The following is a 113954-nucleotide window of genomic DNA, read 5'->3' on the forward strand; positions in this document are numbered from 1 at the left end:
ATGTTAACCATTAGTTAACCAACACGTAAAACATTACACATATATAACGTCCTATTCTCTTAAGCATTTTTTTCATCTTGATTCAGTAAAAACTTTGCTGGTAATACACAAAGCACCTGCCCAAAAAATAATTATCTACATTAAATAAACACTAAATTTAACCTTGAAATCAGGACATGCTGTTGCACACTAAGACAAAATTTAAGTTAGAGTTCAAAACTCAAGAATCCAACAAAACTCAAGACCACCATCAGAGAAAATTTAAATCGTTTTTTTCAAAAATTAAAATTATTGGTTAACCATTAGTAAACCATTGGTTAACCAAAATCTCCCTTCGCATTGATTTCCAAGTACCAGGTCTTTCTCTTCCACTCGCAGCTACTTTTCCACCACTGCTGGAAATTCATCAGCTCCGGCGAAGCAACAGCCTACACAAAGCAAACAAATCAAACAATAAACATGCCATAATTTTCAACTAACTTGAAAATTAATATTCCAATACTTTAAAAGTAATGACACACACTATAGACTAGAGATGAAATGCATCAGATCTAGCATAATACAAATCAAAAACAGCAAACTACAAACCATAAGAACGGAGCTACAGAAAATCAAACAATAAGTAGGCAATAATATTAAAAATTAAAGATAAACTAAAAGAAAAATGATCGAACCTGAGCAATAAACAGAGAGAAGCCGCTGGATTATTGATGCAGGAAGACAAAGTGAAGCTCCGGCGAAGCAACGAAGTGTCGATTTCTTCATTTTTTGCAGGGGGATTTTAGGCGGCTGACCTAGTTGAAACCATTCTGAATTCAAATTATGAAAAACTACTAAAATGGGAAGTTTGAAAGAAATGGAAACTGGAGTTTGAATGGAGAAAAGGAAGGTGAAAATCTCGCAAGAATCACGACATACAATCTCTCAGATTTTGGAACCGTATTTTTCTCATTTTGAAAGTATAAAAATTGAATTTAGAAAGGTTAAAAATCGAATAATAAGAGATGAAATGACAAATCTCAAGTTTCAAACTTAGGATGGTAATTATCTAATTAATTTGGGCTAATCCCGTAATCCCTCTAAAAAAGTCTAAAAAAAATGTTCCAAGAAAATCTTTGCATGCATGGCAACCTGATTACATGATAAAGAGATTATTTTTTTGGATAAGCATAATAAAGAGATCTTAAACAAACTTTGTTATAACACATATTTGGATCACTTTTATTTTTACTAATATTTAATTCAAATAGAAAAAATAATTAAAAGATTTAATATTCATAGAAAAAAATTGATGAAATCTAATATTAATAAGGTTAAAACAATAACAAATAAAATAATTAGTCGAACTAATAGAGCATAGAGTACACATATTTTGTTTCCATGGTTGAGAGACTTAATAGATATAAAATTAAAAGCGTAGAGGTTCAATATTGATAAATAAAAATATAAAGATTTAATGTCAAAGATGAATAAATATAGGGATTTAAGTATATAGTTTGCCAACAAACTTTAAGTCATCGGATGATTTGTTCATTTTCATAATTTTACTTTTTTAATTTTGTGGGATTATAAATGTAAACCGAGAGGACAGAAACTAATATAGAGCCAGTGATTTTGGGCATATATGGTTGGCAGGGAACAGCACGATGATTTTGACCACCATATAGGCCAATGGCATCTTTTGCTATACGGTGGTTAAGTATACATTTACTAATAGCTCACCGTTCGTTAAATAATTCTTCCTATTTAATTGAAAAAATATAGTATTATATATATATATATATATATATATATATATATATATATTCCCTCCGGTCTATAATATTTGTCACATTTAGCTTTAACAGAAGAATTAAAAAAATAATTAATATATCTTAATTTGTAAATATTTTTATTAAATTAACCCTATATTAAAACTTGTTTACATTTATGACTATCATTTTTATTTGTTTATTGTATTCTTTCAATAAATTAATGAGGGGCAAACATGAAAAAATAATTTATAGTTTCTTGATATTCTAACATGACAAATATTATGGATAGAAAAAAATTCTCAAATGCGACAAATATTATAACCGGAGGGAATATTATTTTAAAAAAAGTTTTATTTCAATATCCTCGTATAGCATAAATAATTAAATATAGTATCATATTTCTATATTTTTTAACACTCTTAACAGAAGAAAGTATAAAAATATTTGTCAACTAAAACTATCAATTAAAATGGGACATACAAAAAAAAAATCAATTTAGAACAATAAAATATGTTGAAAATTTAGTTTATAAATGATATTGCAATGCTTTTTATTGTTTAATCTAAATATATGATTACTGGTAAGTTATAATTCAAATGGTATAAATGCTATGCAGCAAACTGCTAAGTCATATGTTTAATTTCTCGCACAAGCGCTTCACTTCTCCAATTATAAAAGAAAATAATTAAATATATGATTCTGAAATGTAATTTTAATCTACAAGCCAACATTTAATTACTTGGTGATATTTTGTAATTAATAATTTAATACTAGTAAAATTGATTTGATTTGTACACATGTAAGATGCGTGCATTTATTGCAACTGTCTATGGTTAGGCAACAAGATATAATGGCATGTATTTGTGGTATGGTACTACGTTTTTATTAGCCATATTCATATACAAGGATGACCAATCCTCTTTGAGGACTCGAGGTTTTATTATGAAAACCCGAGGTTGGAGAAGATTGTGAAAAACATACCAATTTTGTCCAAACAAATTAAACTGATACTACATTTTTTATTCCAGCAGATAATCTTAAATTAGATTAAAAAAATAATTATTATTTTTTGGTAAATGTTATTTACTCTTTTTAATTACATTTAATTATATTCAAAATTAAAAATAAATTTCTAGAAACAAAATCATTCGAATGGAATCTAGTGAATACTGAAACATTTACGTAAACTTTGATGATTTTTTGCATTACAAATTGTAAATTTATGTCAACTTCATTTTTTAATTTATTAGCCCTAATATTATACACAAGATGAATATTGTTTTATTTGAATGAAAACTCTCTTAACCTTACTGACTAAATTAGAACAACTCATAGTTGTTCCAGGTGGTTGGTATTTAGGCGAGCTTTTTTAGTGTTTAGCTATTTTATTTGATTCTCCTACAATTATAAGGACTTTCAAAATGGACAATTCAAACTGTTGAAATTATTTTTTAAAATAATTATGTATAGATATATAAAAAATGAAACATATTTATTTAACCACAACTATGCTTCATTTGCTAAATTTATTATAATTTTAAAATTTATTTAGTTTAGTCAATCATCTTGTAAAGTATTGTCAAATATTTTTATTCTTAATTTTCAGGTGATGTGACGAGATACTAAATATATATATCAAATATGATAACTTTTATATATGCGAACGGATACTATTGTGTCATGTTAGTTATAAAAAAATTGTAAAGATATTTTACAAAGGTTGATATAATGATGAATTAAACCGACAAAATTTTAAAATATGATAAATCTAGCAAATGAAGTATAATTGTGAATAAATAAATATATTTTGATTAAATATAAATTATATGCCCTCAAAATATGTACTTCTCCCTCCGTCCCAAAACAATAGTCCACTTTTTTTATTTTTTTTGTCCCAAAACAATAGTCCACTTTTCTTATAAATCACAATTTAGAGTGTCTATTTTCTATATTATCCTTATTTAATGTGTATCATTTATTGCTATTAGCCTATAGTCATAACATTTAATAAGGGTATGATAGAAAAAATGAAGATAAATTTGTGAAAAGTTAGAGTATTAATTATATTTTTTAAACTATGTGAAAAGAGGAAAGTGAACTATTGTTTTGGGAGGGAGGGAGTAGTACCTAACAGTATAAATTTTAAATTCAAATCTCTGGGTAAATTAGATGAACTCATAGCAGGTGATGAAAGTGGTTGGTGTAATTAGGTAAACTTTTTTTTTTTTAGTTTATTATCAGACTTTAATCTCTTATGAAAACATGATTATAGTAATAATAAAATGAACTTTTTAGAAGTCAAAGGAACAAGTCTAGAGTTTAGTGAAGTATATAGGTAGCCGCAGACTGTTATCGTTCAACATCCAACTTCTCTGAATCCGCTTTTTACTGCTAAATCTCTCTCCCTCTCTATCTTCTCCAATCTTAACTAACTAATAACAACTCTCATCTTTAATCGTAATTCGAACTCACAAATCTCTCATCTCCTCCATCTTATTCAAACTCTATTATAACTCACACATTACTGTATTTTCATTTCTGGAATGTTTTCTTGAAATTTTTGAGAATTCAAGAAAATGGCAATCGAATTCTGTTCCGATACTAACGCGAGTCCAAGAATCTCATTTTCTCACGATCTTTGCATTTCTGACATTGTTCCGATTGAGCAACAACACCCAACTCTCCGATCAAATTCAATCGGAAGCGTCGATTTCGACTTCTGCACTCGTAAAAGCTTCGATCAAGATTCATCCTCAGCCGATGAACTTTTCTCCGACGGCAAGATTCTTCCCACAGAAATCAAGAAAAAGAACAAATCATCATCACTCTCCGCCGCCAAACAGGCTGATGTTTTGTCCGACGACAGTTCAAAGAAAGAAAAGTTGAGCGATGAAGCGGAAGAGAAGCAAAGTAATACGAAGTCGTTTTGGCGGTTCAAAAGAAGTAGCAGTTCGAACTGTGTGAGTGGTTACGGTAGAAGTTTATGTCCTTTACCACTTTTATCCAGAAGTAACTCTACTGGCTCTACACCTGTTAAAAGGGCATCATTGTCAAGGGAAAATTCTAATCACAAGCAGCAAAAACAACCATTCATCAAATCGTCGTCAAGCAATTATCAAAAGCCTCCATTAAAAAAGGGTTACGGGTCTAATTATGGAAATGGGTCTGTTCGTGTAAATCCTGTGTTAAATGTTCCTTCAGCAAATTTGTTCGGCTTAGGTTCAATATTCTTCAACAATGGCAAAGATAAGAGCAGGAAGAAGTGATTATGCTGCTGATGATGATTGATTAATAATTATTCTCTACTATTATAATATGGGTGATTAATTCTGAGGATACACAAACTTTTGTTTTGTTTTATTTTGGTTATTATTATTTTTTTCTCAATGGGAGATTTTTTCGGCCAAAATGTTTATGCGGCAGGCGAATTTTTTCACGTATGAATCGGGTTTTGCTAGTGCCAAAAAAAACCCAGCTGCCCCGTATTTTTGGCCGGAAAATAATTAAATTTTATTAACCCAATTGAAATAAAGTAAAAATTTGGATACTCTCAAAATTAATTACCCTGATAATCAGAGAGAAGCTAATACATTTCTGATATTTTGTGGGTTGAGTTTTTTTGTTGCTTTGATTAGTGAAGTAGAGTTATTGGAATGATTTCTTAATTTATCCATAAAAGTAGAGAGAGTGTGAAGACAAAGGGACATTGAAAGGTGGAAATAGATAGGGGAGGGACCTGAAGAGCATATAATTGAAAGCACATGGCTTTTTTTTACAGGTCACATTTGCTTTCATGCTTGTCTTTTTCTTAATCTTTGTCTTTCATTTTTCTGCTCATCCATTCTCATTTTATTTTTGTACATATATTTTGATCTTTCTTTTGTTGCTTTACTTCATTAATATGATTCATTGGTTTGATCTTCTTTACAATTACAGTATTTGGTATGTTTATGGAGTTATTACTCCGCGCCCGATGACGGGCTTTCATGAGGTTCACAACCTTCGGTTCGATAATTATTTTTTTTAAATAAATTTCATTTTGTGTATCATCCATGAATAAAATCAAATGCATTATGATATAATCTAATTAACTAGAATATTTCGATGACTGAATGGTGTGAATAATCTGGATATATGATGAATACCAACCAAACACTAAAATTGGATTGTGATATGACAGCTTAATTATCTGTAAATTGGTAAAGGAAAAGAAGATTATGATCATACATTTAGATTGCATATTGAGAGAGGGGAAAGGGAATTCGATAGAAGTGATTTGGATACCAAAATAATAATCCCACATGGTGTGGGACTCAGAAAAAGATGGTAAGCTTTAGTCATACTTGTCCAAATCTGCATTTTCTGCTTTTAAGTTTATGGTTCTTTTTCCTATAGTGGGTAATGTGTAGGGTGTGAAAAAAATGGGTTTAAATTAAATAAATCTAATTTTGTTTTGATATTAAAAATAAACATTTGTTAGTTAGTTCTATTTGATTTTTCTTTGTCAGAGTTCTATTTGATTTTAAAATATATTTTTAGCTATATTAATATCTTTTTATTGTAAATGTCAAAATAGTGCTAAAATTTCTCATCATGGATATTTTTTTAATTTCAAAACTGGTATTATTAAAATGAGTACATTGGTAAAGACGTCAATTTTAACTTAATATTGATAAAAACATTAGTAAACGTCAAATTTTAACTTAATTTTGATCAAAACCGGTATTATAAGTATAAGACCAAATGTCGTAAAAAGGTCAAATCTTTCACTAAAGTTTCACAAAAGTCCTGAACTTTCAATTTCGATTTTGGTCAAAAACTGACTATTTGGTTTCACAAAAGTTCTGCCCTTTCAATTTTGTCGATTTTGACCAAAAATGGATTATTTGGTTTCACAAAAGTCCTGAACTTTCAATATATGTGCATGCCACATAGGTGCCACATAGCAAATTGAAATCAAATTGAGACTTGGCTACAATTGAAATCAAATAATATGTTTTTGGCCAAAATCGACAAAATTGAAAAGTTAGAATTTTTGTGAAATTTTTAAAAAAGGTTTGACTTTTTTAAAACATTTGGCCTAAGTATAATACTACTAAATCACTTCAAATTTAGTGTAGAGTAAGACAATTTGAGTTTGTTTGATTCAGATGTCACTGTTTATACAAACTGTTGAATAGTAGTCAAATTAAAATTAACAATTCATCTCAACTCTAAAGTCTAAACTCTAAACCAAACATTACAATACTTATTTAAATACTTTCAGCTCGAGCAATTTGAATGACGGGTCATGCTGGGGCAACTGGTGCTTGAAGTCAACCTAGATGCTCTCAGTTCCACACTATTTTCAGAACCATTCATTGTTCTGTTCTCTGTGCAAGAACACACAAAGTCAAAATGGAGGACTTTTCCTTAATATTTAATAATCATAAACATTCATTTCATATTCCTGAGTTTTATTTTTAATTTATAGTATTATCAATAAAATAACTTTATTTACCAAAAAATAAAATAAAAATTAATATGAAATTAATATGGGTAGAATTGTTTTCAACTGCATCCATTTTCAATTGCACTCAACATCCATTTTCAATTGCACTAAATTATGAGTATTCTAGGGATAATTTAGGAGAAATTTTTAGGTAGACTCAATCCACCACGTCATCTATGAACTAAATCTATCACATTATGACACATTATTAAAATAATGGTATTATCGTAATATTACTATTCAAAAATATAAAAAAGTAAAAAACAAAATTACGATATTGTCACTATTTTAATGACATGTCATAATTTAATAGGTTAGTTTAGGGATGGCAATGGGGCGGGGATTCCCCGATCCCCATGGGGACCCACCCCTAATGGGGCGGGGAATCTCCATCAATTGACCCCATGGGTACGGGGATGGGGGGAAATTTGCCCCCATCCACGGAGATGGGGAGGGGACGGGGGATGTAGTCCCCACCCCATGGGGATCCCCATCCCCGTCCCCACGGGGACCCGATATATTTTTAAATATTTTTAAATAATATTATATTTTTTAATATATTACTTATAATATTTATAATTTAATTTAATTATTTAAAAGATATAATTACTTTTTTCTATTTTAAAGAAACTTAATTACCTTAGATTATGACTGTCTAAATTCTATAAAAAAAAGACTCTAGATTCTTTAACCTAAATTTAGAAAAAGTTGCGGCAGACAAAGGCACACCCACATTCCTTCATAATATTATTTTCTCAAGTAAGAAGCAAATTGGAAATAAAAAAACAATGGCTTATCCCCTTAAAAAACCCTCACCTTTTACCCCCAATTCGTTTGCACCCTCACGTTGCAAAACCACCAAATATACCCAAATTACGACCTTTCACTTTCAATTGCACCCTCAAGCATTAAATTGATCTCTTTTCACTTGAAAAAATTGGTTTATTTTTGTTTTAAATAAAATATTAAGTTCTATTTTAAAATATATGCTAAAATTTAAAGTATTGATTTGAACATTTTTTAAGTAAAAAGAGGTCAATTTAATGCTTGAGGGTGCAATTGAAAGTGAAAGGTCGTAATTTGGGTATATTTGGTGGTTTTACAATGTGAGGGTGCAAATGAATTGGGGGTAAAAGGTGGGGGGATTTTAAGGGGATAAGCCAAAAACAATCATTCCATCCAGGTATTATTTTTCTTATGCTTGTGTTGTGTTTATTCAAAATTGATAGAGTTTATATGGATTATGGAATTTATTAATTTAACTTTTAGGTTCATTGGTTTTCGTTTTTGTTTTACATCTTTGATTTTGATAATAAAAGGTACATAAAGCATAATTTTTCTATGTTTTTTTTACTCCAACAGTGCATGAGCTAATTAAGTTCCAATACTATATTCATATATATTGTTTTTATTTGACTGATTGCTTATTTATATGTTTTACTTTTCTTAAAAAAGCATATATGCATACAAGCTTTAATGTGTGCACAAAATTGGCTATGGGCTGAAATAAAAGGTATTTGAATAATTATATTTCGAGTTTAGTTAATTTTAATTTATTATTTATACAAATATATATATAGTTTAAAGTTAATTATTGATTCAATTTTTCAGATTCTTGTTCAACGGGCCATTCTGACTGTTGCACATTTTATGAAGAATATGATACAAATGACAAGGTGAATTTGCTTTTAATTTATTTTATATTAGACTGATTTGTTGGTGAATTAACTTAAACTAATGCATATTAATTTGATGCAGGAGGAGGATCATAACTGATGCAATGTTCTATTATTGGTGCAATTCACAAATGAAATTCAGTTTCTTCACTTTCTGTTTCTATTTCACTTGAGCTGTTATTAGTCCATTTACTCTTTTTTTGAATCTTTTCTATGGAATTTATTATATAATCTTGCAATTATGATCAGTTTGTTCATTATGTATGAATTCCTCAACAAGTTACTTTTGAAAACAAGACAAAAAAAGTTAAAATAACTTTTTATTTTATTTTGTTTTGATTAGTTTAGTTTAATATTAAAATTGTTGAATATTTTAGATAATTAATTAATTTTTGAATAATTTAATTTTATAATATTCTACATTTGTGGCATTGAATAATTCATGTTTTTATATTAATTGTTTTATAAAAATAATAAAAATATTTAAATTGAAATTACACGGGGATGTGGGGATCCCCATGGGGATGGGGAATCCACGGGGATGGGGATGGGGATGAATTAATACCCATCAAATAAATGGGGACGGGGATGGGGATTCCCCATAGAAGTGGGGACGGGGATGGGGATAGCTTCCCCACCCCCACCCCGCCCCGCCCCATTGCCATCCCTAGGTTAGTTCACAGATAACGTGGTAAACTGAGTTTACTTAAGAATCTCTCATAATTTAGGCAGAAGGTACAAAAATCTTTAATTTAAAGTTTTTCCAAAAATACAGATCTGTCTTTAAATTTTTTTGGACCCAAAAAAACTCTTGTCGTTTTTAAATTGAACAAATAAATCCTTTAAATTTTTTTATTGAACAAATAAACCTTTCCGTTAAATATGATAGTTGACAACGTCAAATGTCTTTAAAGAAAGAATTCAAAAATACCCTTTACATTTACATATATATCAATTTAATCTTTCAAAGGCCTTTTATTGATAAACAATTTTAGTTAGGGACTCCATTGATACATTTTTTCTTTTAATTTTTTTTTTTAAAAAAAACAACCTCCGGCCAGCGGAGATTGTCTAAATCTTATTGAGGTATCTGTTTGCTGCAATTTCTCCCGATTAAAACTTTGTTACTTTGCCCCAAATCTATATTACCTAAATCAAATAGTATATTTTAATTAATTGAACAGAATCTATATATCAGTTCAATTAATTAAAATACAGCATCCCTAAGCAAAACACTCCTAACATAAATGAAAATAAGTGGTGGAGCTAAATTAATGACTGCCGCACAAAAACAATGTGTTTCCTGGAGGCTGGAATTTAGGTAATAGTAGTTCAGTTGTCTGCTGCTATCTGTTGAGAATAATCACAGATTCTGCAAATTTTTAGTGTAAACAACTTTATGAGTTTACCTATGTTGATTTTATTATTTAATGTGAATTACATTTTATATTTGTTTAAATATTTTCATCTAATGAAAAGAATTAATTGCATACGTTAACATTTTTACTACTAATCGTATATGCATTTTTACTTACAAAGCAGATATTTTAAATTTTGATCAAATAATCAACTTATAATTTTTTTTTCGTCATTTAATTTTCAGTTATAATTCAAGACAATTCCTAATATATTTTCAATAAAATAGAGAGTAACACCGCTCACCAGACAAATACGATATTAAATAATACTCTATGATTCGTACAATGAAATCTCAAACTCAAAATCTATTCACACTGGTGCTGAAAAAGGATCAATTTAATTTTTTAAGGTGGAATCGAAAACTAAAAGTACGAATTTAGAAGAATTGAAAAAATTGCTACGTCGGGATGAAACTGAAAAAAAGCTAAAAGATAGAGGATTTTTTGGTGATTAGCCCTAAGTTTTATATCAATTTGTTAAATTTTAAAAATACATTGCGCATATGATCTTACATATTCAAATTACTATTTGCTTATCTCCAAGGCGCATTTGAGCTGATAAGACGCTCTTCTAACTTGAGTGAAGTTGCGGATTGAAACCGTATTCATGTACGCAACCATTTAAATTTTGGGGTTAGAGCCTTTTCTCCCGAGAAACGTAATCAGTACGAGTTGGAATTAATATGAATATGAAAAGTTTAAAGGTGTTGTCCATAATTAAAACGCGTCTAGAACACTTCATGTAACTTGTATAAGAAAATAAAACCACTATTTACTTCGATATTATAGATTTTTTCCTCAGCTGCATTATTTGTATTCTCTTTAACACTAAAACTTGAGCTATTATCATTCCTGATATCAGTTTTGTCATCAAACAAACTATCTTATTTACTTAATCCAAAAATATATCGTATAATTAATTTCATCTATATAGTCCATGTTCTCTATATTATTTTTTATGAGAGCGATCATATTTATTAGTAAGTTAGCGGTGTATATAGTTATTAATTTGTATAGTTAACATAATTTTTATAAGTGTAGTTAAGTGGATGTTTATAAGGCGATTTTATGATTGAAATCAACTCTATGAATTGAATTTTCTTTACATTAGTTTCACAGTTGATAATTTCATAAAGAAAACGAGCATTTCTTCCTCTATGTACTGAGCAACTAAATTTCCAATCACAATGATGAGAGACAGAAAGATATATGCCTCTTTTCAATTAATGAAACTTTTCTAAATCTCATTAAAGAAATCTTTTTCTCTTAAGAGTTTTAAGTTGTTAGAAGCTCAATACAGAGTTTAAAGCCAACAAACTTAAAACTCCCAGTTTGAGGAGTATCAAAATCGTGAATATTTTCAGTTTAAAAGAGTATTTTTGGTAAAATAGTGAGCATTTTAAATAGGGGTATTCCTATTAAATAGCACCACCTTTAGCGTTTTTTGCGATTTAAGCCACTATTACAAATTGTCTCAATTGTTAGCACAAACTTTCCAATCTTTTTAATTATTAGCCCAGGTTCCATTTCCGGCATCTGAAATCCCACGTGGCTCGCCGGATTGCCTCGTCAGCGCCAGCGTGGCCTTCTTTATACGACGTCGTTTGGATTATTACTACCAAATAATACGAACTACCATTTTGTCTCAAATATTAGCACAACTTTTCAAATATTTTTAAATTTTAGCCTAAAACTTGTTTCTGGCTATTGGAATGAGAACTAACTCTACGTCACAGTCATAAATTTACAACCCTAAAATCACAACCATAAATTCACAAACTCTAAATGCTACGTATATGTTACTATCAACTATTACAAAATGTTATGTATGCTATCAACTGTTACTCACAGCTATTGAATGCTATGTATGCTATCAACTGCCCAGCCATATAAGTGCAATAAGTTAATAGCCGTGTTAATAGCGTCTACTTCATCTTAATAATGAGTCATATAAGTGCAACAAATTAGTTTAATTGATATAAATATATTTAACGGGTTATATAAATGTCGCTCTCATGCAAACAATTACTATTTAGAAATAAATATTATATTTTGATATGTTAATTAATTTTACATGTAAATGAAAATAATTTATTTAAAGACAGTATTATATTTGATATTTTGATTAATTTCAAAATTAAATAACGGGCCATGTAAATATCTTAATTAACATTAATACATATAACAGGTCATATAAATGTCGCTCATGTGTGTAGCATGTGATAATAAAAAATTAATATTATATATAACGGGTCTTATTAATATCACAAACGTGGTATAGTTTCTATTTAAATAAAAATAATTATAATAATTTATTTACAAATAAAGTATTATATTTAATATTTTAATTAATTTAAAATTTAAATAACGGGTCATATAAATATCGCTCACATGTGTAACACGTGACGAAACGCTAGTACTATATATAAAACCACGGGGGGAGAGACAGGCACATTTACATTATTATCCTCTTCACTTTATAAAATATAATTATTAATTAGAAACTATTCAGATAATTATTAAAAAAAGAGTACTAACTAAAATAAATTTCTAAGCTAGAGTACTAATTAAATTAAACTACTATATTAAAATAATTGTTTAGAGTACTAATTAAAATAAACTATTTTAAATATTTAACAATTACTATTTTAATTATATATACATCATATAAAATTCTAAATAAGGTAAGCTACTTTCAATAAATTAGTATTTTAATTAATATTTGATTTTTTTATTTAAATTCTTTATAATTATAGAATTTTATTATCAATTAAAAATGTTAAACTATTAAATTAATCATCCAAAATATTATATAAGATAAACTATTTCTAATTAATTATTATTTTAAATATTATTTAATAATTTGAAGAATCACATTGTGAGCCACGTGTGAAACACGTGAAACGACACTAATTATTCTTAAATGTGCACATTGGATTCCAATAGCCGACAACAGATTTTAGGCTAAATTTAAAAATATTTGAAAGGTTGTGCTAATATTTGAGACAAAATGGTAGTTCGTGTTATTTGGTAGGAATAATTCAAATCGACGTCGCATAAAGAAGGCCACGCTGGCGCTGACGAGGCAATCCGACGAGCCACGTGGGATTTCAGATGCCGGAATTGGGACCTGAGCTAATAATTAAAAAGATTGGAAAGTTTGGGCTAACAATTGAGACAATTTGTAGTAGTGGCTTAAATCGCAAAAAATGCTAAAAGTGGTGCTATTTAATAGGAATATCCCTTTTAAATATAATTTTGAATTTTAATTCAATACACTCTAATTTATTACCTTTTTATTTTATTTTTATAAATATTAAATTAATCTATAATTTTTTTTTGTAATTTATAAATGTTAAACAAGGGGTGATATTTTTTAGAGAAAAATAATCAAAATTATTTTTAAAGTTTGAAATTTTATTAATGAAATATGAAATAGAGATTGAGTGGAGTGGAGAGGCAAATTCTCTCTATGCTTTAAATTTAAATTTATGGTTAAATCTTTAAATTAAAGAGTTTAACATTTTCAAAGGGTGTATTAGAAATATTCCGAGATATAAATTTAAATTTCCATTTAATATAATTAAAATTTAAACTATATCTAGATAGATGCTATCTATAAGCAAAGTCTTAAAACTTTTTAGTTTCAAAAAATATTTAAATAAAACTTATCCGAGTTGAAGGATATATTTTTGGTCATAGAAAAAGGTAATGCCATTTAACCCACCTATTTTAACTCACCTTATAGTGCCGCCTTATATATAACATGTTTCTATTTGGTCAATTCCTATTTAAAAGTGTATTTTAAATTGATCCACTCATTTGTTGCCACATAAGAAGGTACAATAAGACGAGTTAAATAGCATTGCTCTTTGGTAATTTAAAGTAGAATTAATCACAAAAAATAACAAATCTTTGCGATTTTTGTCACTTATATACAAACTTTTAAAAATCGGCTCATTTAATCCGTTTTAGTATATTTGATATTTTTTTATAGCCATTTTTTGAATCAAACTAATTTTTTTCAATATATATGTCACGTCATTGCCAACTCATTGAGTTGCGGACGTGACAACAGTCTTAATTCAACCAAACCGCATAATAACCTAAAAAAAATATCAAACCCAATTTCCAAATCAAACTGAGACTTTTTCTTGTTGATAGACTATATTGACAATTTGTGATGTTTTGATCTATTTCAGTTCTTTTAAAAAATTAAAAAATACAATTATAAAAATTGAAAAAGTGAGTTAACCAAAAGAAATTGCATCGAAGTGATCATGGATTAGTATTTAAATCAGGTGTACGTGCGAATATATACATGAAAAAACGAAAAAAAAAACTTAAAAAATGGTAAAAAAACTAAAAAAAGAAAGAAAAAACAAAACACATACACTGCACTCGTTGTCTTATTCTCACACATACAGTAGTCTACTCTACTCTCTCTTAGACTGTTCACTCTTCAACTATTTCTAACTACTCCTATTCTAACTGCATCAGTGCGCGTGAGTTGTATTCTCGTGAAGAACAATAACATTAAAATAATTGAAGCAACTGCCAACAACATGACAAGCCCTTTTCATCACTGCAACTACATCAGCCATTTACAGAACTCTTTTCTTGTTGGGTCTTCCTTGATTACTGTCTAAACAGCCCTCGAGCTTCATTTTCTTGGGTTTTGAACCATTCTTTTTCTTGGATTCTTCATTCTATCACTCTCATTTATCACTTATCAGAAGAGAATCACCTGGTCTTTTGGGTGAAGACGTGCGAGTAATTACAAGTTTTAACTAACGATTTCTTTCCTTTTCTGTGCTACGTTTCTTTTCTTGATCCTCCTTCTCTTCTGTCATTTTCTTTATTCTAATTCCTCTTCGCCCCCCCATTGCATAATTGTACTCTTTTCACTGTTTTGTGCTGTTTTTGGGTTTCTTGTTTTTGCTCACGTTACTTCGCTGCTACATTGTGTTTTCTATTTTTGAGGGTAAAGCTAAAACCTGGGATTTTTTTTTTCTCACATGGATCTTCTGGTGAATGATATATCTTGTCATTTCTTTCATGGATGGAAAATTCATTCAACATTTGAGATTTGACTACTTTTTTGCTTCTGGGTTTTCTTCATTTTGTTTGGTGTTTTTCTTCTTGTTTTGGTTCTTGAAGAGATGAGTGAAGCCACTGGTAAAACGGCTTCGTGTTTGGCCATTACAGAGAAAAGGCCTCATAGACCCGGTGGTTGTGTCGGCATTTTCTTTCAGCTCTTTGATTGGAATCGTCGATTAGCCAAGAAAAAGCTTTTCTCTAGAAAATTGCTTCCTCCAGGTTACTCTCTTTAAACTCTCTGTAATTAGTATTGCTGATTTTTGCTGTTATTCATTGTTCTTTTTTGTTTAGCTCGTGCAAAGCAGACAACTAAGGAGTTTGGAGGAGATGAGAAGATGCCTAAAACTAAACCTCATTTGGTATGTGCATTGGTTTTCTTGTTTTGCTATGAATCGTGGAAGTTTCTTTAATGAATTTTGTGGATATTTTGTGCTTGATTGATAGATTGCTAATGAGAACAGCGGGGGATTTCCAAGTGTAAAGAAAAGTGGAAACTGTAAAGAAATTGTAGAGCATAAGCATGAGATGAAAACTGCAAGTTTGGTTGCTAGGCTTATGGGGCTTGAATCCATGCCGGCAGTTAGCCGAGATAAGCACAAAAAGGTGTCAAAATCTGTTGCATGTGATGTTAAAGATGAGAAATTTGTTAACCCTCAATACGGGACTGATGGAAAAGGTTTTAACATGGATAATGTAAGTAGTAAGGTTGAATCTAGGCCTCAGAAGCTTCAAAAAACGGGACAGTTTGATAGGCGGGCAGTTACTAGGTTCGGAGCTGAGGCTTTGCAGATTAGAAATGTGTTATTAAGGTCTAGAAAGCATCACCATCCCAAGCTTGTTTCGCCTGTGAAGAGTCCTAGGATTTCCTCTTCGAGGAATCCTAGGGCGGGATCGAGGTTAATCGATGCTGCCACTCGGATTTTGGAACCACGGCTTCAAGCTGCCAGTAGAGCAAAATGTGCTCTTACTTATGCAACTTCTAAGCATTATGCTCCTACGAATGAGGTTTCGATTGGTGCACTAGGTCTCGGGGTCATGTCACCGGATCTAGTGCATCAAAAACAAACTGAAATGAGTTTTGATATGGCTATGGGCAACACTTCTTGCAAAAATTGTGGTAATTTGCTTGATGTTGTGGATTCTGCACCGATTATGGTGGATAAGCCATTTGTTTGTCCTTCTTCAGCTAGAAATTTAGCCAATTCATCCTCTTCCGACGAATTGGAGAGGATTAAGCCAAGGTCACTAGTATTCTCGTCCAATCAAGAGAGGGGTGAAATTTATCAGCGAAATGAGGTTAAATTGTCTAGTGTTGCAGAAAAACTAGATCACCCACGACCATCTGGTGAACCAATTTTGGATAGAAAGTCCGTGTTTTGTATGGACCAAATGCCCCAACAATTTCGAAGTCAGCATCACAAGTCTCCAAAGGATGAACATTCATCTATTGTTTTTCGGCAGAGGACTGAAACTCAAAATGAGATGTCAGTAGGCAGGAATAGAACTCCGCCAAGAGCCAAATCAAATAATCTGCAAAGTAGGAGAGCTTCTTCAGCTGCCAATGCTGTTGGTGCTAAAGATTTTGTTGCTATGAACAGAAGTTTAAATGGCCGCATTAGGCCTCGAGCATCTGCCAAGTCCGACGATTACATGGCTGACACAGAAAGAAAAGTTTGCAGCAGGCCCGATGATTCCTTGCCGCAGTTAAGGTCTCCGGCACGCAAGAGGACTGTAAGTGGCAATGCAAATCTTGAAAGAACTGGACCTGCTAGCTCAACATCTATGAGACAGAAAAACATAAAGTGTGATTTGATGAGCGGAAAGGATAGTTCCCGCACTGCAAACCGCCCTAGCAACAAAACCAGATCATCTGGTCAGGGGGGATGTGATAGAGCTAATGGCAATAAAAACAATAATGTTGTATCTTTTACATTTAATTCCCCTTTGAAACATAATGATACTCATGGAAGAAAGCCAATATCAGAAGAAAATGATGTCAAGACATCTCTTCAGAGAAAATTGGCATTGGGTGGAGATACTTTAGGAGCAGTTTTGGAACAAAAACTGATGGAACTTGCCTCTCAAGAAGAGAATGAATCAATGATTGGAGGAGGTTGTGGACCTAAGAGATCAACTGCTATGATTTTACAAGAACTGATATCAGCTTTAATTGAACAGCAGCCGTTTTCGTCAGATTGTCATATGTTTGATGCAAAAACAGCATTCCAGGTTGGGTTCTGCCTTGTCTGATTTCACTATATTAGTTGTCAATATTGTATTTGCACATTCATATTCTAGTTCTTGTTTTGAGGCTTGTTAGAATGTCAATGCATGAAAAGAAATGGCGAAATTTTCTAAGAATTTGATTTCAACTGTTTTTACCTTAGAGTGCTGATTTGCATCCATCATGTAGCTGGAATTAATACTGCAATTGGGGTTACTGGGTCAAATTATAGTTATCAGAGCACATTTGAGATCAGAATATGTTAGTAACAATCGAATGTAATAGGGCGTCCTTTTTTTAACTAATGCTTAATGCCTAATGTCTTGCTGATTGGTATTTTCATGTTCTGGTTAGTTGCAGGTGTCAGCTTTATCACATATATACTTTAGGAACTCACTGATCAGATGTTTGATTTTCTTTTTTAGTAGGTAGTTCAATTCAATGTTCAGTTGACCATTGAGCATATTATTATTATGCCTACCTAGGTTACATAAGATGATCTTAGATGGAGAACCTTTTTGGGGGGCCTAGCTACTTGCTTACCTATATTCATAATAACTGTACTTGTTATTAAATTTCAGACTCAACAAAGAGGGATTATTTTTGGATTTTCACATGACGCCGACCACCCAAGTCCTGGATCTGTTCTTGAAGCTTCATTTTCAAATGAAAGTTGTTTCTCTAGCAGCGTGGATGATAACTTGGGTAAGTTTAGATTATCAGAACACAAACAACACTTTGGCCTATGTTGCACAGAAACTTGTCTATTTTATATCCATTTCCAAAACGCTAATGAAGCTCTAAAACTTTTATACAACCTCCCTCCGTTCCATTTAGGAAATCCCCGTCATTTTTTTTAGGTAATGCAAGAGAAGCTAGTGATAAGATACTAAATGTCGTGAATATTTTTGGCATTAGGGGAGCCATGGCCCACTTAAAAAGTATCACTGTATCTTCTTAGCATATTTTCCCCTCTTAACCTTTATTTTATCTAAACAGTTAAACACATTTACCAGATAATAAATGATATGTATAATCCCAAAGCACAATTGTCTTCTTAATATGTGTGTAAAACAACAAAGGGACTTACTAAATATGAAGGGGCGAGTATATAATAACATATTGCTCTAAGAAATATTGTTTTGCTGTTTTTCGTTTCAGCGTTCTTATTGCAGACATTTTTTCCCTTTCAACGTAGCTTTTGACTAACATACTATAAACTCACGGAGGGAATGTTTTCTGTTTTAGATAAATTTTGTTGCCCGTAACTAATGCAATATAGTTTTTAGTATCATGCTTGAAATTTTCTTTGTGATTCCAGGTCGTAGGCTCGTTTTTGATTCTGTGGATTACTCATGTGATCTCCTGGATTCTCCAACCTCTATGAGCGAAGGACGGATGGGTAGTCACATGGTGACTGATCTTCTCAATTATATATCTAAAATCCTACAAAGCATCAATCTTGCTGATGGTGGATTAACAGGGAGCAGGCTCACCCATGTGAAGGATGTTATTTTGAATGCTGAACTACTGTTCCAAACTGCAGCTCCACAAAATTCAGATAGAATGAAGAGTTCTTTCATAGGTCCTTTTCTACTCGACGAGCTGGAAACTATCGCCGTCGCCATGCGGACAAATTTAAGTTGCGTTTTGGGCTATGAGGAGATCAAAGAAGGTAGTAAAATGAGAAGGTTTCTGTTTGATTCAGTGATAGAGTGTTTGGAATCAAAGTACAGCCAATACAGCAACTGTGGATTCAAATCATGGAGAAGAGTAATTCCTTCATGCATGAATGCGGAACATCTAGTAGAAGAGGTCGGGAAGGAGATCAGACAGTGGAGCAGTTTGGCCGGGATGATTCCGGACGAGATAATAGAATGGGAGATGAGTCATTCCTTGGGGAAATGGACAGATTTTGAAATCGAAGTGTTTGAAACTGGCTGTCGAATCGATTGGGATATACTGCAAATGTTGGTGGATGAAATTGTAGTAGACTTTTAAAATTGTAAATGCAGTTGTGTAGGATTTTAGATAGTATTTTGGCGGAGGGATGTAACTGGTTTAGATATTGGAAACACAACAGCTTCAGATAATGTTATTATTGGTAAAATCTGATAATATGGTTCAAAGTTTAGTGAAATGAACTCTTAAATTGATTGAAATATTTTGGAGCTTCAAATCTTATATTTCATCTTTGCCCTCTATTCAACATAAATTTGTAAAAGCAATAAATCACCAAATCATACGTAAAACCAAATCAGTGTTACTAAGAAATCTTGTTATAAAACCAAATACAAAGCCACTCCAAATCCAATATTAACTAATCAAAGAACCATATCATTGACTCAAATCTAATTTCAATAAAAAAAATCAAAGAACTAATGAATTAAATTCGTGTAATTTTCAAGAATACGGAATCAAAACTGTCTAGACCCCAAAACAGTTCTTCTACCGCCTCTTATTCCTCCTCTGTTATCACCACCGTTAATAGCAGCAGCTGCAGCCATTGACAACCCTTTTAACTCTTCAACATTCGCATAACTCTTTCTAACCATTAAACCAGCCCTCTTCTCCCCTGCACTAGCCGATTTACTTCCTCTCGAATTCGACAAAATCCCGCTATGAACCTTACTCCAACCGTTACTAATCTTGGAAGGAGGAGTCAGTTCTTGCCTCGGTTTCCTGTTCTCTTTTCTCAAAGTAGCAGAGAAATCAGGCACTGACTGAGCCAAATCAGAGTACCCTTTTCTTGAATTACTTACATTTTCTTGAAACTTAACTTGTTTCTTTTGTGGGGTTTGCTTAATTTCAGGTTCTTCGCTGAAACATTTCTTTCTCAGCTTTGATTCTCTTAGCTCTGCGTATGCTCTGTATCTTGGTCCTCTCTCCATTGCGTAATCTGTGGCTAGTTTTAGAGTGAGGGGTTCTTTGGAATTTAATGAGTATTGAGAGAGAATTAGAGAAATTGGGTCGAGTGAGTGTAGAAGAGATTGAATTGATGGGTTTTGATCTGCCATTGTTGATGGATTTTCAGAGTTATTTTTAGCTCTGTTTTTTTTATTGGTTTTGTAGGTTTGTTTGAGTGTTTTGTTTAAAGAACTTGAGTAATTTGCAACGGTCAAATAACGAAACGTGGGAGACAGAGAAAGAAAATGGATTTACTTTTTTAACCTTTTTTTGTTTTCTTTTTTATAAACTTCAACGTTATTGCTGAGGTGGGTCCTTTTAGTAAAGAAAAAGAAAAGTACTTGGATTGGATGAATCACATTGGATTCCACATCTACCGTTTGATCTGATTATGTATTTTCTTATGATGGGTTTGATTGCAAGTTTCTTGGTGGGACTGGGATTAGTAATAATCTTACATTTATGTGATCTAAATATGGGATCTCAACAGGGCTTATGAAGGGTAAAATGGTCTTTAACACACTTGATTTCATAATGTATATTAATTTGAGGCTGTGGAAGGCGAAAGAGAAGAACAATAACTGTTTACTGAGAAAATATTAGACGCCATTTGAACCGATTAAAAGCAGCTGCCCCTGCCTGGATCAAGATGTGATTATGCAATACATATAAATTATTTTAGGATGATATTGATAGGAGACTACAACATAAAAGTTTATAGAGAAATGAAACTAACTACTACTCAATTTGCCAAGTGAAAGGTTCATTTTATAAATATTTAGCACATATTAAGCTAAGAAATTGCTAATTTTGGTATTAGATGAACCAATCTTATGCCCATCCTGAATATAACTAATTTCAAAAGCTACAAGATACGTAAAGAACAGCTGTTTAAACTACTCTATAGTATGCCTGGTTTGCTTCAGCTCCTACAGATAACCGCAACTGTAGAGAAAGGCCGCAGCAAAATGAACCTCTTGGTTCAGTTATAGACTGAAATCACTGTCTCTGTGCAACGACCATTGTTAGATTTGAACTTTGTGATATTTATATTTCTGTCCAAGATTAAATCTTGTGATACTTTGGTTGAATCCGCCTAGTGCCAGAGTCCTCACAGCCTCAATCCCTTGCTCTAAGGCTGCATCGATCTGTTCAGGAAAAAGTGACAGAAGTATCTCAGGAATGCCAACGGAATTTCATAACACACTGCAACTTATATTGTCCATATGCTTTAGTGTGCTCAGGTATAGGGTGTGCAAAAACCAAAGTAAGCTGTAAAACGGCAGAACACCAAAATTGTAACTATAGGATATGGTTTGGTTCGCGTTTGAAATCGGCCAAAACTGACTAACCGATCTAAACTTATAGTTTGATTAGGTTCGATTTGGAAATTTAACAAACTTCGGTTAGTTGGTTTCGGCTGATTCTAAACCAAACCGGGCGCATGTTTGTGTGTGTGAGAGAGAGAGAGGAAAAAAATTGACATCTGAAGGTATTATTTGTCTAGAATTGGAAACAAAAGGAGAAACAAAAATGCAGACATTTTCATGGCATTAAACTCCATTCAACAAGAGACGCACGAGTGTTGGCATTACTATAATAAAATTTGCATACTTGTTCTCTCTCAATTGAGCTAAACTTTTGCAAAAGAAATGCTCTCATGTCCATGGTACCAGGTGGATTTCCAATGCCTGCAAAAATGGTAATGACAACGTTTCATTAGAAGTAAAGTAACAGTCTTCAAGAAGATAAAATATTCATGTCAAAACCTCCAAAGATATATGAACAACGAACCTATGCAAAGTCGAGGAAATTCTCGGCAATTTTCCAAATGCTGCATCACACTCTTTACACTGAAACAATATTTCAGAAGCTTAAACTCATCTATGGCCTGGTTTTTCATAAACCACATCAAGTAGGTATTCTTTTTAATATTAATGAAAATATAATTAATGGAGGTTTTCCTAGCCACTCATAATTGTGCCAATTTACATTTATTTCATCTACAAAAGGCATTACAAGAATTTTATTGGTTAAAAGAAAAAAAATGATAGATGAACTCAGATGATTAATGTGATCTAATCACATTTGAGACACAACTCACACAAGGATTCTCTTGCACTTGATGTAACTGTGGATATGCACAACTACTTTTTTCTATAAAGTCGAAGAACAAAGATATTAAGCTATAGCAAAGAGGACGATGTTAGTCCAGAGGGGTAAGTTTTTTTAAATGGCATGAAAGAGTGAAATAAAGCTTCATGAATCTTCAGTGGAACAGATAATTGCAAGTGATAGCTAAGGAGACTTATGGACTGATTGATTGCAATAACATCTATATCTCTAGATTTTGGTAGAATATACATCATATGCATAAATGCCAACCCCGGGGGAATTTGGATGAGGCACTTGCATATAACAGAAAGCTCACCCGAAATAGAGTTTCGGGAGTGATAACAGGACATATCTGCCCTTCACCATTTTTGCATTAAGTGGGTTTTTGTCAACTAAGGAGAATTCCAAATAAATTATAGCCTCCATAAGATGAAAAATATAAAGAATCGTAAAACTCAACCAATGTGAGTTGATGCTCTTCAGTCGAGTCGATGCAGAGCATACCCATTATGATAGCCATGTCCTCCTTTTGGCTGAAGCCTCAGGACACCATTAGGTAAGCTCATCTCATCATAGATCTGCGTTCAAATCCCAAAATCATGAGGCATTTTTCAGTATAAACGATAATAATACAAAGACGGACACATTTCTTTCACATAGCAATAAGATTTTAAATATCATACCAGTAAAATATGGCGCAGAGGTACTTGATAATATGCTGCAAGAGATCCAACCTTGGCACAAAGAAAAGAGGAAAAGGTTAGGTGTAAACCAGCTACTTATGGTAGCCAGAATTGAAAAAAGGCTAAATATATAATCTATATAGCATAAACAGGGAAATGCAAAACTAAAAATTGGCGAAACAATGTCATTCATAGAAATATAATTTTTTAGAGTTTCAGAAGCGTCTTTGAAAACATAATCATAACTCAAAAATATCATCACTTGCACAATATCTTAATTATGATACACATGCACTTAGTCGCAAAGGCCAAGCATTCGAGTGTCCCACTCACTACTATAGCTCCTATGAAATTGCAAGACATCTCAAAAACGAACTAAGCAAATTGTAACGACAATGTCATATGAAGTTATTGAGATAAAACTAACCGATTCCCCGCTAAAATTCATATACCCCTGGGGCTTTGCCAACAGAATCGGAACATCTTTGATGCAACCTGTACTGATCACACAAATAATCAAAAAACAAAAAGCAAACATCAAGCACATAACAAAAGTAGAAACAAAAAGGCATACAACATGAATACAAATTCAAAATGAACATCCAACTTAACAACCTATTCCAATCAAAGCCTTTGATTGAATTGTGTTCATCGAAACACCTTCTGCTTGCGCGATTTTATCAATCATTTCAAAGCCAACCTGAAAAAAGAAATAACCTTCTATAAATCAATATAAAAACCATTAAAAAGATTAAAACCATAGAATATAAAAATTGATTTACATTGTGCCTAGTGCCATGGTACTTATTCCCTGGGTTACCCAGTCCAACAATTAACCAAGGGGTAAACTCTACTTTAGCAGCTCCATTGCCATTATCTGGCAATGAAGCTCGTAGACAGAATCTTGTGGAAACCGAAGGCCTTTGTTGAAATTGAGTACTTCTTGGACAGGAAATGCAAGAATTAGGGGTGGAAACTGCATACAACATTGACCTGCAAAAATAAATAAATTACTAACTGGTAATTATATATAAACAGAATTAATTAAGAAAAATTAACAATTTGAATTAAGAAACAGCATAGAATTTACCTGTTCTATGTTTGTTATACTTCAGTTAAGCAGAAGAAGAAGAAGATATAGTTGGAGAGATGATACAGTAGTAATATGGCTTTCAGCTGAGGATAAAATGGGGTATTTGGGGGGAAACAAAAAATATCAAGGGAATCATTTGGGCTGAGAGAGCTTCCTAATGGGCTTTTAGGCCTGGTTATAAATGTGAAGTCCATGAAATTTGAGCAGTGATGAGTTATTTAAGAAATAAAAATCAATCAATCAATTTAATTTTAAATTATTATTATTATTATTCATTTTAGAAATATATAAAACTGAAATTAAAAATAATTCTTATAATATTTAATTTAAATTTTTAGAGTGCGTCGGTGTGATCATGCTAAACATGTTAGAACTGTAGAGTAAATAACAAATGATAGTTTATTAAACATTAAATAAAATATTAATAAATATATAATGATATATTAAATTACGACTCACATGTGAACCAATACTAATATATTAAAAATAAAAAAAATAGTTTAAATAATTTATAATATGTAAAATTAGTTATTAAATTAATTTGAAGTAGTTATGTTAAGTTAATAATTTAATTTTAAAAATTAATTGCACCATATTAAATTTGGGTACGTAATTACATTGATATCTCCCAAAATAATTTATCATAATTGGAGTTAGCCCTAGTCACGGGTTTCGGAACGCATGTTTTGATTCGAAATCAATGGTTCACGTTTCTAACTTAAATGGAACATGACAGTTCTAGTTTCGACTGGTAGGTTAAAAATAAAACAATTAAAAATTTATTTCTATAAAAAATTAAATTAAATTACATAGATTTTTTTTTAAAGCAGTGGTTAGTATTATGTGATGAGATGGATGATGATTAATAGGGGATGGATGGTCATAGGTGTAGGAAAGAGAGAAATGTAGGATTGGCTTATTGTAAAAATGACTTGGCACATTCACTGTGGGATAAACACTCTTCATAGATAATGATGGATGAGATAGATAATACATTAAACCTTTTAATAATTAATAATCAATAAATTAATAATTATGATAAAAAATTAATAATTCTAATAATTAATAAAAAAATTAGGTTATTTGAATATTACATCTTATAAAGTATTTAATAAACTAATAATTTTAATAATTAATAAATTAATAATCCGCCATATATATTAATTACTAGAGCGTCGACTGTATAGATAAAGAAAGGTGAATCGGGATTGGATAAGTTAGATCTTTTACTTGTAGTTGTAGGTTTGAAATTTTTGTTTTGGATTTTGGAACCTAAACTGTCGGTTCCGGTTCTAAAGATATAGTCCAGAACTGTTTGGTTCGAGTTTTTGATCGATTTTAATTTGGTTATCGGTTCAAGTCGGTGGTGGCTGGGCTGATTCAAATTTGGCTCTGTTCAGAACCGGCCAGGGCCATTCATATAGCACTTTTACATGTTCATGGAAAAATGTTGGCCAAACACATATTTGGGTCCCTGCACTATCATTTTTTTCCAATTTAAGTTCCTGAACTATAAAACATTTAAAATAAGTCCCTGCACTATCAAAAGTCTCTGATTTAAGTCCCTCCGTATCATTCCGTTAGAGAGTGAGATACAAACGCATGACTCTGAGATTGGTTGTAGTTAAAATTTATGAACTTAAAATTTTGAGTCCCTACACTACAATTTTTTTACAATTTGAGTCCTTGCACTATAAATCTAACTTAAATTTTTAATTACTCAAAATTAATTAATTCAAAATAAATTAATTTAGTTAAATTAAAATAAATATTTTTAAAAATATAATATTTTAAAGATTGCGAGGTAGACGAACAATTTTTTAATATATTTAATTTTTTATAAAAATAAAAAAAATAATTGTATAAAATAAAAAGTTATTTTTATTTAATTAAATTAATAAATTTTAAATAATTAAAATTTTAAATTAAAATGCAAAATATTTATTGATGGTCGGAGATGATTGTAGCTTTGGAAATGCTAAAAAAATTTAATAACATTAAAAAAGAAAAGAAAATAAAATAAAAATATTATTCATATTATTTAAATTATGTGATAGAAACACTTAAAATTGATGTTTCTAATAGTGTAAGGACTCAATTTGGAAAAAAATGATAGTGCAGAGACCAAAATAGCATTTTTGATATGTAATTGTTAACGTCATCCACATTCCGTTAACTTGCGAAACGATAGGGACTTAAAATAGATGTTTTTGATAGTGTAGGGACTTAGTTTAAACGTTTTATAGTTCAGGGACTTAAGTTGGAAAAGAGTGATAGTGCAGGGACCCAAATATGTGTTTGGCCAAAAATGTTAATATCAAGAAATAAAATCGACATAGAAAACGCATGCAATATAAGTGCTCAGTCAGTAATAAAAATTTGTTTTGTTTCATTTTATTCTTGCGGATCTTAAATTTTATATAAAAACAATATTAAAAATGTACATGACACCAAGACCTAGTAGGATCCATCCTCATACATTTACCAGAACAAGGATAAACTTTACCCATAAGGCACAAGCTTTGAATATATTAACCCCAAAATGATTAGTGCTATACAAATAAATATTCAAAGACTTAGATGCAAGTCCAAATCCTCTCCGGCGAAGGCACTCCACGCCGCCGCAGGCGGCAAAGTCCTTGCATGAACTCCTAAATCCTCATCATGAGAAGCCATACTAAGCTCATCTTGACTTCCACGAGACATATAAAACCATGGAGCTAGTGAATTAGATTGGTGATGGCGGTGGTGTTGCTGCACTGTAAATGGAACCACCGCTCTAGGGAGGAGATGAGGCGGAAAAGGCGTGAAGGTGGAGAACATTGAAGTAGGAACATAAGAAGCTGCTGCTAAGGTGCGCGTGGCTTGTATTTGTGCTCTCTTTAAAAGCTGCCTTTCTTTCTTATGAGCGTTTTGGTGGCCACCTAACGCTTGAGAGTTAGCAAATTCACGGCAACAGTATTGGCATTCATATTTTCTACCTTGATGATCACCGGCGCCGGCAGCCGATGATTTTCTAGATATTGATTGTTGATCATTATCGTCATTACTCTCTGAAATATTGAATCCAAAAAGCTTAAGAGATGTGTTATTGTTGGTGGTTGCAGAATAATGAATATCAGCCATGAAAAGGAATAGGTTTTTTTGATGAATGAGTTTGGTGTTTATAAAGATGCAAAGTTTGGAGTGTAACACAGTGAGTTGATGAAAGAAAAGGGTTTCTGTGGAGAGAAAAGATTTGATTGAGAAGTTGAGACAGAAATGGAAATGGAAAGGGAAAGGAAAATTTATTTAGTTGGTTGTGAAAAAGAAGGAAATATCAAGAAAACATAGAGCAAGAAAGCTGATTGTAACTATTAAGAAGGAGCGGATTTAGGAAGAGCTTATGGTGGACAGTTGATCACTTTATTATTTCGAATCTTTAAAAAAAAAATATAAATATATACATTAGTAATAAACACCTTAAATGTTTTAGTTTTTCCATTTTATAAATTTTCGGTACAATCTTACTCATCTAATAAAAAATATCTGGGTCCGCTATATATTAATTAAGTACTAACTATTGATAGTCTTTTTTATATAGTACTAATAAGATATGAATCTAACATTACTTTGTCTCTTCTCTCATTTATTCAATACCTAGATTTGCCATTACCCATTTGTCATTACTATATACTTGGTATATATTTATAACCTTAGAACTATAATTCTTTTTTTTTGGTACAAGAAGGGAGGCAAAAGCCTAAAACACTACCACAACTAAACTAAAAAACATTTCGCACATAAGACACTCCAGAAACGTCATGCTGAAGCCAGTGAAGAAGGCTTAAGGGAGGAACATCATGCCACTCAATACCAACAATTTCATCCTGCATACTAGAGGCTAAATGGTCTGCCGCAAAATTTGCTTCCCGGTACACATGCGATACTTTAACTTCCCAATTCAGCCTAAGGAGCCCATAGATAGCACTAAAGAGATTCGAATAACCAGCAGCCTCTGTCGAACCCAGCTTGATTTTCTCCACAACCAGACTATTATCTACCTCAAGCAACACATGAGACACTCCCAGCTTCCTTCCTAATAACAGACCATTATAAACACCCCTTAGCTCCGCACCAAAGACTGAATCCTTGCCAATGTCCATTGCAAAACTACCCAGCCATCTCCCTGTTTCATCCCTAGCTAGACCGCCAGCTTTCGCAAAAGAAGTGCCCTGATTGTAAGAGCCATCAGTGTTGATTTTAACCCATCCCGGAGCTGGACGAGACCAACCAACTTGAATTTCCTTGTAAACTCTGAGGCCAGCACCCTGCTTCTTCTTGTTCTCAATGGCTAGTGAGATATAGCTCACTCTGTTCCCAATTTCCTTGATAATTGAAGCAATCGGGATTAGGGCCCCTTCAAAAACAAATTTGTTTCTCCAATTCCAAACGCACCAAAGAGCAACACCAAAAATAAAGACCCAATTACTGTTGCCATTACCATTGAAGACACCCTTTATATTCTCCTGAAACCAGAAATCAAAAGGCATGGAGAAAAACTCGTCGCTTTTACTCGGAACAATAATTCTACGCCACAGCAACATAGACCAGTCACAGTCACGGAAGACATGGCTCTTCGTTTCCAAAGCGATCTTGCATCTAGGGCAAATTCCATCATCAGTAAGGTGTCTTCTAACTCTTTCTTCATTTGTAAGGAGTCTATCATGGGCCATAATCCATAAGAAAAACCTTATCCTTTCCGGCCCAGGCCAACTCCAAATCTTCTCCCAACCATCATTCTCAAACGGCCCAGTGTTGCGATCCAGAAATTTGTAAGCTGAATTTGTAGAAAACAGTCCCGAGCTTGAAGGACTCCAAAACATAAAATCAGATCCATTACAAGGATTGGGAGGAATAACATTAGCAATCTTCAGAATCCAGGTGTTAGGTAACCGACCAGCAAATTTATTCCAACTCCAAATTCCATCACTGTCCACAAAAGAATTAACTGTGAGATGCAAATCTTGTTCAGTCACTGGAGAGTTAGTAACCTGATTTAAAGCAATTCCTTCTTCGAGCCAGGGATCAATCCAAAAACGGACTGTTGCGCCATCACACACTGCCCATTTGCTGCCATCCTGAAGTTTGTTCCAACATTTCCCCAAAGCTTGCCATAAGTGCGATGAGCCGGTTGTATTAGGCAAAGGAAGGAGCCAGTCACTTGAAACTTTGTATTTCGCTCTAAGTAACTTGACCCAGAACCTGTCTTGGTTTGTCAAAATCATCCAACCAATCTTCATGAGAAGGGCTTCGTTCATCATGCTCATGTTCTTAAGACCAATACCTCCATTCTTCTTAGAATTTTGGACTGTCTTCCATTTGACTAGACTTATCTTCTTAGAGTCATTGGTGTAACCCCACAAGAACTTTCTACAAATTTGCTCAATCTCATTGCAGGTACCCTTGGAAAGGTTCGTCGTTTGCATCGTGTAGAGAGGAACAGCAGATATAACTGATTTGATAAGCGTGGATCGACCGGCTAAGGACATGGATCTTGCATTCCAATTCGTAAGCCTCGCCCTAATCTTCGTCATAACTCCAGCAGAATGAGCTTTAGTATACCTGCCATGCCGTAAAGGGACACCGAGATAATTACCTAAATCATCAGTAATGTTGAAACCCAGCTTATTCGCCAAAACAATTCTCGTGGTATTTGGGACATTCGATGAGAAAAGGACCTTCGTCTTCTCCTTATTAATTTTCTGGCCCGACGAGCTACAAAACCTGTTAAGAATTTTTGTAATGACCTCCACCTGAATCATAGAAGCCTCTCCAAAGAGAAGAAGGTCGTCAGCGAAAAAAAGATGAGACAAGCCTGGGCTGTTTCTCCCCATCCCCAACGGTTTCCACTCTTTATTAGCACCTGCAATCTCAATCATCTGGGCCAAGCGCTCAATACAAAAGACAAAAAGATAAGGAGACATGGGGTCTCCTTGTCTAATACCACATGAAGGAGAAAAAGCCTCAAGAGGGCTACCATTCCACAAAATTTTCATAGCAGGAGTTGAAACACAGTCCATAATAACATTCGAAAGATACGGAGGGATCCCAATGTCATCCATGGTGTCGCGGATGAACTTCCAGGAAAGCTTATCATACGCTTTCTCCAAATCAATTTTAATCACCATAAAACCCTTTTTCCCTTTTTTCTTCCTCATCGTGTGAAGGGCTTCCTGCGCAAGAATAATATTATCCGTAATCTGTCTACCTTCAACAAAGCTAGTTTGAACCGGACCAATGATCAAAGGCATGATTTTCTTCAAACGATTCGCTATTAATTTGGTAATAACCTTGTAGAGCACGTTACAAAGGCTAATGGGGCGGAAGCTCTTGAGAGAGTTAGGATTATCGCTCTTCGGAATGAGAGTAATTAGAGTTTGGTTTATTTCCTCAGGGAACTGCTGCCCATTGAAAATATCAGTGATGAACTCACAAATTTTACTCCCCACTGTTTGCCATTGACTTTGATAGAAAATAGCGTGGAGACCGTCAATCCCTGGAGCCTTTAAGGGATGCATATTCCAAAGGGCAGCCCTTATTTCTTCATGCGTAACTTCAGCAGCCAAACTAGTTGTAAGACTGTTATTAAGCTCAGGAAACAAGCCACGACAGGTTAAAGGCTCAAAATTACTGCGCTCTTCCGTAAACAGATTCTTGAAATACTCGACTGCCATCTTCTTAAGCTCATCTTGCTCATCAATAATATTTCCAGCCTCGTCTTTAAGAGCCCAAATCTTATTTTTCCTCCTTCTAGTTGAAACACGCTTGTGAAAATAAGCCGTATTCCTATCACCATCCACAACCCAATCACTCCGAGATTTCTGGAGCCAAAGAACTATAATTCTAAATATTTGTTGTCCAGTTTATCAAATTTAAATTTTTAATATTATTATTGTAGATTAATTCAATGAATTTATTTTAATTATATAAAAATCCATCCAATTAAATATAATTTTATGGTAATATAATTTTTTATATCTCAAACTTTGACCATTTTACCAAAACAAATATACCGAAATTTCAAATCATATCTATTTTTATAAGTTTCAACTTATGAATGAATATTTTATACAATTAATTTTTTTATTTTAATATAAAAATGGTTATGTGGGTTTAAAAAAACTATTTGTCTGAATATTAGTTTAAATTGAGGGTTGGTATATTTATCTCAATTAATTAATTAAATTTACAGACCATAATATTCAAATTAATATTTAGAAATTTAATTAATAAAATATTAAAGTATTTTTGATTTTAAATTTTTGTTTACCTTATTTTATTCATTCGGTACCCATGGAATGGTTGCCTTATTTAACCAACTGATTCATGCAATTTAATTAAAAAACACAGAATGTAAACATTTAATTAATGCCACATGAGTAAAATGAGACTAATGGTTCAATTTAACATATTTTGTTGAAACTAGTCTATACTCTATAAATTAATTAAAATAAATAGATATATGATTGATGAATTAAAAAATAATAATTAAAATTGATAAAAACATCAAAAGAAATTTAAATTTTTTGAGTTATTAAATATATTTTGCGTAGCATAGACTTGATCTACTATTATATGTACAAGCTTCAATTTTCAAATACTTTACCTCACAAGAGATAGTTAGCTTAGAAAATAGAAACCTAACATGATTACTTTGTTAATCACATACGAAACACTTGTTTAGAGTCTTTAGACAACTACAAGCTTGACAAACACACACACACACATTAAGAGAAGGGTCGGTACGTCGGTGGTCGCAAAGTGATAATAAGCTTGCGTGATTGGCGTCAAGTTTCTATATATTGTAATGCCTAATTAATTAATTATTCTAAAGGAAGATCTTCTCGTATCTTACTAACCACCATAATTAGGGTTTCTTTCATTCTTTTCACTAACACAAAAGCTATTAATTAAGTCCCACATGCTACATTTTGTTCGTCATGCTACATATATGTTAATATATCATTTAATTATTATGCTAATCATTTGATATTTTTTGGGTTACAGCTAATATATAGTTAAATTTAAGGGAGACAAAACTCTCATCTCAAATTTTAGAGGGTTACATACATGAATATATTATAAATTTGCCATCTCGCTTAAGTCAAAAGAACGTCTTATCAATTCAATGCATCGTAAAAATTCATGATTCTTCTTTTCAATCAACAATGTTTAGCTGCTCTTCTGATAAAAATTCGTAAAAATTATGAAGATTAACAGAGAGATTTTTCCTTGGAAAAGAGAAGTAGACTTCTTTATCAGAAGAGCAGCAGGCAGATCCATGATTGCTACTTGCAGAAGAATCGTCTTTACAGCCTCCATCTATTTCATATGCAAAGCCATAAATGATATAATTTTCAACCAGAAGATCCAGCAAATTGACAATATTGTGCAGAACATCATGTTCTCTATTAGCGGCCTCATGAATTTATGAAGTTATAGTTTTGTGGTTCCTTTTGTTTCTTTGTAAGCAAAGTTTTAGGCCAGTTTATTTATAATCAGCTAATTTGCTGAATTGTTTTTCTAGATTTATAGCAATCTGTTTTTTTTTTTTTGTGATTTATTAAAAAAAATTATTGTTGTTATAATTATCAAAAAATTATTGTTGTCATATATATTCTTATTAATAAAATGCATTACAAAAAAATTCTAAAATAATAATAAGTTACCGACATATTAAAGAACAAAAGTTCATTTCGTCCCTCCAACTTGACATAAAAAATTTAAAGAGTTTAAATATGTGATTTTGGACAAAAACATTATCTAATTTGTTAATTTTGAGTCAGTTTATATTTTTAACCATCAAAATTAATTTCATATTAGGAGGTAAACTTGCGATTTGAGTGTTTAAAATTATAAATTTAAATTTTTTTAATGATCAAGTTGTAAGGAAAACAAAACCTTTGTTGCTGTATAATTAAAAAAGAATAAATGTAATATTTTTTTAGAAAATTAAATTTTCAATATTTGTATTCGTCTTAGACGCCTATTAATTTAGAGCATATGAAAAATTAATTGAAACAAATTAAACAATATTATTTTTCTAAAATTGTCTCTTTTTATTCTAAAAAAGAAATAAATTCAGATTAAAAGAAGGATGATTTTATTAAAATAAAATTGTTTACAATGTTTAATCAATTGTTGCTATGTAAATTATGCCACCCCAAGTATAAGATATCTCAACTCACCATTTGGGCCATATGCATGCACCAAGTTGCGCTATTAATTAGAAAAAAAAGTTCCATCTATTGACATGAATACATTTACACGTAGATAAGTAGGTTAAGAAAAGTAAGAAAATGATGCGATAATGCAACTGTACTTGGTGAAAGAAAATTATCAACTCATAAGACTTGTTAGGACTAAAGCTTTGTATCACGCACACAACTCATAATAACACACACACATTCTTTAATTTCATCAAATTAGCCTTGCTAATTATTTATATATTTATAATTATAAAAGTAATGATCGCAATTAATAAAAAATATAAAAAGTCTTGGGCCCGATCCACGATCCATCAGGCTCCTACCAGCCCTCAAATCCCTACTACTATTAGGGCTGTGTAATTGGTTAGTTCAATCGGTTCGGCCATTTTACAAGTAAATTTATTTTAGCTGGGACGAAACATTTTTCTTGTATAGTAAGATCAATGATAAAAGCGGTGGCGCTTCAGACATTAATGAGAAAGTTATTACTTGCAGGATACAATGATTTAATTTTTGAAGGAGATTGTCAAATTTTGATTGATGTTGTGAGTGAAGTTTTAATTGATGTTGATAATTGCATTTCTAGTAATGATATAGAGATATCAAAGTAGTATTAAAAGATGTTTTTAATTTAGTTTTTTAAATTTCAATATGTAAATTGTAAATATAATTAGGTGACATATTTAGTGGCTAGAAATGGCTCACTTAAAATTATAGTAAAAGAATAGTTTAATAAAGTTTTAACGTTTGACAAAAAAAACATCTGAGAAAAAGAAACAGCAAAGGGCTTTTTACTTGAAGTACAGTGAGAGTGTGAGATTAGTGGAAGCAGTGGAAACAGAAAATGTTGCATGAGCTGGCGTGTCGGTGATCCCACGTGCATCACCCGCAGCGAAATCTCATCCAAATCCAAAATTCCTTCAGCTACGTAATCATCCATTTCCCATTTCTTTTTAATTTGTTCCCATAATTGCAATTATCCTTTATTAATCATTATTAGCTAAACAACACAAACAATTCCAAATCTCCATCAACTTCTTAAGCCCTTCTCCACTAAACCGTCTCCTCCAACGGACTTTCCCAAGAAAATTCTCACTCACTCTCCAGGTGAGATAATCGATCAAACGCTTCCGTTTTAATCATCTTTCCCATTATTTATATACAATAATGTCATTTTAGCCTTACAGCTCACTAGCTTTACATTTTTTGTTGGACTTTTACTAATCTTGAGTTTAATTTATTTTTGTTTTACTTTTCTCAGTCTTAATTGAATTTTCAAAGGTCAAAAGCAAATGCAAGCATCGTCATTATCATCAATGTATGCAATTAAAGGAAGCAGCAGTGCCATTAATTTTCACTTTCACCCTCTTAATCGGAGGATTAGCACCACTAACACTTCATTAGTTTCGCTATCCAATTTCAACAACAATACCTGCATGACCGGTAGTCATCGGATCAGTTGCTGCGGTTTGCGTTCCGTTAGTTCCGTTTCCATGGGAACCGAACTCGTTCGAACTGCTTTTTCTCGGTCGTCGTCTCGGTTTCCGGTTAAAGCTCTGCCTTCCGGTTGGTTTCTCTTCGTAGTATTTAGCTTTGTTGCTATGTTGACATGTGGCGTTTGATTGTGAAGTTTGAATTTGTAGATGGAGACATTGAAGAAGTTGTTCCTATCAATCCTTCTCAAAATAAGTCTACTGGAACGGTTTTTCCGTTTGTCGGTGTTGCTTGTTTAGGAGCAGTTCTGTTTGGTTACCATTTGGGGTATCTATCTTATTCAACATTTTGAATATGCAATGTATATATTGTTTTTTTTAAGCCGGCATTCATGATTACGTGTTTAATTGATTGGCATAATTGAACCGTGATTGTTTTTTTGTTGTTTGATTATTTTTTTCTAGTGTGGTGAATGGTGCACTTGAATATCTTGCTAAGGATCTTGGAATAGCAGAAAACACCGTCTTACAAGGCAAGTTTAAGTTTAAATTAAATTTATATCTTTATTACTTTAAGTTATAAATAGTTTTACAAATTGAATTAAATTAATCAATGAGAGGGATAACTCATAGATGCTCTTATTCAAACTTAATGCGAAGAGTAAGTAAATTGGTGTTTTTTTGAAGAACATTTTCAGTTCAGTAATTAGTGAACCATTGATAGCTACTTACATTATCGGAATCATGCTTCGATCATCAACTATATGATGCTTATGGTCAGTTTATTAACATTGAATTATTGAGCAGGATGGATTGTGAGTACACTACTTGCTGGTGCTACTGTTGGTTCATTTACTGGAGGTGCATTAGCAGACAAGTTTGGCAGAACGAGAACTTTTCAATTAGATGCAATTCCTCTCATAGTTGGAGCATTCCTTACGTATGCCCTGTCTTTCTTATTTTGTTTTGAACTCTGAGGTTTTATACTTGTACCTAGAACTAATGTTTTATGTTTTCTGTTTTCCTAAATGCTTACAGTGCTACAACTCAGAGTGTACAGACTATGATAATTGGCCGTTTACTTGCTGGTATTGGAATTGGCATATCCTCTGCCATTGTCCCTCTTTATATATCTGAGGTTTGAATTCCTCCTAAATTTTAGGTTGTTGTGACTGTTGATAGTTTTGTATGAACTATTCTCCGTGTTTATTGCTTTGGTTAGATCTCACCAACTGAAATTCGTGGTGCGCTGGGGTCTGTAAACCAACTTTTCATTTGTATTGGAATCCTTTTGGCATTGGTGGCTGGACTACCGTTGGCAGGAAATCCCTTATGGTATGTCTAGGTTTGACTTGTTATTCTGTTTGCATACTCACTTATATGTTAAAGTCATCATGATGAGATGTCTTGTGAATTTACTATCACTTGCAATTATGCTGCCAAAATATTTAGTCATTTGTGCTAGAATAGGTGAAGTAGTAAATCATGCGCCAAATAGAATTGACTGTATGTTCGCAAGATCAGCTTTGATTCTAAGTAACATGTTCTTGCAAATGAACAAAGTCATAGCCTTGACAAAAAAAAAAGAACAAAGTCATAGAACATTGTTGGATTGAGGCTAAAGTGTAACAATCATGCTTCGTCAGTCTATGTGTATTTTCTTCACAAATCTTTTGCTTACTGGCACTATTAATTGTGCTGAGGCATAATTTGAGTTATGAATTTGGCTTTTTGTATGACATTTGGTGTTGTATAGAGTCTATGTACAAGTTGTCGTTTCGTTAGTGGCATGGTTTTTTGTTTTTCAGAGAAATACAGGAAACATTCAAGACAAGTTAGAAGTATTAACACTCGGAGTTTTAATCACACAAATTTCCCGAACTTTCTTTATTTTTCAAAAATCGGATGTATTTTTCTGCGAATTTGAGTAAGTAGATAAAGAACACGACAGTTATTTATGATCGATTGAGGTCTAGGTTTATGGAGATTTGAGCTAAAATTTGGTTGTAGATTCTTGGGAGGTTCATATATTCTATGAGCAAGTGCACAGTAACTTTACTAGGCCAAAGGTAATATAATGTTGTTCAAAGGTGAATAGGGATGTACAAAACAGAAACGGAACAGAAAATTGAATTGAATCAAACTTAATTTGATGTGTTCAGCTTGATATTTTCAGTCCGATTTAGTTTATTTTAAAAAAATCGGTTAATTCAATTTTGATTTTTATAATTAGAAAGTTTAAACAAACAATCTTGAAGTGATATATATATATATATATATATATATATATATATATATATATATATATTATTAATCCAATTTTTTTAATTTAATTTGAAATATTTCAAACTGAATTACCGAACTGAACTGAACCACACTGATGTAATTCTGTTCGGTTTAGTTCAATTCATAATTTCAATTTGGTTCTATTTTATAATTTCTACAAATTCGGTTTTAGCCATTTTCCAATAGATTCTAATGAATAGAATAGATGCACAACCCTATGGATGAGTATGCTTTTATAGCTGAAGCATAAGGCCTTCTGCCATATGTAGTGTAAGGATGATTAGAAAGTTTCACCATATCCCCACTGATCTTGCAGTTGTCACTTTCTCACCTGGACTTTCAGAGACAAGCTAAGTTTTCATTTCACAAGATTGTGTGCTTATTACACCAGTTACCAAAATTAAGTGGTAGCTATTTATGCTCTAAAAATTCTTCATTCTCTTTTTTATTTTTGACTTACAAAACCATACTTTGGTAAATCACCAAAAGAGCTTTACTGCCAAGTAAAACAAGCTTTTACAATTCATTGCAAGTGTTAAATATGCAGAGTAAAAACTAAAAACTAAAAACAAACTCTACTTTTCAACTATTACAAGTTTACAACCATCTATAGAGTATTCCATCGCAAAAAAAATAAAATAGACCGAAATCATGGATTGATCCAAGCAAGTATATCATATGTGAAATAAGAAACATAAAATTAATGCTCTTTCATGCTTAATCTTTTGCTTGATCTTATCCTGTTTTCTTCATTTGTTATCTGTTAGGTGGAGAATAATGTTTGGCGTTGCAGCTGTCCCTGCTATTCTATTAGCACTGGGAATGGCATTTTCTCCAGAAAGTCCTCGATGGCTTTTCCAGGTTATCTCACTGTAGTTTTCGCCTTTTCGGATATTTTTATCATTTGTTATTCCGAAATACTTTTTCCATTTAACTCTCAATGAGAAAAGAGTTATGACTGAATACATTTTCTTACAGCAAGGAAGAATAGCTGAAGCAGAGAAATCCATAAAGACACTCTATGGAAAAGAAAGAGTTGCTGAGGTTATGCTAGAATTAGCATCCGGAGGTCAAAGTGGTCCTGCAGAGCCAGAGGCAGGATGGTTCGATCTATTTAGCAGCCGATATTGGAAAGGTACCTGAAACCATTTTGGATGATCATACAAAAAAAGTTGGTTGAACATACAAATCTCATACCTGACAAGTACTTTGCGTGATTCTCTGATGCAGTTGTAAGTGTTGGTGTGGCGCTTTTCTTTTTCCAGCAGATGGCTGGGATTAACGCTGTGGTGTATTATTCAACTGCTGTGTTCCGAAGTGTTGGAATTGCATCTGATGTTGCAGCTAGTGCTCTTGTTGGAGCATCAAATGTCTTCGGTATGTCTCTGTGTTCCTTCTATCTGAATATAGCAAGAACTATCCCTATGCATTTTGCATTTAGTGTTCTACTTCTAACATGGTTGCCTTCTTCTAGGAACGACTATTGCATCATCTTTAATGGACAAACAAGGGAGGAAAAGTCTTCTAATAACAAGCTTTTGTGGAATGGTATGATTACTTTATGATTAGACCATATATAGTTCAATTTTATTTTCTTTAATATTTTTTTTCCAATCAATTACATAAATGAAATTTTGTGGGAGTATATCATTCATCCACACTTTGATTATTATAACTTCTATTTATATCTGTACCATCAACTTGTATTGCAGAAAACATTCTATTTATAATTTTGTACGTACTCTTAATGGTCCAGAACGTAGTAAGAAATTTTTTTATCTAGAAGAATAAGTGAAACAAAATAATTTGTGTCAACCACATATATATTTTATAAATAAAAGGAAACAGCGGCCAAAATGTTTTTGAAGGAATTATCTTATAGGGGTTGAGTATTTTTATCTGCTTTGACATTGTTGAAGTAAGATGAGTGTATAAGCTTATTGATTATATTGTTTAATGTTTTAGATTTAAGTTAGGTGATATTTAACAATGAGGTGATGTTTCTTTCTCATTCACATCGAACTGAGAGTTACAGATATCTGAATGAACATTTACAATATATTTCCTGGTAAAGAGGGTGGTTTCACCTCATGAGTGTAGATTAGGAACCAGAATATGATTTGTTTTAAAATGGTTAGTTAGGCAGTTTAGATGCTATTTGAAATTGTTCAAATCCTGGTGCACTAAAATGCTCTTTTATTTTTTGAACTCACATTAAAATGCTTTTACATGCAATAGCTATGCTTAATTTTTTGTAATGATCATGTGTCTGACTGAAAGTTTAATTTTTGTCCTTTTTCTTGTGAAGGCTGCTTCAATGTTGTTGCTGTCCTTGTCCTTAACTTGGAAGGTCCTTGCACCCTATTCTGGCACCCTTGCTGTTCTTGGGACTGTTTGGTAAGTACTAGTATTGCCTCCGAATTGCTATCTTTTTTTGGCCTATTAATTCTAAATGTGCCTTTAATCTCAAAAACAGCTATGTGTTATCATTTTCACTTGGTGCTGGTCCTGTGCCTGCTCTTCTTCTCCCAGAGATATTTGCCTCCAGAATCAGAGCAAAAGCAGTTGCTTTATCCTTAGGAATGCATTGGGTAAGTTACTAGCAAGAAACTTTCTCTACTATGTCACCAGTGAAATTACAAGTAAAGGGTCTTTCCAGTCCTTGAATCTGCAGGTCATGCTCATATATATCAACTTAACCTATTCTGACAATTTAATATAGAACTCTCCAAAATAAGTGTCAATTACATCCGCTCGCATAGAAAGTAATCGTGAAAGTATTATTACTTAATATTTTATGCTAATTTCAGCTTGCTTTTATTTTTTATTTAATATTACTTTACTAATTTTAATTATTTTTGTGTTTAACATTTTCACGATTGCTTTTCACGCACTCTGAAAATACAAAAACGGATATCATTAGACTGTTCTAAGAGTTGTGCACTAAATTATCAAAATATACTAAGTAGGATATTAAACTCCCTAGGTCACTAGGCTTACCTCAAATTACAAAATGATCACTAAACTTCATTTTGTTACAAAATGGTCACTAAACTATACCTTTTGTTACAAAGGGGTGTCACTTATATAAAACGCACCGTTTTCAAGCTAATATTGTTACAAAAATAACACTAAACTTTTCATGAATTACAAAAAAGTAATTGAATTATACTTTTTATTACAAAAAGGTCACTGAACTATGTCCCTTTTTGTAATTTTGGTTTGCCACGTAAGCAAAAACATTGCGTTTTATATGAGTGACACCCATTTGTAACAAAAGGTATAGTTCAGTGACTGTTTTGTAACAAAATGAAGTTTAGTGATTATTTTGTAATTCAAGGTAACCTTAGTGACCCATAGAGTTTATTATCCATACTAAGTATGCTTTATGTGAGCCTGCTCCACAAGTTCAAGGATCGTGAAATTACTATAACCAAGCGATTTGAGTTTTAACTTTTAAGAGTTTGAGTTTGTATCTGATGGCTGATGGCTGATCTCTAGTACATAGTTTGTTCTGCTATTCATATTGTCACTTCCAGGGTGACTAAAACTGTATGCTTGTAAATATATATGTATAGTCGGAGCCCATTCACCTTTTTATTTATTTAAAATTTGATAGTAGTCAAATGCTTTATAACGACTTGGTTTTCATTTTGGCAACAGATCTCAAATTTTTTCATTGGGCTCTATTTCTTGAGCGTTGTAAACAAGTTTGGAATCAGCACTGTGTATTTGGGATTTTCTGCTGTGTGTCTTCTTGCCGTCTTATATATAGCTGGTAATGTCGTCGAAACAAAGGGACGATCCTTGGAGGAAATAGAGCGTGAACTTAACCCGGCAATATAATTAGGATTTCTGTTGAACCCTGCAATGTAATTCGGATCTCTGTTGAAAGTGCATGAGAGATAATAATTTCAACGCAGACCTGTAAGGTTGGTTCTATTGGGAGTTGGTTCTTGAGGTCTATTGTACTGTCAAATGTTAAAATTAGCTGTCACCGTCTTTGCAACTAGATCATCTCTGTTTTGTAATTTTGGAGATCAGAATTAGAGAACCCTAGATTAGATCGTGGGAGTTTGTATGATGTATATTCTGAAGATTATGCGATTCTTGCAATAATTTTGCAGATAATTTTACTTTTGACAGTCTTTTTAACAGTTATGGTGCTCCGAAATTTTCAATAATTTTTTACCGAGTACAAGCAGTAGAAAGTACAAATTATATTCCAAACTTCTGTACAATTACATCAAAATCATCAATCCATAATTATAGTCTTATGAAGCTGTATCACCATTCTCTCATCAGCTTCCTGAGCTGCAGAAGTTAGAATGCTAAAAAATTATGCCTATTATTAGCTGCCTCATAAGCAAACATTGGAGGTCTGTAAAGCATGAATGGTTATATCTACATGTTGGCTTTCCTTTCCCACCTTTCTTTTGTGTCGAGCCTAAAAGCAAAACAAACACATAAAAATACTGTCAAGCTCAGGCATAAGAATGAGAATGTGAACGGGAATTATAAGAGGGAATGGGAATATGATAATTGTATTCATATTTTTATTTTATTCGGTAGGAAATGAGAATGAAAACATAAATGGAAATGAAATTAATTCGTATAGAGTGAATGGGAATTAATGATTTCCATCTATGTTGCATGGAAACTAAGCTAATCCAATGTTTCAGCATTTTACTTTCGTTTCCGGAAACACTTTAAAATTCTAAAACATAATATTTATAACCCTTAGAAAAATAATCTTTTTGCCATCTTCCATTTCCATGCAACATAGATTATCATAGATAGGGAAATCTCATTTCTATTTATATGTAATTTTCTTCAATCAAACACAAACGATAAGAATAAGAATCATTCTCATTCCTTTCCTCCCAAAATTTAGCGAACCAAATGACTCCATGGAATAATGAAACACTGAACTATGCTACCAAGAATTTCAGCTTCTAGGAATGCATATTTTTAGCGTATATGTTTCTTCCTACATGCAAAAGCACTACCAGAAGATGGGCAACTGCAAAAACTTACCCCCAATGCAATTTCTGTCGCTTCTTTGGTGCATCATCTGCTGTTACATTCGCTTGCTGAGAAGAGAAATCAGTAATGTCACGTTGGTTTTTCAAATTGGTGAGCAAGTCTTCAACGTTTCTATCTGAAATTTCACCATCACCATTTTTGCAGTGTTTTACATGAGATCTAATGGTTCTACCTGAAACCCAATAACAATATCAGATATGTAACTAAGTAACCCATCTATAATGTAAAGATTAATTGAAAGCGGTACCTTTAGATTCATTATGAAACTTTGATTTTAGCTTTAAGCGCCTCTTGTGCAGCTCCTATAAAAGCAAAAGATTAAAGTTTAACAACAGAGATGGAAGTTTCAAAAACAAAAATGGAGTTACTAAATTTATTTTTTACAATAGTTTTATTTTTTTATTAATATTTTGAGTAAGTATTGAAAGTTTAATTTTGTATTCTTTAATGGAAGAGTATTTTATCATCCTCCACAGAAATTTGGAAGAGTTTGATTGTACTATTCTAGCAAAGACAGGTATGTAATTTGATTTTTAACTTCATTAGACGATTTACGAACGATGTTGAGCATGTATTTTCTTAAACATCTCGTGCAATATAGAATCGGCAGCCTATCTAGCTTACTAACCTCATGAATAACAAATAAAAATATCAAAGTTTCAAGTTCAGAATATCTTAGTTGAAAACCTAAGATTCACAAACACTAAACTGTGTATCTGAGTACATTGTCTCATTGCATTCCATTACCACCAATGATCTTACAAAACATAAACTGAAGATAATACACAATGAATGGCTTTGATTTTAATTTAAACCTCAGATTACCCAATTGTGGAAAAACTAGATAAAGATTAAAATTTAGAAGACATAAAATATAAAAGGGGTATGAAGAACCATACTTGGAGCTTGCGAAGCTGGTGTTGGGAGATAGATTTGTTGTCGAAATTAGGTTGCAGAGACGGGGTTGATGAAATTGCTGCTTCTCTTCTCTCATCATCTCCTTCGCCCATTCCTTTTGCTTCCTCTTCTACACTTAAACGGTGCGTAATGGTTTATGCAGTAGCTATGTCTATGTGATGTAATGCTCGGTTTATTTTTCTTGGGCCTTCTCCCAAACTTGCGGCTCAACCCGTAACCAATGGCCTATTTGGTAGGTATGCAAAAGGATGAAATAGCCCCTATTATTTGGAAGGATAGAAAATCAAGTACCTATTATATTTTTACGGGAAAGTACAAAAATTAATGACCATCATGTAGCCACCTAAGTGCAAAAATATACCTAAATTTTACCATCCAAGTGTAAAAAATCTATCCACAATTTTAACAAATATACAATGATTTTTTCATCATGCAGTTTGATCAATTATTTTTAAATTTTTGCCAAATATACTCACGCACGATTCATATGGAGCTGACATGGCGCGGAGTTAAGTACATCATTTTAAATAAGTTTTATATTACATATATATAGACGAATAATATCAGCACATCAACTTGAAACAAGCCATAAATCTATTTGGCAAAAGTTAAAAGGATAATAGACTAAACCGGTAAAATTTAAAGGTTGTGGTATATTGATAAAATTCAAATTCCAACACATATTCTGGAGGAAGCTTCTTGTTTGGAGAAAAAAACAAACCAATAAAAAATAGATAAAATTCGTATAAGGTAGATCAAATTTAAAAAAATAACAATAACTAATAATTTAACATAAAACAACTCTATTTTTGGAAAAAAAATATATGAAGAAACTTGAGGGGTTGGAGAAGATTTCTAGCCAAAACCAAAGGCAAAAGAACCACCTCGCACAGGGGCTGGGGACTGGGGAGTAGTAATTTAGGTAGCACGGAAACGGAAACGGAAAACGGAAACGATACGAAACGGACACGGAAAAACGAAAGTTTTTCAAAATGAAGGACACAAAACGTGGGGAAAACGTGTAAATAACAAAAATGTAGGGATATATATATCTATAAAAATATTATCTAAATATTTATGATAATTAACAAAATAATTTATTTTAGTATAATATTTAAAATTTTATAAATATATAAAAAAATATAATATAATTCAACACAAATAAGTATATTTGATGTATTGTGGGCAATGCAAATGTAAAATTTATGGGTAACTAGTTAGATTTTTTTTATTTATGGGTAATAATTCAACACAAATTACGAGGTATGTGGGCTTGCGGGCGGTCCACATTTCGGGATTTGACAATGATATTGAATTTCGGCTCAGTAGAGTGTGTCCTCGTCACCAAAAAAAAAAAAATCCTACAACTCAGAAATAATAAAAAAGTTCGAACACTGGTTGAGTAACTTTGTCGTCTAATAAACAAGAAGGTGTGTAACTATTATAAAGTCATCCGAATGAAAACAATTCAAACCAAAAAAGGGGCATTATTTTGGACAATCTAAGGCAGGAACTATCGAATTTGTTTATAAACAACTAGTTTCTAGGTTTGACTTTATGTTAAACACATGCAAAGCTGCATTACGTGCGGTTTAAGTATACAAATTTTGGTCATATGCTATGTTTATAAATGGTGCATTCTCATTTCCTTTACTCCACCTTTCTTCTCAGATTAGTGTCTCTCTCAAGATCATAGCAATGGCTAACAATATTAATGATGAAAAACAGCCATTTCAATCTACTAATTCAAAACCTGCCAAACCCTATACTTCACCATTAAACAACGTCTTCCATTTTCTTTTATTCATTATTGGTTTGTCACTAGGTATGTTATCTTGTTCATATTTCAAAAGCTTATTGTCTCCTATTTTCACTTCACAAATTTCTCTATATTCTTCCTTCTTTTCTTCTCCTCCGTCTCCTCTACCGCCTCCGTCCGAACCTGCCGGAACAAATATGACATCTAGTACTAATTTTACTAATGCTTTCGATTCATTTAAACGACGTGAATCGCTCATGCACAATATCAGCGACGAGGAGTTGTTTTCGAGAGCTGCTAGGGTTCCGAATCCGACTGAAGTGAAGATAGTTCCAAAATTGGCTTTTATGTTCTTGACATATGGATCAATTCCTTTTGCTCCTTTGTGGGAGAAGTATTTTAAAGGGCATGAAGATCTTTTTTCCATATATGTACATCCACATCCCTCTTATAATGATTCATGGCCTGAAACTTCTGTATTTTATGGTAGAAGAATTCCTAGCCAGGTAAGCTTCTTTCAATGTCTACACAACACTTGAAGAAATGTTATATATATGTATATATCATTAAAAATATAATTTACTCATAAAAATTAAAATGTGAGTACCATTTTTTATAAAAACTATTTTAAGTAGAAAATAAAAAAGAAAATAAAAAGAAACATGACAAAAAAAATTAAGTAAAAAAAAATTAGAAAAATATTAAGGAGAAAAAAAACAGATAATAGAATATATATTTTTAATTATTTTAATTTTGGAGTCTCTAAAATATTTTTATAAAATTAATATAAAGTTTATAATAAATATTAAAATATAAACTAAAATTCAAGATTTTGAAACATGTTCCAAAATTTTCAAAGAGTTTCAATTTTTACAAAGTTGTAAACACAAAAAATATTAATTTAATGTAAACTCAATTAATTTTGTATAGTCTCCATGTCATTTGTAGATATGGCTAGTAAAATCAAAATAAATTGTTAAATAATATCTGTAATATGATATAATTAATTTAAATAAATATTTTATTCAAATAATTTCCTTAATTAAATTAATTTACAGATAGTGACTTGGGGGGAGATATCGATGGTAGATGGAGAGAGACGCCTATTAGCAAATGCTCTTCTTGACATCTCAAATCAAAGATTTATACTACTCTCTGAATCTTGCATTCCTATAGTCAATTTTAAAACAGCTTATAACTATCTCATCAACTCCAATTTAAGCTACGTAGAATCATATGACAATCCAGATAAAGGAGCTCGTGGTCGATACAATCCGAAAATGTCGCCAACATTAAATGTAACACATTGGAGAAAAGGCTCACAATGGTTCGAGTTGCACCGTAACCTTGCTGTTCACATTGTGTCTGATCAAAAGTATTATCAACTTTTTCGAGATTATTGTCGTGCACATGCATGTTATTCCGATGAACATTACATTCCGACATTTTTGAACGTACTCTATCCGAACACATCGGCCAATCGGACCGTTACTTACGTTCTTTGGCCAAAAAAGAGTGCACATCCCCGAAAATTCGGATTGAGCGATATTTCCGAAGAGTTCTTGAATTGGATTCGATACGGATCAAAATGTAATTATAATGGGAATGTTACCTCAGTATGTTTTCTATTTGGTAGGAAATTTGCACCAGATGCTTTGGATCCTTTGTTGCGGATTTCTCCATTTTTGCTCGATTTTGATCCTTGAGTTATTTTTGGTTACACTAGAATGATTTTATTGTAATAAAAGTATAATTATATACTTGAAGTGGTGGCATCATAATGTACAATTATCTTTGTTGGAATATGCCTAGAATTCTAATTCCTATTTGTATTAGGACTCTATTAATGAAGTGTTTGGGAGAAGGATAACTTTGTTATCATTGGCTAACTAGAAAGTATAAATCCAATTAGGATTAATATTCCTAATGCCATATAGACTATTTATTCACTATATATACACTATCTTATTTACCTTTTAGAAGACACCAAAAACCGAACACACAATGTAGCCATTGATGTGAATAAGGGGAAAAAGAGGGTGTGTGTGATGTGAGGAATATAAGTTAATTCTTACCCTTTCGGGTTACTTCTTGTAGAGAGTTAAACACTTTGTGGGTTTTTCTTCTAAGGGCATATTTGTTAGAGATGTTCTCTATTTGGTGATTCTCCACCAATTTTGTACTCCTTTTGATGATTAGTGGATGGCTCGAATCTTTCGCCCGTGGATGTACGCTTTAAAGCAGAACCACGTAAATCTCTTGTGTTATTTATTATTTTGCTATATTGTTATTTGTTAATCAAATCCATTATTAAATACCTACCGAATGGTTTCGATTCCGCTGCGCATACCAATCCGGTCAAGAACCGGTCACGACAATTGGTACCAAAGGTTCAACAATCGGTATCAATGTTACAACAATTTTTATTTTTTGGTGTACTATGGACATGTTTATATAAAATTGCAGTATGGTATTTATTTTTTTGGATAAATGATAAATGTAACATCCAGTAAAATAATAATAATAATAATAATAATAATAATAATAATAATAATAATAATAGTGATGGTGGTAATATGGTAACAATAAAATGGGTAAAGTTGGAATTTCATTTTTTTATATAAAACCCTAAACCTAGTAACTTGTATTTAAGAGAGGGTTTAACTTTCAGATTAAAAAAAAAACTACAACAAAGAAAACAAACAAAAATTGAGCCGTCACTATCAAACTAAATTTCAAAAATTTTGCTCTCAACTATAGTGTTAAAAATCTGCCAATTAAGGTACAATTTTGAACCCATGTTTATATTTTTTTTATAGATGGTGAATTAGTTTAATTTTGAGTAATGAATTTACTATTTATAGTTCTCTATCTTTAATTTCCGTCATATATTTTTGAGTGTAGATAATTGAAAACTATCATCTCTTTCACCTTTTGTTTTATTCAAAATAGAGTAATAATTGGTTTTCTTGAAAATTGAACCAAAAGTTACTTTTCAAAGAGTTTAAGGAAATTTATACGTATCATGTGAAAAGTTGGTAAAATTAATTTTTTAATTCCTCAAGTTTTAACCTTTTTGGAATGATAGGTGGTCCTTGTCTACGAATTATAAAAATGGCAAAATTGATCTTTTAATTCCTAAAATTTTAATCCTTTTTAGACTAATAAATTGTAATGTATATTTTTATATTACCCAGATTTCAACTGTTTTATTTTATCTACTTATATAAAATTTGAATCCTTTATACTGCACTGTTTATAGTATAAAATAGGTTTCTCTTTTATATTATAACAATGATAACATATTATTTTCTATATTTCTAGGTTTAGAAGCAGTCGTCATGTGGATTCCTTATGTTGTGTATGTGTAATAGCAACTTGCCGATGCTAGTCTCTTTCCGTCGGCTTTCACGCAGCTCAATCCGTTGCTTGTTCTATCATTTTCTGGCCAAATTAACCGGTCAGGAGTAGAAGTGAGTGCTTCAGGTGGATAAGCTTCAGCGCTCTCAACCTGGTTTGGATCGTTTGACTATGGCTTCGTGTTCTTTACAATCATAAGTTATTAATAATCTATATATTCTACAGATAAAATTTAATAAGTGAATGTACTTTTAGTTATTAAAAATGTTAGGATGTTGGAGATATGAAAATTAATAAAAATACATAATGTTTTTATTTTAGGAGACGCGGATAAAGTAGATAACCGGGTAGCACCGTATGGTAGTTAGATTAATTCTCGATCGAGGTAAGTATAGATAATTATATTTATGTATATTAATTGGTTGCTAAATGTGAGTTATTTTACTATGTGACTGTCATTTATTGTGGTACATGATTATTATATGTTAGTGGTCTGAACGAGTATAAGAATGTTTGTTTGTTTTGTTTTCATGCTATATATTTGTGAAACTTGAGAAGTATGAAAATGATGGTTACATGTTTGTCAGTAATTGGTTATGTTTGATGAGGCAGTTATAAATAAATTTTGATATATAAGGAAGTTAACAGTTTGCTTACCTAGAACTGATTATATCCAATGGTTTAGAGATGCGATGATTAAATTGTGAAATGATGAGATAAAGGATATGATCAAAGTTTTGCTAGGCACTTCGGTGCCGGGATATTCTCGGAAGCATAGAATATCCTGTGCGTTTACTAAACACTGGGGTGGTGTCGGGATACTAATGTGTTGGTATCTTGTGCGATATATATAAATGTGATTGTGATGGCCGGCAAACCATTGGGTATGTTTCAGCTAGGTTAAGCAGGACCCTAATAAAAGAAATAAAATAAATTATAATTTAATTTGTCTAATTGTATATGTGGGTTGGTATAAGAGAGTTGATGGGTTTATGGTTTGATTAAATGATATTCTGTTGTTTGTTTTGTTTGTTGTTATATATATATATATATAGCTATATTCTATTGAGTAGGCAGCTCACTTCTTGCCATCAATTTGTCAGGAGATAAGCCGCAGTGACTCATCCATTTAGGTTCGTGCAATCAGTGAATTGGTTTGATTAAGTGGGTCAACAGTGTCATATGGGTTTAGATTTTATTTAAAATTTAATTTAATTTATGCGAATAAATAACTATTATTTCTGAAATTAGCATTAAGCATTCTGATTTGAATTGACAAATTGTAAATTAATGAAATTGTATTATTTCGAGGTCGTTAATAAATGACCAAACAAGGAAATTTTTTAAACTTTATTTTGAGTTATGATTTTATTATTATTTTTTATATTTTTTGAGAAGGGGGTTACAATAAATGTATTAGCTCACCATAAAAAGAAGCGGATGGCAAAAGAAAAAAAAAAAGTAAAAACAGAACAAACAACTAAATTAACTTCACATGGTCAGAGTAGAGATTTAGGGTTTATATTGGCGAACATGTACATTATATTTTGTATTGCATATTGAGCGATGTCACAAATTGCAATGAAATACAAAATTACATGTAAGTGATCCATTAATTGGCAACCATTCTCTAACGAAATGATAATCCTAGCTATTCAAGGTGTTTTATTTCTGAACTTTCGTCTCCTTTTCAATCCTATTCTAATGTTGTAAATTTGTTAATTTTACTCTATTTTATATTTTTTTTATTTCAATTGTACCTTAAAATATAAAATTGATTTTTTTTTATTTGACAAAAATTCTCTAAATTGACCCTTTTTGTATTAGATTAACTTTTTATATTAAATTCCATTTTAAAAAAAAATTATTGAACTTTTGTCAAATAAATAAAGATCATTTTTATGATTCAGGGTACAATTGAAATGAAAAAAATACAAAATCGGATAAAATTGATAATTTTTCAACGTTAGAGTAGGATTGAAAAGGGGATGAAAGGTCGGATTTTTTTAAGACATTAAGCCTTTATTTTATCCAAACATGAAAGATTGAATTGGATGATCATGTATTAATTTTTTGCAGTAGTGAGGGATGATTACGTATTAAGTTCTGAATATATTTAACTACTTGAAAATTGCATATTTGAATCAGTCTTGAAGATTGATTAAAAAAGACAAAATAAATTTATATATCAACGACTATAATTTTGACAAAAAAAAAACGACTATAATAAAATTGCAATTTGATTTGATATTTTTTCGGACATTTAACCCTTTGTATTTTTTAGTTATTTCTGTGGTTTTTTTCAAACGAATGCGGACTTATTTGTACCATTTAAAAACATCAAAAGTTTATTTGGCGATAAAAAAGTTAAAAAAAGTTATCTACAACTTGAAGGATTTTCTTATACATTCTGGTAAGAATAAATTTTATTTCTTTGAATGCACCAAATCGAAGTGGAGGAAAAATAGTTAGATGCCAATATTCTGAATAATCAGTACTGCCACACAATGAGGTAATGCTTAATAGCATCACAAATTTAGTAGTAATATCAAAATTGTGATATATATATATATATATATATATATATATATATATATATATATATATATATATATATATATATATATATATATATATATATATATATATTTATGGCTTAATCCGTTTTATGGTCCTTAAAATTTTTGTTGTTCTTTTTTGATTCTTTAACTTAGTGAAAACGCATTTTCAAGTTTCTGAATAACGAAAATGACACCGTTTAGGGTAAATATTTGCGTCTTCAAATATATAAGAGCGTCAATTTCGTTATTTAGGGACTTCAACATGTTTTTTTACTAAGTTAAAGAAACAAAAAAAGAACAAAATTTTATTTAAAAAAGGCCAAATGATTAAAAATGTCAAATCTTACATGAAAATTTCACAAAAGTCTAATTTTTTTTTATTTTATTTGTATCGTCTTGAAATGCAGGTTTTCATTTAATAATGTTCAACTACACAATTTTGCTGATGTGGCGCCTATGTGGCATATGCCACACATCAGCGCCACATAAATAAAATCGCATAGTTGGACATAATTGAAACGAAATCCTGCGCTTCAGGACAAATTGGATAAAATTAAAAAAATTAGATTTTTGTAAAATTTTCATAAAATATTTAGCTTTTTATTCATTTGACCATAAAAATATTGCACTATAGTAGTGAAAGATGATCAAGTAAACATTTATAATTCAGCCCAATGATTAATTAATCAAGATAAAAGGTATAAAAAAATTCTCGTAGTTTTCATAAAAATAGAAAATCAGTCCTTTTATTTTTTTGGGGTATAATTAAGCCTTCTTTATTTTTAGATAGAACAAATAACTCCTTTCATCCAGTATCATTAGAAACACTCGTTAATGGCTGACATGTCTCTCATAATTATATAGAAAAAAAGTTCAAAAAAATTTTAATGATTAAAATATTTACCGAAAATTTGAGGGGGTAAGTGTCCCAAAAGTAAACTAAAAGGGTTTATTTGTTCGATTTAAAATAATTAGAGTGTAATTGCTCAATTTTTAAAACACTCGTTAATGGCTGATCTGTACTCTTGAAAAAAAATCGAGGGTTTTTTTTATACCTTCTGTCATTAATCAATTAAGTAAGTTTCTGAAAAGAAACTCAAAAAAGTTTAACTACACCAGCTATCCCCTCTCTGCAATGTAGTCAAACATTGCATCCATTAGAACTCGTTCAGATTCTTTCGAAGTAAAGATTGGATTTAGATAGGAGTTGTCAAGTAAATGCTTTAGATTATACTAATCTAATTTGATTAGCTAGTTCTCACATTCTTTAAAAACAAATAAAAGGTGCAAATGGGTACCCACAAAAACAAATTAATTTACTTTAATTGCGCCTCAAGAGAGTATTATCTTCAAGAGAGGCTAAGCATATGCACTTTTTGAATAGTTGCGAAGTATTTTTTTTTTTGTTCAAGCTCTTATGGAAACCACATGACAAAAGAAAAGGAGAAAAATCTATATTTTCCACTTATTAAGATCCTTGTTTATAGGGTAAGCATAACAATATTGAAATAGAAATTATAAAGTCCATGACTCCATATGTGGGTAGCTGCCTTGCTCTTTTTTTTGGCAAAAGGTTTATTTTCACCCCTAACATTTATATTGTGTACAGATTATAAACCCTTGGTGACATATATATCTTAAATACATCCATAAAATTTTGAGATTGCTCACTTTTATTCATCTTTCATCCGGTGCTAACCCTCCGTTTAACAAGAATAACATAATTCAAAAACTCCAGGAGTATATTTAAAATGAATGTCACAATTAACGCATTTATTCTTTAGATAAACAACATATGTATATTTGCACATTTTTTAGAAAATGTTTAACTTTAAAATAAGTATAATATACTATACTACTTAGTAGTATTAAATAAGATAAATATTTAATTTTTTTTAGTTAAAATTTTAAAAGTATAATTTAAAAATCTTAAATAAATTTACACAAATAATAATTAACATTTTTACCTAAATAATTAATTATTTATAAAAATTATACTAATATACAATAATTATAAGAAAATCACTATAATATGTTACTTATTACTGAATAATATAGTTATTAATTAAATTTTAATAATTTTAACTTTTACTATTTTATGTTGTAAAAAATATTATTTGTGTCTTTTATAAGTTATTATTTTTAGTAATTTATCACTAAAGAAATATTCCCATGAGGTCTAATTTTTTATAACCCGATTATTTAACTTTAACTTAACCGTTCTAATTTAATTTCACTTTATAACTAATTTATATTATTTTGAGCTCTAAATTTGAATAAAATATTTGTTTAAATTATATTTTTAAATTAATTTTATTATAAAATTAATTATTTCAATAAATATCTGATTTTATAATTTATTTATATTTTCACAAAATTCCAACAAGATAAGTTAATTATTTAATTTTTTTATTATTATAAGATATTATTTTTAAATTATTTAGCTTTTTCAATTTTAATTTTTTATTATTACTCAAAGTATAATTCTAATAAAAAATTTATTTAAATTCATGAATTTTTATTATGATTTTTCAATTTATAATAAATTTATTTATTTACCATAAATTATTATTTCTGAAAATAGTTAATTTTTAAAATCAGTTTAATTTAATTGAATAATTAATCATAAGCTAACATTTATTTTAATTGATTAAATTAAAATTAGGATTTATATTTAAATTTAAACACTAATTTATATTTTTAAAAATTTATTGAATTAAAATTAAAATTAAACACTAATTCATGCATTTTCATAATTAACCACCAATAATATAATAAATCATCTTGAAAAGGCACATTGTACTTTTTTGTTATCATAAGCAAGCATATTTACGTAGCAATGGGTAAACTCTGATGTGCAATTTAGTTCAAACTGAATTAAAGTCTAGATTTTTTTCCTAAAATTCAGCCGAATAAAAAAATTCAATCATTTTATATTAAATCGAACTGAACTAAACTGGCCAATCCAATTGATATTTTTTATTTGATTCAGTTATTTAACTTCAATTTGTATTAAATTGAATTTTATTTATTTCTTAAATCACAGTGAATCAAAATAATAATTTCTTTTTTTTGTAATTTTAAATTAAATTTAATTAAATTTACCGGTTGGGTTTAGTTATTTATTCTCGTTCAGGATTTGCATACTTTAGGCTAACACAAGTTGAGAAATCAAAAACACATGCAAATGTACATAACTTACGTTTTAAGCATCTCAATATTGAACTCATCTGCTTAATCTCTCTCAGTTTTAAGCTATGCATATGCCTGTAATTAGCTTCTCATATTATTCCATCTCCTCCTCCTCTCTCTATCCCTACAACAATGGCTAACGAAAAACAAAAATTTCAGTCAAAACCTTTAACAAACACCTGCTTAAAACTAACCCATGTCCTCCATTTCCTTTTCTTTGTCATCGGCTTGTCGTTTGGGATGATAACTTGTTCTTACTTCAAGAATTTCCTAACCTTCCCCTTCACGAATTCACAGTTCATCAATGTCTACTCTCTGTCTTCCTTTTCTTCTTCTTCTCCACCGCCGCTTCTGCCGCCACCCCCGTCACCGGAGTCATCATTAGCTAGTAGTAATAGTAGTGCTGCTTTAATTAAACAGAAAGAATATTCAGTGATGCACGATATGAGCGACGATGAACTGCTATCAAAGGCGTGTAATGTTTCAGTTTCTGTTCAAGAAAATAATTCTGATGATCATAAGATTGTTCCGAAATTGGCTTTTATGTTCTTGACTTATGGACCGCTTCCGTTGGCGGAGCTGTGGGAGAAGTATTTTAAAGGACATGAGGGTTTTTTCTCCATATATGTGCATCCACATCCTTCATACAATGATTCATGGCCTGAAACTTCTGTCTTCTTTGGTAGAAGAATTCCAAGCCAGGTTTGCTACTTTCTTTCTTTATTTTTTCCCGCTTGAATCCGTCCAACCGGAACAAACTCTTTTACGTATGTATAAATTTCAATTCGTTTCAGATCTAATCCGGGTTTAATATTTATCATCTGAGTCCATTTTCAAAATAGATCGTCGAACCGAGTCTGCACTTTCTTGGATCGACGTAAGATACAATAAATTTAGAATATAAATTTATATATAAAAAATAAATCTAATACGAATTCAGACCGACACTGAATTTGATGAAAAAAATTAAAAATTCAATCTTGATCCAAATTAAATTTGACATGAGATCATTAAAAAAACTGTTATTGCTTATAATTTTATAATATAATGTCTAAAATAAAACAAATTAAAGTTTCATGATAAAAATAAAATAACATTAAGTTTTGCGACCTTACAAAATTAATACCCACCGATTTAGTATAGTACAATTGATACTAGAAAATTGTCTTCAAATTGCTTTAAACTTCTGAATTTGAATTCTAATGAAGTCAATTTACTGTAAAGTATATAGAGGTGAATTAATTAATTGATCTCAATACAATATTAGAATTAGAAACCCCATAAAATAAAACCAATCACAAATTAGAAATTTATTTTCTTGAAATATTAAACTAATTACTTCTTCCGTCCCAAAACAATAGTCCACTTTTCTTAATTATTTTTCGTAATCCATTTTTCTTGTAAATCACAATTTAAAGTGTTTATTTTTCATATTATCCTTATTTAAAGTGTATCATTTATTGTATTAGTCTACAGTCATAACATTTAATAAGAATATGATAGAAAAAATGAAGATAAATTTATGAAAAGTTAGAGCATTAATTATATTTCTTAAACTGTGTAAAAAAGGGAAAGTGGAGTATTGTTTTGAGACGGAGGGAGTATCTAATTGGAATTTATAAGTATATTAAGTGCTTCTCAATTTTGGTGTTGCAGGCAGTTATATGGGGAACAGGAACAATGATAGCTGCAGAGAGACGGTTATTAGCAAATGCTCTCCTTGACATCTCCAATCAAAGATTTATATTATTGTCTGAATCTTGCATTCCTTTAGTAAACTTCAAAACAACCTATGACTACCTCATGAACTCAACTCTAAGCTTTGTCCAATCATACGATGATCCGAAAAAGCGAGGCCGTGGTCGGTATAACCACACAATGTCGCCTACAATCAACGTAACAAATTGGCGAAAAGGGTCGCAATGGTTTGAAGTGCGCCGTGACCTTGCCGTTCACATTATTTCCGATCAATTATATTATAAAGTTTTTCAAGATCATTGTTTTCCACCGTGCTACATGGATGAACATTATATCGCAACATTAGTTAACATGCTTTATCCAGAAATTAATTCAAATCGAACCATTACGTGGGTCGATTGGTCGAGAGGAGGTCCCCATCCGGTGAAATTCGGAAGGAATTATATTACGGATGAGTTCTTGAATTCAATTCGATACGGATCTGAATGTGTGTATGATGGTAAAAATACCACATTGTGTTTTCTCTTTGCTAGAAAGTTTTTACCAAATGCTTTGGATCCTTTGTTAAGGATTTCACCCTTGGTTCTTGGTTATGACCCTTAACTATGCTAGTTTTTAATTTGATGTTCATGTAATGTAGATTAACTTTTAAATTTAATGTTATACAATTTTGACATTGAATTGAATTGTATTTTATTTAATATTATAATTATTGTTGTTAATTTCACTTAAGGTCTCATCACACTATTGAAGTACATTTGCAGCGGAAAGCGGAAACACTAAAAGTGCAAACAATACTAGAGAATTCTCACTACTCGAATTGATCATGTTTGTTGCCATCGTCAAAATTTACATTCTAAATTTTTTGCTGCTGCTTCGTTCTTTTTAGTATATTGATTTTTCCAACAGTGATTTTAGTATCTATCTTGTATCAATTGATTTAAGATTTTTTTGAGAAACACCTATGAAATAGCAAAATACTTTCAAAAATATGGTTTGAACACAATTATTGTAAAAATACAGTTTGACCAAATAAATACGGTTTTCATTTGCAAAAATATGGTTTATCAAAGTTCGTAATTTAAGTTTATTAACGGTTTACTTTCGATTTACTAAAAATAAATTTACTATAAATTTTTTAACTGTTTGCTATTGGTTTACTTAAAAAACAATTTATTATTGTTTATTTTTTAAATTATAAAATATTAAAATAAATTATTATCAATGTTATAAAACATGTACTAAATTAGTTTCAACTTAATTATTTTTATTTTACTATAAAAACAAATTTATTACAAAAAAGAAAATTTAATATTAGTTTACTACCGAAATTATAAAAGTTAAGGTAAACTATTATGCTTAATTTACCACAGATTTATCATAAGTTTACTTTGATATAATTAATTATTACAGATTTACTATCGGTTTACTATATATTTTAAAATATATTAAAAGCCAAACACATTCAAAAACATTCTTGAGTTCAGTTAGAACTTTTATCAAGCATCATATGCTATTACCTTGAACGTCAAACACATCGCAATTAAGAAAAAAACAATAAGCAATTAACGTAAAACAACAAATACTTATAAATTATACAACTCAAAAAATAGGAGGAAAATCAGGCACCGCTGTCTTCATCGGCGTCGTCTCGTCTCCCTCGTATTATTGCAAGAAAAACCGTAAAAAGAGAAAAAAAAGATAAAAGTTTACCTCCGGTCAACTTTCAACGTATTTCTGCAATAATCGACGCCACACCGTAAAACTTAGAATATTTATGTATTTTACGGTGCCTGCCTAATTTCCTCATTGCTTTATGATGTATTTCGGTCTTTACGTTAATAATATCTATCTCCTAATTAAAAAATGACTAAATCTTTCCTCAATCAAAAATAATGTAGTTAATTTACAGATGTGCTAGTAGTAAATTTGACGAAAAATCAGGTGAGTTTTAAAAATTCATGAAAATTTAGTTGTTTGACTTTAATTAATCGTTAATTTTACAACCCAAAACATGAATCTGAACCCGTTAGTAGTACCCGAACCCATAAATAGGAGTCCGAGATAATATCTTTATATATATTTCTGACAAATCATTTCTCTCACTGTCTCTGAGTCATCGTGCGAGTTCCGTGTGGGTAGTTCTCGCGGCACAAAACAGCAACCAACTACACTCCAATTTTCAAATAACACTGTTCTCTCTCTCTCTCTCACGCTCACATTCTTCATCGCCGGCGGCCACCCAATTCATCGGAGAATCTAATCATTGCCGTTATTATCGACGGCATCGATGGAGGAGCATAAGCAGCTGCAGTTTTTCTTAGAGGAGACGGCGCTCTACAACAACATTGTATTAGGACATCTGGTTCCATCTGATTGGTGGCATCCGCTTCCGAGGTTCTTTCAGACATGGCTGCGTAACTACATTGCCGGAACTCTACTCTACTTTATCTCTGGCTTTCTCTGGTGTTTCTACATTTATTACCTGAAGCGTAACGTTTATGTTCCTAAAGGTCTGTGCATTTTTCTGGGATTTATTTGAATTCATTGATCTATTTATTTTCAATTGGAGTGGCTGTGTTTATATATGATTTTTCTAGTTTATTGTAGTGATTCAGGAATACTTATAATTAGTCTTTTACATAATTCGCTTTTGATTTTGATTTACATCACTGATTTGATCCAGTTCTTGCTCTTAAATCTGGATCCTTTATAATGTTTAATCTCTTAATTTTTTTTATTTATATGTTTATTTATTGATGGGGTATTGGCATATTAAATCCCAACTTATAATGTTTGTTGTGATCTAATTTTTTAGTTTAAAATGTTACTTATTAAATCCCAACCTTGAGCATTTTTACATTTTGTAGCCCAAATGCATTTTCCGATAATTTTTCTCATACGTGGTATACAACCATTTGATCATACAGCTGTCTCTGGTATGCCAAGTATGAGAAAAATTGCCGGAAAAAGCATTTGAGCTACAAAATGTGAAACCACGAAAGTTTAGGATTTTATATATAACGTTTTAAATTTTAGGATTAGATCGCTACAAACTTTATTGTTGATTAATGTATTTGTTATGCTGATGTCTTGGGTGTTGCAAGTTCAATATGGGATGGTGTGATTTGCATATCATGTCAAAAGACATTTTCGGATTTGCCATTTCTCTGTTCAAGTTATTGTCTCTTTCTCATTAGTTGTCAAAGTTTTGAACTTTTCTCTTTTTAGTAAGAGTCACTAGCAAACATATTATGCTCCTGTTGCTGGCATACTTTTAAATAATGTAGGCGGTTGCTTGGTTGTCAATTTTAAATCTGCATTCGTTATTGGGACAACTAGTTGCTGAAATCACTTTTTTTTCTTTCTCTTTTAGTTATAAGTTTGTCTACTCTGTACCTGCTTTCACATTGTGCTCATCTGATCAATAATGCTTTCAAATGTAGCCATAGTATTTCTTTTCAAAAAAGTCATAATTTTAACCTATTTTTTTTTATTTGGGGTAAGTATGACTGGCATACTTGATTAAAATTTTCAACTAATGAAAGCAGTTTGAGGCGATAGTATACTAGTGAAAGCATATGGTAATGCTCGGTCACTCATAGTCAGAGTTAGGATTGGGAGAAAGCCGCACTAGGAATGACTTAGGTGGCATTTGCTTTTTGTTATACAAGTCTTTTATCTTTCTTCATGAGGGGAAATTTTGATAGGTTTATGCTAATTGTGCAAAGGAATAAGATAACAATGTTCACCTAATGACTTGATATTTCCCGTTGCAGATGCTATTCCTACAAGAAAATCCATGCTTTTACAAATTTATGTTGCTATGAAGGCTATGCCATGGTATTGTGCTCTTCCATCTATATCGGAGTACATGATTGAAAAGGGATGGACCAAGTGTTTTTCTCATATTTCTGATGTTGGTTGGCTTGCCTACATCATATATTTGATTATGTATCTTGTTATGGTAGAGTTTGGAATATACTGGATGCACCGAGAATTGCATGATATAAAACCCCTCTACAAGTATCTTCATGCTACCCATCACATCTATAACAAGCAGAACACTCTTTCTCCTTTTGCGGGTAACTTCTTGAACTTTTTAGTTTAGTTCCTAGCTTCTGTCGTGTCAGGTGAATTTATGCATTTGTGAGATTATTCATTTACTGCTTTATTATAGAAATCTATCCCTTTTCTGATCAAGGATCCTGCTGCTTATGTGGAAGTTTAGTCACAAGAACAGCATTTCCACTTAGACTAGAAAACTCTCTTATGGTGGATAAGTTGTTTGAAAGGCGTTTTACCATTATTTCTGATTGTGAGATTATAGGACTGGACGGTCTTATAAGAATTTACTTCATCCCAAGCTAAAAGTTTTACCGTGTAAGAGATTCCTGGTTGAATGCCATTAGAGCATGATATACTCTTGATAGGTGGAAAACTGAAACTTTTCTCTAATTTCTAACAGGTATTATGGGCTTAGTTTTGTCTCGTATTGCCATGGACAAGGGATATGGACTTCGCAATGTGGTCTATTGTCCTTTGACTTGAATGTTTATGTACTTTAGCTACTGATTAGGGCAGATCTATTGGAAATAAGTTTAGGGTATATATTCATTTTTGTTATCTTTTTTGAGATGAGGCTTAGCTGAGTTGAGTATTCTTTTTCGTAATCTTCCTCCAAATTTTCTTTACAGCATGTTTGGTATAACAAGAATCGGAATCCAAGTGCGAATAGAACCATAATCCAAAAAAAAAAAAAAATTTCAAATATATTCATATATAATTAAATAAAACTTAATCATTTCCGTAGGAATAATATAGATAATTATGTGTTCTTTTCACTATAATTTGAAAAATTTCATTTCATTTAACATCTTAAATTAAAAATTTAATGAAAAGATATTGTTTGAAGTTAAAAAATGGAATGGAAATACTGTTCCATTTCCATTTTCTTGGATACGAAATCTGCCCTTCCTGATTTTTAAACGCTTTATTGGTGTACTTGTTAATGTAGGGTACAAAGCTTGTGTATACATTCTGTCTACGAGGTGTTCAAGCTGAGTATTTCAAAGATTTCTTCTTCTCTAATGACAGGAGGAGCATACCTATTATACAAAGTAGAAGGATTTAATAGGGGTTTTAAGTTAACTAGCATATTTTAATTTCTTCTTTTAGCTCTATTTTTCCCCATTTGGTTGCTAGAAATAAGGGTTTAAGAAATTGAATGATTGGGTAGTTTTAGTCCTCTGTCTCGAAAGTTATGCCTGGGATGAAAGGGATCAGAATAAGAAATTGAGAAATGAAGGGAATTTGTCTTTTTTCCCCCAGTTTTGTGCAATGGGAAAGAAAACATTTGCTACTAATACGTTTTCTGATGCAAGTAGGACACTTATATGTCATTATATGTTATGTTGGATCTGGCCACATATTAATTGAAGATAATTTTGCCACCAAAGTATGACTGGACTGGGATAAAATTGAAACTTGTTAAGACAGTGAAACTATTGTTGGAGCCTTATCCGGCAACTTGCACTTTCGAGTGAATTGGTTTTTTGACGTGGTATTAGAGTTTAAAGGTCTAGAGTTCGATCGTCAATTTGGTTATTTAAAATATTGGACCACAAGGTTAGGTATGCGTGTGTGCTTGTTTGTTCACGCTTCAAGCCCAATGCGTATTTGCGTGAAGAGCTGTATTAAAATAATAAAACTATTGTCAACAACTTGAGCTTTTGATTAACCGGTTATTTCACAAAACTGAACCAATAGTGTAAAACAGAACTCTATGCTGCCTTAAAAGTTAAATTAAACATAAATTGCTTGTAGAATTTTATAGCACTGGAGTCTGGAAGGTAACAATTCAAAACAACCATGACATTTCCTCCCCAATTTAAATTTTCTTAGGTGCTCATGTTGTTGCTCTTAATTCAACAACATTTGTATGAAATAAAGGCTCTCGGACGGAGCGTATTTGATTGGACCACTTTTTTGTTGTGTGCAGCTATTACTTTATGCTTCCCTCCTTTTTCTTGATTTTGACTTGGAAAAGCTTTTTGCACAAAATCTATAGATATTTATGAATACAAATTTTTATTTTTTTTGCTTTGGTGTACTTAATATTGGATTTGGAGCTTACTTTCAAAATTTCTGTTCATTTTTGTATGAGATGGGAGATATATGATGGACTGCTTTTTTTAAACTATGACTTCTGGAAACTATTACTTAATGTTAGTCAAAACTTAAGTCATCCTGTTCAGAATAGGAACTGCGAACTTTCTGTTTTTACTGCAAGTAAACAATAGATCACGTGGTCCTTGAAATCTAATACTGAACTTGAATAGACCTCTTTTCTTCATCCTTTTCCCCTGCTCAATCATCCTACTAGGAATGAAAGATTCCTGCCGATCAAATTGTCAAAAGAAGACTTTAAGCCTTTTGAGAACCTGAAGCAGAACTATTTTGATTTTTCTCTCTCTCTAATATGGACTGAAATAAGCTGGTTAATTATATGTAGAATTAGAGTGACTAAAATGAAGAGTTCATATTGTTTCTTATGAGCCTTGGGAAAAAATGCCCTTGGCTCCTGATTCAAGTGAACAGGGGAATTATTTCTTGTGGCATCTCATATCGAATGTCAGTATGCAGTTAGAGCAAAATATGTGTGTGATAGCCAGGATTATATGTTCATCATCGTGTGATGATGAATTCAATATTTTCGGCTCTCGGATGGCATGTCAAGTGTACTTCAGATTGGGCGTTGTTATCATCCTCGAAGCAACCAAATACAAGTTCGTTTTTGTTATGCCACAATTTTTGTTACACAATTTGGTTGGCATTATTTTAATAGGCTTTGAAAGAAGATTTACAAGGTTTTGTTTAGCTTTTCTTTGAACTGAAAAGTTTTGTTTAGCTCACTGATCGAAAGTTATTGGTTTATTTTAGGTTTGGCGTTTCATCCAATTGATGGAATACTCCAAGCTGTCCCACATGTTATAGCTCTCTTCGTTGTCCCGACACATTTCAGGACACACATAGCTCTCTTGTTCCTCGAAGCCATATGGACTGCAAACATTCATGATTGCATCCATGGCAAGCTATGGCCAGTGATGGGTGCCGGTTATCACACTATCCACCATACTACATATCGCCATAATTACGGTCATTATACCATATGGATGGATTGGATGCTAGGGACCCTCCGTGATCCTGACGAAGATGCATCTGAGAAGGTGAAATGATATTAATCTTTGAATGATTTTACATAACTGCTCGTACATTGTCAGTTTTTGTTCAATAGTCTTTTTTTCTTTCTGTCGGAATGCTTGTGATATCGTGTCGTTTTGCATGTAAATTCTCTTGTTTATTTAGATTTTCTTAGTGGTCTTGACTGAGAATGTTTGGTCGAAGCCCCTTTTCCGATGTATTAAACCTAATAAATTTCTGTTGTATTAGTGTTGAATTGAAGCATTTTTTAGTTTCGTATGCATATTTCAGTTTATGGATGTTGCTAAGTAACAAACTATGCTCTGGTCTGTATGAGTTGAGCATTTCCAATATTATCTTGAGGTTTATTCAAGTTATGAAATATAAAAATTTTAATTCAACCAATATCAAAATCAGTTAAAATAGTTAGTAGAGTGATTTTTTTTCATACAAACGGATACGTCATGTCATTTGTGGAATAAATTAGTACAATATTTAATGCGTGAACATAATCATTATTATTAAAGATAAAATGCAATGCACTAAATAATTTTGAACATTTACTCAGAATAATAATAATAATATTGAACAAATAAAATGAATGCATTACTATTGTCATCAAATAAATATTTTTACTATATCTTTACCATCCGTCATGTAGACTTAATTTAAAAATATAAATAAATATTCAAAACTCATTTTTTGAGTGTCTTTATTTTACATAAATCTGATGCGCAGTTTCAATCATTAAAGTTTTTAAATTTCATAATTCATAATGTCCATTATATCTTTAAATTTGTCCACATGAAAAATAGTAAAACAAAGAAAAAATTTGAAAAGAATAACAACATAACGTCTTTTTAGGTCCATGCACTTGTTTTTTTTATTATCAGATTCCTCCACTTATATTTGTCAATATTTAATCTTTACATTTTTAATTCTAGACAATGAATCTTTATGTCTTAAAAAGTGTTAACAGTGTCAATGCAGACCGAAAACAATCCGATTGAAGGATTTAATTTCAACATATATAAAAGTGCATGAGCTACTTATAAAATTTAAGTAAAAAAAAAACTAGAGAAAAAAACTTATTCTTGTAGCATTACGAGCACGTGAAGTGCACACACTTTGTTTCCGTTATAGAGAGACCTCAAATTTATAAAATTAAAAGTGTATGGATTCAATTGTTAAAAAAGTAAAAGTACAGGGATTTAATATCAAAAGTGGATAAACGTAGGGGTCTAAAAATGTATTTTCTCAAGAATTAAAGATGAATATAGAAACTGAACTAACAGAAGGACAAACTCAAAAATCAGTTGGTGGCAAAAAAATCATCCACCATAGCTCACAATGCCTTCTACTCAGTTCTTCCAGTTTTTCTCCTACATTCCAATCACTTCTTCCTTAAACAAAAATAATGCCCAAAATCCTTCATTTCCCACCTACAAAACGACAGAATTCACACTCTCATCAGACTCAAATTCCCAATCAAATGCCCCCATTAAAATGCCAACAGCTCCATGGATGAATGGTCCTCTCCTTCTCCAACCCCATGAAGTTCTTAACCTTTCAAAATCCAGAAAAAATAACCCTTCAAAGAAAGCTCAAATTGAAAAATCTGATAAGGCTTTAACGGCTAAAGAAAGTGGGGTGAGAGGGAATAAAGCAATGAAAAATATTATCAAAACCATTGAAAAACTGCAAAAGGATGAAGCTTTAGAGAACACCCAGTTCAATTCTGAGGTTTTTGAGAAAACCCAAGTGAGAAATTCTGAGGGTTTTGAGATTGTGGACAAATTGGCTCAAATTGGAGGCAATGGGGATAGAAAAAAGCTACAACCTTGGGAAAGTGAAGAGAAAATTCCAGTGAAACTTGAGGCTTTTGAGATGGTAAAAAAGCCGAGTCAGAGTGATGGAGATGGAGAGTTTAGAAAGATGCAACCTTGGGAGAAGGAGGACAAGTTTGTGTATTGGAGAATGAAGAAGGAGAAGGTTGTTACTAAGGCTGAGTTGAGTCTTGATAAGGAGTTGCTTGAGAAATTGAGAAGTGAGGCTGCAGAAATGAGGACATGGGTGAAGGTGATGAAAGCTGGGGTGACACAGAGTGTAGTTGATCGGATAAGACTTGCTTGGAATACAAATGAGCTTGCAATGGTTAAGTTTCATCTTCCTTTGAGCAGAAATATGGATAGGGCAAGAGACATTTTGGAGGTTTGCTTTCCTTGTGCCACTGTTTTGTTTCTTAATTCTTGTGAACTGTTTTTAATATCGGTTGAGAATCAATTTTAAGACATTGAATTGGATTTCTATATAATGTTTATATATTAAGATTTCTGAGTTCTCTGAACAAAGTGCCATCAACTCCGTAGATAACACATTTTAGTAGGTTCTACTATCTGTCATGGCCGGTTGTTCCCGTAGAAGATCACTTCCTCTTTGTTCTAAATTTTTTATGCCCATGTGATTTTTCTTAATTTCTAATTGTTTTCAATTTTTAAATCAGATGAAGACTGGGGGCTTGGTTGTTTGGACTAGGAAAGATATCCATGTTATCTACAGAGGATGTAATTTGTTTTCAGAAAAAAGTTCCGGCGTAAGTACCGTGAATGAAAAAATTGGCAGCAAGGATGGAGAAGAGGAGTATCTATCGACCAGCGTCTTTATAAAAGATGCTGATAAAGAACAAATTAATGGTTCTTTGTTTGAGAGAGAAGTTGATAGGTTATTGGATGGCCTGGGACCTCGTTATGTTGACTGGTGGATGCGTAAGCCTTTGCCAGTAGATGGAGATTCACTTCCGGAAGTGGTTGCAGGTTTTACGACTCCATTTAGGTTTCAATATGGTAGATCCAAGCTGTGGGATAACGAATTGACGTACTTGAGGAAGTTGGCTCGTGCTCAACCTACTCATTTTGTCCTTGGTACTCTTATCAACTATAAACTTTAAATGTTTGTAACTTAGAAACAAAGACATGCATTCATTGTGTCCTTGGTCTATAAGTGCAAGTAATGGTAAATGCTGAAATCAATTGTGTATGTATCTGAATTTATAATTGAAAGAAAAGCAAACTAGTATTTCCCATCATGAATTAGACAATTGGATTTATAAAATTAGAGCAACTGTTACGTGGTTGAGTCATTTCTACATCACAGGATAGTCTAGGCTATATATAGTGGCTTCGACAGGTTAGAGTTTTAGTCTTTTTATTTTATGAGTTCTTAATATTTTATTTTCTTATTATAAAGGGAGGAACAGAAGACTTCAAGGATTGGCTGCTGCTATCTTAAAACTATGGCAAAAGAGTCTTATAGCTAAGATTGCTGTGAAGTGGGGAATTCCAAATTCTGACAATGAGCAAATGGCAAATGAGCTAAAGGCAAGTTCACTAACAAATTCTATGTCCAAAATTGCTTGGAGTATTATAAAATGTATATAAGCATCATATTCCTAAATTTATTCCATAGACATAGCCAATGGATATGCATAGTGTCATTGAAATGTATAAGCAACCTTTTGTTGTCTGTAGTTCAAGTCAAGACTGCCCATGAAAATCTTTCGTTCTGATATCTGTTGCTTATGTGAGTCATTGATGTAGCGACCTGGACAAGTGAACATCCGACATCCTAACTAGCATTATTACCGGGGATTTATTCTATGACTCGGTGCATGTAAAGCATACCATCTTCCACAGGATACAATTGCTACATTGCTAGCTTCAGTTCCATGCTTGTCTATTCGGTAAATTATTTATCAGCTATATATCTAACATTAATATATCACCTGCAGCATCTTACAGGAGGAGTTCTGCTACTTCGAAATAAGTACTTTATTATTCTCTTTAGAGGCAAAGACTTTCTTCCTTGCCAAATTGCAAGTTTGGTAGAGGACAGAGAAGATGAGCTTAAAAGCTGCCAGCTCAATGAAGAAGCTGCTCGGCTGAAAGCAACTGAAAGTGAAACATGTGTTTTGAATAATGAATTCATGGCAACCACTAGCAAACTTGGAACTTTAAATGAATATCAGGATATACAAGTCAAATTTAAGGAGCTTGAACAGGAAAATAGGGACTCTAAACTTCAGTTAGAAGCTAAAAGGGAAAAATTAGAGAAGGAACTCAGGATCCAAGAATACAAGCTTCTTATTGTAAGAGTCATTCTGCCATCCCTTTTAATCATGAAATTGGTATTTGTGGAAATATTTATGATGGATTTTGCAGCTTCAAAGAAAGATAGAGAAGGCAGCTCGGGAGTTGTCTAAGTTGAATGCTGCATGGGCACCAGCTGAGCAGGATGCCGACCTCGAAATGATGACAGAAGAAGAGAGAGAATGCCTAAGAAAAATAGGTTTGAAGATGCATAGCAGCTTATTGCTTGGTAAGAAAGAAGGGCTTATTTATAAAACTTTCAATCAGTTTGATTTCTAAAGTTTCCAGATATCTTCTTCTGTTATTGAAACCTGATTGTTACTGTGGTTTCTTTTGCTCCTTGATCTTTATATTTGTATTAGCTGCCTATGTTTCCTGTTTCTCCTCCCTCTCACCAAAATGAAGTTTCCCCTGTAAAGTTCAAAGTATCACAACAATTAAGGAATAGCCATAGCATTAACACTCATATTTTATAGAATTTACTCAAAAAATACAAGCATTTTTCACAAGAAACGGGAAATTGGTAGAAATTTGCAGATATAGTGCTTTTGAGTCAAAAGAAGAGAAGGATTGCCATTGGTCCGAAAGTGTAATAGTTATAGAGTTCAATTGGGTTGAGAGTTTGAGCAAGCACAAAACTAAGCAGTTCGGTCCTTTTTTTTCCCTTTTTGGTAGATAGATTATTTTTCTTCTAGTTTGTATGTTTTGTACCACTGTTTCATTTTAAAAGTTTATCCCAAGGCTTTTGTCTTTACTGTTTGCTTCAGGTAGGCGTGGGGTCTTTGATGGTGTTATAGAAGGTTTACATCAGCACTGGAAACACCGGGAAGTGGTCAAGGTCATATCTATGCAGAAAATGTTTGCACAGGTCATTCGTACTGCCAAGTTTCTTGAAGCAGAAAGTGATGGCATTTTGGTATCAGTAAACAAGCTAAAAGAAGGTCATGCAATAATTATTTATCGTGGAAAAAATTACAGACGTCCTCCAAAGCTTCTCAATAATCTTCTAACTAAAAGAGAAGCATTGCGGAGATCTCTTGAAATGCAGAGGATTGGAGTAAGCAAAGCTCTTGCATTGTTTTCTTATTTACTACTTTGCTTGTTCTGGCAGTTCAATTCGTATTAAGATGTCAAATTGGTTACGTCTATACTTTACTCTTCAATTTCATGTGCTTAATTTTCTTCTTTTGGAATGCTTGGGTTGGTGAATGGAATAATGCTATCAGTCATTGAAGTTTTTCGCATATCAGAGGCAATACGCGATCAGAGAATTAAAATTCGAATTGGTAAGCTCCTAAGCACTTTCTTCCTGCATAAATATGGCTATTATAGATGATATCTTGCATGAGCTTCTCTTAATCTCCAATCAATCATTTTGTTTCCATTTTCTGATTCATTATCTGAAGACGTCAAATCCTTTTGATTCTAAGGTAAAGAATTTGGTTCTTATGGCTGCTCTGTTAGTTCAAATTTAGTTGACGAGTTAGTGAATTCCGCAGGCACAGCTTCAGGGATCTGAGGAAAGAATTCTGAAAAAATTATAAACTACAATTGGATCCTTATGATTAACAGAGAAGTGGCGAGTGGGTCAATCTTTTTTCTTCACTTTCCTAACAATTCATGACAAGCTACTGTTTTCAGTCAAATTGTAACCTAAACCCATAGTCTTTGACTATAACCAAATCAGTTAACTCGTTTCTAGACCTTGTAGACCACATTGATATCAGTTAAGATGCTGTTACCGCACATTCTCAAGCAACCACCAATTGAAGCTGCAACGAATGACTCATCAAAGTAGTTTCTGGTGGTGCTGGTGCTAATTGTAGCAGAATTGAACCAACCGACTTCTACAGAGCTTTGGAATGGAAGAGCTATTATAATATGTATCATGAGAAGGTTGACTGCCTGAGTTATAAATAAATGCAATAAAGGGGATATTAACAAAGCTTTCTGGGAAATTTGTCTACAAATCTGCTATGCGATTATCAGACTCCTTCTAATGTCAATTTTAGGAATTTACTTTCCATCAGGGCGATTCTTTCACAAACTCAGTAAAGCTGGCTAACTGCTGACAAATGACATCCACCATTTCAAAAGGTAAAAAATGTTATCTGTGCAATTGTATTCTTATGCAGATTTCAGCAGATGTGTTATTTTCTTGGATTTCATCTCAAACTCTTTTACACTAATTCGCAGAAATAAGAGTGGAGATGGGAATATGACACGATGGAACTATGTAGATGAGAAATTATTTTTCTTTCGCTGGAGAAACAACTGGTAAGTGGCAACTTAAGTTCATTGTATGCCAAATTTCTCCTTCTGAAGATAGTAACTCAAAAAAATAGAAAATTTTGTTTGTGCAGGAAAAATGACACGATATGCAAAAGCAGTTTAGCTCATTTTGCAAGGATCAAACATCTATTGCAAACCATACAAGCTTCAGTTTTTTGCGTATCATCACAGGTTTTTCTGTGAACTGAATGCTAATCAATTCATTCCCATTTAGCATTAAAAACCACTATATCATGGTCTACAATTGTTCTAAGATCAATATAGAATTATCTTTAGAGTTCAGGTCTACTCATTTGCAGTAGGTCACATGGTCCCTTCTTTATTTTGGTTGAGCTTTATCTACCATAAATTTTTGTTATAGGATACTATAAGAGCGGCATTTACGCAACTATGTTAATAAGTTTAAGTTTATAGCTTTTGTCGTCATCAAATGGAGATAGTTAAACTTACTATAGGTACAGAAACATTTAACTGCACATGCTGAGTCAAGCTAGATAAAGCACTCTACGGTAGACATCTCTAGGAATAGTTTGGTTTTGCTTGATCAGTATTTTGATAACCATATTCTAGATATGGTAATCCTTTAGATTTAGAATATATGGAGAAGTTTCAGATTAATAGTTACAATTTAATGGATACTGATTCAACTTCAGCTAAAGACATGACCTTCTCTTCATCATTATTTGAAGAAGTGTACGGGGATGCTATTTCAGAAGAAAACTTTGGTATAGCTGTAGAAAATAGAGAAGACTTTGGTGGAATTTGCAAGGATTGAAGACTACTTTCCAACATCTCAACCACCTTTGTCATTGACGGTCTCTCTGACGGAATGGTTTGAATGCACCACAAGCCGACAATGGTCACCCTTTGAACTATCTCGTCTTCATGATTTGTTATATTCTCATGAACACTAGAGATCTTTCTAGATTCAAGGTACTCATAAATCAAATCTGGAAAATAGGTTTCACTGCTCTGAGATGTTCCCTTGGCACTGTTGTTTCTTCCTCCAAACATATCAAGAATCATCATTCCGTAACTATAGACGTCCGACTTGTTAGAAACCCCTCCGAAGCTTCTCATGAATACTTCTGGAGCTATGTACCCAGGAGTCCCTCTTGCACCAAAGAGTGATATTTTACTTTCTTTTCCCTTGCATAACTTTGCAAGACCAAAATCAGAGATTTTAGGACAAAAGTCCTCATCTAAAAGAATGTTATTAGGTTTTATGTCGAAATGCACAATCCTTGTATTACAACCACGATGCAAGTACTCTAAGCCTCTAGCGGTCCCAACTGCAATGTCATATAATGTTTTCCATTCCAAAAGTCCAGATCCCTGGCTATTGATGAACTTATCCAATGATCCATTAGGCATGTATTCATATATCAAAGCGCGTCTAGACCTCTCGTAGCAAAATCCTAAAAGGGTAACTATATTTACATGCGAAGTTCTACCGATAGCTGCAACTTCATTAATGAATTCCTCACCATCACCTGTGGACTTACTTCGAACTTTTACTGCTACGATGCGACCATCGGGCAACTTTCCTTTGTACACATCTCCAAACCCGCCTTGGCCTAACTTATGAATGAATGAGTTGGTCATTTTGTATATATCGGAATATGAAAACCGCATTGGCATGAGGGATTGATAACTCAAAATGAATTCTTCTATCTTTTCATCTTCTTTTCTAGTTGTCCTCGATTTCACTGCCTTGCCATTTGTAGGACTTCGTAGTTTGGCAAAACAATAGTAGATGATGAAAAGTAAAGTGACAGCTCCAACAGAGGCACCGATTCCTAGAATGAAACAAGAGACAGCTCAGAAATTCTCTTCTTTTATAGGTTATGCTACCAGAAATAGTGAATTACGTTTACAGCATAATGCATGCGCAGCAGCGCAGTTGTGTACCTATTCCAAGTTTCAGGCGAACATTGAAGTCTTTTCCTGCAAATATTAAGAAGAAACGTGAATGCTAGTAATATATTCTTAGTTGAAAATGTTTCCAAGTAATTAAATTAGTGCAAAATCTTCAAATGCTTGTTTTTGTTGAAGTAGCCTTAATGGGAGTCAAACTAACTATTTGTCGATCTGCCAATACAAAAGAGAGAAAAAAAAAATCAACATTCCATATTATATGAAAATTTTTCTTCTTTCTTTTTTGGGCTGCAATCAAAATATTGATTTGTGTCTAGTTGTCAAATAGTGAGTAATATAACTTACAACTTACTCCTCCGTCCCATAATTATAGATTTTTTTTGACATTTTTTTGGGTTACATATAGATTAAGAAATGTCATTAATGCGACTTATGTTTTTTTTAAGTTCCTAAAACGACCCGAACACTTATTGTTATTAGTAAATTTTAATTGACTAGAATAAAGGCATCCATTGGCTAATAATCACCCATGACCCCTAACTTTAAGGGCTACGGGCGCTAAACTCCTTGATGTTTAAAAACGGGCGCTAAACTCCCTGATCTTTGTGGCGGCGCTCACAAAACCCCCTTGAGACCAAAAATCGCCGATTTTTGTTAAAAAAGGGTGAAGTGACAGCGATTTACAAATGTCAGACCCAACAAATTCTGACTCCATGTCAGTCCATGTTAGATGTCAGGTGACACCTCACCAAAAACACCAAAAATTCTAAAATACCTCCAATAATACAATTAAAAAAAATTAAATATTAAAACGACCCAACCATTCAAATCAAATCCAAATAAACTTAACCAAACCACTTTACCCCTACCCTAACCGCCGGCCACCTGCCTCCGGCAACCGCCGCCCCCACGGCCGAAATATTCTCCGGCCGACCGTTTCCTCAGAACAGACCACCGGGTCTGTTCTTGAGTGAAGAATAGATCCGGATATGTTCTTCACTCTTGTGTTATTATTACTAATGACTTTAATCCTATAAAGTTATTATGTTGCCTATTAAAAAATTTAATTGGTACTCGAATTTTATAATTATAGATAATTTTAATTGAAAATATAAAGTAAAAATTAAAATAGTAGTTTAGTGAAATAGTTTACTTTATTTAAAATTTTATACAATTAAAAAAATAATTAAAATAGTAATCATTAAATAGTTAAAAGTAGTCTATTTTAATTGGTACTTTATAGAAATTTATTTTGTTTAGTACTCTAACTTATCTTAACATAGTAGTTTATTTTAGTTAGTACTCTAATTTTAATGATTATCTTAATATTTTTTAATTAATAATTAAATTTTATAAGTGAAAAGGACATTAACGTAAATATGCCTCCCCCGATCCGTGCTTTTATATATAGTATAGATAATGAAAAAATGTTTAAATTTAACTAATTTTTTTTAGTTGTGCATGTTAATTTTTTATATATATTTTTAAGATGAAGCGTATATAAATTATAAAAAATAAAAGCTATATTTTAGTTGAGAATGTATACCACGACGATAGATAATACTTTTTCAATTTTTAGTTTGAGTTAGATATATTAACAGCCATAAGTATTTAATGGGATATATATGAACCTAGTTCACATTGTGAACAAAATTAATAATCCATACAAGACTTGATGAATATAGTGAAGGCTTTTCAGCTCCATTTAAAGATGATGTGTAAATTTTTATATGAAAGATCTAGAGTGAAATAATTTTTCGAAAACAGATATCTACGAAGACTTAAGTAATCCGATGTAAATTCATGAACTAACAAGCTGGTTTAATTATTGTTTTCAGAAGGAAGCTATTCTGCTTGGCGACGACTGTGCTTGACGACTTTGGAGGCCACTGCCATAAATGAAACAGACCTAAAATTGGGTAGATGTTCTAAAAGAAACTTATCATGAATCTATTGATTCCTGCTGCTGCTTCTTCTTAAAACAAGGAGAAGAAAAGAAGAAAAAGACACACCTGGACTACTTCCTCCACAACTGAAGGGGTAAGGACGATCAGTGCAATAACAAGCAAATAAATTAGGATCATTCGAGTTCGAACCGCACTTCCCACCCGACAGTTCACACGTTCCACAAGTGCTATCATGATCTCCCTTATACACTAACCCAAAACCTTGCTCCAAAGCTATTTCCAAATTCGCCACACTTAAATCATTACGCCCCTCTAATGTCTCAACAGCTGATTTAGTCGCCGGAACAATCACCTAAGTCGCGCATGTTCCTAAGTAGCTATCTATAGCATTACCAAGCGAACTGAGGTCCCTCGTCGTATAAAAGCCTTTGCCTTCGTTTCCGGGTGTGTTACAAGTAAATTCAGTGGACAGCCCATCAATCGTCGGGAACCCAAATGTCTGATTGGAGCAATTGTAGTACAGATCTATGTTTCGAATTTCTGGACCGAAATCGAAATTGGTAGTGTCCAAGCTGGTATTTGCGAGACGGCTAGGACAAACGCCATCTATGTAATCTGTTCGAACAACCTGAAGATTCTTGGACTCGCCGCTTCCGATTTCAAGCACTTGGTAAGATAAATCGTCGGCGAAGGTAATTGTTGCTGTTTGGGCAGTGCAATTAAGTCTGAAGTTCGGATGGCCACAATATGAAGGTCGACTCGATCCCCAGAATGGATAGCCAATACCTGAAATGTTTCCGCACTGAAACGGTGCGCTGCAGTTCTGATATGATACTTTATTTAGAGGTTGTGCAGATGTTAGAGTCAGGTCAAACATAATTGTTGTGAGGATAAGAAGCAAAGACATAGTGCTGTAGAGAGTGGATTGGGTTTACAGGTAGAGAAAAAAGAGAGAGAGAGATGACATTTTACCAATAAGTTCAGACAAAGACTAGTCTAAGATGAGAAGCTGCCTTATAATTTACGATTTCAAATTTCTTAGTAGTCAAGTCAACTCTCAATTTTCCATTTTGTTAAAATTGCCAGAATGTTACTTAAATGACTTATTAATCAATCACCATCAACTTCTCATCTCCTACTTCTGATAGGTGGATTTGGTCATAGGTACTTTTAGACAAAGAAGGATGAATTTAATTAACTGTTACTATCTATTAAGCTAATGAACTATGAGAAAAACAAGTTAAAAAGAAATCGAGTCTAATACTATCAGAAGCTTCTGAACTGACACTTTTTTTCGTCACGAGACTGCTGCTTTTCGGCTTGAAATTATTATTTCACCACTCGAGAGACTACTCCAGTATCAACTACATAGAATTGGAATATCTTTCACATGAGCTGCTGTCAATTGACCACAGCTTTTTCATCCGAATTTTGTCAACTAAATAGAGTAAAACAAAGCCTCTGCTTCGATTTGAAGAATACTATTCTTACAGTTAGCCAGTCTTAACTTCTGCAGATTGCAACATACATTTATTGATGATAATGCAATGATAGTCTATCTGATGGAGTTGTTTGAATGTGCACCGATACCCTACTACGATCATTCTTCCTTTTTCTTGTTCTTGTTCTTCATCATCTGATTCAGAAAGACTAATTTATGATATAATATAACTCTTAAATGGAGTGGATTAATTGTATAAGTGTAAATTCAATCAAAAAAAAAAATTCCATCAATGTGATTTACTAGACTTTAACATAAGTTGACAGTGTTGTTTTCATTTTAATCTTCAATCTAAATGAAAAGGATAGTCTAGTCTGGCTATTTCTTGTTAGTTCGGTCTATTTCAGTAGTCTAATTCTCCGTAATGTCCGAGTGTCAGATTCGAAAAATACTCCATTAATGTGATTTACTAGACATTAACATAAGCTGACAGTGTTGTTTTCATTTTAATCTTCCATCTAAATGAAATTGATAGTCTAGTCTGGCTATTTCTTGCTAGTTCGGTCTAATTCAGCAGTCTAATTCTCCATAATGTCCTAGTGTCAGATTCAAAAAAATTAAAATTTGATAAATCTCAGTTAGAAGCTAAAAGGGAAAATTAGAGAAGGAACTCAAGATCCATGAATACAAGCTTCTTATTGTAAGAATCATCCTGCCATCCCTTTTAATCATGAAATTGGTTTATCATGGATTTTGTAGCTTCAAAGAAAGATAGAGAAGGCAGCTCGGGAGTTGTCTAAGTTGAATTCTGCCTGGGCACCAACCGAGCTGGATGCAGACTTGGAAATGATGACAGAAGAAGAGAGAGAATGCCTAAGAAAAATATGTTTGAAGATGCATCAGCTTTTTGCTTGGTAAGTAGCGCTTATTTATGAAATTTTCAATCAGTTTGATTTCTAACATTCCAGATATCTTCTTCTGTTAATCAAACCTGATTGATACGGCGTTTCTTTTACTCCTTGATGTTGATAGGAATAGTTTGGCCAACACTTTTGCTTGATCTGTATTTTAATAACCATATGCTAAATATGATAGTCCTTTAGATTTACAATATATGTAGAAGTTTCAGAATAACAGTTACAATTTAATTGATACTAATTCAACTTCAGCTAAAGACAAGACCTTCTCTTCATCATTATGTGAACAACTGTATGGTGATGATATTTCAGAAGAAAACTTTGGTATAGCTGTTGAAAATAGTGAAGGCTTTGGTGGAATTTGCAAGGATTGAAGATTACTTTCCAACATCTCAACCACCTTTGTCATTGATGGTCTCTCTGACGGAATGGTTTGGATGCACCACAAGCCGACAATGGTCACCTTTTGAACTATCTCGTCTTCATCATTTGTTATATTCTCATGAACACTAGAGATATTTCTAGATTCAAGATACTCATAAATCAAATCTGGAAAATAGGTTTCACCGTTCTGACATGTTCCATTGTCTCTGTTGTTTCTTCCTTCAAACATATCTAGAATCATCATTCCGTAACTATAGACGTCTGACTTGTTAGAAACCCCTCCGAAGCTTCTCATGAATACTTCTGGAGCTATGTACCCAGGAGTCCCTCTTGCACCAAAGAGAGATATTTTACTTTCTTTTCCCTTGCATAGCTTTGCAAGACCAAAATCAGATATTTTAGGACAAAAATCTTCATCTAAAAGAATGTTATGAGGTTTTATGTCGAAATGCACAATCCTCGTATTACAACCACGATGCAAGTACTCTAAACCTCTAGCAGCGCCGACTGCAATGTCATATAACGTTTTCCACTCTAAAAGTTTAGATCCCTGGCTATTTATAAACTTATCCAGTGATCCATTAGGCATGTATTCATATATCAAAGCACGTCTAGACCCCTCATAGCAAAATCCTAAAAGGGTAACAATATTTACATGTGAAGTTCTACCAATAGCTGCAACTTCATTAATGAATTCCTCACCATCACCTGTGGACTTATTTGGAACTTTTACTGCTACGATGCGACCATCTGGCAACTTCCCTTTGTACACATCTCCAAACCCGCCCTGGCCTAGCTTTTGAATGAATGAGTTGGTCATCTTGTATATATCTGAATACGAAAACCGCATTGGCATGAGAGACTGATAACTCAAAATGAATTCTTCTATCTTTTCATCTTCTTTGCTATTTGTCCTTCTTGACTTAATTGCCTTGTCATTCATAGGACTTCGTAGTTTGGCGAAACAATAGTAGATGATGAAAAGTAGAATTACAGCTGCAACAGAGGAACCGATTCCTAGAATGAAATAAAAGACAGCTCAGAGTTTATTTTCTTTTATAGGTTAAGCTACTAGAAATAGTGATTTACGTATGGGCAAATGTGTACCTATTCCGGCTTTCAGGGAAATATTGGAGTCTTCCCCTGCAAAAATTAAGAAGCAACTTTAAACGGGATTCAATCTAACTATTTGTCGATCTATAAAAATGTAAAAGAAATAAAAAAAAAACCTGAAATTTGAACATTTCAAATTATATGAAAGTTTTCTTTTTTGGCTGCAATCAAATTTTTTTTTTTTTTTTAGTAGTCAAATAATGAGTATCATAACACCAGGATAAGAAAAGAAGAAGACTTACCTGAACTACTTCCTGAGCTTCCTCCACAGCTGAAGGGATAAGGACGATCAGTGCAATAACAAGAAAATAAATTAGAATCAGTCAAGTTCGAACCGCACTTCCCACCCGACAATTCACATGTTCCACAAGTGCTATCATGATCTCCCTTATACACTAACCCAAAACCTTGCCCCAAAGCTATTACCAAATTCTCCGCATTTAAATTATTACTTTTCTCTAATCCCTCAACAGCTGATCTAGTCGCCGGAATGATCACCTTAGCCTCACATGTTCCTAAGTAGCTAGTTACTGCATTACCTTGGTCACCGAGGTCCCTCGTTGTATAGTAGCCTTTGCCTCCGTTTGCGGATCTGTTACAACTAAATTCATTGGAAAACCCTGTAATCTTCATCGGAAGCGGAACTGTCGAACTGCTGCAGCCGTAGTACACATCTATGTTTTGAATTTCTGGACCGAAACTGAAATTGGTAGTATTCAAAGTGGTGTTCGCGAGGCGGCTAGGACATATGTCGTCTATGTAATCTGTTCTAACAACCAGAAGATTCTTTGTCTCGCTTCCGATTTCAAGCACTTGGTAAGTCAATTCGTCGGCAAGAGCAATTGTTGCTGTTTGGGCGTTGCAAATAAGCTCGAAGTTCGGATGGCCGCAATATTCAGCTCGACCCGATCCCCAGAATGGATAGCCAATACCTGAAATGTTTCCGCACTGAAACAGTTCGCTGCAGTTCTGATATTGAGGGTGATTTTGCGCATAAGTGAAAGTTGGAGAATAAAAAAAGAAAACGGTTATGATTAAAAAGAGAGACAGAGAGGTTGGCAGGAGAATGAGGCTTTGTGGCATTTTGTTGGAATAAGGAACAACGGCATAGTGCAGTAGAGAGAAAGAACAAGAGAGAGACCGTTTAACCAGTAAGTTTTGCATACAGCTGACAAATTAATCTACAGCCATCAGGTTATTGAACGGTCACCACAAAGACTTGGTCTAAAGATTAGAAGCAGCCTCATGACTTCCATATGAAATTTCTTAACGGTTAGGTTAAGGTGAACTCTCAATTTCTATCTTAAAAGATAAATTTATGAGTGTCTAATAAAGTCACAAGTTTCTGAATCAAACACATTTTTCATCTCCAAACTGCAGCTTTCGGCTTCAACTTTATAATTTTCCACATCAGGGACGACGAACAGAGTGAAACATAACATACTTTTAATTTTTTTCCCATTCCGCTCGCATAAAATTATCGCTCGATTCGGACAAAATATAATTTGATTCCGAAAGTTAATATTACTCTTAAATGGAGTAGATTGAATGTAATACTTCTAAATCAAAAAAACTTAACTAATGTGATTTGCAAGACATTGACACAAGTTGACGTTGTTTATTGTATTATAAAGCTCTCTGTCTCAACCAAAAAAAAATTGAACTGAAAGTACTCTTAATTATTTTATTTGGACTGAAACAACTCTTAATTATTTAGATATTAAATATACGTAATTTTAAATTGTCTAGATACTATTAAATACTGATAAAGTCAAATTCGAAATTAATAATATCTAAGATGAAGAAAAAAAACATTGAAACAAATAAATCAAAGACTAAAACTAATAATCTTTATCAATGTCCTCATAAGCATGCAAGAACTGTTTGCGAACAACTTTTTCTTCTGCTTCTGTAAAATCATTCTCAATCCGAAGAAAGCTCCGCACATACTCCGGCGTCTCGTTCTTAATCCGATGAGCCAGCTCCATATTCAAAACGTCGAGCAAAAACCTGACATTAATATAATTAACCGCTACAATCATCTCCCTCAGGTCATCGTTGCTCAAATCCTTCACAAACTCCGCATTATATTCGTCCGCTTTAGCGTCTTTCAGATTAAGATAATGATCAATATAGGTTATCACCTGAGACAGAGTATGGGACGACACCTGAGGCAGAGGTATTGGCGTCGACGACGAACAGTCGTCGTCGTTGTCTTCGATAAAATGCTTGACGATCACCATCGTCGTGGCGACGGATTCTTTCACGGTGAATTGCTCGCCGTCGGAGGCCATGAGAGTGAATGTTTTCTGCTGGGAAGCCATTCGTCGATTGTTTTGTAGGAATTTGATTGTGATGATGAAGTAATAATTAGGGTTTGGTTTGGGTTTATTATATAGAGGGGTTTTAAAGCTTAGCGAGGTAAGAAGTATTTGTTTTCCTTGTTCAAAAAGGAAATAATTTGCTTTGGTTGTTGGATTGTGTTCTAATCCGAATAGGAAACAACAATTCTGCCAAATTTATACTTATCGCCATAATATTTACCTCCACTCTCAACTTCAATCCTAATACCTTCAAAACAACCAATTTTTCAAATTTTGCAATAGTAATTGAAATTTTATTTTTTTTATTACTCAAAAAAATGAAAAAGTATGCATATTTAACGTTAATTTGAAATAAAAGATATTGAATGTTCACTCTTGATAATTCTAAATAATATTATAAGAACTTTTAATAAATTAATAATAGTTAATGAATTTTTTAATTTTTATAAAAGTTCCATTTTTTTAATTTTTATGGGATGGATAGAGTATTATATATTAGCCATATGTTTTTGTATGCCCTTGAATTATAACAGATTGCTGACTTATACGCCTGAAGTTTTCATAATAACAATTTACACATCTAAATTTACTTTTTTTTTTTTACAATATTTAAACATTTTTGTCTTGGGCATCAATGCATCATCTTCTGTGTGCGCCACAAGTCTCAAGGAGATTAACTGATTAAGAATCCTTTAAAAAAAAAAAAGATTGCGTATGTGCCACGAATCTCTAGGAGATTGTAAATCCTTTCAAAAAGGCCAAACACATATTTGGGTCCCTGCACTATCACTCTTTTCCAACTTAAGTCCCTGAACTATAAAACGTTTAAAATAAATCCCTGCACTATTAAAAACATCTATTTTAAGTCCCTATCATTGTGCAAGTTAACGGAATGTGGATGACGTTAACAATTACAAATTAAAAATGCTATTTTGGTCTCTGCACTATCATTTTTTTTCCAAATGGAGTCCTTACACTATTAGAAACATCAATTGTAAATCCTTCTATCACATAATTTAAATAATATTAATAATAATTTTTATTTTCTTTTCTTTTTAATGTTATTAAATGTTTTTAGCATTTCCAAAACTAGAATCATCTCCAACTATTAATAAATTTTTTGCAATTAAATTTAAAATTTTGATTATTTAAAATTTATTAATTTAATTAAATAAAAATAATTTTTTTTATTTATACATTATACTATTAATTTTTTATTTTTATAAAAAAATTAAATATATTAAAACTGTTCATCTACCTCGCAATCTTCAAAATATCATATTTTTAAAAATATTTATTTTATTTAACTAAATTAATTTATTTTGAATTAGTTAATTTTGAGTAACTAAAAATTTAAGTTAGATTTGTAGTGCAAGGACTCAAATGGTAAAAAAATTATAGTGTAAGGACTCAAAATTTTAATTTCATAAATTTTAACTACAACCAATCTCAGAGTCAAGCGTTTGTATCTCACTCTCTAACGGAATGGCACGGAGGGACTTAAATCAGAGACTTTTGATATTGCAGGGACTTATTTTAAACGTTTTATAGTTTGGGGACTTAAGTTGGAAAAAAATAATAGTGTAGGGACCCAAATATGTGTTTGGCCTTTCAAAAACGATATTCTTTTGCTGAAAAAGGTTAAATAGGCCCATAAATTTGAATCATTGGATTAATTTAATTAAAATTTAACATGTTTAACAAATTAGTCTATAGTTTCTATTTCAAGCTACATAATTACTTTTAGGATAATAAAATTATCACTTTTAGATTAATTTTTATTATAATACATGATTATCACTCATTATTTATTAAAATTTAAAAGATTACATAGTGATCTTTTATTAATATCTTACTAATATGAAAATATATTTTATAAATTTATATAAGTTATTATGATTTTACATTACTAAAAAGACAATAATTAAAAAAATTATTTTGAAATCTTTAGAATATTTTTAACTTAATTTTATATTTTATATTTTCTCTGTAATTTTATTTTTTATTATTAAAATATTGTATATATTTTATTATGAATTATTTTATTAAATTGGATACTGTATTTTTTATGTACTTTGTTGAACTAGTAGAAAAAATTGAATTTATGATGTAATTGGAAATGATAAATATTAAAAAAAAGTTGTGAAAATAAATAAATTAAAAATATGAATATTTGACTTAATTTTACAAAAAAAATACAAATGCTATCAATTTGATCTTTTTAAAAGGTTAGGAGGATAAGAAGCCTTTCATCCACCACTTTCTCTAATTGTGTTTAGGCCAAATGCCTTAAAATAATCCCGACCTTGTAATCCTTCCCGTTTCGCATTATATCGTTTTAGTTGTACCTTGAAATATTAAAAAATGATAATTCTCCTTACCGTAAATAAACAATAATTCTCCATACCGTAAACAAAAACAACCATCACTCCCAATAATTTGCACTCTATCGTTTTAGATGAAGTCTTGTATAAAATTTATTGATTTAAATAAATTTCAATAGTTAAACAAGATAGAAAGTTATGAATTTCGAAAATCAACCATCATCCACAAATTTTATGTAAAATTACATTTTCTAAACGAAAAGGTCAAAAAAAATAATGAGTAATTGATTGCTATTATAAAATATTATTTTGAAACTATTCTATATTCATTAATTTTATATTTAATATCAATCACAATAAATTAAAATTTTACAAATTTCAAATGTATAAATTTTATTAAACATATGTTTCCCAAAATCCTCAATGGGTGTCATGGAATATTGTGATGTGCATATCTTTTTTATGATGAATCTATTATAATAAATAATAATGAAAATAATAATTTTATGAGATTAATACCCAGAAAAAAGAACAAACCTAAACATAAATAATGATTAAATTAAAAAAAAAAAAAAAACTTAAACTATAATCTAATCTTCATCAACGCCCTCATATGCCCATTCGTTTTCTTGGCGAAGTTGCTTTTCTTTTGCTTCTCTAAAATCACCTTTAATGTTAAAAAATTCTCGCACATACTCCACACTCTTGTTCTTGATCCGATCCGCCACTGCATCCTGCAGCATCCCTATCAAATGCTTCACGTTTAGATAATTAACAGCGCTTATCGCCATTAATAGCTCTCTATCGTTCAGCCGCTTCACAAATTTAGTACCATAGGCTTTGGTCTTTTCCCTGGAAACTTTCAAAGCTTTCAGGTCAGCAGATTTCGTCAGGTATTCGACTATCATGGCAAGCGCCTCGGATGATACCTCAGGAACCGGAACAATGGTCAGCGCCAAGGTCCCTGGATCAGAGATAGTATCGTCTAAAAGATTCTTGATCGTTTCCATCTCTTCTATGATTGATTTTTCGACCTCCACGAGTAGTTCGTCGGAGGTTTTGAGAGTGATGGTTGTTTTTCTTTTGTTGGATCCCATGGTTTTTTTTTGTTGAGAGGGAGAATTTGCAGAGTAGTTTGGTTTGAGACAGAAATAAAGAAGGTTGTTGGTTTTTTATGGAGAATTTATATTAGAGAGTTTTATAAGACGTGAAGTTATTGGGGAATTTGATTCATAAATGAATTTGTTTTCCTAATTACCTAACGTAAATATAATATTCCAATTCTCAATTAGTTTTTCTGAATATGTGAGAATTCCACAGCCAAGGAAATACCTGATTAGCAAACTTCCGAATATATAGAGAATATAAAAACAAGGCATATCCTACACTTATTTGATTTAATTAATGGCAATTTGCTCTCTCAACTTGTAAGCAAAGAGCAATAACACATAAATTAATTTTTTGAGCAAATTAGTTATGAACTTGACATTTATGGACAATTAACCCCTTTTGGACAAAAATATTATTCACAATCAAATTCAGATAATTTAACTCACAGACCTTTAAACCCACTTCTTCAATAAAAATATTATTCTGATTTAGATGCAGTTTGTTTATTTTGATATGAATTTTGAATATTTCATATTTAATCAATAAAACTGTATCATATAATTCACTATTTTTAAAATATATATATATATATATATATATATATATATATATATAATAAAAAAAGGCTTAATTGCACCAAAAATCACCAACTTTCGTTTTTGGTATTTAACGTAATTTTTTTTTCTTGGCATAAAAAATCATCAACTTTCATTTTTTGGCATATTCGTCCACATAACCGTTTCCTTTGAAAAATTAAGCGCAATACGACGCCGTTTTAGCACAAAATGACGCCGTTTCACATCCCGTAGATAAATATGCTAAAAAATGAAAGTTGGTGATTTTTTATGTCAAGAGAAAAAGATTATGTTAAATACCAAAAACACACAAAAGTTGGTGATTTTTGGTGCAATTAAACCTAAAAAAAACTACCTATGTTTTATTATCGTGCACTTATAAATCACAGCACAATATAGTGGCGTTTACTGAAGCTACAACTAAGCGTGAAACTATGTTAAATTAAGAACATTTTGGACAATTATTAGTGAAAATGCATCATTTTAATCTTCAGATGAGCATCGGTTTTTACAGATCCCCAACAGGAAAGGAGAAAAAGGGTAAAGTATTAAAATCACGATTTTGGCTTGATTTTTTAATTTATCTTCTAAAGATACATACAAATATGAGATTTATGTGGAAAATTACAGTCAAATCTAACAATTTGAACGAAATTCTTGTGTGTTACAAAAGCAAGGATGAAAATTAAATTACCTTCTCGGGCATTCCCATGCACATATTGTGTTGAAGACAGTCTTCTTGGTATAATCAGTCACCAGACCAACAACCCTTTTCTTCTCCTAAACCTATCCACACGGTCCATGCTCATCCTTGACTTTTCGGGTTTATTCGGCTTCTTAGACTTCTCAAGTCTACTGTCTAAACTGTTTCTAGAAATTTCAGGAAGGTCGGCGCCCAATTCAAAGGTATCCGATGTCCCACTCTCAGATACTTTGTTCTGTTTTTCTGCTTCGTCTGCAGTTCTTTTACCACCACCGGTGGCTGATTTTGATTTTCCTAGTGATAACACAAACTTCTTTAGATGTTTGATGAATTCAGGGTACAGCTCGAGATTGCAATGCCCGCCCCCACTTATCCACAGTGGTTCGTACTTCTCCTTGCAAAGTTCCCAAAGCTGTTTCCCATGGGAACAATCAACAACTTCATCTGCTGTTCCCTGGAGAGAAAAAGGAATAATATTGATAACAGTTCAGTCGCTAATCTCAGTCAAAATATAGTTATAACTAACATTTCCATTAACAAAATTGTCCAAAATGATTTGTGTATCTTACTGGCTACAGATTGAAGTGTAAGGACACCACATGCAGAGGTCACTCGTAAAATTCGCAGAAAATCAAATCAATACAAAGGAAGAGAGAGCAAACAATATTTTGGATCATAGATTATCTTATGTACAAGTTCATATTGATCCTATTCTTAAATGCATGGCAAATAGAGCTTGGGAAATCACAAGAGTTATATGTGAACAGAAAGATATGATGTGACAGATAAAGCAATGTAGGAACCACCTAGACCAAGCACTAAATGAAATTTCTTTCATAATTTTCTGAATATTACTTGATACCAAATTTCAAGTTGATTTCAATGCAATCGCACATATGTCGAAGGATTAATTATTTCATCCTCAAACAATGAATGTGATTCGGCACCCAGCAAAATTGCATTCCTAGTCAACTTACATTAAACATCTTTATCTATCAGATCATTCATGCCACAATACCCCACAACTTACTACAAAAAAATAGCACATATCCTATTGATTTGGAACACCGCTATATGCAGCAATAGGATAATCCCCCCAAAAAATCATAAATTTCTGCAAACTATGATGCCAAAATTATAACAAATTATGACGTGACAGAAAATTTTCTTCACAAATATGCTACTTTATAAAAGATTTTCTGCATCCATACTATAAAGATTATGCATATTTAACACAAGAACACAAAACAGTCAGGAAGGCTTCCTGCATTTAAATATTCATCGCAAAAGATCTGTCCCAAGGGACAAACAAAATAATGGACATTAGAAATGACAACATACTTACATGAATTACCAGAACAGGACAGTTCACCATTCCAATTTTGTCAATGTTCTGAAAAAAAAAAATCAGACGAGAATCAAAAGGGACTATGACTATCCAATAGAACCATCATCACAAATATTACCTTGTAAATATCAAACCAGTATGTCCTCTTGACTGGGTATAATACCCTCATTCCAGACAAGATTGGGCTGTGTAGAACCACACCTCGCAAGTTTGGTAATCGTGAAGCAAGATCAGCAGTGGGTCCACTGCCAACAGATTGGCCATAAAGTATTAATTGTTCATCTCTAACCCCGTACTGTTCTTTGAGGCAATTATATGCTGCATCTATATCCGCATATGTATTACATTCAGTTGGCTGGTTCAAAAATAGAAGTACTTCCTATGTCAGACCAACACCAGATAGAGTGATAATTAAACAAAGTTAATCATTATGCACAAGAAGCAACTCTGGAAGTTGTATAGCGGCACATAGTTGTGGGTGGATTTATCATGTCAAACTTCCCTATTTACATTGAAAATCAACATTGTACCAAATTTTCCGTGCACAACTCTTAACATCACGTGAAGTAAAAAAAATATTTTATGCAATTCATTCTACCAAAGTTTAAAATGCCAAAATCGTCAGATAAGTAAAGGCAGACAAACTAATTGAATCCATAATTTGAAATCAAAATGAAAATTGAAGTTCCAAAAATTATGGAACCTAAAGAGAATCATAAACAAAAATAAAATGAAAGAACTAATATGCTTCAAAACTTTAGGCAAATAAAAAAAAGTCATAAGAATTTCATGAAGATGATAATAAAAAAAGAACATGAATTCGGTAAAGCTAATAAAGCACGGAAAACGCTCTAATAACATCATGATTAACTTAATAGCGTACCTTTCCACTTGACTGTCCATAGCCAGAGTAATCATACCTAAACAAAAACATGAACAAAGGAGAAGAAATGAGCCCATAGCCAAACAAAGATGATGATCGTTTCAAATAGTTGATCCATTTCTGAGTGTGATCTATTTTTAATCTTGCAACAGTTTATATGTTTCTTTGTGACAGGCAGTGTCAATAAAGAGAAGACATATCATAAACACTAAAGAAACACACTTTTTGTCAAAAACAAAAAAAGAAACTACTAACAGTTTATTTCTTACCAATAGTGGTATATACAAAGGACTAGAAATAATGGTATTGCATTAAACATGACCAGTAAATGAATACCATACTATGCTTAAGCTTTAAGTATCAGAACACAACAACATAAACAATTGCCAGTCCGATTTAACTCCTACGAGTTTCTGGTTTATTTGGTCATTATGAAGCCAGTAACATATAACACAAAATATGCTGAACCGAAACTGTACCTTAGTCACATGTATTCAACACGCTCCTTAAGCTTAAATCAAAATGTATCAACAAAATTATCTACATAACTGCTCACTATAAACAACTGCCAGCTATTAAATCAGCTGAAACCTCTACAAAAATATAACGCTACAGTTTCGTGATCGAGAATAACTCCATCACAGCACATGATTGACCGCCAAACAATCAAAATACACAGATTCTGCAGAAAAAGTCTCGACTTCTCATCATCAAGGTTAACTTAGGGACCATACCAACAAACCAACAAATCGAAATATAGAGCAGCTAAACATCTCTCAGCATGTTCACAGCTTGTTCAAACATTACTTCATTAGTCATTCACGTGATTGACTGTCCAAACCACAATTCGAAGTTAGCTGGCAACCATGTGAGATGGGTTCAAAAACAAAACCTAATTCAATAGGAATCACTTCTAAAAATCAGGACTCCAAAGAAACTCGACACTAATTTAAGTTACTAAATTAAGCAAACGATAAACAATTTCAAAACAACAAAAATGAACTAAAAACAAAAATGAAAACGAAAAAATCAAATCAAAACTTAAAAAAGTTCATAGTTCATACATACCCCAAGAGATTAATACGGAGTCGTTTACTCAATTCAACAAAAAGCTCAAACATTTGACCTAAATCAGCTGCATTTCCATGAGAATAAAGCAGAGTAGCCGTTGCTCTCGCATGCTTTATATGTACCGCTACTATTTCATTTCCTTTTCTAGTCCTAAGCTTCAACACATCCACGTCATCAATTCTCGGCAGTTCCGGAATAACCAGCTGCACGCCGTCGGCTACTACAGTGTAAGAAGGCGGATTAGGCGGGAAAAAAGCGAACTTTGCGGCGATTGACGACGTAACTCCGCCCATCTTTTGCTACTTATCATCAAAAGCTTTGTATTCATAAAAAAATTAAAATCAATAAATAATAGTTAAGAAAAGTACAGATCTTTTTGTAAGATATAAAGATAGAAGAGAAAGTGGATGCTAAAGTGGAAAAAGAGAGAGAAAAAAGATTTAAAAAAGAAGAAGAAAGTGAGGAGGAGGCGCGTGAAGTAAAATAAGGCGGCGCGTGGGGTGAATGTTGAAAGGATAAGCGTGTCAAAGAAATGACATGTTGTTGAACGTTTTATGCTATGGGACTTAGAAAATGAGGTGTTTTTACTTGTCGTTTTGAAATTTTTATCGAGGCCTGAGAGTGACTTCAGATTGTAAATTGAAATTTTGAAAAGCAAAACGACATTGTGGTTTGCCGTTATTGGAAGAGTATAATTAGAGTAGTGAGCATCAAACTGTACAGAAACCTAACAATCTAACACTAACGTGTTTTGGTGAGTATGGAAGATGGGACCCATTTACTGTCTCTTTGTCTTGTATGTGGGCCTTGTAAGGAAAGGAAACTGACGTGTAACATTTTAGTGTGGTGATGTGTCGCTTGAATTTTCCTTTTATTTATGGTATTATCGATTTAAATTTAAATGAAAAAAATGGTTAAACTGTAGGAAAATTATGAAAAATTATTTTTTAAATTAGCGACGGATTCAAATCCGTCACTAGTTTTTAAAAATTTCCGTCGCTAATTTTTTTTCTCTGTCGCTACAAAAATTTGCGACAAATTACTGAGCGACGTACTGATTCTATCGCTAAACGTACTTAGCGACGAATTTTGGCTATTTAGCGACGGATTTTTAATTCTAGTAGTGAATCCTCACAGGGAAATTAGCTATTCATTGCCACAAATGAAGCAATCACAAAAGAGATAGATGAAGGCATAATAAAAACTCAAAATCAAATATAGTAATTATTAAGTACTCAATGTTGATGAATCCACAGCATGTTCGGGGTGATGTTGGGTTGAATGGATAAAAATTTCAGTAACAAAAATATTCAGATAGTTCAGTGCTCTCTTAATTCTAATACCTAATGAATTTCCAAAGCAATACGGTACTTTATCAAAATTCAATACTTTAACAACGCAATAAAATGATAATAACTTGAATACACATAAACTTTTTGGTAAAATGGACATATATCCACAATTTTAGTAGTTTTACCAAATATACAATAACTTTTAAATCTTGCCAGTTTGATTCATCATTTTTTCGTTATTTGTCGAATATCCCATAACTTGTTTTGAGCTGATGTGGTGCAATATTATTTGTCTACATGTACAGAAATTTATTTACGCGGCTTATATAATCTCGCGCCATGCAGTTGCAAATGATTCGTGGGTATATTTGACAAAGATTTGAAAGATTTTTGATCAAACTGACAAGATTATAGACCGTGGTATATTAGGCAAAAACGTTAAAGTTTTGATTAATAAATAAGTTCATTTTGCCAAAAAAATTAACATTCTAAAAAATAAAAATAAATTAATTTCACCCGCACAATACCTAGTGACATGATATAAAAGAGGGTCACAGAATATGGTCAGTAGAGAGGAAACTAAAGATGAGAAAATCTCTAACTTCACCTTGATAATAAAACACTTTCCTCAACAGACCTTCATTTACAAATCCAAGTTTCTGTAGCAACCTTTGAGATCTGCCATTGTCCACCAAAGTATAAGCTTCCACTCTGGCCAACTTAGGAAAATCTTGAAACACTCTACACAGACCCTTCTTCACTGCAACTGTTGCGATCCCTTGTCCCCAATACTCTGCACCCACTGCATATCCCACGTTTGCTTTGTATTTGTCGTAGGGAAGTGTTCCTTGCCAAAAGGCGACGTATCCGATCGAACGGTCATCCAAACATATGGAATAATGCCATGGATTGGGTATGGCTACTTTTTCAAGATGTGCTAATGCTTCTTCCCTTGAGCTAATGGCGTCCCATCTTGTATTCTTTGCCACCCTCTCGTCCCCGAACCACTTCAAGAGATCGTCCGCATCGGACAGCTTGAACGGGCGGAGTGAAATTCTTGATGCATCCATAGAAACTAGAGCAATTTTATTAGCCTTTAAGTGGAGTTTATAAGAGTAATGAAACCAAAGTACTACAACCACAAATGTGACAAATGTGGATAGGTTGCTTATCGGAATAACACATAATGTGACAACACAATGCAACTTTGATCTTCATATTTTATTACAAGTTTTATTTTTATTATTTAGAATTTTTATTTTTATTTTTTCAAATGATATAGTCTATTAATATTTTATTATGAATACAAAATTAAATTAATTAAAATTAACTCGTTTACCAATTATAAAATTTAAATTATATTATATTTTAATAGTTTAAAAGTTGTTAATGTAACAATTATATACAAAATTTTAATAATTATAAAAATACTCATACCACCATTATATAAAATATATAGATATGAAATATATCTTTATTTAAAATAATATAGACTTTTTATGAAATTTTTAAAAAACAAAACTTAATATTTTATTTAACTAATTTTATAATAAAATGAAATGCAAGGTCTTTTAGATAACATAAGTAAATTTTTATTATGTAAATTTTTTTTCCTAGTTGAAAATAATTTATAATTTTATAAAAAAAATTCAGAAAGAAAATAATTTACTTAATATGATAAATAAATAAAGTACAAATTAAAATACAATTCATCAAAAATAAATTAAAATATAATTTGTAGCACTACAATATCTAAATAATAAAAGAATTAATGACATAAAAATTCACAAAATTTACATCTTTTGTCATTTTAATCACGTTGTTTAAAAATCGTCATTTTCATACCAACTATATATTAATTTTTGGCTTAATTACTTAAAAACCACCCACCTTGTAACTTTTTTTCATTTATACCATGACTTAGGAAAATTTTCAATTGTACCATATTTTTGATTTTTATGTTTCATCTCTACCCTAATGAGTTGAATTGACCTATTTTTTTTGAAAAAAAAATTAAATTAGTCCTTCATTTTTAACCTATATTCTAATAAAACGTTAATGTTAATCATTTATGTATCTTATTTTTAATATTTTCATCTTTAACTTAATTAAATTATCAAAAAAAATGCTCTTGTGGTACAAACGAAATATAAAAATCGAAAATAGGGTACAATTGAAAATTTTCCTAGGTCGTGGTATAAATGAAAAAAAGTTATAAGGTGAGTGGTTTTTAAGTAATTAGGCCTTAATTTTTTTCAAATTTATACATCGAGTATCGTTGAATTGGCAATCAGATAGTAACATATTAGAACGAATCAAATAATGACATATCATCAATTTTCATCTTCTCGCTATTAGAATTCATATTAGAGTGATTTCTGGATTGATTATTTTAAACGCTCACGCTTTATCAGAAACTTTAATGGAAGCTTTCGTTGTGCAGATTTTAAAAATCCCAAGTCAATGTCAAAATATCTATATTCGTGCCTTCACTGTTAAGCCTCATGTTATGGTGATGGGATTTCCTAAAACGGAGAGGATAATGAAGGCACTCTATACAAAGGAAGGAACTGCACCTTTGGCCTAAGTTTCAGGTGAGTAGGATTGAGTAATTAGTATATGATGGGAATACAAAAGGCAATTATTGAAGTTATGGACGCCTGTTTGAAAGAAATGAGGAAAACTAGCAAGGTTGATGTTGAAGATTTGTTGATTTTTATGAACTTTCTTGCTTGTTTTTTTTAGCCCACGTTAAAATTACATATTTAGGGCATCTCCAATAGCTAAGAAGCACGGAAACTTCGACAAAGTTGCGTTTCCCGTTTCAGAAACGTTTCGGAAACCGGAAACTCTTGGACACCCATACGAAACGTTTCGGGCCGTTTCTGTAAATAATAAAAATTAAAATTTGTAAAAAATTTAAAATTATTAGCCACAAATAAAAAAATCTAACTAGTTACCCACAAATTTTACATTCGCATTGCCCACAATACATCAAATATATTTATTTGTGTTGAATTATATTATATTTTTTATATATTTATAAAATTTAAAATATTTAGTATATTAAAATGAATTATTTTGATAATTATCATAATATTTAAATAATATTTTTATAAATATATCCCTACATTTTTATTATTTACACGTTTCCCCCACGTTTCGTGTCCTTCATTTTGAAAAACTTTCGTTTCTCCGTGTCCGTTTCGTATCGTTTCCGTTTCCCGTTTCCGTTTCCGTGCTACTTAGTCCAATAGTTTAAAATAAAATAGTGTGAATTTCACAGATAATAAATTTTGAAAGTCACTGAATTTTGTGTGTAATGAGAAAAATTCTTGAAAGGGTGTTAAAGTTTTATTGCATTATAATTTTGAATAAATTGTGAAAATTGCTACTCATTTTTTTGACTTGTAAAGATTTATTTGTGAATTGCATTTACGTTTTACTACATTTTGATTCGAAAGAGTAAGACTGAATAATTTAATCGTGGATAAATATATAATCAGAGGAGTTGATAAAAAAATTGGACATGCTTGATGTTTTTAATGAATACTTAAGAACAAACATTGTTCCAGTTAGAGACGGCAAATGGGTGGGTTTAGATCGGGTTTAAATAGGTAGAGTCATAAATGGGTAATCTATCTATTTTATAACCTGTTTTAATTTTATATGGATACTCATACCTTTATAACCTTGTATGACCCCAACCCACCCATTAACACTATAATAGTTAAAATTCAATTAACAATTCCAATAATTTCGCTCAACTTCGTTCCACGTCGGATAATTAATAAAATTTAAAATAGATTCTATAGGAATATTAATTATTAGAGAGATTTTTCTAAAAAAATATATAACAATTGATGATTTATTTGGGGCAGCACTAACCTTAATTTATAAAGTGGAAGTTGAAATACCATCAAATTATGATTTATTTGGAGGATAGTTAGGTAGCTTTTCTATGACGATCGAAATTGACTCAATTTTTAGAGCGGAGCTCGGAGGTGTTTTATACAGTCTTCAAATGAGTTGGAACCTTGGAGTTCATCGGTTATTCTAGAGATTGATAATAAGCTATCGTGTGACAAGATCAACAATGATTCAGATGTGAGTCACTTCTCAAACCTTTTATCAGCTTTTCGAGCTCTTATTGCTAAATACTGAGAGTTTCGAGTTTGCCATATTACAAGAAAGCTAATTTTGCAGCAGACCATCTCGCTTCTTTTAGTGACGAGAACATGATTGGGTTCATTACTTGTGACAACCCTTCGACCATCTTACTTTAGAGGTTGTTTCACGGTTTTCATCATTCCGTATAGTCGTAGCGTGTAGTTCTTTAATTGTGCTTTACCTCGTCTTCTTGTAACAAAAAAAAATAGTATATAGTACCAGCATAACATACACTCTAAAAAACAAAATTACAATCAACTTTCTAGTTATTAGTGATCTCTAATGTTTTCATTGGCCAGTGAAAGATCATGAGTTCAAATTCCGCGTTTGTTACTTTATTAACTGCTAAATTTAACATCCGAGACTCTAGTAGTCCGAACCTCTTCTTCTGTTCATTTGCAGAAAAGTTTGATCTATAACTCCTTTGTCTTTCTTACACATCGAAACATTATTTTAAAAATACTTCTTCGAATTAAGGAAACAAAGAAACTTATATTTTCGCCTAAGAAACAAAAGCTATTGCTTCCAATTTCTGTAATCCGAAAACAATTATATAATGAATTTATTCAATCTAATATGTTCCAAGTTTGTAAAACAAAGAGAAAACACAAGACACAACGCTTTTGGCATTTTCCATCAAAAATACAACTCATAAAAATAATAATCCTATAACACACAATTATAGAACATCCATCACTGACCACCAACACATGGAATCTATTCTGTGGACACAACTTTATACTAAAATAAAGGCTTAATTCCTTAAAAAACCCCCACCTTGCATTTTTTTTTCGTTTATACCCTGACCTTGTAAAAACACCATTTGTACCCAATTTTGAGTTTTTATGTTTCATCTCTACCCAAAAGCATTAAATTGTACTCTTTTCATTTGAAAAAAAGTTTAAAACAATCCTTCATTTTTAACTTATATACTAATTAGATATTAATATTATTAATAATACAAAAACACCATCTTTTTCAAAAAATTAAAAAATAATAATAATTTTTTTAATTTTTTTAAAAAATATTTCGAGTTTTTTTTAATTTTTTTTAAAAATATTTCCGACAAAAAATTAAAAATAATAATAATTTTTTTTAATTTTTTATTATTTTATCAAATTAAAAAAAATTAATTAATTATTTGGATATATTTGATTATTTTTTAAGTTTAAGGATTTATTTGTATATTTTAAAATAGAAAAAAATATGTTTTAAACTCTTTTCCAAATGGAAAAAGTACAATTTAATACTTTTGGGTAGAGATGAAACATAAAAATCCAAAATTGGGTACAAATGATGTTTTTACAAGGTCAGGGTATAAACGAAGAAAAAGTGCAAGGTGGGGTTTTTTTAAGGAATTAAGCCTAAAATAAATTAACTCTCTCATATGATATCTCTGTCCTCATTTTGTCCTACATCATCTATAACATCTTCAATTCTTATACCCCACCCACACCATTTAATTTATCAGATTAAATAAGTATTCCATCAATTCAAATTAATCTCCACAAATATATTACTATAACAAAAAGCACATTCTTGGTCTTTCTTATCGGCAATCATCTCCTTGGCTTCATTGCTTATCGAGAAATAAAAAAATTCAAATATAAGCCAACTAAATAAAATTTCCTAAATTAATCATCATTAGACGTTAAAGTACGCCTGCTTTCACTTCAAAATCTAGCATTTGCGCTAAATTGCGCTCTATGCACACTACGCCCCAACTTTCGGCCGTTTTGTTTACTGATACATGCTTATGTTAGCAATAGTAACGTCTGGCGCAAGTTAGCTAGACTCAAAAAATCTTTTCCACTCCGAGTTTATCGAAAATATTTTTTAAATTAAATAACTAATCAAAACAAAAATCTATGAACAGAAAAAAAGGAAATTAATCCTTAATTTAGCAAAAAATGGAAATTATTTTCAATTTATCCAGCATAAAAAAATTACTCAGGAATCGTTACCAGCACCGGTCGCCATGCTCTTCTCAATAATCTATACCTTAACGTACCAGACAATGGTCTCAATCCGCCGCCGACGCGTCTAGAAGCGAATCTACCTCTAAAACCACCGCCAACGCTGCCGCCTCCGCCATTATCTACAACCGGTAACGAATCTAAATTTCCATCATCATCTTGGCTGTTATTACTCCTATTATTGTTCTCTTTATCTTCTAACGGCGGCGACGATACAAACAAATCTTTTAATTTTCTCCGAACTCTTTTCTTTTCCGGCGGATCTTTCTTGAGATCAGATTGGCGGTGATCGTCGCGGCGAGGGAGGCGGGAGCGATTGTATTGATGATCGGGAGTGCGAGAGAGGAGCATACGGAGAGTCTTGCGGCGGCGGAGATGGATGACTGGACTAGTGGTTGGACTGTGAGTTGGGGTTCCGGAGACCACTGCACATTGAGATGCTAAAACCTTGAATTTGTGGAGTGATGACATTTTGAAATCAATTTGTTGGAATTGGAAGCATTGGATTAGAAGTGAGATCTGAGAGAAGGAAATGAAGGGCTGGTGATGGATTGAATAGAATTTTGGAATATTGAAGGGATGGGTGTGAGTGAGTGTCTATATTGGAGTGGGAGGTTCTGTTATTAGGTGTTTTATGTGCGCTTTACATTTGGCAGACTCTGACTGTTTTGGAACTTATGCTTCTTGCTGGATCGAATGTGATTTTTCTTTGGGTTTAAACTTAAGGATAATAATTGCATTTTTATTTTATTACATTTTGGACTGTTAATGAAAAATTAAAAAATAATTCAAATGATACGTGTTTTGATAAAATTCTGCTAAAAATTTCCCTTTCCAATGATAAAAATGTAAAAAAATGACATTATGGGGTATGGTTTAATGCTATCCAATCAAGTAGAATTGGTATGAATCTAATTTAACATTATAGTTTGTAATTTAATTCGGTTTGAAAAATAAAAGATTTGGTTCATTTTTAGTCTAAACCAATCTGAAGCGAAAAATAAGTCGAATTGTTTGGTTTTGTCCGATTTGAGTTGAAGTATAATTCACTAGTACGAAGGAGCAAGGGGGAGTATAAACTCGATTCAATTTGATTGTGAAAAGAACTAGATTTTCATCTCATAAATTCAAACGTAGAAATTTTCAAAACCACCACAATAATTTTAGAATATAAACTATGATAAATATGAATGCAATATATTTTATTGTATGATTGCAATGTCATTATAAAAAGAAATATGTAGCAAAAATAGAAGTCAGCTTTCAGAAGTTTTAAGTCGCTATCTTATAATGAAGCAACCCATCACCTGAAGTTGCAACCTCAACCACTCATTTAAAATTAGGCCAATTTGCCAATTGTAATTATTTACAGATTTACAAAACTTTTTTTGACAAATTCTCTATATATCTCCTCATCAGTGACTAGTAGCAGACGTACGGATTGTTGCCGATGGTTCGTCTTCGTTCATAGCCTGCTAGAACTCTGTCACAGTGTTTTCATCTGCTTCCCCTGATGCAAATACACAGAAAAGAATATCATTTTTAGGATAACAATATCCCACATGAAATGGGCGATTCTTCGAGAAATTCTTTGATAGACTGTTCATCATGTCATAGAACCTATGTACAAAGCCAATTGAATTCTATCGCAGTACTATATAATCTTATGTTAGATAAAATAATATGGTTGAATTCAATTAGCTTTGTTCACGGGAAACGCATTACAAATTTTATCAGACAATGTACTCATATTACATGATAGACAAGTTTATCTAAGAATTTCTCATGGGGAGTATAATGTACATATTGACTAAGCTTGTATAGGTTTAGTAACAAAATAACACCAAGAAAATAAAAAGATGGTGACACTTAAACTCACTAAAATGACATTTGATAGTGAGTGTACATACACACTTCAACCATCTACTTTAATATGAAAAAGATTTCAGTCTCAACTGCTAGAAGGAAATAGTAGTATTAGTAGTAATAGAAGAGCTGCTAACCCATTTATCAGTTGGAATCGATTCGTCGTCGGGCGAAAATGGAGCAACATGATTCAATAGAACAGCATCATCATCCTTAATATCCAATACTTCAACTTTTTCTGATCCAAAATCTTCACTCTCAATTTTCTTCAGAGCTTGTAAAACTTCTGCCATAGTAGGCCTCATATCCTTCTCTTGTTGCAAGCATCGGAACGCTAATTCCGCAACTGATGTTGTCATTTTCCTCACTAAGTAATCCTTTTCGAATCCAAGCATTGGATCAACTAACTCGTTTATGGCATGATTTTGAATTTTGCTTACTGCCATGTTCGCTAAATTTATATCAAGTCGATGCCTACTCGTGTCTACTGCTTGTAAAGATGATAAGAGCTCGGTGAGAACTACTCCGAAGCTATAAACGTCGCTCTTGTCGGTAAGTTGGTAGCATTGGTAGTACTCAGGATCTACATAACCGGGAGTACCCTGTGGAGCAGTTGAAACATGACTAACATCATTTGGAAACAATCTGGATAGTCCGAAATCAGCAACTTTTACACTGAAATTGCTGTCTAGTAGAATATTGTTGGTTTTGACATCGCGGTGGATAACATCTGAGGCATGAAGATAAGCTAGAGCATCTGCTGTCTCAATCGCAATGCTCAGCCGGACTTTCCATGGAAGCAAACTAGATTTTGTTCTGTTTCCGTGAAGATGATCGGCGACAGTACCATTAGAGATGTACTCATAGACAAGTACTAGTTCTCTGCTTCGTTTCGAGGTGCATCCGTATAATGCTACAAGGTTCTTGTGGCGCAAACGAGTTAGGATCTCAATTTCATTCATGAACTGCTCCGCACGTTTGATGTTGTTTTCAAACAGGCGTTTGACTGCAACTATTCGCCCATCATTTAGCACACCTGATCAATCAAACATCCGAATGCACATCAGCATGGAAACGGAAATGCTGAAATATAAAATGCAGAAAAACAATACAACAAAACTACATTTCAAAAAGAATTTTTTACAAGTATCGAGTTTTGTAGTTTCAGAAGTTTTTCCTGGAAAAAATGAAACCCCTAAATATAAGAGCTGAAAAGTTTCTGATCAATATACTATATAATCATTTGACTTCTTACCATAGTAAACAGTGCCAAAGCCTCCATCTCCAAGTTCTCTGGAAGGATCAAAATTGTCAGTGGCTTCAACAAGTTCGTCATAACTGAAAACCTGAGTTCCGAAATAGAGGCTTCCCTTTTCGAGATCAGATTTGGAAGAGGGATAAGAAGGGATGGTCTGAGAAAAATTAGTAACAGGAGCAGACTGGCTTTTACTTGAAGGAGGTGTAAGCAGGTCTTTACTGCTTGTTGGGGAAGATGCTCGTTTTCTTCGTTGCACAAAAAGCAAGAACCAGACACCCAAACCAATACCTACTACAACTGCTACACCTGCTACGCTGAGGCCTGTAAAATGAAACGTAATTATTATCAGATTCGCTTACTGTTTTATTAATCTGTGAGAAAATCCGAATGCTTTTAGTTGGAAAATGTAATTTTACCTATTGCAATCGGAGCTTTACTAGAGTTTCCACCTGCAATTGTCATGAGATCAAGAAACATCAGTTGCTGAAATAAATTTACATGGACTTATTTATTTGCTATCATCAATTCTTTTGTTTCTTTACTATTTCTGATTGCGGAAACATTGACTGAATGAGATTTCCATCATTCCATGCATCATATTCATATGCCAGAACTAATAACTAAAGAAGCAAAGAAAACAAATAAATGAAATCAAACAGTTAACGTTTTGGAATGTTAATGAATGCATGATGAGAACAAAGATAACTGAACGCGTTTCTGAAAATAGAAAGCAAAGGCCGAAATGTACGACTTGACAAATTTCTGTTTAACATAGAAGACAAGCTAGAAAAATGCACTACTAAGACAGAAATGATTGCCAGAATTCAAGACGCACGTGTCTTGTCACATATTATCCTGTAAATCTGATGATTCATCGTAAATCTACGACAATTTTCGGGATTGCGAATGCAATAAAAAAAGAGAGAAGAATAGAAGTTGTCACCTAAAAAAAGTAGTCTACTCGTTCCAACCTTAAAAGAACAGGGGAAACAGGGGAATCATAAAGCTAAGTAAAATGAATAAGCTAAAAGTTGTCTCCTCATTGCAACCTTACCTGGACAAGGCTGATCATTTTTACAAATGCAGAGTGGTCTTCCAGAGCTTAAATCAAACCCGCAATGACCACCCGAACGAAAACAGTCAGCACAATCATTAGCAAAAGGGTTATTATAACTCACATTAAACCCTCCTCTCAAAACATCTCCAAGAAAAGATGGATTATTCTCAAGAATCGGTATTGAACTCTTAAGAACCGGCACTGTAAGAGTAATATTGCAATGAAACCTGCTCAATATAGGATCATTAGGAACCGGACCAAACCAGTAATACGCGTCTTTCTTTCCATAAATTTCACAGGCGAACAAATTCGGTGGCTTGGAGGGCAAGGCAGAATCGTCGCAGCCATAAAACAAAGAGAGGATTTCATTGTGGATGGATTCAAAAGAGTAAAGAGTGTTACTAAACGTAGTGTTAATGAGCTGGTTGGTGCATGCAGTGTTGTTCAAGTCTAACCTGGTAAGAATTAGGGTTTGAACAATTTGGTTGAGTTCAAGAACTTGGTAGTTCAATGAGTTGATTGTTAGAACTGAGGTGGCGTTATGTAGACAAGTGAGCTGGAATCCGGGCAGACCGCAGTAAGCCGGTCGTAAGCCGCCGGAGAAAGGGTAGTAGACGTTTGTAAAATGTCCACAAGAGTAGGTCTGATTACAGTTGGGTAAAGAAGTATGGTTGGAAGCAAAAGAAGTACTCATTAAGTTGACAAAGAATCGAAAGACGATTATGGTGATCGTCGGAGAGAATCTGAAGGTGGCGGCGGAGGGAAGCATTGGTGATGGTGGAGGAGGAGGAGAGGGAGTTGGGCATGAAAAGAACTTGGAAGAAGAAGAGAGTTGAACATGATGATGATACACTAAGACTGGTTATGGATGGTTGGTTTGGGTGGCTAACTTTGGTTGACTTGGACTCTGGTTTTACGGTTCTTTTAAGCGGAGGCTATATTATTTTTTTGGACATGGACGAATGTAAGAACATGCAAAAAGGTGGCCCTTTGTGTTCATTATTTTTCTCTTTTAAGAGATTAATCAAATAGGCTGTTTTGTCTTTTTATTTGGGCTTTGATTGGTATAAATTATAATAATGCTGTATGATGATGAGGATTATGTAAATAGTGATTTGTTTTATACAAGTTGTTGAATTTAGAAATACTTTAATTAGCATCATGAGTTGTTGAAAATTAGGGCGTGTTGGGTAGCTAAAACGAAGATTTTTCTTCGTTCAGAATCAGAATAACCTATGGGACCGTCCTCCTGGGTGATGTTTGGACAAATATTACCTAAAATATGCATTTTTCTATTGTTTATTATTTTTATATAAATTTTTGTGTTCTATTGGACCCAAAAATAAATAGAATTGGTCACAACTATTTTCATTATCTTCTATTTTTATTTTTATAAAATAATTATCGAAAAATTTTATAATGAAAAAATTATTTATCTGACCAATAGCGTGCCTTCTTAATTTTGCCATGTAGCTAATATCTATTTTAAATTATACTAAATAGTTTGATAATAGAAGAATTTATCTTTATAGTCCAATTCAATATGTTGTCTGTTGTTGATACAATTAAAGTTTGGTTATATTGGTTAACTGGTAAAGACATATGTACTTGATGTCTCTTTCCTCCTCCCTTTTCTGTTCATTCCACAAAGGAGGAGGGAGTCGACTGAACATCTCAGCCATTGGCGGGAATTTCGCCCGCATCCAATCCCCACTCCTAGTTGGGCCCAACGAACATAGCAAGTACTCGCTTTAAAATATATAAAAGTTAAAGTTTGATATTTGTTCTATTAAAATATTATAATTTAGCAATTGCAAATTATTAAACCCAAAAATGAGATGGTAGTCTTTTATGTTTTGTGATGAGATTTTTTTTGAATTTGAGTCATACACATAAAATTGAACAGAACATGCAAAATTTCAAAAACACGACACCTACTTTTAAATTAAGTAAGACACATTATAGGTAGTTATGACTTGTGACAATTTCATGAAAGTTGCATAAGAATTTAGTAATAGTGAAGAGTAGAAACTTGAGAAAAAGATTATCTCAAATAAAAAAAAGAAACTTGAGAAAAAGAAATTAGGAAGAAAATAGTATCATTAAAAATTGGCAGATAAAAAAAATTCCACTTTTTTTTCAAAATTAGAGAACAATTCTAAAATTTTTCTGGGCACGAATAAATTCTTATGTTTTTAAAATTGAATAATTAAACTCTCGTTATTTTAAAATCAAATAAATAAAACCTTTTAGTTTATTTTTAAAACACTTACATTTTTAATTTTTTGGTAAATATTTTAAATATTTAAATTATTTTTGAAACTTTTTTCCTATATGATTATGAGAGACATGTCAGTCATTAACGAGTGTTTTTAATGGTTTGGCTAAAAGGGGTTATTTGTTCTATTTAAAAATAAAAAGGGCTTAATTATATCCAAAAAAGTTGATATGTATTTTTATGAAAACTAAAAAAAAAATTAGATCGTTTGCCTTAAAAATTATTGCCGAAGTAAAGCAATCATCTTGGAATTTCTAATGACAACTTGGTTTAAAAAATAGGTATTTAGTTGAGGAGAGGTGGATTATTCAAGTTAGCATCCAACAGCCTGATGATGAATTTGGTAGGAAGCATGCATTTGGGTAGTCAATTTTTAATAGTCACTAAATTTTTAAAGTATTTCACTTTGGTGACTATATTTTGATTTGTTTTTAATGATTAAATGTAGTTTTCTTTCGACAAAAAAACTTATAGTCAATAAATTAAATTTAGTGATAAGAAATTCTTCTTATTATCATAAAATTAAATTTAATCACTAAAAATAAATCAATTTTTAATCATTGAAGTGAAATATTTCAAAAGTTTAGTAACTCTCAACGTTAATTATTCAATGGATTTGGTTGAAGGTTTCAATGAAATTTTGATAGAAAAATTGATCAAGTCAAAATACAATTTTGTAAAGATATTGCTGCATCAACATATATATTTAACAAGGTTTAGTTATTTGTATATGTTTTAGAAAACAAAACAGCATAGCATAATTTGTGTTGTAGGAAAAATAAAAAGGACACAGTTGCTAATTTGAAAGATAATTTACCAGAAACATGTTTTGTTAGTCAACAAACATTTTTTACTTTCAGTTTACTTATAAAGTATTAAAAGAAATATATAGCAAAAATTATATTATAAAAATTATCTTTTGTTAGTTATCTTTTTATATTTATATAAATTTATACTAAAAATAATTTGAATGATTAAGTTCTACTTTCTTTATATAAATTAAGTCGTTCAACTTATTTTAGTAACATAACTCGTCATTAATTGCTAAAAATTTATTTCACATGACTTTTTGTAATGTCAAAAACTTTATAAGACTTTTTGTATCGAAATTAAAATTATAAAGTAGTTAAATGAATTTATCACCAAAAATTATGATGAGAATTTTGGTTATCAAATTGTAATCGAAATTTTATCATTTGATTCAAATAATTTTTGTTTATTCCTTTGGAATGGGTCAAACTGTCTGTCTTTATCTGACCTCTAGAATGGAATAAGTCTAAGTCATATAACGTAATTTAATAATGGATTTAAAATAGTATATGGTAGCTAAAGTGTCATAGACCTTGGAATAATGCCTAACACGTTCCTATGCATGACAAGCAAATTTTTTTAGGCAAAACCATAAAACTATATAAAAAATCTTAATTTTAAAAATATAGTTTAAGTCTAAAAGATACTATATCACAAACATACAGTCGATCCTCTAATAGTTAATATTTTATAAATTAATAATTCTAATAATTAATAAAAAATTGAAAAAACCAACTTCGTTACATGTCGGATAATTAATAATTCTATTATTTAATAATTAATAAAATTTAAAATATATTCTACATGAATATTAATTATTAGAGAGATTTTTTTAAAGAAATATATAACAATTGATGATTTATTTGGGCAATACTAACCTTAATTCATAAAGTGGAAGTTAAAATACCATCAAATTATGACTTTCTTATTCTTTTGAAAAAATTTAGAAAAAATTTAGAAAAAATTATTAGATAAACAAATTAAACTAAATAAAATATCTCTAATATAAAAAATATTAAAAATTATTTTACTTTATGAATACGATTTCTTAATAATTATTTTTTAGTTTGCTATCAATTGATATTTTTTAAATTGAATATAAAATTATTTCTTTTAAATTGAGTAATTGTAAAGTGTATTTAGTTAGTTTTTTTTATAATATAATATTAATATCAGGTGTATTAATGTAGATGCTTTAAAATATCTTTTATAATTTTTTTATATAAATTCAATAAATTAATAATTCTATTAATTAATAAATTTTTAATTCACCATGTGTATTAATTATCAGAGAGTCGACTGTATATCAAATAACTCAAATATATCCTTGATAGTTGATACATCTCTTATATTTATGATACGGAATGTTTAAAAAAATCAGTACAAAGTAAAAAATGTAAGCGTTTGAAAATGAATTTAAAAGAAATATATAATTTAACCAATTTTAAGCTATTTTTCAAATTGATTAATAATAATGAAAGTTTAACCTAATGTTTGGGTAGGTTTGAATGCAACAATGTCATCAACGACCAAAATTTTCACGATAATCACTTTTTCAATATGAGTAAATTGAAAGTGTCAATATACTTATCTTGATGGAAAATTATTGTACAAAAATTTCGTACTAAAAAAATGTCCTATAAACAATTTCAAGAAAAATAATGTAGTATAGTTAATACTGGGTTCAAACTAGTTAGAGCTATATCTACCTTCGATTTAACCTAGCTGTTTCGGTTAATTTTTATAAAACTTTTAGTTAATTCATTTCAGTCAACAAAATAGTTCAATTCGGTCCTAATTAAATTTTTTAAAGTTTAATAAATAGAATAAACCAAATATGTTATATTATTTATCTTATATATTTGTTCGTAATTATTATTTTTTATATTTTTTTGATTCAATCGAACTAACCAGATTTACTGACTAATTAAATCGGGTTCAAGTTACATATTTTTTAGATTTAATTAATCCAATTAAATTAATTCAAGATAAAATTGATAATTCTATTAATTAATTGGATTAATTCGGTTATGGTCGAATGGATTGCTAAGTTGCTAACCTAATAGATCATTTTGCTCAACCCTTAGAATTAGTTAGGAAAGATTAGAAGTGGATGAAAAGGTTGAAATAAAAACTAGAAAAATGGCTATTGTCAACGGCAATAGCAATATCAACAACCAAAAAATGGAGAAGAAGACACACCTGCACCATTTTCTGAGCTTCCTCCACAGCTGAAGGGATAAGGACGATCAGTGCAATAACAAGCAAATAAATTAGGATCAGTGGAGTTCGAACCGCACTTCCCACCCGACAATTCACACGTTCCACAAGTGCTGTCATGATTTCCCTTATACTCTAACCCAAAACCTTGCTCCAAAGCTATTTCCAAATTCGCCACACTTAAATCATTGCGCCCCTCTAATGTGTCAACAGCTGATTTAGTTGCCGTAACGATCACCTTAGTGGCGCAAGATCCTAAGTAGCTAGCTATAGCATTACCAAGCGTACCGAGGTCCCTCGTCGTATAAAAGCCTTTGCCTTCGTTTCCGGGTGTGTTACAAGTAAATTCAGTGGACAGCCCATCAATCGTCGGGAACCCAAATGTCTGATTGGAGCAATCGTAGTACAGATCTATGTTTCGAATTTCTGGACCGAAATCGAAATTGGCAGTGTCCAAACTGGTATTTGCGAGACGGCTAGGACAAACGCCGTCTATGTAATCTGTTCTAACTACCTGAAGACTCGTCGACTCACTTTGGATTTCAAGCACCTGGTAAGTCAATTCATCGGCGAGGGTTATTGTTGCTGTTTGAGCAGTGCAATTAAGCCCGAAGTTCGGATGGCCACAATATTGGGGTCGACCCGCTCCCCAGAACGGATAGACAATATTTGAAATGTTTCCGCAGTGAAACAGTGCGCTGCAGTTCTGATATTGAGGGTGATTTTGTGCAAAAGTGAAAGTTGGAGGATGAAAAAAGAGAATTGTTATAATTAAAAAGAGAGACATTTTGTTCAGATAGAGAGAAAGAATGGGTATGTGCGTTTGATATAAGAGAAGAAGAGAAAAAAAAGATGAAGGGGATGATGTAATTTCACTCAAAAAATTTCAAAACTCAAATTAGTTGAATTGGCTGCTCATTTGACGAAGTTGGAGGATGGCAAATTTTGTCAAAGAAGCTTCTATTAGCAAGGTTTATTTAGTAGCGGTCAATGCCAAATTTTATTTGGCCAAGAAAACCATCACGAAAATATTCTTTATTTATTGGTACCATATTTCATTTTATTGACACATCTGTATTTACAAATTATTAGTATAAATTTAGGTCTGATTTAAATGAACCCATAAACAAATAACTTTTATGTATATTTTTTATTTACAAAATTTGGATGTTCCGTGTTGTATAGATCATATTTTTTAGTTAAACAATGTATAATGATTTAAGTTTTTGTAGTTTTTATGATATAGACATCTGATTAATTATTATTATTATTTTAAAAGGTTGTTTTTCTAGACAATTTAAAGAATATCTACAGAAATTTGTTTTATTTGAAAATAACAAAATTTATGAACTAGTTAGAGAAATACTTTGAGTTGCATGAATCATCATTTGTTTGCTATAGAACTTAATGGCATACGCGGAATTTATAGCATAATAGACCCTGTTGGAAAGTCAAAATAAGCAACCTTACATACTACAAGTATTTTAATATAAGTAGATAGAAAATAATAATTAAAATTGTACCAAAAAGAACTTTAAAATACATATCCGAATTATTATATTGTTTATTGATAAAGAAATTATTTTGTTGTTTGAAATGAAATGGTTATTTAAGTCAAGAAAGTGAGATTTACCCTAATATAATTATCGAAATATAAATGTTAGCTAGTTTTGCGATGCTTATAATTTCTGATTAAAATAATGAACACAAACCTATGAATTTATCATCATATGCAAAAGTCTAATTACAAGTCTAGCAAAACAGGATCTTGCAAATTCTAAAACCAGGGCATGGACTAGGAGGATCTGATGTCAAGACGTGATAGGCATGACACCAACACTTACTTTTACTCATATAAAAATTGATGCAGAATCATATATAGTTGATCAAGCATGTCCGTTCATTTTATAGTTTTTACATTTTATAGCAGATTCAGATTTTTTCTACAAGTTATAATTTGAACATTTGGGATAATTTTTGATGAAATAACAAATTAAGAGGTTTGATTTTATTTCTCTTTTCTTCCCATTTTCATATTTTCTGAAACAATAAAATTTAGATGTCTATTTTTCTGACACTAAATCAATTCAATGGACTAAGAACATCACTAATGATTATAATACTCTTCAAAAATATGTTATGATTTTATCATACTTCTAATCCACACCATTGTGCCGTATAGCCTGCTAGCCACAAAAATTAATTTTCTCTGAATTTTTTTTAATTATAGTTACTTTAAAGTAGCCCGCAGAGGGTAGCTAAAACAGAAGAAACATGCATAGTTCATGACTTTCTTGAGCTTGAATTCAATATTTCAATCTAATGAAACGTTTTAAATACTAAACTAAAAATTAAAATTTCTGAAGACATTGACCATTTAGCTACTTGTAAACTAAGCAAGCATGACAATAATGTTCTAGCTTGATGAAAAGGTTCCCAGTCGCTATCAGGATCAGTTAGAACAACATAAACGATAACACATCGTTGGTCTCAAAAACTTTGATCTAAACTCAACAAATGAGCTTTAACTAGTGAATCCTATAGTCGTCTCGAGAAAGCTGCAAAGTTATCATTAACTCGAATGTAATCATCGATAAATTATTTAAATCTCTAATCTCTAGCTATAATTAACTTAGTTGCCTAATAATTTTTCTCAATCAAAGTCTATATATAGTTAAACAAAATGAGCATTTCTAGATTAATTAACACATACCTCTTTTGAAAGAACATGAACTCAGAGTAGGCCGATCATGGCAAAAACAAGCAAATTGATCCGTCGTGCTATAAAATCCGCGAAATCCACCAGAATCAATACACTTAATGCATTGATCAAAACTATTTATTTTTAATTGCAATTCAAACCCTTCTTGTAATGCATAATTAGTTTAACCACATTATTCTCTATAGCCTGAGCAGTTTTTTCCTGAACCCGAATAATCACATTGCTATTGCAAGGATTTACTTTATACAGTTCACTTCTTGTCAAACAAAAGAATTGAGATCCGTACCGTTTATGTTGCAGTTTGGTTGCCAAATAGTTCTGAGAATGGAATTTTAGGTACAGAACCACAACCGTAGAGTAACGTCAGGTTTCTGACATTTCCGGCGCCGTAGTTAAAGAATGTGAATCGTCTCTTGCGACTCGCATGAACTGATTCCGAGAGTCGATTTCGAGAAATTCTGAATGTAGTTGAAGTTAGGGTTATTAAAGCTACGTCGTTTTGGCACTTCAGTTCAAATTCGGGTTGACTGCAAAACTCTGCTCGGTTTTTGCCCTAGAAAGGATAAGTAATGTTTCTGATAACTCCGCATTGGATTGGCTGACGGCAGTTGGTGTGTCGACGATCATCGGCGGCGGCGGAAGATTTGCGGATGTTGGTTGCCGTGAAAAATAATGAGAAAAAGAGAAAGGAACGTATTTCTTGACCCGATCGGCTTGCATTTTTGGGGAGAATTGGTAGTTTTCAAATTAATAAGCGGATTTTAGTAGATTAATGAATTAGTCTTTGTAATTTCTAGTTGTTTTGGTCGGACATTAAATTATATAAATTATTCGGTATACACTCACTAGACAGCAACATATATTTCTAATTTAAATTTATATAAAAAACTTCTACTAAAAATGTTATAGAAAACGAAAAAATTGACTACCAATGAGCTATAATAGTATGTGTACTAGATTTCTACTACGATACTAGAATCAATTCCCCTATAAGCGCCCCTTTCCGATGATAAAAAAGAACAGGAAAAATTCTCTAATAAATGACAAAGTTCACTTACAAAATTTGTCCATTGGTAGTCAGTTCAAAGTTGTGGACAGTGAAAAATATTTCATTTTCAGACTAAGGGAAAAATGGACGTTTTTCAAACACTACAGCGACCACATATATTATATTACTCTGTTGCTCAAGACTTTTGACAAAAATATTGTTACCTAATATTCTTATGATTAATTGGTGTTCTCATTACGATAATGTGGAGTTGAATCAGATAAATAATAGTCTAGTCTAGCTATTTTTTGTTAGTTCGGTCTAGTTCACTAGTCTTATTTTCTTTATTTTACTGGTGTCAGATTCGAAAAATATTAAATTCGATAAATTTCGGTGCAATTTAGCTGATGATAAATGCATATCTCACTTCCGAATGGAGTCCCAAGCTTTGTGCAATGATAAGGAAATGCAAATGCGTTGAGTATATTGCAGATTATAGTAATGAATTTAAATTCAAACCTGGATCAGCAGAAGAAACCATATCCGGTGAGCTAGAACATGACTTTGATCCTATTGATTGACCGTCGCAGTAGCAAACGCTTTGATTGCTAAAAACATCATAACCACAGGCTCCATCGGAGTTTAAGCAGTCGTTACACAAAGTATGATCTGCTTTCCATTTAACCTCAAAACCTTGTTTCAAGCTTACTTGCAAAACTGAGAAATTAAATATATCTGTCGTAAGAGTGAATTCAGAGACTGGAACAACCACACTCCGGTAACACAATCCAGGGCCATTAACACCTCCTGCAGCATAACCACCATTAAATACAGACCCTTCTATGTCACAATTGAATAGTGCCAGTGGTGCGTTGAATATTCCATCTAACCCTGAAGGGCAGCCATAGAAAATCGTCAGGTTCCGGTAATTAGAAGCTAGCTCGAAAAAGGCAGAATCGAGTGTTGTATTCATAAACTTAGGCTGGCAGATTCCACTTAAATAGTCCTGTCTTGCAATTCTGAGAATCTGATCTTTTTCAATAACTTCCAGAACACGGTATGATACACTCTCGATCTCTATTATGGAGTTACCATTCTGACACTCGAGCTTCATTTCAGGAATTCCACAGGCGTCAGGTCGATCTTTTCCCCAAAAAGGATAACTAGCTGTGATATTTCGACAGGAAAAAATATTCCGACAAGCAGTGTATAATTCAGGTTTGCTTAAACCTGTCGGAATTAACAGAAAAACAAAGAAAACAGAGACTGGAAGAGAAAAAATTAGTGAAGAAGCCATTTTCAGTTAGAGAGAGAAGATTGGTTGTCAGATATGAAAAATGTTAAGGATGATATTTGATATGTTAGGCTAAGAATATTAAATGCTTTAGTTGACTTAAAAAATGCATGTGTTACCATTTTTCAACTCATGTTATGATGTAGTTTTCGAATTAGATTACTGGACTAAACATTAGTATATTAGTTTTTCGTTTTAATTGCATTTCAGTTCTCTTGTTGATATCCAATTCCAACCAGCTACTTACTAATTATTTAGTTGACAGTCTTATTAATTATTGACCAACAACCATAAGCTTATATTATTTATTTAACAAATTTATATGAAAAATGATAATTGTTTAGTGAAGCTGTCAGATCTAATATTTTTATTAACGGTTCTTTAACTCTTTTTTTTCTCATTAGTATTTTCAATTATTGATTCATATAAAAAGATGCTTTTTAATTGTAATACAAAATTAATACACATATATTTTTAATAAGTTATTCTTAAAATCAGATGATATGATACTGATACATGCATGCATTAATTCTTTTTTAAACTAATATAGATCAAATATGAAAACTATATTGTTTCTATATATACTATCGGTATCCAATTATTTAAGAGTGTTTCTGTTACATATGAATTATATAGCTCAAATGGAATAAGCGTTAAACAACATTCTGTTAAGATTCCGTGTTCAATCTCTTTTACAAATGCTCTCGCTCTCCAATGATAGAAAAAGAGTATTTTTGTTAAATTCAATAAAAAGATCAAGCTTTTTTAAAATGTTTATCATAAAATTACAGTATCTTACATATATAGAATAGGCCTAATGATAAAAAAAAACTCAAACCTTTACGACTTGTTGCAATTATATCTAAACTTTTTAATTTTTGCAATAATATTCAAATTGCATTTTTTTGTTGCAAGAATTTCAAATAACAGCGTTTTACTTTTTTTTACGATTCCAGCGTTTTACTTTTTTTTACGATTTAAGTTTAATGTTTAAGACATTAAGAAATAAATTTCAATCTTTTTATTTTTTGCATTTTGTAGTTTAAACCGTTTTCCAGCCATTTTTTTGTATATGTGGCAGCCGTATTATTGGCATATTAAATCGCAGCGTTTTAAAATTTTGAAAAAAAGTTTCCAATATTTCACATTTTTGCACTCTATAGTCTAAAAATAATAATAAAATGGCCGGAATTCGAAATGAGAATACAAAATATAAAAATTGAAAAGTTAATAATTTATTTCGTAACATTTTAAACGCTATATTTAAATTGTTAAAAAGGTAAAACGTTAAAATTTATTTTGCTAATACCCAATAATTTATGCAATATGTTTAGTCTTGAACTTCATTTTGTATTTATATGATGGTCCACGTAAAGATCGACATGCATTCTGTAGCACCCCTCTCGAATTTATATTAAAAATTAACTTAAAAACACAATTCAAAATTTAATCTCAAAAAAAATTTTCAGTTCAAACATTTATTAACGATCTTGAAATAATACAATTTCATTAAATTTACAATTGTCAATTCAAATCAGAATGTCAAATGTTTATTTCAAAAATAAAAGTTAATTGTTCGTATAAATTTAATTAAATTTTAAAAAAAACTAAACTCAGATGACACTGTTGACCCACCTAATCAAACCAATTGACTGATTTCACGAACCTAAATGGATGAGTCACTGCGATCTACCTCCTGAAAAATAGGTGGCAAGGGGTGAGCTGCCTACTCAATAAAATATAGCTAATTATATTTATATATACGTAACAAATAGCAAGCAAAACAAATAGCAAAGTCTCATTTAATAAACTAAAGATTCATCAACTCACACATGCATATACATTCGTACGATCAAACATTTTAAATCGTAGTTTATTATATTCAATTAATTAGGGCCCTGTTTAATCTAGCTGAATCATATCCAATGGTTTGCCGGCCATCACAATCCCAAATATTTATCGCACAAGATACCAAATACATTAGTATCCCGACACCACCCCAGTGTCTAGCAAAACGCACAGGATATTCTATGTTTCCGAGAATATCTCGGCACTGAAGTGCCTAGCAAAACATTTATCACATCTTTTATCTCATCATATCACAATCTAATCGTCGCATCTATAAACCATTGGATATAACCAGTTCTAGGTAAGCAAACAGTTAACCTTAATTATTATTATTTAACATCAACTTTCATTCTCAAACTGTACTTATCACACATTATTAAATACAAATAATCGTATACCTAACATGCTCTTATCCATAAGTTTCACCGTCATATAATCTAATTATATTACCCTCAGAACAAATACGACAAAATATAGTCAATGCACCAATTAACATGTAATTTATCATATATCAAAACGCCAATACTAATGTCTACCACATAAAGATCCACATTTAGCAATCAATAAATATACATAAATATAATTAACTATACTTACCTCAATCGCATAACGACCTAATTATCAAATAATGCTATCCCGCAATCTACTTATCCGCGTCTCCTAACATTATTTATAATACGTATATCCATTAAGTTAGCTCTAAAAATTATAAATAAAAATAAATAAATTAATTACTGTTATTTTTATTGTTATTAATATTTTGATAATGCATTTGAAACTGTAACATATCCCAACAAATTTTTTAAAGAAATACATACATAATTACTATATTATAATTTTTATGGACTAAAGTGTCATAACTTAATCTTTAAGAGTTAAATATGTTTTCTGAAAAAAAATTGAAGAGTTGGATCTAGACTTATTAAATTGACAAAAAAAAAAGGAAAAAAAAAAGAATAATAATAGCATCGTGAAACGTGAAAACAAGAAGTTTATTCATGTGTAAGATGAGGCAAAATATATATGTTTTTATTTTGTATTATCAATACTGATTTGAAAACAATTTCTTAAATTCCAACATCAATTTTCGTGTACATAGTCCTCTAATAGAAATAAACCTTCAAACTTAAATCACACTATACATAATCTAATAGTAGTTTCTTTACACAGTTCAATTTTCAATTAGATTATAAATTTCAAGAACATAATAAAATTTGCAGTGTTAGAAAATAATACCTTAGCATGGCAGACGGAAACCCATTGAACGTTTATGTATTGTAAATCTTAATTTGTAAAAGACGGCTAAACTTTTGTTCTCTTTTTTTTTAACCTCCATTAAGTTTGGTTAGCCTCCTCTAAATAGGCTGAGATTCAATTAGGGTTTTATTTTAAAAAAACATAAAATTACCATCTTATCCATTATTTTATAATTATATTACTAAATATATTATTTTTATTTACGGGATGTTACACATTCAATTTAAATTCAAACATAATTAAATATATTTTTAAAAATAAAAATAAAAACGCGATAATTAAAAAAATTGACTTTGCGCCTAATTTTTATTAATAATGGAGGTGCAGTGTGTTTCACATTTGAATAAGCATAATGTCAATAGTATGATTCACGATTTTCAGAAGCATAATTTACAAATATGATTTACACGTAAGTATGATTTGTAATTAGCATCTCTATCTTGCAAATGTACAACTTGACTAATTAATATTGAAGAGAGTTGACTAATATGGTCTCTCCTGTGTCCAGTTTTTCATGAATCATTTGCGAGAAAAACATGTGGATTCATCAGCAGAATGGCCACAGCTACCTGAATCACTTTTAAATTTTCAGTAGAATTTTTATAAGGACTCCTTAATCAGTCAAATTTATTTTTTAAAATTATAAAATTTAGCTTCTAATCTAAAATAAATCAGATACGATGTTTAAAATTTATTCATCAAAAAAATGTTTAAAATTTAAATTCTCTAACTTTCAAAGATAATTAAAAAAATTGAAACTAAAATCGGATATAAAGAGCAAATATATATTGTATTAAAGTGAAAGATTGACACAATAAAATTGATTGAAAAACATTGGATATAATTGCAATAAAGTTGTTAAATTGGGACAAGTTTATAAACTTTGAATGTTTTGGATAAATTTATAAAAAAAATTAAAAAGTTTTTACTTTTCGGCATCATTAGACCTTTCTAAAAAGGTTTGTAATAAGAAAAAAAAGTCAAATAAGCTCATAATATTTAGCTTATGGGTTAAGTAGGCCCTCGATATTCGAAAAGGATCAAATAAACATTACCCCTAAAATTTTTAAATTATAATCATTTACGCTCTCCTTAGGGGTCACCGAGGACCCCAAAATTTGTTAAATCATATCAACGAGGACACCTATGGAGGGTTTAGATGATACGATTTAAAAACATTAGGGTTTTCGATGCACCATTCTAAACGTTGAGTGCCTACTTGATCCATAGGCTAAATGTTAGGAGTTTATTTGACCCTTTTTTCTTTTAATAATTGTAATGTTGGAAAAAATATGTTTGGCAAAAATGATTATCAATTTTAAATTATTGTTTGAA

The 113954-nt window shown here is 31.8% G+C and overlaps 19 protein-coding genes and 1 pseudogene across 24 annotated transcripts; 8 read left to right on the plus strand and 12 right to left on the minus strand.

Moving 5' to 3' along the window:
- Positions 1 to 4109: 4109 nt before the first annotated feature.
- Positions 4110 to 5529, plus strand: LOC126676574 (uncharacterized). Its single transcript, XM_050370803.1, has one exon. It carries the CDS (start codon positions 4331 to 4333, stop codon positions 5018 to 5020), a length of 690 nt encoding a protein of 229 aa, XP_050226760.1. The 5' UTR covers positions 4110 to 4330; the 3' UTR covers positions 5021 to 5529.
- Positions 5530 to 15244: 9715 nt separating this feature from the next.
- On the plus strand, positions 15245 to 19825 carry LOC126677189 (uncharacterized). The gene is made up of 6 exons (XM_050371694.2): positions 15245 to 15323; positions 15500 to 15658; positions 15731 to 15798; positions 15884 to 17668; positions 18245 to 18368; positions 18985 to 19825. The coding sequence occupies exons 2-6, from the start codon at positions 15502 to 15504 to the stop codon at positions 19662 to 19664; spliced, it is 2814 nt and encodes a 937-aa protein (XP_050227651.1). The 5' UTR covers positions 15245 to 15323; positions 15500 to 15501; the 3' UTR covers positions 19665 to 19825.
- Positions 19826 to 19906: 81 nt separating this feature from the next.
- Positions 19907 to 20791, minus strand: LOC126677190 (uncharacterized). The gene has a single exon (XM_050371695.2). The coding sequence runs from the start codon at positions 20678 to 20680 to the stop codon at positions 20081 to 20083; it is 600 nt and encodes a 199-aa protein (XP_050227652.1). The 5' UTR covers positions 20681 to 20791; the 3' UTR covers positions 19907 to 20080.
- Positions 20792 to 21316: 525 nt separating this feature from the next.
- Positions 21317 to 24569, minus strand: LOC126679015 (chloroplastic group IIB intron splicing facilitator CRS2-B, chloroplastic). Its single transcript, XM_050373952.2, has 9 exons — positions 24459 to 24569; positions 24151 to 24361; positions 23984 to 24068; positions 23796 to 23863; positions 23369 to 23419; positions 23190 to 23263; positions 22365 to 22423; positions 22185 to 22261; positions 21317 to 21718 (listed from the first exon to the last, which is right to left on the minus strand). The coding sequence occupies exons 2-9, from the start codon at positions 24355 to 24357 to the stop codon at positions 21596 to 21598; spliced, it is 744 nt and encodes a 247-aa protein (XP_050229909.1). The 5' UTR covers positions 24358 to 24361; positions 24459 to 24569; the 3' UTR covers positions 21317 to 21595.
- A 2261-nt stretch (positions 24570 to 26830) lies between these two features.
- LOC126678224 (zinc finger protein 6) lies at positions 26831 to 27758 on the minus strand. Its single transcript, XM_050373129.2, has one exon. It carries the CDS (start codon positions 27585 to 27587, stop codon positions 27030 to 27032), a length of 558 nt encoding a protein of 185 aa, XP_050229086.1. The 5' UTR covers positions 27588 to 27758; the 3' UTR covers positions 26831 to 27029.
- Positions 27759 to 34662: 6904 nt separating this feature from the next.
- LOC126677289 (plastidic glucose transporter 4) lies at positions 34663 to 41588 on the plus strand. Its single transcript, XM_050371838.2, has 14 exons — positions 34663 to 34819; positions 34974 to 35278; positions 35356 to 35473; positions 35611 to 35678; positions 35953 to 36085; positions 36184 to 36283; positions 36368 to 36480; positions 38199 to 38292; positions 38410 to 38566; positions 38662 to 38808; positions 38906 to 38979; positions 39740 to 39828; positions 39908 to 40022; positions 41095 to 41588. Exons 2-14 carry the CDS (start codon positions 35005 to 35007, stop codon positions 41275 to 41277), a joined length of 1665 nt encoding a protein of 554 aa, XP_050227795.1. The 5' UTR covers positions 34663 to 34819; positions 34974 to 35004; the 3' UTR covers positions 41278 to 41588.
- A 43-nt stretch (positions 41589 to 41631) lies between these two features.
- LOC126677290 (uncharacterized) lies at positions 41632 to 43534 on the minus strand. Its single transcript, XM_050371839.2, has 4 exons — positions 43377 to 43534; positions 42725 to 42779; positions 42469 to 42649; positions 41632 to 41878 (listed from the first exon to the last, which is right to left on the minus strand). Exons 1-4 carry the CDS (start codon positions 43485 to 43487, stop codon positions 41836 to 41838), a joined length of 390 nt encoding a protein of 129 aa, XP_050227796.1. The 5' UTR covers positions 43488 to 43534; the 3' UTR covers positions 41632 to 41835.
- A 1538-nt stretch (positions 43535 to 45072) lies between these two features.
- LOC126678780 (glycosyltransferase BC10-like) lies at positions 45073 to 47568 on the plus strand. The gene is made up of 2 exons (XM_050373683.2): positions 45073 to 45660; positions 46213 to 47568. Exons 1-2 carry the CDS (start codon positions 45094 to 45096, stop codon positions 46858 to 46860), a joined length of 1215 nt encoding a protein of 404 aa, XP_050229640.1. The 5' UTR covers positions 45073 to 45093; the 3' UTR covers positions 46861 to 47568.
- Positions 47569 to 54242: 6674 nt separating this feature from the next.
- LOC126678211 (glycosyltransferase BC10-like) lies at positions 54243 to 56646 on the plus strand. The gene is made up of 2 exons (XM_050373115.1): positions 54243 to 54969; positions 55924 to 56646. The coding sequence occupies exons 1-2, from the start codon at positions 54400 to 54402 to the stop codon at positions 56566 to 56568; spliced, it is 1215 nt and encodes a 404-aa protein (XP_050229072.1). The 5' UTR covers positions 54243 to 54399; the 3' UTR covers positions 56569 to 56646.
- Positions 56647 to 58063: 1417 nt separating this feature from the next.
- LOC126678884 (delta(7)-sterol-C5(6)-desaturase-like) lies at positions 58064 to 63432 on the plus strand. The gene is made up of 3 exons (XM_050373800.2): positions 58064 to 58478; positions 59745 to 60050; positions 62908 to 63432. Exons 1-3 carry the CDS (start codon positions 58256 to 58258, stop codon positions 63201 to 63203), a joined length of 825 nt encoding a protein of 274 aa, XP_050229757.1. The 5' UTR covers positions 58064 to 58255; the 3' UTR covers positions 63204 to 63432.
- Positions 63433 to 64452: 1020 nt separating this feature from the next.
- LOC126677023 (chloroplastic group IIA intron splicing facilitator CRS1, chloroplastic) lies at positions 64453 to 69410 on the plus strand. 2 transcript variants are annotated; one of them, XM_050371445.1, is made up of 8 exons: positions 64453 to 65379; positions 65672 to 66089; positions 66415 to 66545; positions 66956 to 67312; positions 67386 to 67542; positions 68081 to 68370; positions 68540 to 68599; positions 68813 to 69410. In XM_050371445.1, the coding sequence occupies exons 1-8, from the start codon at positions 64519 to 64521 to the stop codon at positions 68855 to 68857; spliced, it is 2319 nt and encodes a 772-aa protein (XP_050227402.1). In that variant the 5' UTR covers positions 64453 to 64518; the 3' UTR covers positions 68858 to 69410. The 2 variants fall into 2 exon arrangements, with proteins under 2 accessions (XP_050227402.1, XP_050227404.1); XM_050371447.2 differs by lacking the exons at positions 68540 to 68599; positions 68813 to 69410 and having other exon boundaries at positions 68085 to 68206.
- A 100-nt stretch (positions 69411 to 69510) lies between these two features.
- LOC130015449 (uncharacterized) lies at positions 69511 to 76325 on the plus strand. Of its 2 annotated transcripts, none has more exons than XM_056105619.1 (4): positions 69511 to 69590; positions 69677 to 69776; positions 75591 to 75745; positions 76001 to 76325. In XM_056105619.1, exons 1-4 carry the CDS (start codon positions 69532 to 69534, stop codon positions 76002 to 76004), a joined length of 318 nt encoding a protein of 105 aa, XP_055961594.1. In that variant the 5' UTR covers positions 69511 to 69531; the 3' UTR covers positions 76005 to 76325. The 2 variants fall into 2 exon arrangements, with proteins under 2 accessions (XP_055961594.1, XP_055961595.1); XM_056105620.1 differs by having other exon boundaries at positions 76061 to 76325.
- LOC126678575 (LEAF RUST 10 DISEASE-RESISTANCE LOCUS RECEPTOR-LIKE PROTEIN KINASE-like 2.1) lies at positions 69999 to 74404 on the minus strand (annotated as a pseudogene).
- On the minus strand, positions 75870 to 78732 carry LOC126677024 (LEAF RUST 10 DISEASE-RESISTANCE LOCUS RECEPTOR-LIKE PROTEIN KINASE-like 2.1). The gene is made up of 3 exons (XM_050371448.1): positions 77488 to 78732; positions 77240 to 77275; positions 75870 to 77149 (listed from the first exon to the last, which is right to left on the minus strand). Exons 1-3 carry the CDS (start codon positions 78407 to 78409, stop codon positions 75969 to 75971), a joined length of 2139 nt encoding a protein of 712 aa, XP_050227405.1. The 5' UTR covers positions 78410 to 78732; the 3' UTR covers positions 75870 to 75968.
- Positions 78733 to 79086: 354 nt separating this feature from the next.
- LOC126678577 (SKP1-like protein 14) lies at positions 79087 to 79569 on the minus strand. Its single transcript, XM_050373471.1, has one exon. It carries the CDS (start codon positions 79567 to 79569, stop codon positions 79087 to 79089), a length of 483 nt encoding a protein of 160 aa, XP_050229428.1.
- Positions 79570 to 82250: 2681 nt separating this feature from the next.
- LOC126677029 (SKP1-like protein 1A) lies at positions 82251 to 83535 on the minus strand. The gene has a single exon (XM_050371455.2). It carries the CDS (start codon positions 82988 to 82990, stop codon positions 82484 to 82486), a length of 507 nt encoding a protein of 168 aa, XP_050227412.1. The 5' UTR covers positions 82991 to 83535; the 3' UTR covers positions 82251 to 82483.
- Positions 83536 to 84126: 591 nt separating this feature from the next.
- Positions 84127 to 88286, minus strand: LOC126677028 (uncharacterized). Its single transcript, XM_050371454.2, has 5 exons — positions 87581 to 88286; positions 86513 to 86549; positions 85748 to 85984; positions 85627 to 85674; positions 84127 to 84735 (listed from the first exon to the last, which is right to left on the minus strand). Exons 1-5 carry the CDS (start codon positions 87874 to 87876, stop codon positions 84331 to 84333), a joined length of 1023 nt encoding a protein of 340 aa, XP_050227411.1. The 5' UTR covers positions 87877 to 88286; the 3' UTR covers positions 84127 to 84330.
- A 1033-nt stretch (positions 88287 to 89319) lies between these two features.
- Positions 89320 to 90051, minus strand: LOC126678578 (uncharacterized). The gene has a single exon (XM_050373472.2). The coding sequence runs from the start codon at positions 89943 to 89945 to the stop codon at positions 89427 to 89429; it is 519 nt and encodes a 172-aa protein (XP_050229429.2). The 5' UTR covers positions 89946 to 90051; the 3' UTR covers positions 89320 to 89426.
- Positions 90052 to 94864: 4813 nt separating this feature from the next.
- Positions 94865 to 95721, minus strand: LOC126677030 (uncharacterized). Its single transcript, XM_050371457.2, has one exon. The coding sequence runs from the start codon at positions 95490 to 95492 to the stop codon at positions 94992 to 94994; it is 501 nt and encodes a 166-aa protein (XP_050227414.1). The 5' UTR covers positions 95493 to 95721; the 3' UTR covers positions 94865 to 94991.
- A 481-nt stretch (positions 95722 to 96202) lies between these two features.
- LOC126677025 (LEAF RUST 10 DISEASE-RESISTANCE LOCUS RECEPTOR-LIKE PROTEIN KINASE-like 1.3) lies at positions 96203 to 109551 on the minus strand. 4 transcript variants are annotated; one of them, XM_050371450.2, is made up of 5 exons: positions 104493 to 105509; positions 98562 to 98594; positions 98143 to 98466; positions 97025 to 97923; positions 96203 to 96531 (listed from the first exon to the last, which is right to left on the minus strand). In XM_050371450.2, exons 1-5 carry the CDS (start codon positions 105295 to 105297, stop codon positions 96508 to 96510), a joined length of 2085 nt encoding a protein of 694 aa, XP_050227407.1. In that variant the 5' UTR covers positions 105298 to 105509; the 3' UTR covers positions 96203 to 96507. The 4 variants fall into 4 exon arrangements, with proteins under 4 accessions (XP_050227407.1, XP_050227408.1, XP_050227406.1 ...); XM_050371451.2 differs by lacking the exons at positions 96203 to 96531; positions 104493 to 105509 and adding an exon at positions 108740 to 109551 and having other exon boundaries at positions 96696 to 97923; XM_050371449.2 differs by lacking the exon at positions 96203 to 96531 and having other exon boundaries at positions 96696 to 97923; positions 104493 to 105510.
- Between the last annotated feature and the right edge of the window lie 4403 nt (positions 109552 to 113954).

Source organism: Mercurialis annua, linkage group LG4 (assembly GCF_937616625.2).
Source record: "Mercurialis annua linkage group LG4, ddMerAnnu1.2, whole genome shotgun sequence".
Classification (NCBI taxonomy): Eukaryota; Viridiplantae; Streptophyta; class Magnoliopsida; order Malpighiales; family Euphorbiaceae; genus Mercurialis; species Mercurialis annua.

Excerpts from the sequence above, each read along its gene's own strand:
- LOC126676574 (XM_050370803.1), top strand. The coding sequence starts at position 4,331 with ATGGCAATCGAATTCTGTTCCGATACTAACGCGAGTCCAAGAATCTCA.
- LOC126677189 (XM_050371694.2), top strand. The coding sequence starts at position 15,502 with ATGAGTGAAGCCACTGGTAAAACGGCTTCGTGTTTGGCCATTACAGAG. Across the intron at positions 15,659-15,730 it reads TAGAAAATTGCTTCCTCCAG|CTCGTGCAAAGCAGACAACT; the intron begins GTTACTCTCTTT and ends TTTTTTGTTTAG. Across the intron at positions 17,669-18,244 it reads ATGCAAAAACAGCATTCCAG|ACTCAACAAAGAGGGATTAT; the intron begins GTTGGGTTCTGC and ends ATTAAATTTCAG.
- LOC126677190 (XM_050371695.2), bottom strand. The coding sequence starts at position 20,680 with ATGGCAGATCAAAACCCATCAATTCAATCTCTTCTACACTCACTCGAC.
- LOC126679015 (XM_050373952.2), bottom strand. The coding sequence starts at position 24,357 with ATGTTGTATGCAGTTTCCACCCCTAATTCTTGCATTTCCTGTCCAAGA. Across the intron at positions 23,420-23,795 it reads TGAATTTTAGCGGGGAATCG|GTTGGATCTCTTGCAGCATA; the intron begins GTTAGTTTTATC and ends CTTTGTGCCAAG. Across the intron at positions 21,719-22,184 it reads GCTCAATTGAGAGAGAACAA|ATCGATGCAGCCTTAGAGCA; the intron begins GTATGCAAATTT and ends TTTCCTGAACAG.
- LOC126678224 (XM_050373129.2), bottom strand. The coding sequence starts at position 27,587 with ATGGCTGATATTCATTATTCTGCAACCACCAACAATAACACATCTCTT.
- LOC126677289 (XM_050371838.2), top strand. The coding sequence starts at position 35,005 with ATGCAAGCATCGTCATTATCATCAATGTATGCAATTAAAGGAAGCAGC. Across the intron at positions 38,293-38,409 it reads GTCCTCGATGGCTTTTCCAG|CAAGGAAGAATAGCTGAAGC; the intron begins GTTATCTCACTG and ends ATTTTCTTACAG. Across the intron at positions 38,980-39,739 it reads TAACAAGCTTTTGTGGAATG|GCTGCTTCAATGTTGTTGCT; the intron begins GTATGATTACTT and ends TTTCTTGTGAAG.
- LOC126677290 (XM_050371839.2), bottom strand. The coding sequence starts at position 43,487 with ATGGGCGAAGGAGATGATGAGAGAAGAGAAGCAGCAATTTCATCAACC. Across the intron at positions 42,650-42,724 it reads GTTTCATAATGAATCTAAAG|GTAGAACCATTAGATCTCAT; the intron begins GTACCGCTTTCA and ends ATTGGGTTTCAG. Across the intron at positions 41,879-42,468 it reads CGACAGAAATTGCATTGGGG|GCTCGACACAAAAGAAAGGT; the intron begins GTAAGTTTTTGC and ends TTTTGCTTTTAG.
- LOC126678780 (XM_050373683.2), top strand. The coding sequence starts at position 45,094 with ATGGCTAACAATATTAATGATGAAAAACAGCCATTTCAATCTACTAAT. Across the intron at positions 45,661-46,212 it reads GTAGAAGAATTCCTAGCCAG|ATAGTGACTTGGGGGGAGAT; the intron begins GTAAGCTTCTTT and ends ATTAATTTACAG.
- LOC126678211 (XM_050373115.1), top strand. The coding sequence starts at position 54,400 with ATGGCTAACGAAAAACAAAAATTTCAGTCAAAACCTTTAACAAACACC. Across the intron at positions 54,970-55,923 it reads GTAGAAGAATTCCAAGCCAG|GCAGTTATATGGGGAACAGG; the intron begins GTTTGCTACTTT and ends TTGGTGTTGCAG.
- LOC126678884 (XM_050373800.2), top strand. The coding sequence starts at position 58,256 with ATGGAGGAGCATAAGCAGCTGCAGTTTTTCTTAGAGGAGACGGCGCTC. Across the intron at positions 58,479-59,744 it reads TAACGTTTATGTTCCTAAAG|ATGCTATTCCTACAAGAAAA; the intron begins GTCTGTGCATTT and ends TTCCCGTTGCAG. Across the intron at positions 60,051-62,907 it reads CACTCTTTCTCCTTTTGCGG|GTTTGGCGTTTCATCCAATT; the intron begins GTAACTTCTTGA and ends GGTTTATTTTAG.
- LOC126677023 (XM_050371445.1), top strand. The coding sequence starts at position 64,519 with ATGCCTTCTACTCAGTTCTTCCAGTTTTTCTCCTACATTCCAATCACT. Across the intron at positions 65,380-65,671 it reads GGGCAAGAGACATTTTGGAG|ATGAAGACTGGGGGCTTGGT; the intron begins GTTTGCTTTCCT and ends TTTTTAAATCAG. Across the intron at positions 67,313-67,385 it reads AAGAATACAAGCTTCTTATT|CTTCAAAGAAAGATAGAGAA; the intron begins GTAAGAGTCATT and ends TGGATTTTGCAG.
- LOC130015449 (XM_056105619.1), top strand. The coding sequence starts at position 69,532 with ATGACACGATGGAACTATGTAGATGAGAAATTATTTTTCTTTCGCTGG. Across the intron at positions 69,591-69,676 it reads TTTCGCTGGAGAAACAACTG|GAAAAATGACACGATATGCA; the intron begins GTAAGTGGCAAC and ends TTGTTTGTGCAG. Across the intron at positions 69,777-75,590 it reads TTTTTTGCGTATCATCACAG|CTTCAAAGAAAGATAGAGAA; the intron begins GTTTTTCTGTGA and ends TGGATTTTGTAG.
- LOC126677024 (XM_050371448.1), bottom strand. The coding sequence starts at position 78,409 with ATGCAAAACTTACTGGTTAAACGGTCTCTCTCTTGTTCTTTCTCTCTA. Across the intron at positions 77,276-77,487 it reads AAGCTCAGGAAGTAGTTCAG|GGGAAGACTCCAATATTTCC; the intron begins GTAAGTCTTCTT and ends TAATTTTTGCAG. Across the intron at positions 77,150-77,239 it reads TTCCCTGAAAGCCGGAATAG|GAATCGGTTCCTCTGTTGCA; the intron begins GTACACATTTGC and ends ATTTCATTCTAG.
- LOC126678577 (XM_050373471.1), bottom strand. The coding sequence starts at position 79,569 with ATGGCTTCCCAGCAGAAAACATTCACTCTCATGGCCTCCGACGGCGAG.
- LOC126677029 (XM_050371455.2), bottom strand. The coding sequence starts at position 82,990 with ATGGGATCCAACAAAAGAAAAACAACCATCACTCTCAAAACCTCCGAC.
- LOC126677028 (XM_050371454.2), bottom strand. The coding sequence starts at position 87,876 with ATGGGCGGAGTTACGTCGTCAATCGCCGCAAAGTTCGCTTTTTTCCCG. Across the intron at positions 85,985-86,512 it reads ATGGACAGTCAAGTGGAAAG|CCAACTGAATGTAATACATA; the intron begins GTACGCTATTAA and ends TTTTTGAACCAG. Across the intron at positions 85,675-85,747 it reads ACTGGTTTGATATTTACAAG|AACATTGACAAAATTGGAAT; the intron begins GTAATATTTGTG and ends TTTTTTTTTCAG.
- LOC126678578 (XM_050373472.2), bottom strand. The coding sequence starts at position 89,945 with ATGGATGCATCAAGAATTTCACTCCGCCCGTTCAAGCTGTCCGATGCG.
- LOC126677030 (XM_050371457.2), bottom strand. The coding sequence starts at position 95,492 with ATGTCATCACTCCACAAATTCAAGGTTTTAGCATCTCAATGTGCAGTG.
- LOC126677025 (XM_050371449.2), bottom strand. The coding sequence starts at position 105,297 with ATGTCTCTCTTTTTAATTATAACAATTCTCTTTTTTCATCCTCCAACT. Across the intron at positions 98,595-104,492 it reads AAGCTCAGAAAATGGTGCAG|GTGGAAACTCTAGTAAAGCT; the intron begins GTGTGTCTTCTT and ends TGACAATTGCAG. Across the intron at positions 97,924-98,142 it reads CTTTGGCACTGTTTACTATG|GTGTGCTAAATGATGGGCGA; the intron begins GTAAGAAGTCAA and ends TTGATTGATCAG.